The sequence below is a fragment of the Squalius cephalus genome (genome assembly GCF_949319135.1).
Source record: "Squalius cephalus genome assembly, chromosome: 25".
NCBI lineage: Eukaryota > Metazoa > Chordata > Actinopteri > Cypriniformes > Leuciscidae > Squalius > Squalius cephalus.
Window position 1 is genome coordinate 10,446,413 of NC_137146.1, and position 142,839 is coordinate 10,589,251.

The 142,839-nt window shown below is 39.3% G+C and overlaps 11 protein-coding genes and 1 long non-coding RNA gene across 14 annotated transcripts in view; 6 read left to right on the plus strand and 6 right to left on the minus strand.

Moving 5' to 3' along the window:
• Positions 1-478: 478 nt before the first annotated feature.
• LOC307153821 (uncharacterized protein) lies at positions 479-9,049 on the plus strand. The gene is made up of 11 exons (XM_079863553.1): positions 479-727; positions 1,870-1,913; positions 2,016-2,537; positions 2,883-3,572; positions 6,980-7,149; positions 7,243-7,384; positions 7,576-7,633; positions 7,715-7,845; positions 7,997-8,093; positions 8,185-8,290; positions 8,487-9,049. The coding sequence occupies exons 2-10, from the start codon at positions 1,876-1,878 to the stop codon at positions 8,281-8,283; spliced, it is 1,947 nt and encodes a 648-aa protein (XP_079719679.1). The 5' UTR covers positions 479-727; positions 1,870-1,875; the 3' UTR covers positions 8,284-8,290; positions 8,487-9,049.
• A 21-nt stretch (positions 9,050-9,070) lies between these two features.
• lipib (lipase, member Ib) lies at positions 9,071-15,506 on the minus strand. The gene is made up of 10 exons (XM_079863560.1): positions 15,353-15,506; positions 12,949-13,325; positions 12,757-12,865; positions 12,544-12,645; positions 11,936-12,025; positions 11,547-11,714; positions 10,407-10,496; positions 10,217-10,325; positions 9,947-10,120; positions 9,071-9,440 (listed from the first exon to the last, which is right to left on the minus strand). Exons 1-10 carry the CDS (start codon positions 15,402-15,404, stop codon positions 9,365-9,367), a joined length of 1,347 nt encoding a protein of 448 aa, XP_079719686.1. The 5' UTR covers positions 15,405-15,506; the 3' UTR covers positions 9,071-9,364.
• A 1,511-nt stretch (positions 15,507-17,017) lies between these two features.
• Positions 17,018-20,224, minus strand: LOC307153827 (stomatin). The gene is made up of 7 exons (XM_079863562.1): positions 20,044-20,224; positions 19,834-19,940; positions 19,617-19,686; positions 19,434-19,516; positions 18,850-19,053; positions 18,204-18,338; positions 17,018-17,406 (listed from the first exon to the last, which is right to left on the minus strand). Exons 1-7 carry the CDS (start codon positions 20,132-20,134, stop codon positions 17,218-17,220), a joined length of 879 nt encoding a protein of 292 aa, XP_079719688.1. The 5' UTR covers positions 20,135-20,224; the 3' UTR covers positions 17,018-17,217.
• A 2,090-nt stretch (positions 20,225-22,314) lies between these two features.
• Positions 22,315-74,279, plus strand: abcc13 (ATP-binding cassette, sub-family C (CFTR/MRP), member 13). 2 transcript variants are annotated; one of them, XM_079863558.1, is made up of 19 exons: positions 24,629-24,697; positions 24,879-25,110; positions 25,253-25,318; positions 26,648-26,785; positions 27,258-27,404; positions 27,487-27,565; positions 27,674-27,722; positions 67,574-67,631; positions 68,012-68,231; positions 68,308-68,459; positions 68,685-68,840; positions 68,926-69,125; positions 69,898-70,018; positions 70,092-70,193; positions 70,371-70,514; positions 71,436-71,594; positions 71,860-72,026; positions 72,581-72,775; positions 72,875-74,279. In XM_079863558.1, the coding sequence occupies exons 1-19, from the start codon at positions 24,660-24,662 to the stop codon at positions 72,957-72,959; spliced, it is 2,508 nt and encodes an 835-aa protein (XP_079719684.1). In that variant the 5' UTR covers positions 24,629-24,659; the 3' UTR covers positions 72,960-74,279. The 2 variants fall into 2 exon arrangements, with proteins under 2 accessions (XP_079719685.1, XP_079719684.1); XM_079863559.1 differs by lacking the exons at positions 24,629-24,697; positions 24,879-25,110 and adding an exon at positions 22,315-22,356.
• Positions 41,510-57,893, minus strand: LOC307153826 (chymotrypsinogen A-like). The gene is made up of 6 exons (XM_079863561.1): positions 57,763-57,893; positions 45,287-45,307; positions 45,014-45,182; positions 44,152-44,420; positions 43,910-44,049; positions 41,510-42,215 (listed from the first exon to the last, which is right to left on the minus strand). The coding sequence occupies exons 1-6, from the start codon at positions 57,815-57,817 to the stop codon at positions 41,931-41,933; spliced, it is 939 nt and encodes a 312-aa protein (XP_079719687.1). The 5' UTR covers positions 57,818-57,893; the 3' UTR covers positions 41,510-41,930.
• A 910-nt stretch (positions 74,280-75,189) lies between the features above and the next one.
• On the plus strand, positions 75,190-76,634 carry lyz (lysozyme). The gene is made up of 4 exons (XM_079862879.1): positions 75,190-75,379; positions 75,534-75,689; positions 75,918-75,993; positions 76,176-76,634. The coding sequence occupies exons 1-4, from the start codon at positions 75,244-75,246 to the stop codon at positions 76,237-76,239; spliced, it is 432 nt and encodes a 143-aa protein (XP_079719005.1). The 5' UTR covers positions 75,190-75,243; the 3' UTR covers positions 76,240-76,634.
• Positions 76,635-77,658: 1,024 nt separating this feature from the next.
• On the minus strand, positions 77,659-84,405 carry chodl (chondrolectin). 2 transcript variants are annotated; one of them, XM_079862878.1, is made up of 7 exons: positions 84,076-84,405; positions 82,210-82,555; positions 81,959-82,116; positions 81,811-81,861; positions 81,639-81,725; positions 80,399-80,495; positions 77,659-78,908 (listed from the first exon to the last, which is right to left on the minus strand). In XM_079862878.1, exons 1-7 carry the CDS (start codon positions 84,149-84,151, stop codon positions 78,824-78,826), a joined length of 900 nt encoding a protein of 299 aa, XP_079719004.1. In that variant the 5' UTR covers positions 84,152-84,405; the 3' UTR covers positions 77,659-78,823. The 2 variants fall into 2 exon arrangements, with proteins under 2 accessions (XP_079719004.1, XP_079719003.1); XM_079862877.1 differs by lacking the exon at positions 77,659-78,908 and adding an exon at positions 79,814-79,982 and having other exon boundaries at positions 84,076-84,233.
• A 6,705-nt stretch (positions 84,406-91,110) lies between these two features.
• On the plus strand, positions 91,111-98,360 carry LOC307153438. Its single transcript, XR_013820151.1, has 5 exons — positions 91,111-91,591; positions 92,503-92,642; positions 92,733-92,904; positions 94,179-94,230; positions 94,661-98,360. It is a non-coding gene; the product is annotated as an uncharacterized lncRNA (long non-coding RNA).
• A 2,361-nt stretch (positions 98,361-100,721) lies between these two features.
• On the plus strand, positions 100,722-106,178 carry cUnh11orf65 (chromosome Un C11orf65 homolog). Its single transcript, XM_079862881.1, has 11 exons — positions 100,722-101,039; positions 101,342-101,383; positions 101,465-101,588; positions 101,692-101,784; positions 101,869-101,922; positions 102,061-102,270; positions 104,227-104,360; positions 104,478-104,648; positions 104,820-104,872; positions 104,972-105,109; positions 106,097-106,178. The coding sequence occupies exons 1-10, from the start codon at positions 101,017-101,019 to the stop codon at positions 105,082-105,084; spliced, it is 1,017 nt and encodes a 338-aa protein (XP_079719007.1). The 5' UTR covers positions 100,722-101,016; the 3' UTR covers positions 105,085-105,109; positions 106,097-106,178.
• Positions 106,179-106,534: 356 nt separating this feature from the next.
• On the minus strand, positions 106,535-113,821 carry hgd (homogentisate 1,2-dioxygenase). The gene is made up of 13 exons (XM_079862880.1): positions 113,568-113,821; positions 112,153-112,224; positions 111,985-112,073; positions 111,714-111,879; positions 111,535-111,626; positions 111,069-111,103; positions 110,843-110,922; positions 109,113-109,212; positions 108,892-109,016; positions 107,720-107,824; positions 107,194-107,320; positions 106,925-107,106; positions 106,535-106,846 (listed from the first exon to the last, which is right to left on the minus strand). Exons 1-13 carry the CDS (start codon positions 113,580-113,582, stop codon positions 106,703-106,705), a joined length of 1,332 nt encoding a protein of 443 aa, XP_079719006.1. The 5' UTR covers positions 113,583-113,821; the 3' UTR covers positions 106,535-106,702.
• Positions 113,822-122,552: 8,731 nt separating this feature from the next.
• arxa (aristaless related homeobox a) lies at positions 122,553-129,414 on the plus strand. Its single transcript, XM_079863735.1, has 5 exons — positions 122,553-122,875; positions 123,474-124,023; positions 125,720-125,765; positions 127,241-127,566; positions 128,219-129,414. The coding sequence occupies exons 1-5, from the start codon at positions 122,692-122,694 to the stop codon at positions 128,472-128,474; spliced, it is 1,362 nt and encodes a 453-aa protein (XP_079719861.1). The 5' UTR covers positions 122,553-122,691; the 3' UTR covers positions 128,475-129,414.
• A 3,447-nt stretch (positions 129,415-132,861) lies between these two features.
• Positions 132,862-142,839, minus strand: part of pola1 (polymerase (DNA directed), alpha 1) — a 55,921-nt gene continuing 45,943 nt past the window's right edge. Inside the window, exon 37 of the mRNA XM_079863554.1 lies at positions 132,862-133,809. Within this exon, the coding sequence (XP_079719680.1) occupies positions 133,667-133,809 (143 nt within the window). The 3' untranslated portion in view covers positions 132,862-133,666. The remainder of the gene's footprint in view (positions 133,810-142,839) is intronic.

Consider the following 142,839-nt stretch of genomic DNA (forward strand, 5'->3'; position numbering starts at 1 on the left):
GACAATATAATTAGGCTAATATATATTGTAAAAAACAAAACAATGGTTTGGTTTTTTTGTACATTTCCTTTTACATTGTTTTATGAATCATTTTGTTGAATACTTTACTGTTTATATTTATACAAAAATATGATAATATTAAAATATTTCTATAAATAAGTTTAAAAATATGCATGGGTATAATGTATATTCAGTATGGTTTTCATTAAAGGGATCAAACTAAAATCCTGTCATCATTTACTCACCCTCAAGTTGTTCCAAACCCGTTGAACACCAAATAAGGTATTTTGAATAATGTTGGTAGACGGTTGATAACAGCTGAATATTTTGGGGGGAAAAAATTCAACATTTTTTGGGTGAACTATCCCTTTTAAGAACGTGGGTGACAATCTACCACTAGATCAGTGCAATCTACAGAGGTGTCTGTAGGGGTCAGTGACGCTCACACTCGCTGTTGTGAGCTGCTGACGGAAACCATAGAGACGAAAACGAGACATTGGTTCTCTTCCGGGTCAATCTTGTGTGGGGATCGCAGGGTCAAGTTAGTCGTGTGATAAAATACGTACATCAACAATCCACCCATTTTTGATTCATCGTCCTGATTCTAAAAGCTTCTCAGTCTGTGATGTAATTCACTGTATGACAGTTTGGTCCTTTTTTTCCCGCGAGAAACTGGTATTTTGGTGGACGCATCATCTAGCAGTGTGTGGAAGCCATTTCGCGAGGGGTATGTGAGGCTAATACTGATTACTGTAACGTTAACATTATTCACTGTCGTTGTATTCTATATATGCTGTTTATATTTCAATATTCATATCTTTCTCCTTTCTTTAAAATGTTGCATTCATTATTCCATCTTCTAGCATCAGCATTGATCGCATGTAATCTTGTTGTGCAGGCCTTGTGAATAGCCCATGTCGAGGACTTTTAATTATTAATGTAGTGTAATGCGTTACTGTTTCATTTTAAGTGCATTTGAAAACTCAATTCATTGAGTATGAGCATTAAGTTTTGCAGTATTGATAACATGTGTATTCTGTGGTTTGGAACGGACTTAGTTTGACCCCTTAATAATAAATGTTACCATGGTTTTATTGTAGTAACATTTACTTACTCCAGTTGCTGTGGTATCTTTATGTAAAATGAAATATGTATTTAATTTGATAGTTTTAACAAAACAATGGGAAGCGTGAAGGAAAAACGGCAACATGGATCTTAAAAGATTGTTTCCAGTTTTTTTTAACCGATTTCCAGTTCAAAATTTGATATTATTAATAAACTAATATAGAATATATTATTTGCAAGAATTGGTATGTGGCATACAAATGGAAAACAGCCCCATAAATATATAATAATTATAATAATAAACAAAATCATAATAGCAATCATGAATAACCAGAGAAGTAATAGAACATTTTGCATTATTTTTGGTCAAAATGTGTGGGGAAAGCCATAGGTTAATATTTCTATTTTCAATAGCAATTCAGAAAAGTATATCGTTTAAATGTATGATCACATTCAGTGCCTATTTCTATTTTAATTTAGTATAGATTTTTATACATTTTAAATGTAAAAAAAATGCCTGCAGTATTTAATTTTGTGCTACAGTATTTTGTTGAAAATATTATTGAAACATACTAACTATCTGTTGGAAAAGTGAGGAAGAGTTCTGTGATTTTTATTGAAACTTTTGATTGTAATATGTTATGGCTGCTATTTTTTTTATAACAAAGGCCAATACATTTGCTGTAACCACAGTAGCCACAAGTAAAACTATAGTTACTATGCAAAAACGATGGTAAATCTTCATAATGGACACCTCGGCTGCATAAATCTGGTCTCATGGCTAACAGTTTCTTGTTTTTCAAGGAAACAATGTCACGTCCGCGTTCGAGATCCCCTATATATTCAAGGTATTTAATCTAAAGTAGATGTTTTCAGTCAGTGTTACTTTTTAAAAAAATTGTTGCATTGCTGAGTATTAACAGCTTCTTGAACCTCTCGAATACCAACAGAATTCCAACCCTTCATGGGAGGAGAGCGGAAGGATTATTTGGTGACCAGATGCATTCATCGGTACAATCTGATGCATGGAGAAACCCTGAATATGTCAACAAGGTAGAAAGTAACACACACTGGAACAAAGATTCCTATCAAGGAGAACAACATGTCGACCACTGGGCCAAATTTATTGATGCGATAGAGCATGCTCAAAAAAGAGGTCCTTCACCTATGACCAGATACCACATACAGGGTGATGAAGAAAGACAGGCCCATTCTCCAAGGAGGCTGCCCAGGGAGAGGTTACCTTCCCCTGATAACACACGTTTTGGTGTGGAAGAGCAATACAGGATGCCGTCGCCAAGCTGGAACAGGAATCAAGGTGTTGAAAAGGAGCTCAGTTCACAGCACAATCACAGAGAATCGAGGGACCGATCTTATCCAAGATATCAAGAAGGAAGAAGACACACGGATTATGGATATCACAATGAAGAACATGGCGATCAGTATCATGAAAGAGGCTCCTTCCCAGATAGGTACAAGAATACAATTCTTTCCCCGCTTCATACGTCTGACGTGGACAGAGAGGAACGAAGAACAGAAGAAAGGATTCAATCACTATCCATCTCATTCAGTGATGGATAAAATTGTTTCTAATTGCATCTGTTACACTATATGCCTTTAATTTTACATTTATTACATTTAGTCTTTGTTACTTTTGATTTTGTTCATCAGATTAGTTTCAGTTAAATGTCATTATTGTCAATTGGAATATATTGATCCAGTTAATTGTATTGTTCACTAAAACGTTGCTAGTAATTAGGTGTTTCTGTAATTTCGTTCTAATCTTGGACAAATGTTACTTGCTTTTTTTAATACAGGTCATCAAAGTCAGATTATAGGGAGCACCACCCTTCTTCTAAAGGATTTTCAGATTTGGGTCTCCAGGATGAGTTCGTTGAGCCTCACAGGGGCTTCAGCCCACGTCGTGCACCTGTCATTGTGGAACACGATCATGGAATCACAAAACAAGATTCGAGGAGCCGCGATCCCCCGAAAACAAGTGGCTATCCGAGGAGCAGAGATCCACCTAGGCCAACTGAAACCCAGAGGAACCGGGAACCTCATCGAGATAGAAGAGACCAAGGTCATCATGCACGTACCTTACAAGATAAACACCCCGGACGACCAAATATTAACCCCCGAGAGGAGTCAAGGAAGAACTACTCTTCTTATGCAAGAGAAAGTCAAGGGAGAGAGCGACCAAAACACATGGATCAATCTAGAATGGAGTCACATTCAAGAGACTCAGAAGGACGGAGGGATATGAATTTGAAGGATGTGAGTGATATTGATTTGAGGAACAGAGAAAGAGGCTCTGTCCATGAATGGGAGGAAGAGAGACCACAACGGAATCATGGGAGGATAACGGGACAAGAGGAGGTTCGCCAAAGAGCTCCGTATCACAGGAATCGAAACGCTAATGTTGGTCCTGCGCCTAGAATGGATTTCAGTGAACAGGAGACCCTCAAGATCAAGGTGGACATGAGTCGGCCCGTTGGGCAAACCAGGTATAGTATCATTGTCATACCACATTTGGTTAGAGTCAAAAGTTCATGCCTCTTTTCCTGTCCACTGTTGCCAAACCATGAAGACCTGAAGCAACAATCTACAGCTTGTGAACAACAAGAAGATTCAATGAAAGTGTGGGGTTGAATCCAGAAAAGCCACTGATGAGCCATTTTGTGTCTATCATCATGTACATGGGTATTGAAGATCATACCAAGATATGGTTATTTCATGATGGGCCAATTATCCATTGCTAAAATCTGACAACCATTGTTCAAGATTCCGAGGATATCCTGTACGGCTCTGAACAGCTTTAAAAGGGGAAGGATTTGCTTACCTGGATATGTCCACTGAAGTTCAGTGTCATCCCTTGTAAATAAAAATTTTTTCTCAAACCATGGAGTATTGGGATGTATTAAGGATTGATCTGACATTTCTGAAGTATTCGTCTTGTGCTGTTGTGTTGGCACACAAATGTACATGTCTCATTTAAACAAATGTTTGGATGTGAAAGCTACCAGCCAATCCTTCAAATGTCAGGAACATTGATGACTTCAAGGCTGTGACATGGCTAATGCATCATAAAATGGGACCGGCAGAAGAACAGCAGAAGTTAAACTACTTGTGATCATTCACAAGAAAAAGTTTCAGAAGGTATGTGAAGAAACTACAAATGCTGTATAAAATCCCAGGTTGCACAAGAAGTTGGTGGAAGTTACAATGTGCTATTCCTTGACATCAATGCCAAAACGCCTGGGTTTGGGTTCTTCTGTCTTACGTCGTTTGTCATCTGGAGAGGATGTGATTTGAATTGCCTTTCACTCTTCATTTAAATGGATGACACAGGACAGTAAATCCAGTGGAAAAAAACACATCTTTCTGCTGCTAACTCTTGCATGTAAATGGTTCATCAAATGTCTGAAATACTAGACTGCAATTACATGGATCTCAACTTCATTTGCTTAAGAACCTGAGGATAATGTACTCCACCAGTTCACCCAGACAAAGGAAAATCAGTCCCCCTATTTTCATCCACTTTTTGGCTTTTCAAGATGATGTCTCCACCAAAATACCAGTGCCCCACAGGGTCTGAGCTCTTCTACTTTCAGAGCTGTATTGACTTAAGGTAAGTCAGCAACCATACAATTGAATTGAAATCGTGTAGGTATCCACACGTTTTCCAGATGTCCACAGCGTTCAGACTGTCATTCGCTGCAGATGGGTTTTCTTGTGGGGAAGAAGTATGACCTTATTTGAAAGTAAGAAGATGGGACTGAAAGGACAAATGGCAGTCATTTAATCTGGAACTGGAGCAGAAAATGTCACACCGCAATAAGAAACTTCTTGGATGCGTTTGACTTTAGCCAAGTCGATTTGCTTGTACTATCCCATGTAATAAGTATTTATTGATGTATTTACCATGGGCAAAAACTGCATATACAAACAAATCTGAAGCAGATGGACAAAGTCATAGATTTAACTGTGAATAACCTGCATTTATTGATGTAAATCTCATCCAGCGATTATCCATCCTGCGTACTCCAACATGTGGATGCAGCAAAGATGCTTGGGCTGAAGAAGATACCTAATTTTGATGTTTCTGTTGTATAGACCCTACAGCCTTCCCGTCACGATGAATTATGAAACCAAAGAAGCATACTCAAAATATTGTACTCAAATGGACAGAGCAACAGGAATGTGATGGGGCCTATTTGGGAGACACTCCAAAGTGACTTACATTGTAAAGTTCCTTCAAGAGTTGACTGTGTTCCCTGCCAAGCAAACCCATGGACTTGGCATTGCCAGTGCCATGCATTACTAGATGAGCTACAGGAACTCTTTCTGCTTTTTGTTTCAGTATTTGGACACGTTTTTTCCATAAATGATGACAACTCCGTGTACATGGCTGTGTCATGTGAAGACATGTCTTTGGAAGTATTTTACAGTCATTTGCAAGACTCTTCAATACAGTTCTGCCATTTTTCCCAAATGCGTATCTGTTATTTTGAAGTATTTTTTAGAAAGGAGATGTCAGCAAAGAAACAAAGTGTCAATTGTAAATTCCACAAGAATAACTTTTCACAGATAACAATGTTTGAAGCATCTGCCAATAGACATTTGATTTTATCTGAAAGACAGCGGAGCAGCGAGATTCATCATATCAGATTTGCATACTACAGATTTGCCATATGCCAAGGGAAAGTCCAGGAGCACAGCTGAACTTGAAGGGTGTGTTATTTTATTCAGTGAGGAGAAGAGGGATCTGTGAAGACCCACTGGAGATCTTCAAAACTCGTCTAGAAGTTGATATCGTCGGTTCAATGCATCCATTGCATTTCTCAAGCTCACAATCAAGATTTTGCACTACAAGTAAACATACCTTACGAACACGTTTGAGATTTGTTGTCTGATCGATCACCGCGTGTTGACAATCTGGAACAGATGAGTTTACTGAAGGACCCTCTGATGAATGGAAATGCACAATGACAGTGAGAGGAGAGGCATGAACTTCGACCTGCCATATTTATTATGTATCGTCAAATTTATTATATGATAGATAAATTAAGGTTGATCAGACCAAAATTTTAATCTTGAGCACACGACTCGAATTAAATTAATCTGAATACTGTAAACTGCAGTTTTCAGACCAAAATCGGTATCTTGAATTCTCTATATGTTTGCCTACTTTGTATTCACTGGATCACAGTGAATCAACGGTTTACACAACAAAACTTTTTATGCATTTTGGCTGTTCTTTAACTTTTGAAAACAAAAACGATACCGTTATCGTCTTTGTATAAACTACAAAAATGCAAATTTGTTAAAACAGTGATGTCATGCGTATTACTGTACGTGTTCAGTTTAAAGGCACATAGTTGTTGTTTTTTCTACAAAGTAATATCGCCAACTACTGGCCTGGCATGAATATTACAGCGTTTTTAGCCGGACTCATGTGATTGGGGATCTTTTTGACAAAGTTGTCACCTGTACAAGAAAAAAGTAAAGTTTTTCCGCTTTTTTGTACATAGTTGTCGTGTAAACACCCTGAGTTTCTAGGTTATAAAGTTGCTTTCCAAAAAAGGAGACCACTTTTAATTTCACTGGAAGTGGTGTTTTAGATTTATATAAGTAGTGCTGGTGAATTTGCAGATAAAAGGCATTATATAACCAGACAAGTTGTTTTTCATTAAAATAAGCATTGCCATGTTTATGGTTAATATGGTAGTAATACTGAACTTTTGCACCCGAGTTTTGTACCTGATTTTATTCCAACAGGAGTAGTAAGCAATAACTTTTCTAAAACATGTATTTATTTATTTATTTATAAGTATTATAGTCTGATTCATTTGAAAAATTAAAGCTGTAATGTATCCTTATATCTCTGTATGTCATGTGACCTCTTGTTCAGTCATTTAGGATATTCTTCAGATAGGCAGTTATCATTGGACTTAGTCAATGTGGGTCGACAACGCCTTGATTTCCTGCCCATGCTGGAGCATTCTGGGACTTATAGGGAATCAGCGGTGCATTCTGGGACATTTGCCCAAGAGATCATCACCCTTGTGCATCAAGTTAAAGGTCAGGAACCAGTGGATTAGCCTGGTAGCATATGATGCATCTTACATAGCACAGAATTGATTTTGGTTAACCGTTTGCTTGTTTGCTTTGCAGAAAGCTACTTTAGGGGCCAAGGCATCACACTTAATCAACGATTTGCAAATGAACAGTATTATTCACTCCAGGATGAGTTTAAGCAAGAAGAAGAGGAGGACGAGGAGGAGGAGATGGGGAATGTGAGACCGGTCATGAATAGGTACACATGCCAATTATTTTGTTTTTTTATTCATAAGTGAAGCTTGCAAAGGTAAGCATCACTGTTTTTTTATTATTTATATTTAAGGTTAAAGATTTAATCACCACCTTTTTCTAAAGTTTAGTCCTTAGCTTGTAACTTGTGCCAAACCTTTTGCGGTACAGAAATGAAAATTATTTCTCTTATTGTAGGCAGCTCGGAATGGCTTCATCAAAAACTCAGATCTTCTGCAACATAGGGGCGGATCCAGTAAGTTGATCTTTTTCAGGTCAATCAAAATCAAATAGAACATTTTATGTATGTTGGTTCAAATGTAGATTCTTTTGCTAGCTTCAGAGGCGACAGCTTGTCCCTGACCCTAGTGACCTCAGATATGACCTGGAACGAAGAAGACAGCAGCGACTGGAGGGTGTGAAGATCACCATTGCTGGGGGAAGCTTAGCTCAAAGGGCTCCTGATAGGTATGGACTGAAAAGTGTTTAATATATCTAATAGATCAAATATTTGCATGCAACATCTCAACCAATCATGTTTTCTGCATTGAGCAAATACAAAATTGTGTGCTTGGCATCCGCATCTCCCATGATTTGAAATGTTAATGTCTTCCCAAAGTCATGAGAGTGAGCTTCCCTACATGAGTGACGATGCTGAGGAGGCGGAAGAGAACTTTATATGGTCTGAACAAGAACGTGAGCATCCAAGGCAGTGGGTGAGTCTTTGTCTGTTTTTTGTCAATGTGGAGCACATCTATTTTTAAAAAAGTTTGATTGGTCAAACTATGACGCTTTTTGGTCCTCCAGGATGGTCCTCGTCAAAGAATGCCACAACCTAGCAGACAAAACTTAAATCCAAGGGGGAATTCCAATCGAATTAGCAGACCACGTGGACGCAGGACTTGAAATAGTGGTGAGGAAACTGTTTATGTGTATACGTGTGTGTGTTTTAATATATATATCTCACACACACACACACACACAATAAATATATCTACTCTATATATGTTGTTATACATTTTTGTCTGACTTTCAAACTGAGGAATTTTATCTAGTGTGCATTGGCTCTTCATTTTTCTGTTCTCTATATTTTGTCTTTTCACCTGTAGGTGGCAGTGAGCAAGGAGAAAGTTAGCATCTCAAATCTGAGGTCACTTGCGCACGACACAATGTTTTTCTGTTTTGTTATTAGAACCACTAAAACCTTTAAATTCTGATGCTTCAGATAACTTTATGTATTTGTCACTGATCTTTTTTTTATCCATTTTTGATTTACCTACTATGTGTTTAAGACGAGCTGCTGATTTAAAGAAACCGCTTGTTAACATTGTTTGTTTTGAGGATTGTAAAGAATAAAATAGGTTATTAAAGATTACATATCACCTTGGAGATGTTTCCCTGCTATAATCCTAAAACATTGCTATTCTTTATTGTCAGTGGACTAGTTTAGATTTTGATTTATGATATTCCATAATTTACAAGGCACTAATTTCAATGCATTCAATACAATTCATACAAATGCATTCACAAATTTCATAACAGTATGCAAATACAGACTTTTTTGTTGTACCACCTTCATGTATGATGCTAAATAGTTTCATATTCACTGTATTCTGCTGTGTGAAGTAGAAGTTCTTCTGTAAATAAAATCATTTGGTGCCAAAATGTTTTCAAATGAAGCGTCGGGTGTTTTCAGTCCACATAATTTATTTTACAAAAGAATGCAAAAACTGTACATGTACAATTAAATATTTGTTTACATTGGTATTGTTTAAAACAAAACTATACAGGAAGGGTCAGAATTTGATATTGTAAAACTGCACTTTAATTCTACTGGAATATGTGTCTGGTATAACATAGTTTTATACTAGTCCACAAAAGAATCACAGTAGTAATCTCACAGAAAAGGCACTAAAAGTTGTTAAACTTTTTAGACCCTCTTGAAATGTCTGTATTAGTTCAGGCTTTCCAATGTGATTTTTCAAGGTTACTGACAGGGCAACGCTTTGAAAGACACCTCCGCATTCTCCTCCAATATAATGTCATATCGACACATTAGTGCCCTGTTGGGGACAAGAGCAACATGATTAAATTACTGTTTTTGTTCAGAGTGCATCACAATCATATACTACCATTCAAAAGATTTTTTTAAATTAATGAGTACTTCTATTCTGCAAGGATGCATAAGTTGATCAAAAGTGACAGTAAAGACATTTCTAATGTTAGAAAAGATTTCGGTTTCAAATTAATCCAAATCTTTTGAACTCTCTAATTATCAAGAAATCTCAAAAAATATAGGTATCATGATTTACACAGAAGCAGCACAACTGATTTCAACACTGATAATATGAAGACTGGAGTAATGATGCTAAAAATTCTGCTTTGCCATCATAGGAATAAATAGCATTTTTAAATATATTAAAATATTGAATAGTTCTTTTTAATTGTAATGATATTTCACAAAATCACTTTTTACTGTATTTTAAATGCACCTATGCTGAGCATAAAACTTTTGAGTGGTTGTGTATGAGCAGTAACTCAGAAAAGCAAATGTTGTGTGGTTATTCACCGGTTTGGATTTTCCAGTGGAGTTATCCGAATACGGAGCAGCCTTATCTTGTATCGAGGTCCAATCACATTCCCAGTGACAATCCGTAAAGATATTTTCTGAATTGGATATAGATCCTCATCAAACTGGGCCAGTAGTCGAGTGGATGTATACTGCTCAAACCTCAACAGCTTACTGAGCAAAACATACAGATTAAGCATTACAGAATGGCAAGTCAAAATTTGAAGGAGCTTTTTGTGTTAAATAAACTCATAACTTCAGTTTACATACTTATCCATCTTGGCCTCTATTACGTTTTTTCCGTTGTGCAGTCGGAGTATGACCACCCCCCACCGTAGAAACTGGTTCCAGGTTACTAGGTCCACTCTGTAGCTTGTTTCTGAAATAAGAAATCAGAATATTGCACAAAATGCCTTTGAGAAAACTTCTGCAATGAGCCGTAATAGTGCTGATAACTCACTGCTGTAGGGAAGCTCTGCCGTAGTTGAGAAATATGCTCTTGTTTGCCCTAACCTCAAGAGAGTATCCTTCCATGGGTTCATGTCATAACCTGAGGAAAAAGGTTAGATTACAGTTAGTTATGGTCTTCAAATCTGATTGGCTGAGTCACGTGAGTTTCCAAGAGTGTTGATAGCACAGTGATTTAGCAGTGCATTAGCAGGTATTTGACTGCAGTCTATGATGAGGCCGAAACCAGCGCAAGTAGACTTAGTTTGACTAGTTAATTTTACTTACTATTTTATTTATCCGTTATATTGAGGAGACCTTTTTGAAGGATATTGGTTTACGTGTGGCTGTTTTAAATACTTGAGCTTAACTTTTTAATGTTGTTTATATATCTATGTGGTGTTTTTTTATATGCTTTAAGACATACTACGTGCAAATTCAACACCTTTGCTGAGTATTTTCTCCTTTAAACTGCAGTGAAAAACTTTCAAAAACGCGGTTTAAAATGCGTCACAAACTATAACGTTACCTTATCCGTAACTAATCACGACAAAATGCCGACGGCCGACGGGCTTTAGCATCATTACTATGCTGCTAAGCAGGGGAGTCTCGAGAAGCCAGGTTATCCCAGTATAATTTGATGTGAAAAATCGGGTACATTTAGCAATATAGCGGGTGAATTATGTATGTATATTACGATGTTATTATGAACTATATGCCTTTCTCCACTGACGTTTTTAGACGGCAGCTGTTTGACTCCTGTTTGGGGAACGGGAGCATGAGCTGTGTAACATTAGCAACATTAGCTGTTTGATAACCTAGTCAAGCCAAAGGCTAATCATATTCATTACTGTTATGTGTCCAACGTTTTAGAGAGCGATACATCGACTTGTAGATGACCCTATATAAGTAAGTGGAGGCGGGGCTCATTTGCATATTAATTAATTCGCGTATACTAGTCTAAATGAAGTTGGGAAATGTTTTTGTTGGCAGAACCAAAAAAAAGTAACTGGAAATATTGTGTCTAAAATATAAGTTACTCTGTATATTCATTTATTGAACTATTGTATAAAAGCAAAATCACACTTGAAATCTTTACTCAGTATTCATATTTGCATTTAATATGGTTAATTACTAAATAAACTGTATTTACCCAGAACAGGACAGGTCGCAGGCTTAAAGGTCTCACACTGCAAGCACTGGCCACTGAGGAAGTCGCTGTACGAGGAACACGGGTATGCTGTAAGGTTACAGGTGTGATTCAGAGCACACAGGTACAGGAAAACAGACCTCTGGTGATCACACACAAAATAAGATTTCCCTGTGGAGAACAGAAGGAGTGAGATTAGATCTTAGCCCTGTTAGCAAAACCTTATAATGAACTCAATCCAATTGGGAGGATTGCATCATTTGATTGTGACAGAATCTTAATTGCACAGCCAACATTTTGCATTTTGGGTTTATTTGAAGAGCATTCATTAATCATTAATTATTTGGATCTCAACCCTGACTTCTCCCAAAAGTTAATCTTGACATACTGACCCGAGAAGATGGTCTTGGGACATCCAGGCTGATCTAATCCTCCATTGGCATAGAAATCAATATGGCCATGGGTTCCTCTAAGGCCAAAGGCTGCCACAGGAAACAGTGTTTGAGTGTGGGATTGTTAGGCTATGTTTGGAATAGCATATTATGTAGTTCTATTTTAGTATTTTTAATCTAGAACATACTGTGCACAATGAGGAGATTTTCTGTATTTATGGAATAACTGTTTGACCTTAAACATTTGCAAAAATGTGAAGTTTATAACAAATATTCAATGCAATGCATGATCTGACCTTCCATTTCTAATGTGACAAATGACCCCAGATTTTTAAAAAAAATTAATTGGATTTTTTGTTTTTTGACTGGATCACACTCACTTAGTTAAATGTAACATAGTTAAAATTATGTGACAACAAAATAGAATACAACTTTTGGGAAAAAAAAAAATACTAAAAAAACAATCAAACATTGTAGCATACATTATACTGCAAAGTATTAGTTTTCCATTCTGAACATATAATTGATAATATAAACAAATATATTTTTTAAATATTTAAGATTTTTTTATTCTTTGGTATCATTAGCCACAAATGTATTATACTTACAATTCATATCTGTGTGCAGCACATCTACAAACTGGGCATCAGTTGGATCCAGGCGGTCCTCAGGGGGAACACCGGCAAACATTGGCCCTGCTGGGTCTAGACCTAGAGTTGACCAGGTGAAACATTTAGTAAACGAAATTTATTAGACAAGATTAACTAACTGAAGATGTTACAACCGGTTTTGTTTCATTGGCTCATATTCCTGAGTCTCACCTGTGATTCTGCCCACTCGTCCTCCCAGCATCGCACCAATGAACCCGGCAATGTGTGCTCCCAGGCTGACGCCAATCAGGTGGATGGAGTCAAGAGATGCTCCCTCTTTCTGATTGGAACACAATATTTTCGCCACATTCAATAATTTGGCATACATTACTAACCAAAGCAATTTCAGACCACTGACCCTACCTCCATGCTTTCTATCAAGCCTGTGATGTTCACAGCTGTACCCCGCGTGTTGGCTACAGCCGTGAAGTAGTTGAGGTTGGCCGCCCCTCTGTTCCAGTCCACTACCAGGATGTTCATGTCCTTCTGTGCCGCTAATAAGTGCACAATGTGGTTGATCCAGATAGGCGGTGCCCCTGTGGGTCGGTACCCATGGATGACAAAGGTAGTGGGTCTGGTTACATTAAACAGGGGTTCTTGAGTGAAGTTGTGGTGGGGAAGCTCCTGACCGCACTCGAGGTTTGCGCGAGTGTAGAGCAGCAGCCGCACATCCAGATTGGTCCCTATGAAAGGCTCATGGAAATCCAGATCGGTGAAGTTGTCACACTCACTGTCCTCACCTAACAACAAAAGACACTGGCTTACTGGTCTGTGTTTTGCTTGTGTGAAAGAAATAAAGATGTTAATTATTGAACCAATTAAATGATATGGTTTGTTATACCTTTTTGTTTCCAGCTAATTTTGTGTTTGGTTTGACAGCACACAGCATTGTTGACTAAAACTATTAAAAATTGTTATTAAAATGAAGCTGAAATAAAATGAAATATAAATATTACATTTAAAACCTAACTTAAACAAATGTTGCTTTGGCAGCTGAAATAAAAATTACTAAAAGCTATATAGGAATATTAAGAAAAAAACTAAAAAATAATTACAAAAGTGCATTGGAAAATTACTGAAACTTAAACTTAAAAAAAAATTCAATATAAAAATAAAAGTTAAAAATTATAAACGTTATAATAGTATAGTAATAATAATAATACTAAAACAACCTTCCAGCACAGACAGGGGATCATAAGTGGCATTTATTTTAAAGAAATATTGTAACACATTTCAATCAAAATATAAAAGAAGCTTGTTGAAGCAAATTATACAACAATAGATTTTCTTTTAAATAAAGACAAAGTATTTGGATACTTCCTAATTAAGCCTCAGTCACATTAGACAGCAATTCAATTAGCTAAGACAACTTTTAAGGGGTATTTTCTGCCTGTTTAGAAATTACCGAAAATAATTTTGCATCTTATTCACAAATATGTTAAATAATATATTTTAAATTACAGTAGGCTACATATCACACAATATTACCAAAGCCAAAATTTTCAAATTTAACATTTTCCTTTCTTTGTGTTCATTTAGCCTACAGTTAGCAAGTTAAAAGCTTAGTTCACTAGCTTAGCATAGTGCTAGTTGGCTCTTTTGATTAGCTATAAAAAATATATCCATAACACACTGTTTTTGATCAGACATAGGAGGTTAAAAAATGTCAAAAATGGTCCAGATAAATTAAGTAAATTCTGAGAATAATGTTGCATCCTTTGTTTGCATATGCCATTTGTTTTAATATTCTGTTAACTATTGCATTGAAATTCATCCATGATTCCTTTTGTTTCATCATAAAATCTTAGTTGATTGTTTAAACATATTCCCAGTCCCAGCTCCTAAGAAAAAGGAGTAATAATTCATTTTGTTCTGTAGCCTACATCTAGAATATTCACAAAAGTCAGTCATCGCTGTCCTTTCCCTCTCTTGTTCTTTCCCGAAATTGACACAGACTGATCCTCAAGTGAAGTAAGCCTGGATTTTAGCGACCCACTTGCTGTTCAATCTTGCTGTGCGCCCGTCCTCTCCACTAAACATCAAAGTTTCATGCTTCCATTTTTTTGGTCAATCTGCACTACATCCTTTTGGTCATCCTGTAGATCATATGATGTGTCACTGTCCACTACATATGTAAGGCATGTAACCTCTCATGTTTTCCTTGTAGATTTCCATGACCATAGAGGTCATCTGTGCTCTGTAATTAGCCTGCAAGTAAGTCACAATTGGATCATGCTTCTATAAAAAAGCAGATCATCCCACCTCTCCTTCCACATGTTTCTCTGCCCCCTTCCCCCAATAGAAAGATCTGAGATTATTACAGGTGTCAGTCACATGAGCTGGATGGAGGTTTGTTGTATTTAACCCTCTTTACACTGATCTGCTATTTCTGCCATCTAGAGTTAATGTTGCTGAGATAACATTGGTAAATGTAGGCCACAAATGAATTCTCAAGTCCTTGGATTCTGCTGTTTTCTGGTCCTAGACACCAGAATTATTCTAAGGTAATCTCTTTCAGACCCCAGACAGACACAACATGAAGATTAAACCCCATGTTGAAGCTCATCACACAGTTGAATAAAAGAAGACTCACAAAATGTTAAATCAGAAATGAAAAACATCCCAGGTTAAATATGTCTCAACAACATTTTTTGTAAAAAAAGAAGAAAAAAAGGCTAATTTTCCAAGTTCCCAATCAAAGTCACCGGATCAAACGTTTAACCAAATTAAATTGGTGTAATCTATAGAGTCATGTCCTATTTCTTACCTTTACAAAGCATAAAGATGCTCATTAAAGTCAGGAAACTCCACATTGACATCCTTAACACAAGATGTGAGAGAGGTAGACTCGAGGAACATCAAGAAGACTAAGAAACAACATTAGAGAATGTGTAGTAAAGAAAAGAGCCCATGGAGGAGGGGTTGTGGGTGGGGCGAAGGAGATTGGATGAAATCACACATGCTCACCCTGTGGTTAGTGTCACAATGTGGTTAAGTCAGCAGGCCATCTTAGGACTTCCAGAAGTTTACAGAAAAGAAACATTTAGTGATGACCACAACCTTACAAGGATAGTTCCCCCAAAAATATAATTTCTGTCATTTACTCACCCTCATGTTGTGACTTTCTTTCTTTCTTTCTTAGAATACTGAAGATATTGTGAAGAATGCCCAAAGGTCCATTCACACCAAGAATGTTAACTATAAAGATAACCACACAAGCGGACGATATTGTTCTGTTTTTGCAAGCGCATGCTTGTCTGTCGCTTAAAGGCTCGAGCTCATTACAGCAGGATGGATTCTGATCAGCTCTCAATGTTTATCATCACCCAGATAAAATCATTTTGAAAGTCATTCAAATTATATTGTTTCACTGTGCCGTTATCGTTATAGCTGTGGTGTGAACTGCTATTCTTTAATATTTAGAACAATTTATAGAACTATTTATTTGTCAATACAATGAAAATCAATAGGGTCCAGTGTTTTTTGAACCTCCATGTTCTTCAAAATATCTTCTCTTGTGTTCCACAGAAGAAAGACATATAGGTTTGAAACGACATGAAGGCGAGTAAAAGATGACATAATTTTAATTTTGTGGGTGAACTAAAATCTTTTTAATCTTTTTTAGAATTTTTTTCTCTAAGGTCAGGTTTATTTTGCCCTCCAGTTGTTTTGTTCCACATCAAAGGTCACAATTAGAGGAGTGGTTCTCCTTCCAAACTCTAGTAAAAGGGCCACATCAGCACAGATATTCATAGTACATCAGACACAAGCTGTGGTTTACCAAAATATACCCTGTCAGCAAATACACGCGTCATTTTCATATTGCACCCATCTAGTTGAGCATCGGGGGCATATAGTTGTAATAGTCTCCAGAGAGAAGCAATGATCCAGGGTACATGTAAAGTTCCTCTGCTTCCTCTTGAGTGCCTTAACCTTGTTTCCTCCAAAATGATGTCATGCATGAAATTAGAAATGAGAGCATCATGACAGTGTGTCTTTGGGGTTAAGGGTCAGAACAGAAGCTGTTTTTCTCTATGCGTGGTTGAAACAGATTAGATGCCAGATTACAGTAACTCTACTAAACTGTCCACCCATTCCCGCATCTGATGCAGTCAATCCTATTATGGTGCTCACTGATCAGGGCTCATTGTACCCATTTTTTTCTGCATCAGGCCGACAGATTAACTGTAAGTCTTCTCTCAGCGTTAAGAGTTTAAAGAGTCATACTGTCATGTATCTACAAACTTGCATGTTCACTGTTTATGCGTGTACTTCTGTCTTTAAGATTAACTACAGGCATACCCAATGAGATTTACATATTAAAAGATTACTTTAATATAAAATAATCCAAGAAGCTACGATCAGAGTATAATAGAAGAACTTAGTTATAATATTTGTTAGATTTTAATAATGTAATACAAAAGAACATTTTGAACAATTACATTTTTATTTAACATGTTTTTCATCACAGAGTGTAGGACACATGAAATATTTGATGTTAAGTTCAAATCAACAATATAAACAGAATATTTTTTGCTTGTAAAGCAATGAGTGCTTTAAGAGATGGGATATAGCTGTAATGTGTGTACAGAGATATTTGAACATATTTATTGATATAATCCTCATATGTGGTCATCTTCTCATGAAACTAGAGATGAGGTCTATAGGAAGAGGAAAGACAATAGTTGAGTTCCTTTCTGTGGCGATCTCAGTCAGTGTTTGCATATAGCGCAGCTGAAGTGCTGCCGGAGACTCTGACATCACGTCCGCCGCCTCCTTCAGGGCACGCGAGGCTTTCATTTCTCCGTCTGCTGCGATCACCTGTTCAGGATACAACACACTTAAATATGATCATTTTACAAAGGCAACACTTCAACACAATTCATTCTTCACATGAGCACAATCCCAATTCACATTCTAGGCTCTGGCACACACCTTTAATTACTCGGAAATTTCCACTGAGCAAATCCAGTTTGTTTTTCCACTGCGCTTGTGCCATAGTGTGAGGACATAAAGGCTCAGGTTTCCAGTCAACAATATGACATTAGTATAGTGTTCACTGAAAGGCAAACACTTCTCTGAACTATGTATGAATGGGTGGTTAAATTAATGAAAAAAATGGCAGATAAATGAATAAACAATCTTTGAAAGTTTTCTTTCATGTAGGTCATTGATTTGCCTAGGCTATTTAAAATGCTGGATAAAAATACAGGTTTCCTAACTTTTGGCACTTAATATTAAGTTATAGTTAAATTCAATTATGTAGGTATTATACATACTGTGTGTAAACATCTTGCAGATTCTGTGAGCGGTCAGTCATCACAGATAGCAATAAAATCAGGCTAATGTCTTGATCTGGTCAGCTGGTTTTGTTTTGGAAATTGATTGGCTTAAGGAGGTTACAGTTCATCTACACCCCTGACCGAGCGAGTGTGAGGGGCTGCAGGTGTTCATCCACACATCCAATCATAGAAAACCGTGTTTCCCCAGACAGACAGAACACAAAGCTGCAAAGCTGATAAGACTAAACTTGGCAGGCTTGGCAGAACAGACAGCATAGCATGTGTTTGTTTGTGTGTGTGAAGCATGTAACAGTCTTTTAATGCTCGGACACCAACCTTGGCCCGGGCATCTCTGGTGGCCTCTGCTTCAGCTGCCATGGCTCTCTGCAAAGAGGTGGGCAGTTTGACGTCTTTAAGCTCGACCCGTTCCACTTTGATACCCCAGTTCTTGGATGCAGCATAAAGCACAGCCTGTCAGGCAAAAGATAATGAAAAGATGAACAATTTATATTTAAGGCATTTATATGCTCCTATCCAGAAGAGAATGTTGACTCTAGAGGAAATACCCTTAAGGTTACAAAAAGGGGATTTTCAGTTGCCCTAATGCCATAGAAGAACCATTTTGGCTCCCCAAAAAAAACCTTTAAGTGAACAGTTCTTAAAAGAACTAAAGAACTTTTTCTTGTAAAAAAAAAATTGAGCTAACTTAAAAGATCTGAAGCGAATTAGTTGAGTTAAATGAAAAAGTTGAGTGTAGTTGCCTTCTCTTTTTTATTTTTACAGTGCATTTATTCTTAGTGTGAAGAACATTTTTATAATCTAAAGAACCCATACTTCCTTTATTAAGAATGGAAAGTTTCCATGGATGTTAAAGGTTCTTCATGGAACCATCAATGCCAATAAAGAACCTTAATTTTTAAGAGTGACCTAAAACAGGGCTACAACTTAAGATTCAGAGGTGTTACAAGAAGGTTTATCTTACCTCCATCTGGTCTGACATCTCCTCACGGTCTTTTAAGATGTCTGCCAAGCTCTTAGTTCCCAGCATGTTTCGTAAAGTAGTCTGTGCGATCATCTGCGTGGCTCGATTAGCATTCTCCACTTTGGTAATGGAGACAGTGGGGTTAAAGATACGATAGTAGACCACCGCATCCACCATGATAGTCACAGAGTCTTTGGTCAGCACCTGAGGAGAAATGTCAAAAATGTAATGCATGTTACATATACTGATAAAAAAAAAAAAAAGTTGCTGTCTTAAATTTTTACGTAAAAATCAACTTTGATGTTTAAGTAATTTCAACTTAAATTACATTAAACTGACTTTTAAAAAAAAATTTGATAGTTGAAATAGTTGAAAATTGCTTAAATTATTTTGAAGAGTTAAAGCAGTGTAAAAACATGTGGTCATAATTTATTGATAATATCATTTTTTTAGTGTAACAACACAATAAAACTCTTCAATAAAGATTATATTAAACGCATAACCTTGAATATTGAATAAAATGTTAGCTATTTAGATAATAGGTATTCATAGCAAAACATTTTTCATTCAAATGAAGCACTCACCTCTTGAGGAGGGATTTCAAAAGACACTGTCCTCAAGTCAACCTTCCGAAATGTATCCACACATGGAATAATCCAGAACAAACCTTCAAAAACAATCAAGATGAAGTACTGCTTGTTGCAATGGCACTAAACTATGTTTAACAAATTATTCATGATTTTAATAACAGTAGGCTAATTACTAACCAGGTCCTTTAGCACCGCCAAGGAGTCGTCCCAAGCGAAAAATAACTGCTCTTTCATATTCCTGGACAATCTTTTAATAAGATGAAATGCAGATATAACAATTGAATTGATTGTGTGATTGTGTGATTAACTACAACATCTTAATGTTTATGTCAGATTTTATTCTTTTGATAACAGTATATGTGATTTTTAAGTAGGTTTTAAGTAATTATCTTACCTTCATACAAAACCACACAGAGACAGGAAAAGTAAGAAAGACAAGGAGGAAGGAAAAGAAAGAAAGGAGGTATCCGCAGAACCCAGAGTTCCCGGATTGGTCACCGTCTGATTAAACCCAAGGTAAAAAGTTAGTCTCTCAATGACATTAAAATTATCTGATTAAATATATGATTAAAAAGAAGAAGAAGAAGAAAAAAACTCAGCAAACCTGACTGGAAATTTGTATCACTCTCTTCATTTGCTAGAGGTTCAATTTTGTTACTGGACATCTCACTTGGAGAAGACAGCATTATAGACATGGTTAGCAGTTTTTGTTTTCCGTAGGACTGTTGAAATGTACTTTGAGTGAGATATTTAAGGTGAATTAAATACGCTCTCTTTTTCCATTACCGCCCATTTTCACACACAACACCTGGAAATTGCATGGCATGTTGCTAAGCAACAAAACTGAGCTCATGTTAAACCTGAAAGTCAATTACTCGTTTGTCCATTTTTCCTTCCTTGAGGCCTTATCAAATATCATCATATATTTTCTTTTTGTTTACACATGCAATGAACAAATGTTTTGTTTTTCTTCTTGTTCAAATGCAAAGAGTATTTGAATAGAATGTAAGGCCTAAATTAAGTAATCATTTATTTCTGTCTTTATTATAATATCTTAGCAAATACAATTCAATATTATTTTCTAATTCAATGTTCTTTAATGTTCTTTTTTTACTTGTTTTCTAAATTCTTAATGTTTTCTTTTGGATATGAGTAAAGACCTGCTGTGACAACGACTGAAAAATAATATCCTATTGTGTTCAAAATAATCCGAAACAATACGATTTTACAGATTGTAGTATTGTTTCAGGTGCTATTTAATATGCAAACATGCTATAAATGTTTCTCACTAAGTTATATTATTACACTTTTTATTATAAATTAATTAATTAACATCTTCTAACTAAGATGTTCTCTTGTTATTATAATTGTACCACAAAAAACAAAACAAAAGAAAAACATCAAGACATTTTTTACCTTAGAAAGTAAGTTTCAAAGTGAAATCCAAAAGTCAGAGATCACATGCAAATCTGAAATTTAAAATTGTATTAGCCTATACCTGGAGAAAATTATTCAAATTATTGCATTCGAAATATTTTGTGTAATGAAAACAAAGTATATTAAAATAGTAAAATGCTCAATTAAAAGCTTTTTCAGTTGTGTTCTCAAAATTTACAGAAATAGTTTGCACAACAAAATGATTGACAGCTTTGAAACATGCCACGCCCCCAGCTGAAATCGCCGCTGTGATTGGACAATGTGCGCACGCTGCACGCTCCACTGTTTTTTATGCTCCAGACGTGATTTAATTCAGCACAGAAAGCGAGCTTTAATGATGCCAAAACATGTCAGAGGACATTTAAAACGTGAATTTCGTCGGCAAGCGTTAATAACGTAAATTGTTGGCTACTTTATGTGTTTTCCTCTAAGCTGCTATTGTTCTAGCTGTATGAGACGCAGATGCAGTCTTGCAGGATGTAATTTACACGCTGCAAGACAATATATTGTTTTCAGACGCCGCAAGCTTTAGTGAAATGAGGTAAGCACAACTTTAATTGATGCTTTTTTTCACAGTACATGAACTTAATGTCTCTATTTTTAATATCTCAAGAGGACGCAAGCAAAGTTCACATTATTGTAACGTGGACATTTCACAATTAATTCATTTGCCAAGAAACACATGTATTGGTTTGAAAAAAATAAAAATAAAAATCAGTAGTACACATTTATTTAAGTTTTTCTTTTTCATATAAGAACTGACCAGTAGATCTATCTGTCCAGCCTTCTATATGTCCATTAGTCAGATACCCTTTACAATTCATAAATGTATATTACCTTTCTCCATTGTCTAAGATTATTGTCTTTGCTAAGATTATTGTCTTTGCTCTTTTGATATCTGTGTTTTGATATTTCTACTCACAGTGAAAAGGGAGCCTTATCTGTATGAACCTGTTTAGGTTAAATAGGTAATCTAGGTAAGTCTATAGCTAGGGAGGTATTCTATAATGTCAACCACAGCAACCTTTAACAGTTTTTGTTTTCAGGGTGGTTGTAATGGGTCACAGGGGACCACAGCATTTGTCTGACCTTTGCAAGCTGTATAATGAGGATTCTGTCCACACCCTATGCTCAGTGTTTGAGCGTGAGTGGGAAAAACAACAGAATTACAGTGAGGTAACTGTAAAAATACACAAGGGTTAGGGACAACCCTCCTGGTTGGACTTGTTTTTATTGTTTCATTTCATTGTGAAAAGCATGTTTTGTATGAGATGTAATGCTAATAATGTTAATATTTTATACAGAGGGCAGACCTAGAAGAAGATTCTGGAAGAGAGTTACTGCTGGTCTCCAGGAAATCCAATCCTGGTTACTCTCTCCTTTATGCGATATGGATGACATTCCATCCAGCCTTAGTCAAAGTTGTGCTCCTGAGACTGTCAACTGATCTTTTTAGCATTTTAGGTCTTCTGACACTCAGGTATGACTATGACTATATATAAAAATATGTTTGTGTTTGTGAGTGTGTGTATATGTATCTTTATTTAAATATGCAATTAGAAATAATTAAATTACATATTCACTAATTTGCATATATTTCCATGTCAGAAATCTGAACAATGGATAAAGCCAGTTTCAAAAGTCTTGTTACATTTTGTTGACATATTAAAGTCAAAGGTTTTTAGTGAGGGGATTTTGGATATCCCTAGTTATCACTCCATAAATCAGAAAATAGTGTCAACAGTTAGAAAAAAATCACTATGTTTTTAGGAATAAAATATATAAAATCAGCCAAATAATATATTAACAAAACCCTGTGTAAATACCTTCAGAATATTGATGGCAGTCTGTGACGTCACACACGGAGTGGCCTTTTGTCTGAAGGAGACGCACAGGCAGTGCCCGAGGTATGGCAACGAGACGCAGCACCTCATTCCCCTTCTCCGGGAACCAGGCTTACAGTCGTAACCTGAGACGTTCCCTTTCGAAAGTGGAACTTCGATGCTGCGTCTTGGTATTGATGCTATGGGGAACCAATACCCCTACGCAATGCTGAGGGAATGCCTGTCTCATTAGGCTGTGAATATGCACAAACATAGTGGGCATAGCATAAATTGACTCAGATTACCCAGCTGGAGTCAGAAGCATGTGAACCCCATGTGTGCATCCCATGTGACTCATATAGTGGTGCTACTCCCTAAGCCAATACTCCCTGATACTAGGAAAGATCCCCAAGTTTCTATGCTCTACAGCACAGGTGTCAAACTCAGTTCCTGGAGGGCCACAGCCCTACACAGTTTTGTTCCAACCCTGCTTTAACACACACACACCTGCAGTTTTCAAATAAGCCTGAAGGACTTGATTAGCTGATCAGGTGTGTTTAATTAGGGTTGAAGCTAAACTCTGCAGGGCTGTGGCCCTCCAGGAACTGAGTTTGACACCCCTGCTCTACAGCAAGGGAAGTCCTGGCTGTGCACCTTCTAAGGTGGAAATAAGGGGAAAATACCAAACATAGCCTCAGATATGTCAGGCATATCTCACCAGTATTTGGCAAGGCTCTTAGAGAGCAGCCTTCCGCAGGGGAGCTTCTACTCCATTCTAACAACCTTGGAGTGGTTAGGGGAGCATAGCTCATACCCTGACTTGAGTAAAGGCACTTCTCCCAGATTCACTATAGTTATTGGCTAAACTATAGACTGCTACAATGACAAGGAGGGACGTCTTTGGCAATCCACCTCTACTCATCAGTTTGTAATACTGATCATCCCTATAGAAGCATTCCACCAAAGGGGAGCATTGAACAGGGCTGCCTTATGGGCAGACCAAAGAGTTCAGAGTTTGAGATAGGGGAACTCCCTCACCCCGGCTCATCACAGTGAGCACTTTAAGTTTCCTTCAAGGGCTGAACGCGCTCGCTCCATTGGCAAGACGGGAGCCTTCAAACAGTATGCAGCACCACGGGGAAGGATAGCTAGCAAGCAGCTCTTCACCTGGGCCATTTTGAAAGGGTTCTGTAACGTTTGGTGTATGCAAGTACTACTGAAGTGAAGATTTCTGGTTCAGTCCATTAGATAAAACTCATTTCGAGAAAACTGCATTTAAAGGCACACTATGCAGTTTCTGTTTTTTTTCTCAAACAGCGACCCTTAGAGTCGCTGTGGAGAACTTGTATTTAACGTTACTGTCGTAAATACAACTCACGCAGAGCCGTCTCTGCACTCTTCCGACCACGCTTTCTTCGTTTTCTTTGTCGACTCTGCCATGATTCACGTCTGAAATGCGTGGTAGTGTCTTCCATAGAGGCTGCTTCATATGTTGTTTATGTGATGTATCGTGCCGTAAAACAAGTCGTGAATCTCGTGAGATTTGTCAGGGCACCACCTCTCAAACCTGCATTGCTGGTTTTGCCAGCAGCGTCCCCCCCCCCCCACACACACACACACTTTGCTATCGGGATGATTCGCCCTACTACGAGTTCGTTTACCATCGAAATTATTTCAAAGCTGTTATATTAAGGTACAGATCTTGCATAGTGTGCCTTTAAAGATATGTATTGTAAATAAAATCTACAGATGCAAATAGATAAAGTGCAATAAAATAATATATATATATGTCTGTTTATGTACATGTCTTTTAACCTCAGATGGGTGATCCTGTTCTGTGAGAGACAGGCTGTGTTTGACTGGGCAGGATACACACATTCTCTGGTGGTTTTGGGAGCAGTTTGCTGCTGCGCTGTTTCTCAGCATCACTTTGACAAACATAGTAGGATAATTACAGCCAATGCACAAGCGGTTTTGGCTTGTGCCCTCTACAGGAAGGTAAAGATCATTGACTGTCTCATTTGCTCTATTAATGTGTTTTTTATGTCCTAACAAAAATACTGAAAGTAAGCAGTACATTTCTACTTTTTCATATGCTAAAAGGTTTCTCTTCTTCCTCCATGGTTTCTTCCATTTCCCCCTTCTCCTTTACATTGAAGACATTGTCTCTTTCCCGTAGTTCTCAGCGACAATCCAACACCACTCAGTGGACGGATGTATTAGGCGAAGTTGAATGTGTAGCAGAGCTGGTGGTCACATTGACCTGTCTTTGGTCCTGCCCATTGAGAGTCACTCTCTATCTGGGTTTTCTGTGGGGAGAATTGGGCCCTGGCGTGCTGGTGGGGGTGGTATTGCTACTAGTCCTCATCCCTGTCAACTCCGCAGTGGAGCACAAAGCCAAACAGCTTCGGGTTAGTAAGTGCAGGCTACTCAAGCATTTGCTTGCATAAAGCGTGCATAAAATGAAGATGAAGGATGTTCATTGCATCGCAGTACATTTCTGTCTTCTATGTTTTGTTGCTGATATGTTTCATTATCTTTGTTGTCCCTCAGAAAACTCAGCAGATCATCAGGGAAAGGAGTGAACAGCTCATCAAGGAAATGTTGCATAAATACCAGGTCTTTTCTTTTCCTGATCCTTACATGTGATCATGTCATATATAGTACTTCTACTTCCTCTCTTGAATTTGTTTTAATCTCAATCGGGTGATAGGATTTCGGTCTTAGGGTGCCTCAGTCATGTATCTGAGCATGATTTGGATTGGAGGAATATTTCTTGCCTTTAGTACAAAAAGGTCAGATTCAGTTTTTTCATAAATTACTTTTTTTTTTTTTAAGTCACATGAAATCAAAATTAACCATTCTTATTTTTTTATGGAACATTGCAGTGTTTTTTAATATAAATGATTTATCTGTGCACATCATTGTTTCATTAAAATTAATGGGTCTTTGTCATCTTTACACAAAAACATTGATTTCCCCTACCCCTCAGGGTTGGAACAATCCATCCCCTCCAGCAACCTGCCACTCATATGAGATTGACGCAATTAGCAAACAACAACAATGCAGTCAATTATTCCTCCTGGTTTGTGAAGCCATTTCACTTGGATATAAATAACAATAGGGAAGAAAATACAATTACAATTTCCCTTTCACGCCAGTTTTCAATAAAAAATCAAATGTGTTTGACAGCAGATGTATGTCAGTAATGAAATCATTTTTGTGATTGCACTTGGTCAGTGCTTCAGTATAAAGTTTGTCCAGAAACACAGCATTTTAATGTGTACTTTATTCAGTGCCTGGTTAGTAATGATAGAACATTACTTAACTGTGTGTATGTCTTTAAAAATGAAAACTTTTATGCCTTTTTTATGTCATCACGTTATATTACAGAAGCTATAAAGTGTCAAATAACACTTTCCTTTCTTTGTATTAAGTTAGCAAGCTGACAGCTGAGCCTACTATAGTTTTGCATAGTGCTAACTGGTTAATAAAAGCTCTTTTGATTTAGTTAGAACGAGATATCACATAAATGCAAAGTTTTTGATTAGGCACTGAGGAAAAGTAGTCTGGCATGGCACCACCTCTTTCTGTATTTCACTAGTTTTGTAACTTCTCAGTTTTAAGTAGCAATGAAACAGAATTAGTGACAGATCTTATTCTTCCTTATTTTGAAACTGATTATCAAGAAAGAAAAAAATTTAGGGGACTTGGTTCAATTGAACTGTTGTTGATTAGATGGAGGCAAACCTGAATGCGAGCTTGCAGTCGATTGTAAGGATTTAAGTGGTGCATGGCGTTTCGCCAGATTTTTTCTTAAGAATTATAAGGTTAAAAAAAGGTAAAAAATAAATAAACATATGCATGGATGAATTGTTCAAAATAATGTGCATTCAGAAAATAGGGTGAATTTTAATTTCATGCCAACTTTAATCTGCCTTTGTGTAGGCGCTGAAGCTTCTTGCATGGGAGTCTTGGTTCCATCAGAGAGTTACAGAGTCACGGGCCAGGGAGCTGGAGGTGCTAAGAATTCTGGGATATCTGACAGCCTTCTCTATGCTCGACTCTATCTGTATGCCTTTCCTGGTGAGTGCTTGATATTCTGGACATGAATTCCCTGGCTGTTTTTTTGCTAGACTGACCAACATGTTTATTTTCTGGTTTTGCTATTTGTCTTGCTGACTAATCTAGTCAATAAGCCTTGCTGGTTTGTGTAGGTATTCAACATACTACCTAAAAATCTGGTTTTCACTTTTACTTCTGTTAAACTACCCTCTCTGTGACTTTGACTTTGTCTCTCTTCTCCAGATGCACAGGGGCTTACTAAGTTAACAAATCCACAGAGCTCTGAGATTAAAACTCAAAGCATCTATTAAAACTATCATAGATTACAACCTGAGGTCAGAACATTGAGGTCTGCTCCATGCCCTCTTTCATCAGTGAAAACCTCTGGCATAGTCCAGAGTTCTGCTCAGTGTTTTTTAAAGGCTAGATGAACTGTTTGTTCTAGATATCTCCTTTGACCCATATTTCCCACACTCTTTGTCTTTCCATGTAGGTTGGTTTCTCTAGTCTTGGTGTGTTTGTCCTGGTGGATGATGGGAATGTTCTCACACCGTCTCAGATCTTTACATGCCTCTGTTTCTTCAGATTGCTCCGCCCGCCTCTGCTGGAGCTCCCTGGGCTCTTGTGTGTTCTCAAGCAGGTAGCATGCATGTGACAACATCAAAACCTTTCATCAAATTCTAAGAATCTTTAGATTTAATATTTTTGTTCTAATGAATAAGGCACAGCAGTCTCTTTGCCATCTGGAGAAAATATTTCTCACAGAGGACCTGGGCACCTCTCAGTTAGTTACTACAAAAGGTAAAGTCACAATATATTAAAAGTCGCAGATGCACAAAGAAATTTGCTTTATTATTATAAGTGGAAATGTTTGGCATTGTTGTTAAAACTAAAGTGTCACCCTCTCAGGTGCTACAGAAGACATTCCACCTGACAGCCCTCAACAGCCATGTGATGCGTAAGTTTTTTTATTTGTATTTTATAATGTAAAATGGGTTGGCGCAATGGATAAGACACATGCCTTTGGTGTGAGAGACCCGGGTTCGAATCCACTGTGAGACACCAATGTGTCCCTGAGCAAGACACTTAACCCCTAGTTGCTCCAGAGGCGTGCGACCTCTGACATATATAGCAATTGTAAGTCGCTTTGGATAAAAGCGTCAGCTAAATGAATAAATGTAAATGTAAAAATGTAAATGTAAAATTATTCTATTGAACGTCCTCGTTTAAAAATAAGTTTACATTAAAACAGTAATATTATGAAATATAATTACAATTTGAAATAACTATTTTCAATGTTAATGTATTTTAATTTAATGTAATTTATTCCTGTGATGGCAAAGCTGAATTTTCAGCATCATTACTCCAGTCTTCAGTGTCACATGATTCTTCAGAAATCATTCTAATAGGCTGATTTAGTGCTCAAGAAACATTTCTTAATATTATCAATGTTGAAAACCGTTATTCTGCTTAATGTCTTTGTGGAAACCGTAATACATTTTTTTCAGGATTCTTTGATGAATAAAAGCATTTTATTTGAAATGGAAGCCTTTTATAACATTATAAATGTAATTTTTGATCAATTTAATGCATCTTTACAGAATGAAAGTATTCATTTCTTAATATAAATTATTTTAAAAATAATAGTACTGACCCCAAATTTTCTATGTACTATTGTATAGAGGATTTTCTATATTATGTCTTCAGCATGTTTGTGTGCATGTTATCTTATCCTTTGCCATTTGATTTGGCAGAGTTCAGAATTCGAGTCCACGGTGCTTAAAGCACAGTGTGTGACCTGACCCGTAGGCTCTCATTGTCCAGTACTGATCCTGCATTAATATATTAAAATTGCTTTAATCCAAGACAAACATCCGTGCATTTAAGAGCATTAGCAGTGCTTCTGATTTTAATATCTTTCTGATCCCCCTGAGAGAATTTATCATGCTTTTCTTACACTGTGTTCTCTGCACTAGGTTAGCCTTGTGTGGTTTAGTCCTGAGGGTTAATGCAGGTTAATGTAGAAGAGTTGATTTGGTTTAGTATGGTTAACTCTAATGCAGGTACTCCATATGTGTGGAGTTAATAGTGATGTCCAGTTAAACCCAGAATGTCCTCGTAATCAAGGGTTAGTTGTTTGAGTGTGTGTTTGAGTGTGTGTGTGTGAGAGTGAGGTCCAGTTAAACCCAGAATGTCCTCGTAATCAAGGGTTAGTTAGGTGTATGTGAGAGTGAGGTCCAGTTAAACCCAGAATGTCCTCGTAATCAAGGGTTAGTTAGTTGTTTGAGTGTGTGTTTGAGTGTGTGTGTGAGAGAGTGAGGTCCAGTCAAACCCAGAATGTCCTCGTAATCAAGGGTTAGTTAGGTGTTTGTGTGTGTTTGAGAGTGTGTGTGTGTGAGAGTGAGGTCCAGTTAAACCCAGAATGTCCTCGTAATCAAGGGTTAGTTAGGTGTTTGTGTGTGAGAGAGAGTGAGGTCCAGTTAAACCCAGAATGTTCTCGTAATCAAGGGTTAGTTAGTTGTTTGAGTGTGTGTGTGTGAGAGTGAGGTCCAGTTAAACCCAGAATGTCCTCCTAATCAAGGGTTAGTTAGGTGTTTGAGTGAGTGTGTGAGAGTGAAGTCCAGTTAAACCCAGAATGTCCTTGTTCAAGGGTTAGTTAGGGTATTGTGTGTGTGTGTGATTCATATGGTTAATGATGTCCAGTTAAAGGGAGGAGTGACTGCATTTGTCAGTGATGGTTAAACAGTAAACTCTCCTTTTGGTTTTTGAATTTCTTAATTTTTAAAGCTAAAATATTTCCATATTTCACTTCCCCTCTCCTCTCTTTGCTCTTCACTCACTTCACACCTGCTAAATCTCACATTACAAACTCAGGTTTGTTTTCTGAAATCTCTCTTAAGTTTAAGCCAGGTCGAACAATTGCTGATAATTTCTTGTTTTGTTTTGTTTTTCTATATGCTTGCATTGAAACAAACTTAAAGGGGTCATATAATGGTTCATGCACTTTTACAAGTTGATTGTACTGAAATGTGTGTTGGCAGTGCCTGTGCACAACCATCATAAAATGATAAAAATCCATCCAGTGTTTTTTTTTTTATCTTCTTATATGTCCCCCATCTCAAATCAAGCTGTTCAATTTTGTGACGTCACAAAATCGGCGCCCCTCCCACGATTGTTGATTGACAGCAGCGTTTCAACACAGACCCGCCCTCGCTCATGAGCGAGCTGTCAATCATAGTCCGCACGGACCAGCGTGGTCATTGTTGATAGGCTGGAGCACTGTCTATGAGCAGAATGGCGTCTAAGCGATTGTGGTGTTCTGTTTTTGGGTGTAATAATGAACACAGCAGTCATTTTGATGTTCCTAAATCCGAACCGCTGAAGACGCAGTGGCTGAGTTTCTTTTCGAAGGGAATATTCCCCACGATCAACGTCAATGCTTTCATGTTTGCGCGAATCATTTCACACACTAGACTGCTTTACAAACGAGGTCAATATAAAGCTGGTTTTGCTAAGAAGCTGCTCCTGAAAAAAGGATTGGTACCAGCTTTTCGTGTTCCTGCTGCACCTCCAGAAAAAGAAGTGAGTGTAACGTTTTATTAACCTTTATATTAATATTTATATTAATCTTTGCAAATCGCTTGCTGCACGCTTCACGATGAATGCGGCTGTTTACACTCAGGGTACATTACGGCATGTTTTCTATATACAACGTTCTCAATATAATTCATAATCCTACGTTTATAATGAACAACGCGTTATGGTTATTGTGTTAGGGTGTACGCACAGAACAGAGGGGCGGGGTGAGCAAAGCTCATTATCGTTTAAAGACACATGCACTTAAATGGCGTGCTGAAAACAGAGCTGTTTTTGACCAGGTAAAATGAGTGTTTTCTTACAATACTAATGCGAATTTTTAATTAAAGTATATTACAAACTTTTAATTTAGACCCTAAAGAATCATATTAGCATGTACAAAAATGGCATTATATGACCCCTTTAAGTAATGTGGTACTCATGGGTAAAGTTAAACTATGCTGCTCATGTTTAATGATGTGTGTGCTAGTAGGTGATGTCCAGATAAACCAGGGTAGTCCTCAAAATTTAGGGTTAGGGGTGTGTGTGTGTATGTGAGTGATGTCCAGATAAACCAGGGTAGTCCTCATAAATCATAATTAAATCAGGAAACGCCCACTCCTGCCCTGTCCTTACAGTGCTTTAGTTTGTCACTGTCAGGTCTTTATATTTCCAGACTGTTTCATTAGAATTGAATTCTGAGCAGTCATATTTTTACCCCATGCCCATTGGCGTAGCGTCTGGGCATGCAGGGTATACACGTGCAAATGGGCCCGGGCCGATAGGGGGCCCGCCCGTGGGGACCTTTTAATTAAAACGAGGGAATTCATTTTTAATTTGTGGCCACAATAAATATATTTTTGTATGCATGTCATGTGTAGTAATTTCTTATTTCTCCGTAATGTCTAATTTCTCCGTCATTTCTTGTGTGTTTATTATTTTTTGCACCCCGCGGCTGCCGTAGAACTACGCCGTAATTTTTTTACATGACGCATCGCCACGCCAAATAAAAAAAAGAAAACACAGTGTGAGAGGTTACTAGCAGCTAGCTACTTGAACATTAAGGATGGACAAATACAAACATAAAAGTGGGGCCTTAAAGAGAAAAGAGAAGGTGGAGAAGTTAGTCACGACACAAAAACTACCCAAAATAGACCTTTTTTTTGCCGACCTAACGTTAGTGCGAATGACAACTATGTCGAAGGTGAGAGGGAAGTTTTGTCAGCTAATATTAGCAGTTGTCTTTGGATGAGAACAACAATGCAGCTGACAGCTTGATGAAGTGCCAAGAGTCGGGGAGCGAAGACGCAGTCGCAGACGAGCCAAAAGCTGGATATTGTATCAAGATGTATCTAAAGTGGATCAGATGAGTCAAATCTTTCAGTATGTAACCATAGAGAGAGATAGCCAGGGTGCTGCAATGGCTGTGAATATCAACAAGTCTTTTCTGGGATTCCAGCAAATGCCTGACTCGTCCGCTGGCACAATAGCCAATGAAATTTTACGTTCGGTTGAGGAAACCCAGGGTGTATCACATAATGATACCCAGGAGTGATACCCAGGAATGATACCCACATAATGGAAACCCAGGGTGAGGAAAATCCTAAAACATGGTGTCCGTCTTGATATTTGCCGTGACCAAGGATTTGATGGGGCTGCAAACATGAGTGGCATATACACAGGAGTTCAGGCAAGGATACAGGAGAGACAACCAAATGCCACATATGTACACTGTGCTGCCCATAACTTAAATCTGGTCCTCAATGATTCAGTTAAGTCAATAACAGAGCTGACAAAGTTTTACAACACCATGGAAAAATTATACATGTTTTTTGCGTACAGTATAAAGAGGTGGAATGTATTGGTTGACATTACTGAAAAACCCACTCCAGGTATGGGTGTCACGCTGAAAAAACTGTGCGCTACTAGGTGGGCATCGCGCAATGATGCCGTGTCTGCAATCAGATACAGATATGTTGACGTGTTGAAGGCCCTGGCCAAAATTTCACTTAACAGTGAAAAGACAGATGAGTGCAATGAGTCTATGGCTTTGATAAAGCTGATGGAAAGATTTGACTTTGTTTTTATTATAGTTCTTCAAAGTGAAGTCTTGGAACAGATCAATGTCATTTCAAAAATGCTACAGGCAAAGGATGCTGACCTTCTTAAAGCTACAGAATTACTCGACACTGCCATCGTGAGTTGACAAGGTTCAGGGAAAATTTCGAGGAGGCAAAAGCAACTGCACAATTCATGGCTGAGAAGTGGGGAGTGAAACAAACCTTTGAAAAGGAAAGAATTAGAATGGCAAAGCGCCATTTCGATGAATTTTGTCAGGATGAGCGTTTGGCTGATGCTGAAAGTTACTTCAAGGTAAATGTTTTTAACGCTTGCCTAGACATTATAATTTCCCAGCTGAGTCGGCGATTTTTAGCTTTGCGATAAGTTGCTGACTTGTTTAGAGTCGTCCAGCCACGTATACTTGCAACTGAGGAGAAGAACGTGATATGCGAAGGGGCACAGGTTAGTGGAGAGATACAACCAAGACTTGTCTCCAGCCCTTCCACAATAATTGATCGCTTTCCGTGCAGCCTTTAAAAGACAAATCTCTGGGATGACAACAGTTCAAGATCTGGCCAGTTTTTTGATTGTTGAGAACAACTCTATCACATCTAGCTTCAGTGACATGTGCACCGTTTAGTTCTCTTTCTTACCATCCCTGTTACTGTTGCTTCAGCGGCGCGCTCATTTTCAAAACGGAAGCTAATAAAAAATTATTTGCGGAGCACCATGTCGCAAAACAGACTATCGGGACTGGCAATTCTTTCCATCGAGAATGCACGAAGCCGTGAATTAAACACCAATGACATCGTGGATGAATTTGCCGAAAGAAAGGCCCGGAGAATGCAACTAAAATGAGTGAGTAATTTTATGTTTTTACATTTTGGGCCGCCGTGCCAAGATCAGTAGTTTATTATTGACATTGGCTGGTTGTTTTATACTTGTTTTTGTTCCGTTCTGGTTGTGAAAAGTTGTTGGGAAGAGTGTTTTTTTTGGTATTGTTAATGGTATTGTTTTGTATGGTATGGTATTCTCTTGATACACTACAGTGAACGTCTATAAATGTCTCTTCGATGTACTTGGGGGGCGGGGTTAGGGGGGCCCGTAAATGTTTTTTTTGCATATGGGCCCAAGATTGACTTGCTACTGAAAATATTAGCCTTTCTTTCCTTTTGTACTATAGGCTACAAAATTCTAAAGAAAACAAAAAAAATCAGCTTGAGCACTTCGAATGAGAAGTTAATTTCTTAAAGGGCCCCTATTATGCTATTTTAAAGTTTCCTAATGTTGTTGTGGAGACCCCTACAACATGTTTACATGCATCAAAGGTAAAAAAAAACTGTTTAATTTTCTCATATACATTTGCACATCATCACATTTTCAATGACTCTCAAACGACTCGTCAAATGAATCAATCTCTCTAAATCCCACCTTTCCGCAATATACTCTGCTCTGATTGGCCAGACAGTTCAGTCTGTTGTGATTGGCCTACCGTGTACAGAGCATCGAAAACAAAACCGCCCATTGCCATAACAATGTCAGCTCTGCTTGTCCTGATCTGATGTAACATAAACGTTGGTAAAACAAATATTTCCTCAAAGTAGTGAGAATGACAGACAATCTGCATTAATAGACACAGTTATAGGTAATCGTGGCCCACAAACTGATTAGCAGAAGTATTTCAATAAGACAGTTATAACGTGAGTTAGCCAGTTAGCAGGAGACCTAAGTTACACAATATAAAACTCATAACTAAGTATTTTGAACCACATCTTTCAAGAGCAAACGGTTTGCGAATCCTGCATTGAACTCTGAGATTTGAGAAGCAGTCTTCAGTAAAATAAAGGGAACACAGCAAAAGTTTAGGATTATACTGCTGTGATATCGTGGTAAAGATTAATTTTAACCACTGATTCTTCACATGCTCGTCCTTGGGCAGTGAAAAAAAAAACTGGCTTTACCTTCACATTGTAGAGCACAGCGTCTTCTCGACATGATGCTATCCAGACCAGTATGCACAGGAATCAGCTGCCAGTTTGAGGTTCAAGTTTGACCTGGTGTCTGTACGCGCAATAAGTGGGCGGGCAATATGCTAATGTTTCGTCTTGACGTCACAACGAAACGGCTTATGACTCGTTTGAAAAACAATTCACTTCATTGACTCAGAGTGGACTCTTACGTTTAAAAGACAATAACTTTATATACGGTGCACTTTCAGATTAAAATCTTTGTAGGATGTTTTCATTCACTTAGAGCTACGTTACACACTACATGAAAGGTCATTTGCAAAAATCCATAATAGGGGCCCTTTAAGGTCTTTGATTGCCTCCCCAATTCCAACACAAGAGAAAATCAGATTGTAAAACGTTGTAACAAGTTGTAGCTCAAAGGGGAAATATTAATAATAACTCATTATCAATTATGATTCATTATTAATATTTGGGTCAGTTAATTAGATTAACTTGAGGTAGCTAAATTAATATTACAATCAGTTAATCTGTGTGTCAAATGTTACTGTACAAGTTGCAATCGTTTTCTTCTACGCTGGATTGAGAAGATATGATGAACTTGCATGGTTATTTCAACGCTGTTCTCATGGCTGGAGGGCAGATTGTGGCCTGCCGGCCCTGGGCCGGAGAGAGCACACAGGGCAAATAATGGGAGTTGCGATGGACTTCTTCTGCATTGAATGAAGGCGTTGAACTCCTGAGGTTGTCCTTGATGCTGTTGTGGTTGAGAGAGTCCTCTCTCTCTTGAGTGAGCACATGGCTGTTGTGAGTCAAAGGCTGCTGCCCTGGGGCTTGCTGAGGCCATGCTGGACAGCACGGCATCCTGAACGTACAGAGAAGGCCAAGAGTTGATTGTTGCCCATTCAGTGATGGTAAGGTTGCAGTTTTCTGGATTGAAGAAAATACAGTCTGACTCTGTTGGGAGAGTGAAGGCATAGCAGACGGTGGCCACGGCCTGCTGGGGCCCATGGGCCCCAGTGGGGGGGGGTCCCCACAGACAATCAACCTGAAGAAGCAGCAGTAGAGGCCAGAAGAAGAGAGAGGGTCACTGTGGATGTGTCTCTAATAAAGCCTGAGAAAGGCCCCACCTCTCCGGGTTTGCTTGACCAATGAGAAGGGTGGAATTTCCAAGCGGGAAGATTCCTCTGTGGTTGATTTATGAATCTTTGTTCTAAGCGTGCTCATTTGCATGTGCAGCTGGATTGGTTTCTGATGACGAAACTAAGAAAGATTCTTGAAATACTAATATGTTGTGCAGCTATCGGCATATCATGTAAACAATCATTTCGATCTTCAAAGTACCAATTTATAGAGACCAAACATGGTATCGGTGAAGTTACATTGACCGTTCGTTCTATAATAAAATACATAGTATCAAAGAGATAATAGTATCAAAAGATAATAGTATTAAAAGACACAACACAAGACAGTAAATCATTCACAAAATTTTCTGGAATGCATGTTAATTTCATGTTAATCAGTTCATCGATAAATGAATGCAGGAGAGTCTGTTCTAATATTTGTAGGTCTTGTGGCAGAGGCCCCTGTTCACATTGCTAAGAGTCAACTTATCTGATCGTGGTCATGGTAACTAAGACCTTCTTGCCCTGTTTGGGGGAATGGGGCCACAGATCCCAGAGTGAGTTCTGAATATAATTTGTTAAATTATAACAAATACTTGTGTCTGACTTGTCTCAGTCGTTACAACGTGTAAAAACAAACATTTAAATAAACCCCTAGTATGAACTCAATATAACTTCAAAAATATGCAGTACACAAATGAAATAATTTACACATTCACCCATCGTTCCTGTTAATGCATCAACGCACCCCTCCCCACCATTCATTTGTTTACATTGTTTGAGCTGCTTGATCTACGCCACTAAGTTAGCTCGTAATGACAAGTTGGCTATTAAACAAAAAAAAGTGTTAAGTAGATTAGATTCAAATATATCCGCTAAATGAGCAGAGAATGTCAGCATTCACATCACCTTTAAGTCCTTTTTTTATTGGATTCTCAGGCTGCATACAGCGGTCTCATCTGTTACTTAGTCACTGAATCAATTTAATGTTAAAATGTTACTGATATTTTAACACAAACAGAACATACATAAAAGATTTGGCATGGTTGTATTTTATTCCAATGTACAATTACGTTAATTTAGCACCTACATAAAACATCTTGCAAAAGTTGCAGTTTGGACTGGTTTTGTTTTAGTTGGAGACACCACATACCACTGATTTTAAAACGTACTGTAACATTACCTAATAGAAACCAAATGTTGTAAAAACGTTTTGTGTTTGCTGGGAGGTTGTGGTGTTATTGTACAACAAAGCTTTATTTAAATACAAAAGAGAGACTGCAGTGCTTCTGTATTGCTTCATATTAATAAAGGGTCTATCAAAATTTATATTTATATTTTATATTTATATATATTCCACAAAATATTGATTTCTGAACTCTTCCCAAGTTAAAACATTAGCATTGTGTTGTTTAAAAATACATATAATTTTGTTTTCTTTGCATTAATCAAGGTCTTAAAACATGGCATCTTTGTTTCCGTTATTTTGACCAGTTGTCATTTTCTGCAAATAAATGCTCTAAATGACAATATTTTTATTGAAATTTGGATTAGAAGAATAAATCAAAAATGTTAATTTTACCCAAACAGATATACACATACAGTGGAAAGAACAAGTATTTGATACACTGCCGATTTTGCAGGTTTTCCTACTTACAAAGCATGTAGAGGTCTGTAATTTTTATCATAGGTATACTTCAACTGTGAGAGACCGAATCTAAAACAAAAATCCAGAAAATCACATTGTATGATTTTTAAATAATTAATTTGCATTTTATTGCATGACATAAGTATTTGATCACCTACCAACCAGTAAGAATTCTGGCTCTCACAGACCTGTTAGTTTTTCTTCAAGAAACCCTCCTGTTCTCCACTCATTACCTGTATTAACTGCACCTGTTTGAACTCGTTACCTGTATAAAAGACACCTGTCCACACACTCAATCAAACAGACTCCAACCTCTCCACAATGGCGAAGACCAGAGAGTTGTGTAAGGACATCAGGGATAAAATTGTAGACCTGCACAAGGCTGGGATGGTCTACAGGACAATAGGCAAGCAGCTTGGTGAGAAGGCAACAACTGTTGCCGCAATTATTAGAAAATGGAAGAAGTTCAAGATGACGGTCAATCTCCCTCGGCCTGGGGGACCATGCAAGATCTCACCTCGTGGGGCATCAATGATCATGAGGAAGGTGTGGGATCAGCCCAGAACTACACGGCAGGACCTGGTCAATGACCTGAAGAGTGCTGGGACCACAGTCTCAAAGAAAACCATTAGTAACACACTACGCCGTCATGGATTAAAATCCTGCAGCGCACGCAAGGTCCCCCTGCTCAAGCCAGCGCATGTCAAGGCCCGTCTGAAGTTTGCCAATGAACATCTGGATGATCTAGAGGAGGAATGGGAGAACGTCATGTGGTCTGATGAGACAAAAATAGAGCTTTTTGGTCTAAACTCCACTCGCCGTGTTTGGAGGAAGAAGGATGAGTACAACCCCAAGAACACCATCCCAACCGTGAAGCATGGAGGTGGAAATTCTTTGGGGATGCTTTTCTGCAAAGGGGACAGGACAACTGCATAGTATTGAGGGGAGGATGGATGGGCCCATGTATCGCGAGATCTTGCCTAACAACCTCCTTCCCTCAGTAAGAGCATTGAAGATGGGTCGTGGCTGGGTCTTCCAGACCCGAAACACACAGCCAGGGCAACTAAGGAGTGGCTCCGTAAGAAGCATCTCAAGGTCCTGGAGTGGCCTAGCCAATCTCCAGACCTGAACCTAATAGAAAATCTTTGGAGGGAGCTGAAAGTCCGTATTGCCCAGCAACAGCCCCGAAACCTGAAGGATCTGGAGAGGGTCTGTATGGAGGAGTGGGCCAAAATCCCTGCTGTGTGTGTGCAAACCTGGTCAAGAACTACAGGAAACGTATAATCTCTGTAATTGCAAACAAAGGTTTCTGTACCAAATATTAAAGGAGAACTCCGGTCAATTTTAACATTGAGCTCATTTTTTTGGTAAATTTGGAGTGCTGTCAGTACAGAGAACAACGACAAAAATTGGTGTTGCCTACATCGTGTTATCCTCTTTTTAAAATTTGCACCCTGTTGACTTCAATGGGGCAATATTTAAACCTGCTTTTAGCCTCTTTACATCCTTGATGTGTCATTACAAGTGCACAGGTCATGTGAGTGATTCCTTCAGAGTGAACACGGGTGACTCTGACTGCAGTAGATGTGCAAGATATTAATAAAAATTATGTTATTTCAGCCAGCGCACATACCTGTATTTACATCCTGTTTTCGGCTGAAGTCCACAGTAGTCGATTGTCGAGTTCGGGCGCATGATCGTACGTACTAAACCTATGCGCGTGAACTCGACAATCGACTACTGTGGACTTCAGCCGAAAACAGGATGTAAATACAGGTATGTGCGCTGGCTGAAATAACATCATTTTTATTAATATCTTGCACATCTACTGCAGTCAGATTCACCCGTGTTCACTCTGAAGGAATCACTCACATGACCTGTGCACTTGTAATGACACATCAAGGATGTTAAGAGGCTAAAAGCAGGTTTAAAACTTGCCCCATTGAAGTCAACAGGGTGCACATTTTAAAAAGAGGATAACACGATGTAGGCAACACAGTTCTCCTTTAAGTTCTGCTTTTCTGATGTATCAAATAATTATGTCATGCAATAAAATTCAAATTAATTACTTAATCATACAATGTGATTTTCTGGATTTTTGTTTCAGATTCCGTCACTCACAGTTGAAGAGTACCTATGAAAAAAATTACAGACCTCTACATGCTTTGTAAGTGGGAAAACCTGCAAAATCGGCAGTGTATCAAATACTTGTTCTCCCCACTGTACATATGCAAAATTAGCAGTTTCTCTGGACTATCATTTATGTATGTGTGTGTGTTATATGTATCTTTTTTAAGTGACAAAAGATTGGAATTAGTGCAAGTGCTCCAAGGTGCAGGAAAGCTGGGGCTTCAGTGCAGAAGTGAAAGTGTGACAACTTGCTGGTGAACAGCAGCCTGGGTTCCTTAGCAATAGCCGTTTCTCAATACCAAGTACGCAAAGTTCGGACTTGAGTCCTTGGTAGTTCGGACTTGACAAGTTCGACTCAGGAGAACGAACTCCCGAGGACGGGAGGACGCAAGTCCGATAATTCTGCAAATGGAACAGCGCCGTACTTGATAGAGTCACTCAGCTCGCTCTGGCTACTCCGGTTATCTCTTTATGTATATCTAGGCTACAAATAAAACAAAATATGTTATAAACCACCACTCTGCCTCTTTTCATTTTCATTTAAAAAATCTTAAACATAATGGCCACACAAATGTGGTTCAGGCAACGCAATTGATTCACTGCATATTTATAACAGCACGAAATATAAAGCACAACCCTGACTCTTTTTGTTTTCATTTTAAAAATATGATAAATAAAAAACATTATAATATTGATCATTAAAACTAACATTTAGCAAAAAGAGACAGGGTTGTGTCATTTTATTTTATTATATAGCCTATGTAGCCTACATACAGTGAAGAGAATGTAGGCAACATGTATAATAAAATATTTTATGTTTTAAATAATAAAATGACATAACCTTTTTTGTTAAATGTCAGTTTTAATGATCAATAATAGCCATTATAAAAGTATAAGTAGCCTAAAAGGTATAAGAAGCTATACAATAATAAAGCAAACAATTCAGTCAAACATAAGTCAGCTCCCTAGGCTACAACGTTAAAGTTAAATAGACTAAATAAAGCTATGAAACTTTGCCCTCATCTTAACGTTTTGCCGGGGAACAAATGATAGATTAATGAAAAAAATAAAATAAATAAATAAATAAATAAATCGTCCGTTAGATATACACAAGACGATTTATATCTCATGTTAAACCACTAGACTAGAGACATCCGAGCCAGCGGCAAACGTCAGCTGCACTAACCGAGGAAAGGCTGTTCTCGGCGGGGTACATGAGCGCCGAGCGTCCGACTGCCTGGTTCTCACAACTCCGAAAACGTCAGATCAAATTTTCAAATAGGCGCTATCTTTATAAATAAACCAAAGATTTGAGCTTTAAACAACTACATTCTCGCCTGAAATACTCTTAAAACTACATTTCGTGACACAATAACAGCAGTTTTTTTAAATTACGCGGGGTTTCTCCTCTGCTATTGACGCTTGCTGGTTGGTGTGAGATGCATTCTGGGATACCTTGCTGTCTCAAGTCCGCACAAGTCACCTCTCGATGCATCCTCTGTAAAAGGGGCGGATCAAGAACACATCCGGGAATTTGAACTGGACTTGGCTAGATGTGAACTTTGAATTGGAACAGTACTTGGGCAGCGACTGATGACGTTTCACAAGTCCACAAGAACACTAGTACAGACAAGAACGCATATTGAGAAACGGCTAATCACTGGAGCCTTCTGGAGAAAAGAACCAGAGAAAGCGTTAGTCTGGTCTTGGGAGATCTCATCTCCCCTAAGCTTCTTTCTGTTGTGCTTAAATCCTCTTCTCCTGATGGCTCTCATGTGGCTCTCATTTCCTGACTCCGCCTCCTGGCAATTGGATCCACTCCATTTCCATGATTTTTAAATATTTTTTGAAATAATTATTATGCTTTGATCAAAAATGCAATAAAAACAGCTATTTTGTGATATATTATTACAATTTAAAATAGTTGGTTTCTATTAATATATTGTAAAATGTAATTTATTCCTGTTATCAAAGCTGAATTTTCAGCATCATTACTGTCTTCAGTGTCACATGATCCTTTAGAATTCATTCTAAAATTGCTGATTTAATGCTCAAGAAACATTTTTATTATGTTGAACAATTGTGCTGCTTAATATTTTTGTGTACAGTACTGCTGAAAAATATGGAGACAGCAAGATATTGTTTGAGGACATTAATAAGTTCATTCAGCAAGGATGTAAATTGATCAAAAGTGATAGTAAAGTTTTTTGTTACAAAAGATTTTGAAGAGAGAGAGAGAGCCAGTTCCTTCTTTTGTATTTATTCTGTTAAGACAGTGTGATTACAACATGGTAATTGATTACATTTTCAACTACCAGTATCCCTGATCACATTGCAGAGCTTCAGACCCTATTTCAGTTATGCATATCGGTTATCAGACATATAAACATACAAATAACCGGTATTGTTATAAAACAAACAAGATCAGTCGATCTCAAGTAGTTTTGCAAACATCCTGAATCTTAGAGGACACAAGCATGCTGAACTCCATTCATTTATGTCAATAGGATAGCTTTTCAAGAATAGTGCATTTTTGAAAAGGTAAAGAATAAATGACAAAAATAACAATATAACTGTTCTCTTTACCTGTGTGTGAGAGCATCTACAGCACAACGGTCCTCTTCATCAAAGAACCATTAGAATCACTGTTCAAACTCTCTTTAGGAAAAGAGATACAAGGAGAAGGTGAAAGGAATGATGGAGAATGTGAGAGAAATGGGTAACAAAAGGAGGTTGAGTGAACTTCTGAATCCACTGGAGTTGAACACAACAAATCCAGGAGGGTTGCTGCCCATGAAAGACGTGATCCAGTTCTGGAACTGAGAAACTCTGGCATACACAGTGGGATAATTGGGGTCATCACATCGTGTTTTACCAAAATTCACAATGCCGGACTGAATCCACCGGGAGCCGCTCCTACTGACCAATGGACCTCCAGAGTCTCCCTGGTATTGACAAACATTCAGCATTTATATTTCTGACAATACACAGTGAATAATTGTTACAGACACAAGTATGCACCAGTGTAGCCCAATGGTAAAAGTATGCCAGCCATGTGTCCACCAAAGATTTTTAACCATTTTTATTTTTTAATTTTTAAGTGTTTTTCTGTTGTCATCAAGAGTTTAAAAATGTTCGACTTTGGGTAAAACCAAGTGTGCCACACACATCCTGAAAAGTGAAGCCAAACATTTTTATCGCCCCCTGGTTGCTGGCTGCAGTATAGGTCCTTGTCCTCTCCATGTAAACGAATGGGACGCGATCCAAACAAAAAATAATTCTAATTGCGCTTCAAATCCAATTTTTTCCCCAAAGATGGTCTGTCATTTTAGGTAGTTCTTATTATGATGACATATGTTCAAAAGTAACTTTTTCGAATAAGTTTGGTTTAATTTAGATATTTCTGTCTTGACAACTCCTGGAGAGATTAGCATGGTAATGGATATGGCAATGTTAATGTATTTGATCTTAGTGGAATAGATCTGCTATGCTGCTGCATAGCAAATACAGAGATTCACTGCTAATACATTCACAGACATTGCTGTGAGCATATAAGACATGCTGCTGCTGCACATGTAACATTCATGAAATAACCCTGTAGTAAAACTAGCTGGGGAACTTGGAGGGTTTCTCATGCTGCTGCATAGGTAGATATGCAAACATCTGCACGTGAATGAACATAGACAGGATGTGATAGGACGAAACGAAAGTTCAAATAACCGATTAATTAAAGCACCCACTAATAATGTGAAACGCAGATATTTTACATGTCTAAAGCATATTAAGTCAATAAACAAGTCTTAATCAACTTACTTTTTACCTGAGAACCATGAGAAACCATTATCAGCGAATTTCTGTTGACTCGAGAACTACTGCCTTTGGAAACCGGTTATATTTCCAATACGTTTTATTTGTTATACTTTATGCTTTTCAGCAAAGTACATCAAAAACATAAATTCTGTGTACATTTGAAAAACATATATTTGAGTTTTGATCGAGTAACTTGTAGATCTGTGCTGACTTGAGCTGCTAACTGTTTCAGATGGTTCAGTCCAATTTGGTGAAATAGTTCATCCAGTTCCTTAAAAATAACAAATTGTTTTGCATCTTCACTCTCGTAAACGCGCTCCGGACCATTTGCCTGAGTTGAGGCTATGGATTACAGGTAATAATATTGTAATAATGTTTAGTTTTATTGCACAGACTAAGTGTTTAGCTTCATAAGACCTTGATGTGTCGTCAGGAGCCACGGGTATCAATTTTGCCATACCTGTATTTGCTGTTTGACTCTCAAAATAACTGTAGCCAGTGACTTGCATTTTATGAATCACCAAGGACCACGGTTTCAACTAAAAGTCGTCTTAACTGTTCTACTGAAGAATAAAAGTCACCTACATCTTGGATTGCCTGAGGGTGAGTAAACTAAGAGCAAATGTTATAATAGTCTGCATGGGACTGCAACTTTTCTCTGCAGATCAGGTGTAGTAGAAAGCAGTTGTAGTGTATGAGTTCATGATCAGGGGAGTAAAGACTGAGCAACTAGGTTTGGCAGTGTGAAGTGTGCGGGTGACCAGAAACTGGAGATAAGTTTTTTTTAATTGTTTTAGATTAAAATGGGTTAAAATGAATGATGTCTTACCAGACATGGACTTTTCCCTCCCACATTTAAAAATCCAGCACAAATCACTTCGTTTGTGATAATCTGTCCATAAGCATTATAACAGGCACCGTTGTTGACAATTGGTATCATCACCTCCTGCAGTATGTCATGATTCCTGCCTGTGACAGATCAAAGGACAATTTTGGCAGCTTTTAATGGCCATTTACAGTACATTTTTGAGCTTTAGAGTATTGTTGTTTTGCAAGCAAATATTCACTCACCTCCAGACTGAAGGCTTCCCCATCCAGTCACCCAGCTCTCTGCACCTTCAGCAAATACACTACCAGCAGCCGCCAGACAGACTGGCTTAATAATGTGAGAGAAATTCACAGAAGAAGAGAGCTGGACCAGTGCTATGTCATTGGAAAACTTGAGATGGTTATAGTCAGGATGCTTGATAACTCGACTCGCTGTCCTGTATGTCTCATAAGGGTTTGAGCCTGATTGCCTCCGACGTCCGAAGTACATCAGAATGTCAGACGCATTGTAGCTGTAAATAGAGAAAGTCTACTTTAATCCCACTATTATCAATTTACAATTGTATCTTAGTGTGATAGTTCACCCAAAAATGAAAATTAGCCGATGATTACTCACCCTCAAGTCATCCTTAGTTTATATGACATTCTTCTTTCAGACAAATACAATCGGAGTTATATAATAAAAAAATGGCCTGGCTCTTCCAAGCTTTATAATGGCAGTGAATGGCCATTTCTGTTTTGAAGTCTATAAAACTGCATCTATCCATCATAAAAGTGCATCCATCCATCCATCATAAAAGTGCTCCACACGGCTCCATGGGGTTTATAATGGCCTTCCGAAGTGAAGCAATGCGTTTGTGTAAGAAAAATATCCATATTTAAAACTTTACAAAGTAAAATATCTAGCTTAGGGTTAGGGACTTCAAAGCAGAAAAAAAATTCACTGCCATTATAAAGCTTGGAAGAGCCAGTAGCCTATATTTTATAATATAACTACGATTGCATTCGTCTGAAAGAAGAATGTCATATACACCTAGGATGACTTGAGGGTGAGTCAATTTTGGGTGAACTATCCCTTTAAGTTTAATTTAAGATGCCAACATACTTTTTGAAGCAGTGAGCTGCAGATAAAACCCAGTCTTTATTGATTAGACTCCCACCACAGAAATGGCCTCCAGAGAACCTTTGATGAATGCTGACTTGCCACGGCCAAGACCCTCGCTTTGCATCCACCCCTCCAATAATCCTAGTTTTTAGGGTGGCGTGACCACATACTAATGAGAGAAAAAGTAATATGAGAATTCCTTAAAATGCCTCACAGACACAGAAGACACATTCTGCGTGGAACAAGAGTTTTATGGTCATTATGACAACTTACCATCTAACTGGCAGAGGGAACCTGTGTGGGTAGTCAAAGACAAAGACAGTCATATGTACAGAGCTGATAAAGTGTTACTGTTAAACTCTAACATCAGTGCTGGCACGTACCATTGGCATGAAAACAAGATCACCTGAATCACCCACAAGATCACCCTTCACCTGAATAATGGTATTTATGGATTTTTAGCCAAAATCCCTGTTAAATTATTTCATAGTAATAACATGTATACAGTAAAAATCTTTAACTAAATTAGGCCAGTTTTACATGCAGTGTGTATGTGAATTAGCAGCAGGCTTACATTATGCTTTCACACTGGCAGTGTTTCTGCTACATAATAGAACTGCATCTCATATACAGAAAATACTTCTGCTTTACAAGTTGTCCGTTTTTGACGGATACTGAAGTTTCAATGTATGAAAGACTACACATTGCAAAAAATTATTTTCTTACTTTGTATTTTTGTTTTGTTTCCCAGTCCAAATATCTACAAATTCTTAAATCACAAAGCATTTACTAGATAAGTAAAATGACATAAGAAATTATATCTTGTTTTCTTAAAAAGAAAAAAAAACATTAAATCAAGTTTAGTTAAAGGGGTCATATAATGCCATTTTTGTACAAGCTAATATGATTCTTTAGGGTCTAAATTAAAAGTTTGTAATATACTTTAATAAAAAATTCTCATTAGTATTGTAAGAAAACGTCTCGGTTACGTATGTAACCCTCGTTCCCTGAGTAGGGAACGGAGACGTTACGTCGGATGACGACGAATGGGGTTTCGCTTAGAAATCCTATCATCTTCGAGTATTAAAACACGAGCCAATGGCAAAGAAATGCCATGGGTCTGCGGAATTTGCATAGCGTAACTCCGCCCCGCCCTGGGGGTATAAAGGAAGTCGCTGGCAACATGCAGATATGTCTTCGCTGAGGAGCCGAGACTGAACTCAGGCGTTCCAGCGGTACAGCGGAAGTGGCAGGGAGATGTAACGTCTCCGTTCCCTACTCAGGGAACGAGGGTTACATACGTAACCGAGACGTTCCCTTTCGTTGTCACTCCGAGTTACGTCGGATGACGACGAATGGGGTTCCCGTATAATCACGCCACCTCTCGACTGTCTTCCAGTGCCCTGCGTAAGTCTGAGCTCCCTGTCGTGAGACTAGCACGGACGAAGGAGTCCTACTTAACACAGGAATACCAAGGTACACTGGGAAGCATATCCAGTGGAAATATGCAATCATGCCCAACCCGAAGGGGGGGACTTGGAATACACATATGACCCCGAAGGGCTGCATACGGAGTAACACTGGGGTGTCCAGCCGCAGGTGGAATATTTCAACCCCAGGGGTGGCAAGGTGGCTTGCCAAGGGAAAGACACATGCTCAAAGAGGCTTACAGTGGAATACACATGTGGGGGTCGCCCGAAGGGAACCATGCACATGGAGACACCTAGCCAAGCGCGAAAGCTGCCAGTGGCATAACTCTGGCGTTGACGTCGTCAGTGCTGGAGGAGACTCAGGGCTTATGAGGCTCACCTGAGGAATATCGCACGTATCCCGTCCGTGGAGAGGAATGGCGAGCAAGCGAAGACACCTGAGCAGAATCTAGCACCGGCTAGTTGAAGCGAGTACATGAGAAGAAACTGGCTCTACTCGGAGATTGTAGAATCTCGCGAATGTGTTAGGTGTCGCCCAGCCTGCAGCTCTGCAGATGTCTGTTAGCGAGGCGCCATGCGCTAGAGCCCAAGAGGATGCCACACTCCGAGTGGAGTGGGCCGTCACACCAAGGGGGCACGGTCGACCTTGCTGCTGGTAAGCCAAAGCAATGGCGTCCACTATCCAGTGAGACAACCTTTGCTTGGAGAGAGCCTTTCCCTTCAGCTTCCCACCATAACAGACAAAGAGCTGGTCTGAGGTCCTGAAACACCGCGTTCTGTCTACGTAAGCACGAAGGGCGCGTACTGGACAGAGCAGTGCCAAGGCTGGGTCTGCCTCCTCCAAGGGCAGCGCTTGCAGGTTCACTACCTGGTCTCGAAAGGGTGTGGTAGGAACCTTGGGCACGTATCCAAGCCGGGGTCTCAGGATCACGTGAGAGTTAGCCGGCCCGAATTCCAGGCACGCTTCGTCAACCGAAAATGCCTGCAGGTCCCCTACCCTCTTGATGGAGGCCAATGCAACCAGGAGCGCTGTCTTCATTGACAGGAACTTAAGCTCCACTGATTGCAGAGGCTCAAAGGGAGCACTCTGCAGGGCAGTTAAAACCACTGAGAGGTCCCAAGAGGGTACGAGGGGAGGACGAGGAGGATTTAATCTCCTGGCTCCCCTCAGGAACCTGACGATCAGGTCGTGCTTTCCCAAGGACTTACCATCAACTGCGTCGTGATGTGCGGCAATGGCGGCAACATACACTTTCAGGGTGGAGGGAGACAGCCTTCGCTCCAACCCTTCTTGCAGGAAGGAAAGCACGACACTGATGGGGCATTTTGTGGGTTCTTGATGTTTAGAAGAACACCAGTTGACGAAGAGGTTCCACTTCAACGCATAGACATGTCTCGTGGACGATGCTCTAGCGGAAGTGATGGTAGCCACCACCGCTGGTGGTAGGGTACTCAAACCTGCCTCGTCCCGTCCAGGAGCCACACGTGGAGGTTCCAAAGACCGGGACGAGGGTGCCAAAGGGTGCCCCGTCTCTGAGAAAGGAGGTCCTTCCTCAGAGGAATAGGCCAGGGAGGTGCTGTCGCAAGGAGTATGAGTTCTGAGAACCAGGTGTGGTTGGGCCAGTATGGGGCAACCAATATTACCTGCTCCTCGTCCTCCCTGATCTTGCGCAGGGTCCGCGCAAGAAGGCTCACTGGGGGAAACGCATACTTGCGGAGGCCCCGCGGCCAGCTGTGCGCCAGTGCATCCGTGCCGAGCGTGCCCTCGGTCAGGGAATAAAACAGGTCGCAATGGGACGAGTCGTGGGAGGCAAACAGGTCTACCTGTGCGTCGCCGAACTGATCCCAAATCAGCTGGACCGTCTGGGGATGGAGTCGCCATTCTCCAGAGAGAGGCCGAACTCGAGACAGCTCGTCGGCCGCCTGGTTCAGGTGTCCCGGGATATAAATGGCTCGAAGCGACCTCAGATGCTTCTGACTCCATATGAGGAGGTGGCGGGCGAGTTGTGACATACGGCGGGAGCGCAGACCACCTTGATGGTTGATGTACGCTACTGTCGCGGTATTGTCTGATCGGACTAATACGTGCTGACCCCTGAGCAGCGGAAGGAAGCGGTGCAGGGCGAGACGTACAGCCAGCAACTCGAGGCAATTGACATGCCATAGGCGCTGGGGTCCTGTCCAGGAGCCCGCGGCAGCATGTCCATTGCACATGGCGCCCCAGCCCGTGGTGGAGGCATCTGTTGACACAACAACATGCCGGGAAACTCGATCCAGGGGCACTCCGGCCCGTAGAAAGCTGAGGTTCGACCACGGGGTGAAGGTCTGACGGCAGGTCGGAGTCACTGGGACCCGGAGCTTGCCGTGTTGCCATGCCCACCTCGGGACTCGATCGCGAAGCCAAAGCTGAAGCGGTCTCATATGAAGCAATCCGAGCGGCGTTACTGCAGCTGCGGATGCCATATGCCCCAGGAGCCTCTGAAATAATTTCAGTGGAACCGCACTCTTGCCCTCGAATTGGCGAAGACAAGTCAGCAGTGACTGCGCGCGCTCGCTCGTAAGCTGCGCGCACATGGCGACCGAGTCGATCTCCATACCGAGAAAAGAGATCCTCTGCACGGGGCAAAGTTTGCTCTTTTCCCAGTTGACCCGAAGGCCCAGACGGGCTAAGTGTTGGAGCACCAGATCCCTGTGTTCGCAAACCTGGTCTCGAGAGTGAGCTAGGATTAGCCAGTCGTCGAGATAGTTCAGGATGCGAACCCCGTGTTCCCGGAGGGGAACAAGGGCTGCCTCGACGACCTTCGTGAAGACGCGAGGAGACAGGGCTAGCCCGAAAGGGAGAACCGCGTACTGGTATGCCTGCCCCTCGAAAGCAAACCGTAGAAACGGTCTGTGTCGAGGTAAAATGGAGACATGGAAGTAGGCGTCCTTCAGGTCGATCGCTGCAAACCAATCCTGTGGCCGCACACACTCGAAAATGCGTTTGGCCGTGAGCATCTTGAACGGCAGCCTGTGAAGGGAGCGGTTCAGGACGCGCAGGTCCAAGATCGGTCGTAACCCACCCGATTTCTTCGGAACAATGAAGTAAGGGCTGTAGAAGCCGGACCTCATCTCGGCTGGAGGGACAATCTCGATCGCACCCTTCGCCAGTAGGGTGGCGACCTCCGCTCTCATGACAGGGGCATTGCCACCGACCATAGTGAAGCGGACTCCGCTGTAGCGGGGAGGAGATCGCGCGAACTGAATCGCATAGCCGAGCCTGATGGTTCTCGCGACCCAGCGGGACAGTCTGGGAAGCTCTAGCCAGGCTTCCAGAAAGTGCACCAGCGGGGTCATACGAACCACAGACGTACCGTCGGGGGTGCAGCGAGGCGGAATGACCGGCCCAGGCGTGGGTGGCATAGCGGCCCGGTGCGGGGGCACGGTCATTAGCCGCGTCCTGCCAGAGGAGGCCAGGGGAGGACCAGCGTCCCACAGGGGCGTGCTCTGGCAGGGGTCTGGCGACAGAGGGGGATGAGAGGAGCGTGGCCCGTGGGCGGCGCGTGCTCTCATCCGCACACTCCGTGTGCTCAGAGATGGGATAGTGAGTTCTTTCTTTAACCATTTTAGGGTGCTGCCCGTCGTGGGACGAGCAGCGGGAATGGGAAAACCAAGGATTCTCCCCCGGCCCTCCACCGGGGGAAGGAGCGGCCCTGCTACCGGCTCCTGTACAGAACTCATCGCCATCTCTGAGCAGCCCGTCTCAGGAGCGCCGCTTAGCCTGGCGTTTAGCGGGGCGCGGGGCGGGAGAGGGCTGTGGCGCCTTCCTACGGCTTCCTCTACGACGCGACCCGGGAGCAGCGGACTGCTGGGGCCGATCGGGAGGGGCGGGAACCGCAGGAGGGCGCCCTCGGCGGCGAACGGGCTGAGGCACCTGTGCCGACGGCTGCGCCGCCGAAGCAGCGGGCCGCCGGGGCAGGACATGTTTTAAAGCCTCAGTCTGCTTCTGGGCAGTCGAGAACTGCTGGGCAAAATCCTCGACTGCACCGCCGAATAGGCCAGCCTGGGATATGGGGGTGTCGAGGAACCGGGTCCGCTCGGCCTCCCGCATATCAGCCAGGTTTAGCCATAGGTGTCGCTCCTGGACCACCGAAGTGGCCATCACCTGACCCAGCGAGCGTGCGGTCACCTTCGTCGCTCGGAGAGCAAGGTCGGTGGCGGCACGCAACTCATCAAAGAGTGCTGGGTCAGACCTCCCCTCGTGCATATCACGCAACATCTGGTAGACCTGCAGAGTCGCCATGGCATGCAGTGAGGAGGCCGCCGTCCCCGCAGCTCTGTAGGCCTTCGCCACAAGAGTGGAAGAGAACCTACAGGCCTTGGAGGGGTGCTTTGGGTCCCCGCGGGAAGAAGCACTCTGAGGACACAGCTGCATCGCAACAGAGCGTTCAACCTGGGGAACCCCAGTGTACCCTTTGGCGGCCGCCTGATCAAGGGGAGGCAAGGCGGAGGCGGTCGCCGAGCGATCACGGGAAGACAATGGTGCCTTCCAGGACCTCGTGACCTCCTCATGCACATCCGGGAAAAAAGGCATTGGGGTTGGCCGCCGACGTGGATCAGCAGCCGCACCCAAAAACCAATCGTCCAGCCGCGAACGAACCGGCCCAGGTGGCGGGGACCACTCAAGACCGATCGCCGCGGCTGCCCGGGAAAGCATGGCCGTCATCTCGGGATCAGACTCGGACAATGCTGGGACACCCGAGGGTGGCAGCACAGCTGAATCCTCACTTCCCGAGGACTCCTGCCCACCTTGTGATGCAGCGATCGACATCACGTCATCCTCTGGAGCGCCGAATGAAACTCGCGGCAAGTCCGAGGACTGTACAGCGGTTTCCACGCGGACACTCGCGGGTTGCACGGGAACAGAGGGAAGTGTGGAGCGTGGAATAGTCGGCGCTTTGTTCCACACTGTAACCCTCAGATCACCCTGGCCGCCAGCCGAAGTACCAGCCCTCTCTGGACCAGTAGATCGGGGTGCGGATGAGGGGACTCTCACATGAAGATCATTGAGTCTCGATCTCAACCGTGCGATGGGCATGTTCCCGCAGTGGGAACATGACTCATCCACAAACGCTGCCTTAGCGTGCTCGACACCCAGACACACAAGACAGCGATTGTGCCCATCAGAGTCAGACATGAATAGACCGCAACCAGAAGTGCACGGGCGAGGCATCTTTAAAAAGACGTGCCGCGTACAATGCTCTTTTGTGAAAGGAGATTTCTCCGCAGAGTGTTGAAGCGACCAGGGAGAGAACACACAAACTCTGGCAAATCACTGCACAGATCAGCAGGGAATGTGCACTCGCTGGAACTCGCTGTCACACCAACACCTGGAGAGAGGCTCGTCTCGAAGAGATGAAGAGATAAACTCAGGATTTGGCTGTGGAGTGAAGTACATCAACTTGGCTCCGAAGCGAAAACATATCTGCATGTTGCCAGCGACTTCCTTTATACCCCCAGGGCGGGGCGGAGTTACGCTATGCAAATTCCGCAGACCCATGGCATTTCTTTGCCATTGGCTCGTGTTTTAATACTCGAAGATGATAGGATTTCTAAGCGAAACCCCATTCGTCGTCATCCGACGTAACTCGGAGTGACAACGAAAGGGAACACTCATTTTACCTGGTCAAAACCAGCTCTGTTTTCAGCATGCCATTTAAGTGCATGTGTCTTTAAAGGAGACATATCATGCTTTTAAATTGTTCCTTTTTACATATAAATCATACATTTGTGGTCTATATAAAGCGGAACTGCAATGCTTGGGTCTGAATTCCTCATTATTATAGCTCCACGGGCCCCTTTTTTACCCCTTTTCTGAGGTGCTTCTGAGATCAACTCGTTTTGGTGCGGTCTCTTTAAATACAATTGAGACACTTCATACCCCGCCCCCTCTCCAGGTTGCAGAGGTTCAACTCCACCCCGTTCGGCCATTTTTGTAATCTGAAATTATTTCACTTTCTGGCACAGAAACTTTTTATTCACACGTTATTAACAAAATGTCAACAACGGAAGACTTGTCCAGCCAGCCTTAGATGTTCGAGCCAGAGTTGGAGCCGGAGCGAAATGAAAATGAAGACGACGAACCTGCAGAACAACGTCTTCATATGGATGTATCGCAATGGTGTGTTACTGTATTTATACATGAAACTTTGGTCTTCCGACCTTTTACCACCGTGTCGATTTATTTTGATTAATATGTGCGAGGGAGAGAGAGCAAGACAGCGTCTAGTTTGGAGACGGTGATGTCTTGTTTACACTTTCGCCGGGCTCCGAGAGAGAGTGCGAGCGCGCGCGAGACCGGGTCTCTCTCTCTCTGCTCGTTCTTTCAGTTAAACATGCGCCACAAGCGCGGCAGTTCATCTACGTTAGACGGTGTAATGAAGCGTGTGGGTTACTACATCCAACAACCGATCATTTTAACTTACCCTCTCGTAACTTCTGCATCCTTTAGCTTGGACTACAAAATTGCAGCGAGAAATAATAATGGCGGATCGCTCGAAGTGTTGGGCCGGAAGTCAATGTCCTTTTTTGGCAGTTCCGCTGCAAATACTGTGACGTGATAGTTCACAAAACGTCATAGATAACAGAAAAATCGGAACAGGTTGAAAAATATGACCAAAACAGAATATAAAGATATCAACGAAGCACCTGAAGAGAATAATTTCATCTTTTCTGTACTTCTAAACACTCCAAATATACAACAAAATGCATTTAAGGGCTAAAAAAGTGCATTTAGCATGATATGTCCCCTTTAAATGATAATGAGCTTTGCTCACCCCGCCCCTCTGTTCTGTGCGTACACCGTTTGTAATAATAACACAATAACCATAACGCGTTGTTCATTATAAACATGGGATTATGAATTATATTGAGAATACATTAGAAATTCTGTCGTACATAGAAAACATGCCGTAATGTACCCTGAGTGTAAACAGTCGCATTCATCGTGAAGCTTGCAGCAAGCGATTTGCAAAGATTAATATAAAGATTAATATAAAGGTTAATAAAACGTTACACTCACTTCTTCTTCTGGAGGTGCAGCAGGAACACGAATAGTTGGTACCGATCCTTTTTTCAGGAGCAGCTTCTTAGCAAAACCAGCTTTATAACGTTACTGACCCTCGTTTGTAAAGCAGTGTGGTGTGTGAAATGATTTGCGCAAACATGAAAGCATTGACGTTGATCGTGGGGAATATTCCCTTCGAAAACAAACTCACTAACAAGCCACTGCGTCTTCAGCGGTTCGGGTCAAAATGACTGCTGTGTTCATTATTACACCCAAGAACAGAACACCACAATCGCTTAGACGCCATTCTGCTCATAGACACTGCTCCAGCCTATCAACAATGATGCGCGGACTATGATGATTGACAGCTGGCTCACGAGCGAGGGCGGGTATGTGTTGAAACGCTGCTGGCAATCAACAATCGTGGGAGGGGTGTCGAACGGCTGGATTTGAGATGGGGAAAACGTATAAGAAGATTAAAAAAAAACACTGGATGGATTTTTATCATTTTTTGATGGTTGTGTACAGGCACTGCCAACACACATTTCAGTACAATCAACTTGTAAAAGTGCATGTACCATTATATGACCCCTTTAAGTTAAACCAAACAAAATGATCTGCCAATGGGGTAAGAAAATAAAATCTTAATTCAAATGGAAAACAAGTTCATTTTTCGTACCCCGTTGGCAGATAATTTTGTTAGTTTTTGTCATTATTCCTGTCTTGTGTTCCCCTTGTCTTGTGTGCACTTTTGTTATTTCCTGTTCTGTGCCATGTTTTGTAGTCCTTTGTAGTTTTTCTTGTTAATTAGTCATTGAGTCAATTTGTGCCAGCTGTGTCTCGTTTCCCTGATCTGTTCTCTGTGTATTGAAGCCCTGTGTTTTAGTCTGTTCCTTGTCTGTCGTTGTCGTGTTATGTTGGGTTGTTCTGTTCCCGAGTCCTGTTCCCTAGCCTGAGTCTTTATTTGTCTAGTTTTTATTTGTCTGGTCTGCCGATCCAGAGACCGTTCATGTCACGTCTGCCGATCCAGTGTCTCCAGACAAGATGGCCGCCGCCAAGCCAGTGTCTCCGGACAAGATGGCCGCCACCACGTCGCTTGAGCCCTCAGCAGAGAGGGCCGTCGCCACTCCTCAACCTGAGCCCTCAGCAAAGATGGCCGCCGCCACGCTGTCTGTTCCTGAGCCGTTGTCTGTTCCTGTTCCCTAGCCGGTGTCTGTTCCTGTTCCTGAGCCGGTGTCTGTTCCTGTTCCCGAGCCGGTGCCTGTTCTTGAGTGCCTGTTCACCTGAACTGTCTGGTCCGCCCCGGCCGCCTGAACTGTCTGGTCCGCCCCGGCCGCCTGAACTGTCTGCTCCGCCCTGGCCGCCTGAACTGTCTGCTCCGCCCTGGCCGCCTGAACAGTCTGCTCCGCCCCGGCCACCTGAACTGCCTGGTCCGCCCTGGCCACCTGAACTGCCTGGTCCGCCCTGGCCGCCTGAACTGCCTGGTCCGCCCTGGCCGCCTGAACTGTCTGGTCCGCCCCGGCCGCCTGAACAGTCTGCTCCGCCCCGGCCACCTGAACTGCCTGGTCCGCCCCGGCCACCTGAACTGTCTGGTCCGCCCCGGCCGCCTGAACTGTCTGGTCCGCCCCGGCCGCCTGAACTGTCTGCTCCGCCCCGGCCGCCTGAACAGTCTGCTCCGCCCCGGCCACCTGAACTGCCTGGTCCGCCCTGGCCACCTGAACTGTCTGCTCCGCCCTGGCCGCCTGAACTGTCTGCTCCGCCCTGGCCACCTGAACTGCCTGGTCCGCCCTGGCCTCCCATCCTGCCGCAGTCTCCAGGCCCTCTTCCACTCCACGGGCCTGGCCCTCCATCCCGCCCCAGGCCCGCCTCCGCTCCACCACCCTCCTGGACTGTCATTGAGTTAATTTGTGCCAGCTGTGTCTCGTTTCCCTGATCTGTTCTCTGTGTATTGAAGCCCTGTGTTTTAGTCTGTTCCTTGTCTCCAGACCTTGTCTCCAGTGTCTCCAGACAAGATGGCCGCCGCCAAGCCAGTGTCTCCCCGGACAAGATGGCCGCCACCACGTCGCTTGAGCCCTCAGCAGAGAGGGCCGTCGCCACTCCTCAACCTGAGCCCTCAGCAAAGATGGCCGCCGCCACGCTGTCTGTTCCTGAGCCGTTGTCTGTTCCTGTTCCCTAGCCGGTGTCTGTTCCTGTTCCTGAGCCGGTGTCTGTTCCTGTTCCCGAGCCGGTGCCTGTTCTTGAGTGCCTGTTCACCTGAACTGTCTGGTCCGCCCCGGCCGCCTGAACTGTCTGGTCCGCCCTGGCCGCCTGAACTGTCTGCTCCGCCCTGGCCGCCTGAACTGTCTGCTCCGCCCCGGCCACCTGAACTGCCTGGTCCGCCCTGGCCACCTGAACTGCCTGGTCCGCCCTGGCCACCTGAACTGCCTGGTCCGCCCTGGCCGCCTGAACTGTCTGGTCCGCCCCGGCCGCCTGAACAGTCTGCTCCGCCCCGGCCGCCTGAACTGCCTGGTCCGCCCCGGCCACCTGAACTGTCTGGTCCGCCCCGGCCGCCTGAACTGTCTGCTCCGCCCCGGCCGCCTGAACAGTCTGCTCCGCCCCGGCCACCTGAACTGCCTGGTCCGCCCTGGCCTCCCATCCTGCCGCAGTCTCCAGGCCCTCTTCCACTCCACGGGCCTGGCCCTCCATCCCGCCCCAGGCCCGCCTCCGCTCCACCACCCTCCTGGACTGTCATTGAGTTAATTTGTGCCAGCTGTGTCTCGTTTCCCTGATCTGTTCTCTGTGTATTGAAGCCCTGTGTTTTAGTCTGTTCCTTGTCTGTCCTTGTCGTGTTATGTTTGGTTGTTCTGTTCCCAAGTCCTGTTCCCTTGCCTGAGTCTTTATTTGTCTAGTTTTGAGTTTGTTTAAATAAAAGCTGCTGCAAGTAGATCCTGCATCCTTCCCTGCTTCAATCTGCATTTGTGACAGTTTTAAACAAAATTTAGATTACTTAATTTAGATGTTTTAATTTGATCAAATCAAATTTCATTTTAATCAGAAAACAAGATAGAATTTCTTATGTCATTTTACTTATCTGGTAAATGCTTTTTTATTTAAGAATTTGAAGATATTTAGACTGGAAACAAGACAAAAATACTAAAAAAGTATTTTTGCAGTGTATAAAATGTATTAAATATTAAATCTTTTTGTGTATCATGCCATTACTTTTGAACCATGGACTCTATTATTTAATTTAAAAAGAATTATTCATATTATCATATTTGACAGAGTTTATCATTTTAAATAATGACACTATTGTCATTTAGAGCTGTGTTACAGCAGAATCGGAACAGTCCTCATTGTTGAGTTTCCATAATTGATTCTGATCTATAAACATAAAATAAATATGTTTTAAAAACTTTTTTTAAATGTGACTTGACTTTAGACTAGGGCTGTCAAAAGATTAATCGCGATTAATCGCATCCAAAATAAAAGTTTGTGTTTACATAATATATGTGTGTGTACGGTGTATAATTATTTTGTATATATAAATACACACACATGCATGTATATATTTAAGAAATATTTGCATACATATATATATTTATATAGTTTATATTATATATAAATATTTTTTATATATATAAATAACACATTTTTCTTAAATATATACATGCATGTGTGTGTATTTATATGTACAAATTTAATTATACACAGTACACACATATATTATTAAAAACAAACTTTTATTTTGGATGCGATTAATCGCGATTAATCTTTTGACAGCCCTACTTTAGACATATCAATTTAAATCAATATATGAAAGAATAATCTAGTTATAAACTGTTAGCTAGTTAAACTGTTAAATACAATATTTATTATTGAAATATCAAAATATTACAATTATTATAATACACAGTATACTTACAATCATTTACAATCATTCACTCACAAACAGTAATATAATAGACGGTCAAAAGTTTGGACACTATGAATTTTTATTGTTATTATCACTATTTGAAAAGTATGGGATTTATAAAAAGACCAAAATATCAAACAAATCAAAACTACCTTTTAGCTTCTAAAAGTTAACTAGCCTACAAATGCAATTTCAAGCATTTAACCACAAGTCTTTAGATCCAAAGGTTTTAGATGTATCATGAGAAATAACAATTCAGTTGTGGGTGTGTGCACACATTTTTTTTAGGAATTCAATTGCTTGTCAGTTATTAAACAATTTAATTAAACGCTTCATTAAACTTAAATCAATTTTTTTCATGGTAGGCTATAGATTTTACCTGCTATGTTGAGAAGTATGGTTCCGGCAATATACAAAGCTGTGTTAATCTTCATCCTTATCTTCTGGTCTGTGATATTACTGCTGTTTCCTCAACTGTCAGGTTAAATGAGATCTAAAATAATTGCTGCCATATTTCTCAGGTTTTTCATTGGTGTTTATTTAGAATTTCCGTCACACAACCAGTAAAACCAGACAAATTTATGCAATAACAGCAGTTTCCTAGGAACTATACTCCCATTTAAAGAAAAGCAAGAGCAAAAAATTAAAACCATGTGCTAATTTCTTGTCAAGACTTTCATTTGAAATGAAACTTTGATTCAAAATAGTTATAAAGTGTTATAAATCTGTTTTGAAATACGTTGTAGTACGGTTCAATATGTAGGGAAGGAAGAGGACAGGGTCGGCTTGGGAGACTGTGTGGTTTATTCAAAAAACAAAAGAAAAATACAAAGAAAAGGTGCGCACACAACACTGAAACAAAACAACTCAAAGGATCTCGCTTTTGAGCCGAATTTCTGACTCGTGCGACTCTTTTTCTGGCCTGGACTCTTGGCTCTGGCCTGGACTCATCACACCGGCTCAGTCTCACACAAAGCCCGCCCTTTGTGTGAGATTAGAGATTACGGTCTATTTAGGGTGAATTTGCAACTTTTACCCATATATGGATTGGCCAGAAGGTGGGCGGGGTTAGGATTTCCCAAGATTTTCCAAGATGGCGCCGCCCATACCCCCCATAAACGGCCTCAGAACAGTTCTTCAGAAAGTCTGGGTGACGTCACAGACGCTTTATCCATATTTTTTACAGTCTATGATATAAACAAACTGCTTCGGTGTGTCGCACAGACGTCGTCATCGTCTTGCTGCTCCCTCCCCGTTCTGTGATTGGTTCCCTTTTTGAGGGGAAAATCTGGTCCATGGTGTCCAGGCTGCCTAGTAGCGTGAATAAAATCGCGCTGCGCGGAAGGCAGCATGGGAAAACCCAGGCTAAACTGATGCAGAGAAAGTCTAATGAGGGGAGAAGTGCCACTCAATAAACTTCCGGTTGCAGTTCCACTCTTGTTCCATATGAGCGCGCACACATGACGAGTGCAGAATGAATGGAGGTCTATGGAGCTATACCGCTCAAAATCCACTTTTCTTAGGATATAATTTTTTGTCTAGTAATTTGAATGTTGTTTTCGAAAGGGGATGCAAAGAAATTATACATTGCTTGGTGTTAGATTTTTTAGAGTCACTTATTTGCTTTAAAAAGTCTTTCAAAATGTCAATGACGTCAGAATGCTGACGTCATTAGCAGAATGCTAGCGTGTTATGGGCAACAACAACTCAACCTGTAAGAAATCGAAAAGAAATAAGTACTCGTTCATTCAACTTTCGATCTATAACCAATGTTGAACTTGCAAAACCGGCAATCGGGTGAGGGAGACAAATTTAGCCGTCTAGCCCCATTGACTCCCATTCATTTTGCACTCATGGCGAGCGCCCCCAGTGGAACTCTGATTGGAACTACAACCAATAGGACTTAATAGGGCATTGGAGTGAACAGGCTTTCCGTAGACGGGCTTTGGCTGATGGTTGTTTTGACAATATCTCTGGATACATGATATCGTCTATAGGCACGCACAACCCCGGCACGAGGGTTTATCGCGCTGATTCGCGCATATTTCACACGTAGGCTATAGTGTGTGAGCAGTGAAGTCGCAGCTCGACGTTCGGACCGTATAGTGTGAGCACATAAATCCTGAGCTTTGGCTTTACATCGCATGCGATCTACTCGTTCAGTGTGAGTAGGTACCTTGCTGAAATCGCACAGACATCGCACAGTGTATGCCCGCCTTTACGCCGCACCTGTCTCCCGATCCTCTCTCCTGTCCTGTCACAGACAGACCTCGCAAGACCACGCCCCCCTTGCCACATACGTTTTTTTAAAATAAAGGTTTAAAAGTCAAGGAAATCAGACTGTGTATCATGTTATTTTTGTGATTCATTTTCCTGGGAATAGCTGAAAAAAAGGGCGTGCTTGTTTTCCACTCCATCGCACTTCAATGAGCTGCTAGTAGCTGATGCGTCGTCACACAGATGAATCACTTTTCATTTCAGGAATTTAACTGATCTCCATTTAGTTGAGCCTGTTCCAACTGAAACATGATCACAAAAACACATTCCCCCGGTTTCACAGGCAAGGCTTAAGCCTATCCCAGTCTAAAATGCATGTTTGAGAAGTCATAAATGAAAGCAACTTGCACTGACATATCTTAAAATATGTCAGTTCCATTGTTTTGTCTCAAGATTCACACCAGTAAAGATTTTTTCTAAATCACGTTTATAAAAAGCTTCTTAAATGTCCTAATTGAACTATGGCCTAATCCTGGCTTTATCTAAGCCCTGTCTTTGAAACCAGACCATAGTGTTTATGAGAAAGTTACTGACATGGCTATTTTGTGATGTTTAAAGAGATTATGGTCTATTAGGGTGAATTTGCAACTTTAAAGAAATTTTCATTGAAAAAAAAAAATCTCAAAAATAATATTAAATTAAATGCTATGTAGCTTCATGGAATATGAACTGAGATATATAGTTTAAAGTAATGGCCATAGCTCTGAGGCGTTTATTCCTCTTCATGCAGAGTTTAGCTTTAACAGCACTATTCGGACGGGACAAGTTTAACATGGAGAGGTAATGTAATTTTACCACAGGACGTTTGTAATAATAATTACAGTTAAATAATTACAATTTCTGTAGGAAGGAAGTGTCCACTTTTGATTATCTCTCCATTGTTGATGGTTTGTTTTGTTTTCATTGTTAATGTGATTGTTTGAATCATTTTATTGAATAAAATTCAACCTAACCTATGCCTGACTCCAACTGATACAGGCCTGCGAGTCTTGGGTGCTCCTAGTTTGATTGGGGCGATTCCCTGGTATTAAGCCCCCTGGGTGGCGTGGTCGGTTTGTCAAAGTCTGGCGCTTTAGCACTGCATTTATTTATTTATAGGGTTTATTTTTCCCTGTCATCTCCCGCTCGCCACAAAGAGATTTAAAGCACCTTTTTTGAAGAATGTGTAATTGCTCTTGTACATAAGAATGAGCCTATGATTGAATCAGGAAATAAAGAAATAACTTTTTGAAGGTTGTAATGCCCGTTTCACACATATTCCGCGTGCAATGCGTATGCGGTGTGTGTTGTAAAGCCCATTTCACACATACTGTTTAGGACCTTGTCAGGAATGTCCCTGTGTACCCGTTGAGAAGAACATTGCGCAGTGAGTGTTTTCCCTTGAGGCGAAAAGGTCGATCTCGGCCTTGCCAAACATCCTCCATATCAGACGCACCGTCTAAGGGTTCAGGGGCCTTGGGGAGTGTTGCCCCGTGACAGCATATCCGCACCCGTGTTCTGAATGCTAGGGATATGTGCTGCTCTCAGAGAGCTCAGGTTGGCTTGCACCCACATGAGGAGGTCCCTCGCCAGGGCATACAGGCTGCCCGACCTGACACCGCCTGGTGCCCCCTGACGTTTGGCAGAAACGCTTTGAGGGCCAAACACACTGCTTTCATTTCCAGGCAGTTGATATGTAAGTTCTGCTCCGTGCTCGGCCAGAGGCCGGAGACAGGCTTGCCCTCATGCAACGCTCCCCAACCTCGTTTGGAGGCGTCTGTGAAAACCACTTTCCATGTGGAAATCACCCCCGCGGTCACGCCCTCGAGGTACCAGGTCTTGAGCCTGCCAGGGAATCAGGGTCCACAAACAACCGTGATTCACCATGACTCGCAGGCTGCTTGACGGCCATGCACGGGCTGGCACACGACGCTTGAGCCAGTGTTGCAGTGGGCGCAAGGCACGGAGTTCTGACGAATCGGCTGCCATGACACCGAGAAATTTCTGAAACTTTTTCAGGCGTGAGCACTCGCCTGCCTTGAAGGAGGCTGCCAGCTGTTGAATAGAGAGGGCGCGCTCTGGTGTGAGCCGCGCTTTCATATTCATAGTCGATAACTGTGCCCAGAAAGATCACACTCTGGCTTGGACTCAGTTTGCTCTTGGATAAATTGATTTTGAGACCCAGGCATTGCAGATGGCTGAGAATCAAAGCTCTGTGTCGTAATAGTTCGGCTCTCGACTGTGCCAGAATCAGCCAATCATCGAGATAGTTCAGCACGCGCACTCCCTGGTGCCTCAGAGGAGAAAGCACCGCGTCCATGCACTTCGTAAATGTACGGGGTGCTAGAGACAGGCCGAACGGCAGAACTGTGTACTGATAAGCCTGCCCCTGGAAGGCAAATCTCAAGAATGGCCTGTGACGAGGGGCTGAATGTGAAAGTAAGCGTCTTCCAGATCCACAGAAAAAAAAGATGGGTTTAGATGGGGGGCGGGGTCAAACGTTGAGGCCGACCAACCCCTTTTTCGAACGTTGCCCAAAGAGAGTGAGTCACGCGGGGGCGGGGCCGGCGTGAGCTCGATCGATTTGGTGAAAAGATTCAGCAGAGCCGAGATTCAAACTCAGGTCTCTGGCGTGAAAGTCTTAGAATCTACCACTGAGCCACAGGGAGAGGGAATGACAGATAAGAGCTCTTATAGTACTTAGAATGGCAGCTTGTTCTTGCAGTGAGAGAGAACAGTTTCAGCGTGGTTGATTCCCGGCATGAAAACCGCGCTGTTATGTCTGAATCACGGAGAAAGTTCTGCGTGATGAACAGAATGGAAGGGAGCGGCAGCTCTCTTGTGTCGTAAAGAGAGATAGCCACATGCACATCTAACCGCGCGCTTCTTCCGTCGCTGCTCAATGAGGGAAGGAAGCGGGCAAGAAAAACGGAGGGCGGGGTAGCCATTATTATGTCTATGGGGGTAGCTCTCTTGTGTCGTAAAGAGAGATAGCCGCGCGAACATCTACCCGCGTGAACATCTACCCGCGTGCTTCTTCCGTCGAGGCTCGACGAGGGAAGAAACGGGGGGAGCGTGAGAGGCGGTTTGCCGTCCCAAAGGACGGTCCGATGTAGAATTTTTTTCTACATCGGATGCATGCGAAATAACTAAATTAGTGATTATGTCTACACTGAATGAATCTATTTCTTTCGTTCTCCATAAATTAATGAGAACATTTCATTTAATTGAGAGGCGGGTTTCATTTGTCTGTTCAAAATAATAATTTGGGCACTGCATACATCACAGGCAAGTTAAGAAACAATTGTAGCCTATAGCCTATTGTTTGTTTTGTTCATTAATTATTTTATTAACACTTAAGCTGACTGAATTCCAACTAAATAAATAAATAAGTGAGAACCTCCTTTCAATTAAATGAAATGTTCTCAATAATTTATGAGAACAAAATTAATAGACTTGTTCAGTAAATGTAACGTTTTTACAAAAATGTAAAAAAGAAACACATGATGGCAGAGCTTTCAGTTTATAGATTCCCCTATCCTAGAGAGAGTGAATTGCTAAGCGCTAATCTGTCTAGATATGTAATAAACTTTTTGCAAAAGAAAACCTCAAAAAGGTTAATTATAGGCTAGATAAAGTAAGACAGAAACTCACCTGTTCTCCTCAGCTGTAGGCAAAGGCAAGTTTCAAATCAGTGCTTCTCCCGGGAGACTAGCACTAAATTAATCCCCTAGTTTAGCGCCATCTACTGTTTTAGAAGAGGAAGTTGTTCAAATGCATTTGTGAGAAAATCTGCCTGGACACATTTGTGAGAAAATCGAGCCGAGAGATCTCATAAAAAGCCAAGTGTCACACAATCATAACAGACAGATATGCATTATGCATTTGTATGCTTGGTATTTGTTCAAAGGTTACATGCAATTTGTAGGATGGTTTGTATTTATTTGTGAAGTATTATCTTGGCTCATTTATTTATATTTGTAAAACACAATACATATTTGTTACTCTACTGCATTTTCACTGAAACTGACCTTTGTACTTGCACATTGCTTTCTGTTTGTTTGCGAGTCGAGTTTTCCTTTGCAAAGCAGATCGAGTTTGTTTGCGAGTCGAGTTTTCCTTTGCGAAGTAGATCGAGTTTGTTTGCGAAATGCTGGATTGGTTTGTTGAATTATGGCACATAATTCGCTCCATATACTTCCCGGCGGCAAAAGAGTTCGGCTTGAGAAATGAAATTGGTGAGCATTTCAAACAAGCACCAGGGAGAGCAGGGGGTTTGGGGTATAGATAGCCTGGGTTTCCCCATGCTGCCTTGCGCGCAACGTGATTTTATTCACGCTGCTAGGCAGCCTGGACACCATGGACCAGATTTTCCCCTCAAAAAGGGAACCAATCACAGAACGGGGAGGGAGCAGCAAGACGATGACGACATCTATGCGACACACCGAAGAAGTTTGTTTATATCTATGGATCCAATATGGCATCAGACGCGAAGTTACCTTTCGATGCAGCCTTAGATAGTGTTCTAAGTAGTTTAGAACGCAAGTTTATTTCGTCTTCTTCCTCGTCGAATTTCTGTCGCTCTACATACGTCATCTGGTATAATTGAAACGATTGGCTATGAGCTACGTACAGGCGCATTTGATAGACATTCGTAGCACCCAATAAACGGCTCTGGGCATTCGGAAACCACGCCTCAAATACGAGAAAATGAACATGTGGTTCCCAGACCACGTCTCAATGAGACGAGGTCTGACGTTAGCCAGGCTAGGGTATAGATTGTATTCTTGTAAATGTTCAATTTTCGTAACAGCAGCATAATAAACCAATGAGCCGCGTTTCGTTTGCTATTGTTTCAGTTTTCCGCATATTTTTATTCCAAATGATCAGCAGATATTAGTTAGCCTATTGAACATTTAATTTATTTAGCCTATTGTTTAATTGGAGTTGCGAATGTTTTACTAGTGAAATAGGACTTATTTATCATGCATAATGCAAACAGTCCTGGCTCCGCACATCCGATGACTGTGTTTTATTTACATGTTGAATTAGGCTGCCCTGCGTTTATGAATTGTAATTTTTATTGTGGTAGTTCTGTTACATATGGAGGACAAAACCTGTAAAACCAATAAATAAATACACAAATTAATGAATAAATAAATAGGTCCACAAAAATATCTACATAAATAAATATATAAATAAAAAATGTACAAATAAAATTACCTATTAAAAGGGGAAAGTGGGGTTGTTTGGCACACTCATATTTCTCAGTCATGCTATATGTTAAAATAGTCTAACCAGTAACAACTGAAAGGTTAAGATCTCAGCTAATCAACAGATACACAAATGATTCCTAAAAATGTTTTATTCATCATTAAAGTCATATTGTGCACTTGTGCCAACCAGCCCCAGCATGTGGGTTAGTTGGCACATGCAATGGGGTTGGTTGGCACAGGTGCTATAGAAGATAGTGCCCATACTGCTAGTGATTTCATCAAGTTAATTTCTGTGCTTGGGTACACTGAACATCTGAGACAGATCAGGCAGGTTATTTGTGAATCTATCTATAGAGGTTTGGATACTTGTTCTACCTGGTCGATAACACAGAGCGATATGGCAAATATCAGCAGTATGCATGTTACAAGGTAGTAATTAAGGATGGGCTAGTGACGATGGCCGAGAGAACCAAACATTCAAATGTTTGGTTACACTTGAGGCCTGTGAAATTAATCTAATTTTATTTTCAATTTCAATTTTGGCTTCCAAAGACTATAAAAAGAAGATATTTGAGGTAAAACTATAAAAAAAATAGGCAGCATTCTTGCTTCCCTTCACAGCGGTGCGCTGTCATTTCTCCCTAAAACCCAAACTTAATGTCAGAATCAGCACAATCTGTGATTGTGAAATGAAGTCTTTACTGTTGCTATATTGCAGGATGTGTTTGATAATAAAAAGAGCTATTAAAAGCACAATAATCAAAAGAGATGCGATTTCCATCTTCAAGGCGGCTTTCTGTGTGTGTGCTCCGAAACGCACCACAACTAGACAAGCAAATTATACTTACGAAACAATCAGATGCACACAAAAATATGTCAAAATGACCGTCTTGGAGAGTATTCACTTATAGTTGAGCATTCAATGCGACGAAAGGATTCCTGTGAATATAAAAACAAGAAACGTTTTTAGAATTGCAATATTGAAAATTTAAACTTATATCTTGTATAAATACCATATCAGCACCGCTAATAACTTAAATTGTTGGAAGATGAAACATAGGCCATTGCGTTACCTGTTGCCAAGAAGCGAAGAGTTATCATTAGGCGTTCACTAGGTGAAATGGCATCTTTGAAATTTGTATTTTGCCATTGAATGATTGGTGTCATCATCTGAAGTAGATGCTGAAATTGATTAGGGATCACCCGAGCAAAATTTTTAAAGCTTTGTAAATCTTCTGACTGCAGTTCTTTGCATAAATTCGAGAAGGCGCCCCGTCTTCCCCTTCGCAGCAACCACGGCTTCACCCACAGCCTCTTTCGTTTTGCTCGCGTTTTTTCGGGCGAAGAATGACACGCAAAGACATTTGTAACTGTAAAATTTGGATTGTGGTTACAGGACCATCCATTTTTTCCCCCAGTCAGACTTCACTCACTCTGAATCGAAGTTTGTTGGTGGTTGTCTGTGCAGTGTGAATTGGCCTTTAGAGGCCGCCATTGAACTATTTGTACTTCCTGTCACGGCCACGGAGACCATTTCTGGACTCTCTGAGCTCCGTGTTTCAGTTCTGCCATGGTCTCCAACTCAGCATGCACCGCCATAGTTCCATGACCCCTCAATGGTTTCCTGCTCCACCTTGGTGGTCTTCAGCACTGCCTTGGTGTTGTCCAGCTCCGCCTGCTTCACCTTGGTGGCCACCTGCTCTGCCAGCTTCGTCATTGCATGAAATCTGTTAATATCATTGATTTCCTGTTCCTCTTATGTGATCTTGTCATTGGTTCTTTAGTTCATGTGTCATGTTCTCATTGCTTTACTGTCCAATCCTGTTATCAGTTCTGCCATTTAATAGGTTCATGTTCATTAGTTCCAACATAGAGTGGTGCAGGTATGACTTCAGAACCGGAAATTTTCCTATGGGGTTTTACAATGGGGTTTTTCAATTACTGAATAAAATAAAGCCTGTGGTAAACATACTGCTTGCACAGACTCGCACCCCAAGCTGTCTTATGTAGTTACTTGTAAAAAATGTACGTATTCAAAAATGATCACAATTAGTTTTTTCGCTATGGGTGTGTGTAATTTATGTTGTAGAAAAAAACATCAAAGTATAGTCGTTATGTTTACCACAAGCTTTAATATACTCATACATTGAAAAACCCCATTATATAACCCCATAGACCTCCGGGCTCTGATGTCATACCTGCACCACTCTATTGGTTGTTGTTGTCTTGTGTTTTCCCTTGTTCGTGTATTTAAGCCCTCATGTTTGCCATGTTTCCTGGTTGAGTATTGTTGTTTGTGTATTCTGATGTTAGTTAAGTCATATTCATATTCGTTATGTTCTAAGTCTAGTTTAATTCCAGTCATCGTCTTATTTTGTTCACTTTGGATTATGCAAATAAACTGGTCATGGGTTCACCTCAACTCACCTTCAGTGGATTAAGAAAGGATGATATCCACAGAATCACAGACAGGGATTGTTGGTCACAGGATGATGGCGCCTGATAAAACCTCATGGGAAAGAAAACCTCTAGTCTAACTGAACAGGGCATTCCGGCATTCCCTTTTTATTCCAGATTAATGAGCTTCTTGTGGCATAATCATCAACAAGCTACATCTTATTTCTCCACCCACCCTGTGGTTTTGTTGTGTTCATGCATGCAATGCAGAATTAACCTTAATACATTGTACAAATATTCTTGATGTTTTGATTTTTACAGGTGTAAAGATAAGATCAGTAATTCTGACGAGAAACGAGATCACTCTCTATTCCAAAAAGTATGTACCAAAAATGATAATGTTTATGGTCATTTTAATTATTTTTTCAAATAAATGCATTTTTTTCTTATTTATTCTTTTTATTTTACTTAATGTAATAATTTTAAAGAAAACAATCATATTTAAAAAAAAAAAATCTAAATAAGCTTTGTTTTATTCCTCATTTATAAGTCATAAGTGTCTGTCAAATAAATAAATCATTCAAAATTAAAATGTTTTACTCACTCTGTTCCACTTATGTCTACTAACATACTTTTTAAATAGCAGTGTCCAAGTGACCATAAAATAAAAGCAAGATTTTCTGTAAATAATGGCTTGATGATACAGTTTAACTCCTCTTGCTGTGAATATTGTGTAGTGATGTGGTTTTGTAATTCCAGGGCAGTGGAGAGGCCCGCAGGCTATATCTGAGGGCTTTTGGCTGGCACTGGGTGTCAGTTACCTCGCTGGTCTACTTGTCTGTGTGCGCTGTTAGTTTAGCACAGGATGCCGTCCTGAGCGTGTGGACGGGTGAAGCCAAAGAAGTTCAAGGCCTGGAGGAGTGGAGAGAGCTCAGAAACTCGCGACTGTCTGCGTACGCACTGCTCGGACTCCTGCAAGGTTGTTGTCAGCCTGTAGTTTCATAGTCAAGAGTTTGTGTTTCTTCTTAGCTTATTTATGTGCTTTTGTATTGCAGCCTTGCTTGTGTGCTGTGCCGCCTACTGTCTGACCTGCGGTTCTCTCAGGGCTTCTCATACGCTACACTCTGAGCTGCTGTCAGATGTTCTTCACCTGCCTGTACATTCCCCGAAGACAGACACCAGATGGTCACTGCAATCATTCACTCAGGTGAGTGTCATCCTCCAGAGGGCGATGTAGAGCAGAGGTCAAAGCTTGTGACCTGAAAATATTGATTCCCACAAGTAGCAGGTCATCACTGTTGTGTCCTCGGGGAAGTAGATATTATATTAAATAACAGACACAAGCAAATATGATGGAAATCCAACATAGATCTGATTTTATCCCATTTCAACAACACCAAACAATTCTAATTGTGTTCTCATATTGGCTTAGGATATGCAAGTGGTTGATGAAGAACTGGCCAAACATTTGCACAGCTGGTTGAGGAGTCTTTTGGACATATTGAGCACCACCACTTTGATCATCTTCATCATGCCAGTTTTCAGCCTAGCTGTGTGCCCGCTGATAATGCTCTTCCTCCGTATTCAGGTACGTCAATTTCCCATGAATGTTTGACCTGAAGGTTTGTACAGTACATAAACCACCATCTAACCCTCCGCCCCCCCCTTTTCAGTCTCATTTTTCTTCAGGTCACATACGAATCAGACACATTGAGGCAAACCCTGTTGTTTTAGTTACTTCTCTGGAGTGTGTGACACATTGTGTTGAAGTTCCACTTTCTGGGCCAAAACACAGGCAGGTGTGTCTGACGCACTGCCTCCAAGCCTCACATCAAAACCTGCTGGTCAAGTACAACAGAATCATCACCGAAAGGTTAAAAAAGGTTTTTACATACATTTTGTTTATGCTGGTGATTTGTGAAGGATTCCGGAAAGGTCTGCAAGTTAACAATTAGCTGAGTAAAAAAAAAAAATTATAATTGACAAAAAGCATATTGAATTAAACCATTTAACACTGAGTTAAATCAACTAATTAATCAACAAGGAATTAACTGATTGTGTTAATGTTCATTTTGATGAACTGTTTTTGTTGTCCCACTTCAATAACATAACTGGTGCTGGTGCTGATGTTTTAGCTTTTGTAACGGTTTTTCTTATTGCCTTTTATTGTTATTATTAGTTATAAAAGTCTATAGATCATATTTACATAATTTATTTGAGATATACTGATAATAAACATTTATTTATGTACTGAAAATATCCATGTTTAAATCTCAAACTGAATTTTGTGTATTCGTCTGTGGACAGAAAGAGATTTGTGTTTAAGGTGTTCTGCAATTTTTGTTTTGACCTGCCACCTGAAAACAATGAGAACTACGCTACACTAGGTGGCGCCATTTGAGTGTAATATCGTGTAAAATGCATCTGTGACTGATATATTAGCTTTTGCAACTGTTTTTGTTTTTTGAGTATGTTGTATTTTCAAGCCAATAAAATATTATTTTACATATCTTTGCAGTAAAACTAAGTTTTAAATGTAAATGTTCTCTACTAAACCTGTCAAATAACTGTCACGTTTATTGCAGCATATACAGCTTTGATTAATGTGATTGCTTTATGACCAAAAGCAATATTTCTGTGTGCAGTTGGGCTGTGTTGCAGTTTGATGGCGTTGCTGGGATTGTGCTGTTCCTGGTCAGTCTGATCCTGCTTGAAACTCAACCTGACTCGGGGCTCGTGGCTCTGGCTTTGATCTGTGCCTTTAATGTAAGTTTATCTGTACTGATACCTAATCTGAGTTTGAATAATTCATAACGATTATGAAAACATTTTGTTACAGATTAAAGACGCTCTTCGCCGTTACCCTCAGGCCGCCTCTGATATCAACATTGACATGCTGAGCATGCAAAGATTTTGTGAATTTGCCAAAGTAGAAAAGGAGGTACAGGGTAACATAATACTTATTTAACACCTAAAAACTCCTTCCATTGTGCTTGCGCAATCACACCTTACACATAACCCTACATGGTCAAATTCATAGTTCCCAAAAGGATGACTCTCATTTTTTTTTAGTATCATTGGATGTCATATATGTCATAAATGCCCTCTTTTACCTCAGGCAGAATGGACAGTCACCCACAGACCACCCTTTGACTGGCCCCGGCATGGAGAGGTGAAGTTCAGGAACTATGAGTCCGAAGCCTCCTCTAACTGCACACCAGCTCTTAGAGGAATTAATCTCACCATTTTAAAAGGGGAAAAGGTATTCTGAACTCATTTATCTAACTATTTATTATTTTATATTTATTCATTTATTCATAAATAACAAATACATAAAATATTTATAATAATGATAGATTTGTTTGTATTTGTTTTTCATGTATTATTCATTTTTTATTCATTATAATAATAATTTGAATAATTTAAGATTAGCTGATGATACATTTAAATCTGTTTATTTTATTTGCATACTGAATATATCAGTATTTAAATTAGGGATGCGGCGATCCAATACTCAATATCGGTATTGGTCCTATACGGACCTTTTTTGCCAGATCAGGTATCTGTCAGTACGGGACCGATCCAAATTAATTGGTTGAATTATTTCACGGAAATTCTTCCCTCCTCTGCGAGCTGTCAGTCAACCTTCATCTTCAAACACCGTGTCTTGTTCGGCTGTGACAGTTCCAATGTTCCCATTATCACGCATAACTGAACATAAAGGTGTTCTTCTGTTTAAAACTATTATATTTTTCATCACTGTAATTAGTGATGAAAAAATCACTAATTTATTTATTATTGATTCTGAATGGTATGGTACTCGCTATCGGATGACATTGGACAGTATTCACACAGTAACTGAAATTTACAACAGAAAAAGGCTCAATAAACTGCTAGACAGATGCAGTACTCTCAGTGTTGCGCACACACAGTATATCTTCGCTCTCTTTATATACATGTATGTATATGTGTGTGTGTAGAATTTTCTCTTTATTTATAATGTAGTAATGTGTAATTAGTGAGGTATAGATATTATAAACTGATCAAGAAAAAAAAAATTGGGTTGGTGACTTGGCGTCAAGGTTGTGGGATCGATATCTGTATCGGACATGAGTAAGTGGTATCAAGCCATCCCTAATTTAAATCTCAGGTTGATTTTTGGTGTGTTTGCGTGTGTCCACAGATTGGAGTTATAAGCAGGGGGAAAGCAGACACCGATCGCTTGGTTAGCTGTCTGTTCCGGACAGTGGAGGCCAGGAGTGGTGCTGTGCTGATCGACGATGTAAACATTACCCTCATGAGTCTACATGACCTTCGTAGCCGTCTGCAAATCATTTCTCAGGTTAGACCAACAATATTAGATCTGCAATGCAATGCATACAAGAGAATGAGATCAAACTAGTTCGATCCAGCCAGAGCAAAATCAGTCAAAGTCTGGAGGGGAAGGAGTGTTGACAGGTAACAGAACTATTTTACTGGGTGTGGTTGAAGGAATGCCGTCGAATAATGTGTATAATGTTAAACTTTCTTTACCCAGGCTCCACCAGTAACAAGCATTATTCAGTTATTGTTTTCTTTAATGAGTTATGGTGTCCCATGTGTCACAGGTTCCTGTACTGTTCTCGGGACCCCTAAGGGCTAACCTGGACCCATTCGCTCAGCATACTGACGCGCAGGTGTGGCTGGCTTTGGAGATCTGCCATCTCAAGGAACGTGTTCAACAATTGCCTGCTCAGCTGCTGCACCCTGTTCAAAGAACGTCTCTCACTCTCAGGTGTGTGGGAATCATGGCAAATCTTTGGATGCCAATTTGACATGTTTATGTAATATTCAGAGTATAACATCATACAGTTATTATATAAATGGTTGATGTAGTATTAATAGTATATTATTTATTTAATTATAATTATATAATTATAATTTAATTATACAGTTATTTAATCCAATTCGCAAAAAACAGGATCACAAAAATTAAATACTGAATTAAAAATTTTAAATAAAATCTATTAGAAAAAAAGCTTTTAGAAGCTTAATTAAAAATCTGGAATTTAACTGGAATTTGCAGTTTGGGCAAACTGAAATAACTGAGCTAATTCATTGTTTCCCACAATTTGGTATAAAGGCTGCTCATTTTGTGTGTAAAACAAACTACAGTGAGAAAAGATTCACGGTCTAGCTGGAACCAATCATGTGTCCAGATCTAGACTGTGGCTCTGGTTTATTGCTGCATGAAACATTATAGTTTTCTCTATGGCAACCTTTATGCACTGGGACAACAAACAATTGGTTGTTATGGGTTAAATATTTCTGTTTTTTGTGTTATGTAAGCTTTGGCCAGAGGAGGTTGCTGTGTTTAGCCAGAGCCTTGCTTGCAAGGGTCAAAATCCTGCTTGTGGAAGAGGCTCTTCCTTGTGTGGACATAGAAACAGAGGGCCTTGTCCTACAGTTGATCCACACAGAGTTTAAAGACTGCACCGTACTGTGGCTCGCTCAGAACCCGCTCACTGTCATGCAGACTGACAGGTCAGGAGCTACAGTCCTTTATTTAACCTGTGACTCATCCTGTCATTTATATGTCAAGTATTCAAGTAAGGCATTTCTGAGCTGTTGTTACTCCTTCAGGGTGCTGGTTTTGAATAATGGACAAGCTGTGAAGTTTGACGCCCCTTCCACTGTCTTCCAGCAGGGACCACTGTTCAGTCAATAAGATGAGACCTCTTGCTCTTACAGTACATCCAATTATTGTTATCATTTATTCTTTTCGTTTCTTTGCTGACTAAAAGGTAAATAATAAAAATAATTCGTTTCACATAAATGTATATGTGATTTATACATTAGGTTCCCTAAAGCACATTTTATTGAAGCTAATTAATGTTTCATATGCCTTCGGACAGAATATACTGAATAAAATGTTAAATAAGTGACAGGTGGAACACAAACAGACTTTGAAATATTATAGTGAATTGTGGGGGTTATTTTAAATGTATTTAAATTATTCATTTATTTTTTTCTTTATATATATATTTTTTTTTGTAAATGTATTTTGATAATTGAATGTTTATTAATGTATTACAATAATATTTGTAGCTTTTTCTGCCACTTAATTAAAACAAATATTTAAGTTCACACATAAGCACACAAACATGCCAGTTTACATTGTTTAATGTTAACTTAAGTTTCACGATTCCTTAGATACCTAAGGGCTGTTTTCACTGAATTTTATAGGATGTTTTATTTCAGCTGATGTCAGATCAGAGTTCAGAGATCATTTATAACAAAATTATATTTTTGACACTTTTGATACTCTTATGTCAGTGTTTTACAATGCAATACAATATGCATATGAAAATTAGGTTACACTTTATTTTATGGTGTCAGTGTTACAGTGTAATTATACACAGGTACAGAGTAATAATAATTAAGTACATGTACTTACTATAGGATTAGGTTTTGGTTTAGGGTTAGTTGCATGTAATTATGCACAAATTATAGTTATTATTATAGTAACTACATGTAACGTGTATTAAGGACACTGTAAAATAAAGAGTTACTGAAAATTAAACCAGCAATATTATAAATAATAAGCAACAGCAGGTCTTGTTTTTGTTTTTTTCCTTCTAAGAGCTGTTTGAGGTTATGCACAGTGGCCGTTTGAGATGTTTGTTGACACATTCTCCTCGTGTCCATTTCCTTGCAGTTATTGTCAGTTATTTGCACATTAGGTTGCATTATGGTGCTGGGGTTTTCACAACAGTTTTCCACATTGTAACTGTCTCCATATCTTTCCTTTCGTGCTTTGGTCCGGTCATTTCAGGCCTTTTAGTTGACAGTTGTTTCACCAAGAGTGTAGTTTAGCATTAAGTTTTAGATCTTTTTTTTATAGCATATTAAAACCTGTATGAAAATTTCCTGAATAAAATCCAAAAAGCAATATATATTTGATGTGGTTTTTATTCATTTTTATTTTCTTAAATGCTGCTAATGCTACATCATGACTACAGGAGGTTTTCCCCCTGTATTGAGTATTTCGTCTTATTATGTCCACTGTTGTCTTTATCTAAATCTTTTCCAGTTCCTCTGCATGACATTTTCATTTAATTATTTAGCAGACGCTTTTATCCAAAGCGACTTACAAATGAGGAGAGCAATCAAGCAATAGGGCAACAATATGCAAGTGTTGTGACTAGTCCCAGTCTAGATATGAAGACCTCTGATGCAAAAGCTTCTAAAAGCCACCTATGTCAAAAATGAGATAATAATATTGAGTGAATGCTCTCCGCACATAGTATACGTTCATCAAATACTTTCACCTCAAACTCACTAAATTCCAACCTCAGCCCATTCAGAAATGTCGGTACTTATAGGTAGAAACATAGGAGCCTGATAAAAATGTTAATATTAAAGTAAAACGTTAGACGGACTTAGAGGCTTTTGCATATATAGATTAGTTTTAGTATAAATGGGTCAAGTATTGAAAAAGATGCGTCTCAAGCCGTTTCTTGAAAATGGCTAAAGACTTAGCAGCTCAGGTTGAGTTAGGAAGGTCATTCGACCAGGTAAAGGTCCATAAAAGTGATTTTGTGACTCTTTGGGAAGCTTCTGGAGGGCACACAAGTCTGAAGTAGTGAGTTTAGGTATAGTGGTGCAGAGCCAGTGGTTGTTTTGTAGGCAAACATCAGTGCCTTGAATTTGATGCAATTGGCAACCAGTGCGATTTTATGAGGAGATGTATGATGTGCTCATTAAAGAAAAAAGTAAATGAAAAAAATAATTGGTTCTAGAAGTAAAAAAATATACCATCCTAAAGTCAGTTATTGCCTCAGCTGCAATAACTGGAGCAACTGCAAACTGCATGCACTTGTGAAAATTGGTTGCGACACAAACCTCTCATTTCACTTATAAATAGTCCCACTCAACAGCTTCCACCCTCCATCTGAACTCCTCTTCAGATAGCAGATATTGACAGTGAATTTGTGAGCAGCAGTGCAGATATGAGGGTGTCTATTGCGGTCTTGTGTCTGATGTGGCTGTCCTCTTGTGAGAGCAAAACACTGGGGCGTTGTGACGTTGTCCGTATCTTCAAGGCAGAGGGACTTGATGGCTTTGAGGGATTCTCTGTTGGCAATTGTGAGTACTTTGTTTCTTATTTGCATTATCACTGACCTGCAATGTTTGGCATATCTGATTGTAGATTGTATTTTTTTAGTAGATCCAGCTATTGAAAAACCTTCCATAATATATTGTATTACTTTGGTTTGAACCTTTCACTTAATTTCAATAGATGTGTGCACGGCCTACTGGGAAAGCAGGTTTAAGACCCACAGAGTGCGTACGGCTGATACCGGGAAAGACTATGGAATCTTCCAGATAAACAGTTTCAAATGGTGTGATGATGGCACTCAGGGTGGACAGAACTTGTGCAATGTGCCCTGTTCAGGTACTTTTATTTTCTTTAAATGGATTACATATGACCAAAAACATATTGATTGTACTTTATCAATAGTGTAGTGATGCATAAAGCACCGCTTACTCAGAGGTAATTTCCAAACTTAGCAGCTTTAAATTTATTACCTTGAATTCATTTTGACAAAACGTTTTGACCTCAATGTGTCTATTTTAAAACTTTAGTATAACATTTTGTATATAAATGTTTCCCATCTGCTAGATTTGCTTATGGACGACCTGAAAGCTTCAGTTGCATGTGCAAAGCTCATTGTGAAAACTGGAGGACTGAAAGCATGGCAAGTATTCATTACAAACATCCTAGAGCACAAATGACAGAGCTTATTTGTCACATTGCTTGTTCCTTTAGAGATTTGCCCTCAAGCTCAATATTGTCCTCAATATTGCATCATATCTAAGTGTATTGATCTGTCGTGCATGTGCGTTTTTGACATGTTTATGTTGATCTTTGTGTTTGCAGGGACACCTGGGATAGTTACTGTAATGGCCGTAAGATGGCACGCTGGGTGAGAGGTTGCGAATAGCACTCATAAGGCCTTGATTGCCTGTGGGATCTTTAACTACCTACAATGATTATGTGCTAATGCAGTTTAAACTCTTGGTTGATGTGACTTTAAAGGCATTGCCATCAGTAATATTTGTATCCTTGATCTTGAGATGTATATTAAAGCATTTTCCCAAATTGTAAAGTTGTGCTTGCGTCTCACTTTTGGCTTAACCTGATGCGGCAGAAAATTATGACAGATGGTTTGTTTGATATTACTAGATAGTAGTGGTGGGCTTTTATTTAAATTGCAATAATCTGTCACTGAAAACCCATATTGATTGACCAGTACTCTGAATATTAAACATGTCCCTCTAAATGTCTATGCCGATTACATCCAATTTCAGGTGAATTAAATAAAACTATATGAACTATATGATCCATCCATACAATCAATGAAATCCATCCATCATCACAAATATGTAAAACCCCACCTGAGTGCAATTGCATACACTGATTATCATTGCCAAACCCCATTGATTAGTATTTGGCATTACTGATTAGTAATAGTAATGTCTTTGACATTTAGATTTGATTTGGAGCTTGCAGGATGCACAGTAAAAAAAAAAAAAATTCGAAGTTATAAATAAGAGTATGACTTAGAGTCTATAAGACTAAGACTATGTTTTACAAGAACCTCCCCATTTCCATCATAAACAAAGTGCATTCCAGTTCTAATAGAGCGATGTGAAGAGCTGTTTTGGATTGGTCGGGTGGAGAATGAGACGCTTGTGTTTTGTATCTCTAATAGGCTAAAATCACCCCCCTCTCCAGATGGGAAAGGGTTTGTTTCTTTAATTCTACCCTGTGCCTCCAGACTAGTGATTACAGTCATATCTATAATTACCAGATCCTGAGTGTGTGACGTGAGTTCTCCTGTCGAAGCATAGGACTGATTAGTTTAATTGGCTCCGTAATTAGCAGTGTGCTTTAAAGTCTATGCTGTCACTAATTGCAGACCAGGGTAAATCGCATACAAAGTACCACATCTTTTCGGTGTTAATGCGGTCCAGTTCATTTGTCTTATGTCTTGCTCTAACTCTGCCTGCCAGCTGGACCCCCTGAAAGCTTTCTGATCTCCGTGTCTATTTAAATTCATGGCCATAACTGTGTTTCTCTTAAACAAATACAAATGGTGCAATTGCCAGTAGTAATCTGTATATTCAGCTTTGATCCATGTATCTAAGGAACCTTTTTCTTGAGTGTTTGAGGAGCAGAGATAAGGACGTGAATTCTTTGAATGCGATTTCTATTCATATTTTATATCTGCTAATCACATTAAAAGTTGTTTATCGATAAGAACCTACATACATCTTTTTAATCTGTGATGAATCACAAACATAATACAGATTTCGTGTAACTCGGACGTCAAGTAACTCAAAAGACTGGTGTTTTTGTTGGCGATTAAGCATTTACTGTATGTGGTACTACAAACAAATGGCATCATTTTAGAGACATAAAAACATACTAAAACATCTTCACAATGAAATATTTTTAATCCGTTTGTACACGTCCAATTCCTGTCTCAAAAATATAAAAAGTATTAACAGCACATTTTAAATCCAAACACACAATATTACCCACACTCACAGAAACGCATCTTCCTGTACAACCAGACGTCTAACTGACTAACTTCGATATCTGATACAATATTTCACAATGATGCAAACCAGTTTAATACTTTTTAGCGTAGATATTTTCTATATGCAGTGTTGTAAAAGGTGATGATAAAATATTCTCATGCAAAATACTGCATATACAAGTGGCAGCTTAAAGCAGCTTTGTAATAGCATCATACAAAAAAATATGTACATTTCTGATTAATTCATCTGTTTTTTGATAACAATGTCCTATAAGCTGCAGAGCAAAACAGTCAGTATTTAAGCCAGTCGTTCCAGTAATTTAGGTAATGATCATGTATGTTTTAAAATAAATCTCATCATTATCAAATTATCAGTTGTATGCAGGTAATTATAAATGATGTTATGGCGTCATAGGCAATGCATCACACTGCATGAGTAATGTATGAGATTAAATAGGCCTCTTATTTCTTGAATGAGACACAAAGTACTCAAATTCTTCAGAACCCGTTTGAAGCAGGCTTTTTTATGCTCTTTAAGTGATTCAGTTCTTTAATGTGTCACTAGCTTCAGTTTGTGAGACATTCGCTGTTAGAAGGAACTCTTAATTCCTCTTTTTATGTGGTTCCCACTTGTACTTGCTTTAATTACAGTAATTTAATTGCTCACTGTGTTTGGTGCCAATTAGCATTCACCCTCCCTATGCAGCCCTCAGTACCCTCAGGTCAGACTATCTGACATGAAACATGAAATGGAGAAGAAGGTCATGGGAGTGAACAGGAAACTGCGTGGTTGTGAGAGGCTGAGGAGCAGCTCTAAGCACAACATTTGTACAGAAATGCGAAATGTGTGTATCTGCTCTTCTGGTGCTGCACATTTGAGCTTGTTTTATTAAATCACACACTAAACTAACAACCGGACGAGCGTGTTGCTGACCACCATTTGACAGAACCAGGAAGCTGCTTGAATCGTGGAGATGGATCTTTAAACCTCCATGCCACTGTCTGTCTTTGGCGTCTTGGATATCCAGAGAGTTGATTGGTTAACGCTTGTTTTGGTCCGTGGTTTACTGTTAAAAAATATATATATAATTATATACACAATTATACAGTATTTATATACTGTATAACAGGTTTGTGTATCTGTCAGTGTCACTTTTCTTTAAAATATGTGAGTACAATTCCAGAAAATTATTTGCAAAGATGTTACTTATAAAAGTATTCAGCCAAAAATTTATTCATTTACTCATCATGTATGAATATTCCCTCATGTCTTTCCAAACCTGTATGAGTTTCTTATGTGGAACACAGACGATATTTAAAAAATAAATATATTGTTTTTAGTTATGTCTATGCAATCAAATTCAATATTGTCCATACATCAAATTCCATTGCATGGACACAAAGAATTCTTCAAAATATATTTTGTTTTGCACTGAAGAAATGCATGCAGTTTTGGAATGATATGAGTAAATAATGAGAGAACTTATAAGTTATAGTTTTATCTGTTAATATATATACTGTAATCTGTTGATATGGGCACAGAAGCAAATATGTATTGCTTTTGTGTGCATTGTAAAAGTTCAATTTACCCACTTAAAACTCCCCTTTGGTTTTGTTATTTTCATAATTTGTTGCTGAGTTTTATTGGAAAAGTTTTATAGCACAATGAATGGAAGACATTTAAAGGTATTCGCGATTAGCAGACCGAAGCAAAGCAGCCGTTAAGAGACTCCTCCTGGTTTTATGCTCCAAGATGGTTTTTAATCACGAGAACAAGTGGCAAACATCGTAAAGCATAGAAGCATCATCTGCTAAGGAGTTAAGACATTTATCCAAAAGCTTTGAACTCGCTCCAGGAAGCCTTTTACTGAATAAAGCGCACTCAGTCATTGCCAGTGATTTAAATGCATTGTCTGAGGATCCCCGTCTGCCCAAGTGATTGGAAATATGTTAAAAAGACATCAATTTGTGGGAGCGTCAGCGTATAAACATAATAAATTACACAAATAAGCCACTATATAATGCCTTGCCAAGCACGGGCCGAGGGTTAAAGGGAGATGAACTGTGTTTGTGTTGAGGGCCGGGAGAGGAGGACAGGAATGGCTTGCTTCAGCAGTTCTGTAGACCCGTTCCCTGCCAATCTGGATATTGATGGGAATAAAAGTCAAGTTGGACTCTGTCTCCAACGCAGTGTGATGTAATGCGGAAGGAAACCCCTTCCCCCTTCAAATATGCCAAATCCATGCTATAATGAGTATGTTGATGATGATTAGTATGGGCTAAACTGTTTTGCCGGGCACAGTTATAAACAGAAGAATCTAATTAATCACAGTAAAAACTCTGGGTTAGTGAAAGAAATAGAGGATTTGTGTCAGATTTTGGCTAGTGAGCAGAAAACCTTGATTAATCAAGACGCTAAGGCTGTTATTGTATAAAGATGCTGGTGAGACACTGACTTCCTGATGTGTCGCAGTATTTGGATGATACTGTGCATAATAGGACAGCGCATTAGCATTAGTCTGACAGCGTTTACAGTGATTTGATCTTAATGGCTCACCTCTTGCTCAACATCTGGAAACAGCACGTCCCTGAAGCCACCAGGATCAGCAAGAGAAGAGGGATGGTAGGGATAATCACGTAGATTAGCAGCATACCTGGGAAAGAAAAAAAAACACACTTTGATTTCTATTCACATTCAGGCATTTATTTTGAGCTGAAGGAATATTCTGCGTTCAGTACAAGTGAAACTCAATGAACAGCACATAAAAACATTATTTATCGATCAATCAAATGTTTGGGTTCGGCAAGATTTTTTTAAATGTAATTTATTCCTGTGATGGCAAAGCTGAATTTTCAGCATCACTACTCCAGTCTTCTGTGTCACATGATGCTTTAGTAATGCTGGTTTGGTGATCTTTACTGTCACTTTTGTTCAATGTAATGTATCCTTATTAAATGAAATAATATTAAATATAAATTAATATAATATTAATATAATATTTAATATAAATAATCTAAAAATAAAACATATATTCCTAAAAAATCTCACCCCAAACTTTTGAACAGTAAATGAATTATTTTGTTAAAATGTGTATTATTTGATCTATAAAGCTATTTAAATAATAATTTGACAGTTATTTTAAGGTTTTAAGTTTACAAGGCATTCCGTTGAAGAAATTTTAAAAGTGGATATAACTTTTTTTACACTAAAATCATGGGTCCCACTTTATATTAAGTGGGTTTAAGTACTATGTATTTACATAGATAAATAAGTACAATGTACTTATTGTGTTCATGTTGTATTGTAAAACACTTTTGCTGCTATTGAGGTGTGATACGGTTAAGGTTAGGGACAGGTGAGGTGGTATGGGTAGGTTTAAGGGTGGGTTAAGGTGTAAGGGAAGGTCAACAGTGTAATTACAAATGTAATTACATAAATTAATTACAGCTGTAATTACATGCAGGTATTTTTTAAATATAAGTACAATGTAAAAACATGTGTACACAATAAGTACATTGTATCAAATTATTAATTTCATAGTACATAGTAGTTAAAGCCACTTAATATAAAGTGGGACCAAATCATGCTAAATGCTTGCAGTTTTAAGTCTTCTATTGAAACTTGAGAAATTGAAATTGGCCCCATTCACTTTCATTGTAAGTTCTTAGTTTTTTTAAAAGAAAGGACAAGTGGAAATTCTTTGTGGTAATCAACACTAGACCACAAATGCTGTTGAATAAGCTTAACTTGTACTGAGCACAAAATATTCTTTTCAGAATTTTAAATCTAATGTTACTTGAGGGCCCTGGCATTATAAGTTGAGGGCTCTCGTCCTGGTCGACGGGAGGTGTTCTCCTCTCCTCTTGTTCTTCTGTTGAAAGATCTGGAGGGCACATTTACAGATTAGTGTCAACACATCTTTAAATCTTTATGTCAAATGATGATGGATTTGACACCTGGCTGCTTACCAACATCACGCCCTCCAGGCCTGTCGCTCTGCTCTTTTACCAGGTAGCTTTCTGTTCAGAACAACATAACAAACATTGTAAAGCAGTGAGTTCAGGTTGATCAGGTAACTTTTGACAGTCATCTCAAAAAGTTCACATGGCAAATCACCTGGTTCATACTTGCAGATGAAATTGTGCTTCATATTGCACCGGTCATCATTCCACTGGTAGAGATACGGCCCGCCAGGCCCGGCGAGAGCAGTAGGCTGGTGATACATGACCACACAAGCTTCTCCTCCACAGGATGGTTCATCAGCATACCAGTTTCTAGAACACAAGTCCTAATGTTTGACTGTTTTTGATCCATAACCCTGATCCATAACTCTGCTTTGAACAGGCCCCAAATCAGTCACATCTTACCTGAACTGTGAGACACTTCCATCAGTCCACCTGTACAGGTTGGGGCATGAGGCGAAGCTGCCAGGCTCCTGTGCGATCTCGCCCTCCACGCGAGTCAGGCCGATCCAGAAGTCTCCATCTGTGATGCCCGACCCGGTGGCAGCACTAGTGGAAGTGGAGATGCTGAGCTCCCGCAGGAGGTGTTCGATGTGCTTCTGCTCTGCCGTGTTCTCAATGCTCAGCAACGAACCGCCGTCCATTTCGCACGCATGCAGAGCCTCCCAGAAGGCAACGCGACTCGTCACGTCCCTGAAGTAAGCGATCTTATAGCAAGGGTGCTCAGAACTGCCTTGACACACTGTCTGACCTGAAGACACAAAATTCATGCTGCATTCTTAGAGATTTCTTGTTCAGCATGACTTTCCAGATGATGGAAAGAGTGGATAAGTGGATGGATGGATGGATGGATGGATGGATGGATGGATGGATGGATGGATGGATGGATGGATGGATGGATGGATGGATGGATAGATGGATGGATAGATAGATAGATAGATAGATAGATAGATAGATAGATAGATAGATAGAAAGAAAATGCATGGAATTATTATTTGAAAGAAATCATAAACAAAGCATACTGCATTATAGAAAACACTTAAGATACACTGATGGGCCCAATGAAGAGAACTGTGATTAATACACAGACTGTTAAAAGTCTAATAATAACATTAGCTCCCTGCCCGGGAGGTACTTTAAATAATTGCTTGGTCCAGATCTGCAATATCATCAGTTTGAGCAGTAATAGGGCTGGGTTTAACTGGGGGGAAACTAGACTCAGCATTTTCTCTACCAGCTTCCTTAGCTTTCTTCCTCAATTCCTGTCTCTGTGTGGCACAGTTTTCCTCCTTCCAGCATGGAATGTTCTTGTAGTTCCGTTCTCAAAAACTGCCGCTTTCTAGTTACCTTTGTTAAATCCTGATATCATCACAAAGAACTGCACAACAGATTTTAATTTCCCTTGGTGCATCCTTTTAGTTCACACATGACAAACCTGTTGTTTTGTTTTTTTCTGTTCATTTGTCTGTCTCTACCAATCTCTTTCATTTTCATTTTTATTTACATTCCATCTATTCATCAAGAGAGAACGGTTTTCAAAAAGTCAGAGACAAGCTTCAAGAATAATCTTCAGGACGAATAATCTTTGGGCAAGAGAATGATATGAGCTGATCTGTTAGATTTTATAATACAATTATGTTTTTGAGAGATTCTTTATTTAAAAAAAAAAAGAAAAGTAGAGGTAAATAAGAATGAACAGATTAAAAATTATGGCATTTTGAATTTTATGACAGCCTCTAGTTCATTCCACATCTAACAGTTCTTTATGACTGCCACACCGGAAATTAGTTTGAGCAATTAAACACATGAATATTTTTTTTATAGATTTTATCAATATTCTTGAAAGCAATATTTTTAATTCAGACTACTGGTGTGACTTTAGTTCTAAAGGGACAGCTCATCCAAAATGAAAATCTTGTGATCATTTACTCAATATCATATTGTTCCAAACCTGTATGCCTTTTTTCTTTTATGGAATTCAAAAGAAGATGTTCAGCTTCAGTCACCATTCACTTTCTTTGCATCATTTTTCCATACTGTGAAAATGAATGGTGACTGAGGATGTCATTCTGCCTAACTTCTCCTTTCTGCCAAACAAAGGCTGAACTATCCCTTTAAACTTAAATAATTGCGACAGCAAATCCTTTGAGCATCATTTTACCACAAAAAAAACCCTCAATATTTTGATACAATTGTCCTCACTGACTGAAATTCTGGAAATGAATTAGATGAATAAAAATAGCTTTAATAATACATAAAAATTAAACTTACCGCTCACAACTCGCGCGCAATGGGTGCACGAGACCAGGAAAGTCAAAGCACAAAGGATACCGAGTTCCGCGCGCATCCTCGCGTCTTTCACTGGAGTAGATGATGGAGTGAACTTCACACAGACTTGTTCCAGTCAGGCGCCTTTTTAACGTTTATTGGCAGAGTCTCTTCTTCATAGTGTTCAAAGACATGATTTCCACTGAGCAGGGTTGACACTTTGCAGAGCGCCTCTGAATTCTGGAGAGAGAGAGAGAGAGAGAGAGAGAGAGAGACTCGCGCTTCTGCTCCACTTCAATGATGTCTCCCTCGCGCGTGGCTGGCTGGGCTGCACTAGAGGTAATCGAACAGGGCGCAGATGTTCATCACCTCCTTTATAAGCAAAACACTTCTCAGGCGTTCTCCAGTTATAAGGTGGACGATGGAGAAGGTCACAAACAGGTTTAGTGTATAAAAATGATTTAGGCAGCATTGGGTCAATGGTTGAGGTGAAAACACTCTTGAATAATATGCATTCAGTTTAAAGAACCAATAAGACGCAGCCCAATTATTATATATGTGATGTATAACATTGATTAGCCTATATACAGACAGATTTGTCAGAAGGCTGAAATACAATCATGTTGCATTATAAACAGATGGATTTGTGTCAATTTCAGTTATTACCCCTGCTATGTGGGCAACCTTTTAACCATTTTTAACAAGTGCAATTTTAAAATTATTTCTGTTTATACGTTTAACAAGGCTAATTCAACTGAAATCCTTCCACTATATGGTCACATTCACTTTGCGTTGAGTCTTGATCACCCTGTTGGGGATTATTTTGCAATAATGACCATCTGATGGCCCATTATCCTGCTTATTGCACTGCTATTAATAAATAAAAGACTTGATTTGACTTAAAATATTGATTTGAAATTGTTTTATTATGTGAGAAGAAAAAGACTGCAAACGCCTAAAAATTAAACAAAACATTTGACCACTGAGTGCTGCAACTGACCAGTCAGAATCAAGTATTCCAGCATTTAAATGTTAAGTAGCGTACTATAAATGAATAGAATTACCCTTTTGGAATCAAAACAAAGTCAATGAGGACTGACAGCAAAATCATGTAAATATAAACAGATGTAGACTATTTCCTGTCAGACCTCCCATACAATATCATCTCTTCTCAGTTGACACCATTCATCTCAGTTATTAATCTCTCTTTACTTTTAAAAAGTTGTTTTCCTCATAGAAAATCACATGGTTTCCCTGACTGCCTCTTCATGGTTCGGATCCATGAGCTGAATATCCGAGGGAGGATTTTCATATTGTCCTCAAACACGTTTCTCTGTATGATAACTAATTATGTTGTCAAAGCGAGACGTCAGCTCTGTGTGCGGATTGATCTGTTCATCCTGCAGCGTGGAGCCTTGCCGATCCGAAGGCTGTTAACTGAGCTGTAATATGCATCGACGCAAAAATGCTATTACTTAATTTGCTGTTCCCTATCGATTACTTATTTCCCACTGAAAATGCCATTCTGCTCTACCAGTGTTCGATAACTACACTGAGATATTCTGTGACACATTATCAATAAAAAGGCAGCTGTGTTATTATAGGACCCTTGTCAGCGGAGGTATTAAGGAGATCTGTCTGGAAGCACCAGCAGAAGAGAAGAGAAAAGAAATGTCAGGCAATCACGAAAAAAGGGGGAAGCTGAGTGCACTACCGGCCAGCTTGCAAAAAAGAATGTCTTAACTGGGCCAGAGGAATGGGGTAGTGCTGATTTTGCAATGCCGGACAATGGGCCCAGTCTGCAAGCTCTGCCAGAACATCACATAACTCTCCGCTCTCATCGTCTGCTTCTCACAGTTTCTCCCCCTCGCTGTCTTGTCTTCTTTTCAGATCAAGCATTGAAGTCAAACTGAGTTCATTCTATCAGTGAGCTTAATTGCCCAGAAGTAATCAGCAGCATCAGGTTTAGGGCATGCACTGTTCACATTAAAGGAATGAACTGTGCTTTCCTGCTAAAAGAGGTGGATCCAAAGGGATCTAATGTTATTGCTTTGTGTTGACAGATGCTGCGACCCTTTTTAAGATATTGGCTTTAAATGCATTCACGTTTTTTGTGACACTTTTATCATTCGGAGACCCCAGTCTGAGACACTGACCAATTTTTAAGATGGTGCTGAGTTGGAACTCTATTGGAAATCTGACGAGGAGCCAAAAGCTTCAATAGAACACTTGTACTGTTCATTTGTGCCACCTTAGGATGCCCTGCCCTCTGAACTTTGACCCCCGTGAACTTATTTTCTCATTAGCATGTACTCTTGAGTATAAACAATGTGTCAATGGGTTATTAAGTCTCAGAGCGTATATTTGAGCATTACTAGTCTACCTAATTAAAAGCTTGATTTTAATTGAATTAATAATCTCATGAGTGGATTATTTCTGAGCAATCATAAAATGTAGATTGCTTTAGTGTCTTAAAAAAGAAAAATCCATTGATGACTGGTACTGACTTATTCCATCACCCCTCCTTCCAAGTTCCCCTCAAATGGAGGTCTCTAAAGAGGACATGAGGGAAAACTTGAGCTGTGAAAAATGACATGTAGGGTAAAAGACACCGTCCCATCATGGCTCTCCCCACCACGGATGTATGATGGGGCCCTCAAGTCTTCTGGGTAAATGAGAACGAGCTCTTTGCTGATTGGATTAAATCCTACGGTTTGGCGATGTGAGATTAAGGGAACATTAAAGAGAGGGAGTGCCTGGGATCCATTTAAGAGTCTCTGTGTTCAGATCTATCTATATGTGCTTCCGTCTCCAATAACTCACATATCCAACTCAAGTGATAATTGACCCGTATCATCTTTTGCCATAATTCACTTCTGGGATATTGTAAGTGTGAGTTTGGCTTGACTTGCACAAGTATTAGTGTTCTATTATGAACGTTTCACATGAGTTGATTGGGATTGATCAGTGGTCCATACCACTGCACAAGCCAATTAATGGCTGTCTCCTAGGGAGAGTCTGGTTGGCCGAGCCGCAATAGATGTAAATGCAATTGATTGACTGTAAGAGTTAGTCTAAGTGATTTGGCCCTGTAAATCGGGCAAGCAGACTATGGGCTACATCTGAGAGGAGTCTTTCACATCTGTCACAAGAAATGGCTTCTGTTCTTTCATCTTCTAGGGTGTTTGTGTGCAAATTGAGGGGGAAAAAACAGAGTAGGAAGGCTATAAGAAAAGTGTAAGTGCTGTAAAATCAGCCAGGGAAAAGTACATCTTTAACAAGCAAATCTCTTTACGACCCCCCTAAGACCCGAATGGACAAAGCAGCAATCTCTTTCTGCTCTCCCTCATTACTTAGAGAGGTCATTGACTTCCCCAACAGCCTTCCTGTCCCTAAAGGCATTGGCTCTGTGGGCTGACATCAGCTGGTGACTGGATGCTCGTACCAGAATTAATGTAATCAGTAATTACTGGATGAGCCGGAGGGGCAGCATGTCTGTAGACAGAAAACATGCAAATACAAAAATGTGCAAAGGTTTGGGGTCGGTAAGATTTTTTTAATGTTTTTGAAATAAGTATTTTATGCTCACAGAGGCTGAATTTATTTGATTAAAAATACATGTACAGTAAAATCAGTAATGTTGTGAAATATTTTTAAAATGACTGTTTTCTAATATAATAGATTTGAAAATGTAATTTATTCCTGTGATGGCAAAGCTGAACTTTCATCATCATTACCCCAGTCTTCTGTGTCACATGATCCTCATTATAATATGCTGATTTGGTGCTAAAAAAACAAAATAGAATAGAATAGAAAATAAAATAGAAAGTTCAAGAGAACAGCATTTATTTGAAATAGAAATATTTTCTAACATGGTAAATATCTTTAATCAATTTATTGTGTCCTTGCTGAATTTATTCCTTCTTTTTTTTTTAAATCGGTATACACACTTTATTTTACAGTGTCCTTATTTCATGTTACATAGTTACTATAGTAATAACTATGGTAGCACTTTATTTTACAGTCCTGTTCCCCATGTACATACTACATTTACTATTTATTTCAATAACTGGGTAAGGTACTAACCCTGAACCCCCTAAACCTAACCTTAACCCATAGTTACCTAAGAAAGTACTGATTAATATAAGGTAAGTACACTGTAAGAACATGTAAGTGTGCATACTGAAAAATTAAGTGAAAATTGTGCATAAATATGCGACTAACCCAAAACCTAATCCTAAACTAATCCTATTTAGTACATGTAGTTAATTAATATTATTACTCTGTACTCAGACACCTTAAAATAAAGTGTAACCAAAACATCTTACTGACCCCAAACTTTTGAAAGGTAGTGTGTTCATGTTAAAATGATTTCTCACCCTCATTTTTAATAACAGATGCAGAAAGGTAAAACTGCTTCAGAGAGGTTCAGAGGTTGTATTCCCTCTATTTTATTTCCTAATTTAACTATGAGAGATTTGAGATAAAATTAAAGACCTAGCATGGGCGAATGACTTCTGTTATAGGACCAAGAACAGGGGTGTATTTTCCTCTAAATTGCCCTATTTCCACAAATGGACTCTTATTGATTCTAAGAATGCATCCCCTCAAAACAGATAATCTGTTACTGCCATTTGCCTCCTCTAGTCACCACTTAAGTATAATTACCCAGAAGTCAATACGGCTGCCAGGCTGCTGCCACAGTTAACCTCTGAGTCACCAGTCGCAAGCATCCCGCTCAAATGTCCTGTCAGCCTGGCAGAATGACAGGGTTCTAGGTTTTTAATTAAACTATTGTCTTGTCAATTAATAAAAATGTTCTCAGTGCTTAATGAGCTCAAGACATCTTAAAGACAGGCTTTGGTCAACTGTAGCTGAGGCCGCAGGGGAATTGCATTAACAGTTGCAGTTTAGCTGTAGATAAGGCAACTTTAATTACTGTACTGTAGCATCTAATTTATGCCCTTTATCGACCATGCTTTAATTAGTCGTGGCAATACCTGGCAAAATATATCTTAATCTGAGCATTTTTGAAGTAATGTGATATTCCTATTTAACCTGCATTTGCTATTTTTTCTGTTGCCATGATGAAGGTTATATATGCTCCGATCATACATATACTCCTCATTCACCTCCTAATAGTATTAAAATATAAACAAAATGCATATCACAGATACACCTTTTTATTGATATTGTGTGAACCCATTTTGTTAATCACTGAGTGACTGATTACCTGGAGCAAAATGTGTTCTATTCAGAGGTCTGTCTGATTTGCTGATTATATTTGTGATTGCTATTTCAGGAACATATAAACCCTCGATTATGCTAACCACCACAATACATGCTCTGAATACACTGCCATATTGAAGCCAGCGTTTAAGAAAATCAATTCACAGTTATGAATTGGCCTTGTCATAATCTCTCCAGGAGATAATGCATTTTCCAGCACTGGCAGTTGATTTATACAGCAGATGACATGCCATCCATGAAATATGTAACTCCCTTCAGCTAACGGACTACTACAACCAGCACCATGATCAAACTGAGTTTGTGCCAAAAGCCTGAAAGACATTAGGCTAAAGATGAATTTGTCATACAAGTTATGCCCTTATGCACATATTGGTTTCTGTTTTAATCAGCAGAGTTAATTAAAACTGTTTAGATTTTATTACAGAATTAAATTGCATTTCTATAATGGATCGAGATAAGCATCACTCCATGACAAGATTTATAATCGCGGTGGCTGATTATTTTGCCTTTGTCTGGAAATGCACGTCCATGTCAATTATGTGTATCTGCACAGCACACCCTTAAGCAATGCAACACTGCAATCCGGCTTCTTGCCTTTAGCCAGTGGGGCTAATGAGTCTAATTGATGACCTCTAGTATTTCTGCAAAAAAATAATTAGGAATACTGCACTCGGCCTATCAATCTTTGCTGAAGAGGCAGAATGCCTGACCAACAATCATTCTTGATTACTGACCCAAAAAAAAAAAAAATCTTAATTAAGATTGATTTTCCTTTCCATTTTATTTACCACTTATTTTGCCTCACAGTAAACCTCAGCTGCACTTTGACAAAGTGATTAAGGGAAATGAACATTTATTTTGTTTACAGAAATGTTCAGTCTTATTAATGCTGAGAGTAGCCTAGGTCATGAGCATTATAGGTATTATTTTCCTCTCACAATGTTCAATAAGAGGTAGGATCCTAGTTGCAAACACATTAGTTAACATCACTGTTGTCCGATTCATGCGCGAATATTTCTCAGTCGCATATTTTCCCTGAATCAGTTCTCAAAAAGGTCCACGAATCGGACTGAATCAGTCCGAGCCGTTCGCGAGTCAACATCTCACTGACTCATTGAACTGAAGTTCAAATATAAACCGAGAACCAAAGATTAGGCTACGCAGCATACCGGTATTAAGCATTTTAGCAGATAGTAAGCAGACAGCCTTAAGAGCATTTGGACTGAACTTATGATTTGACTGGGGCGAAATGTAAGTTGCTTTATCATCCTAACAGAAATGTTAGACTAATAAAATTGCAGTATAAAATTACAAAATGAATAGTGTTTTCAGTGCTGAAAATTAAATAGGCTATTGTTTTGGCTAACTAAATACAAATTAAAGCTAAATTTACGTTCTATTTAACTAGTATATGTGTCCACATATATGAATTTATTAAAAGCATATATGCATCGAATGCCAGCAGTGACCACGTACTTGCGCTATACTGTTATGACGTAAATGAATCACTGAATCATTTTAACCGGTTCTTTAAAACGAACTGTTGTAAAGAATCGATTCGCGGAAATGACATGCACCATTGTTTAGACTCCACCTATCGGACAATGATGGAAAAACATTCGTAATATTTTTCAGTTATCGCTTGTTTGTTCTATGGTGCTTATCTGCCATCTTAGATAAAAAGTTTTATATATTTTTTTATTTATTTAAGTAGTTTTGAAACAAAACCTTGTCGCTTAGCTAGAACTAGTCCAAAATCCAAATCCAAGTTCGCATGATTCAGGAAAATAATAAATCAATTTCCAACGTTATGTCAAGTTGTCGATGCTTATCACTGTCTTCATAGGTCCCGTAATAAAGTTGACAATTCAAAGTACGGAGTTTGTTTGCTAAAACACATGCTCACTGCCGCAGTTCCGCGGCTCTGCTCTCGATAACACATGCCTCGGCGGGAAAGAAACATTTGACGGGCGGCGTCTGTTGTGTTCATACGGTTGTCAGTATGATTGGTCTAACGTTACCTCAACTCTCTCGCTTTTCTCCGTTGGAATGTACAACCGTGCCGCCACTGAGGGCACTGAAGGGTACAGCTGATGCCCTAAGGACATAAAGGGAGGTAACCAACAAGACGAGCCAGATACAATAAGCCTATAATGTCAACACATGATCTGAATTTGCAGCAGTCAAGTTGTCAAAGCGGAGTGAAAGCCAGCGTGACTTGCGTTCTCTCAGATCAGGAGAGATTTTACACACACACTGGCAAATCACGGTAGGCTACAAAGTTTTTATTTAAGCTGTGAGGATACCTTCTTTTTCTGTTTCTCTCACACAAATACTACTTTTCCTACTTCTCTCTCTCTCTCTCTCTCTCTCTCTCTTTCTTTCTTTCTTTCTTTCTTTCTTTCTTAAACTGACTCTTATCATCCTCCACAGATAGCATTACGGAAGTCTTTTAAGAGGACAGGTTGAAGTTCAGGTAGAAGAGCCTGCGTAAATATTAAATTACTTAAAGTAAAGTGTAGCCGTCATAGTTTTACCTCAGTAGGCCTAACTAATGCTCTTACAATCAAAAAATTATAACAAGATGCCAATGGATTGAGCATTGATTCAAGCATTGATCTCTTGTCTGGCACCACCCAAGGTTATATATTAGCTGCTGTTGCCTGCACCCATCAGAAATGCCTAATTAAATAATCAAGGATTTAAGAGTGAAAAATCTTTACCAACATGTTTGCTTGACTTCCTCTCAGTTTAATTGTTTCAGATGATTTCAAACACGCCTCCATAACATTTAATGAGTTTCCACTAGTATTAATCTTTTGCTGAACATGTCTCACCATGTTTATGGTAATGCTTTAGCTCTTATGTAATTTGTTACACCCATATTGTCTAATTATCTTTTTTTTTTTTTTTTTTTTTACTAGCCAACTAATAATTTTCTTTGCACATGTAGAGGAGTTTGCACAAAACAAATCATAAAATTTCACTGCGTCATGTCTGGATATACTAAGAAAATATCTGTGGGTGTTCCTGTGAAGAATTTTTCTGAAGGGAGTGAACCTTGAAATGTTTTCACTTAGTAGTTGTCGTTGTAGACATGTGGATTTCATGTAAGAGAAGCAGTCTCCAGCTCTCTGTAGGTTATGTTGTAGCAGTATTATAATGCCAGAGCTTGATTAGTTTTCAGAATAAAAGTGAACAAGAGAAGTTACATCCTGGACCATCAGCTCAACACATCCACAACAAGAAGGATTTAGAAACAAGAACTACTGCATCTTCACCAGCATTGCCATTAGCAGGCCTTCAGAAAAGCAGCAAAAGTGAGTTTATATTCCAAGATTATACATGTGCTATTATAATCATGCTGTTATTTGTAATGCTTCTCTTCATTTGGGGTTGTCACTGATCAGATTTGCAGATCAAGCAGATAATACTGCTCAGATCTAAGAAAGACTCCGGTAGGACATCTGAGGAACCGACTGAATCTGACAGATTCACTTCCACAATCTCTATCAGACTTCCCAGCAGAAGATGCAAAAAAGACACAGCAGAGGAAAAAACGTTACAAGCCACGACTAATCTGTGAGTGTGACTTTTTATTATTTCTTTATTTAAAAAAAAAAAAAAAAACCTTTTTTAAAACATTTTTACATAGCTATTGGGGGTTCACATGCATTAAAAAGATATGTGCAATATCAGTGTCATATCAGTATTATATATTAGATCATTTAATAACACTGTTCAATGTAATCTTTTAGCAATTCTCATAATGAATATCCAGTTTTCCTCGTGTACATTAAATTGTGATGACTTAAAGTGTTGATTTTAGTGTTTTATTTTCGATATTTCTAGACTAAATTGTATTGCATTTTAAGCAGCCATATATCACTTATCGGCCATAACATGAACGTATTTATTGTTATATTCAATATACATGTATCATTTAATATTGTGGGATCCCTGGATTTGAGCAGCTGCTAAAATACAAGTTCAATTAATGCTAAACTTCACTGCATTGCATTCACTCCAAAACTGTTAGTCTCCCTATTAGAAAATGTTTTATGAATTTGATTCCACTGAATACACTCTTACTGCATATAATAATATCTTCTGTCATGTAAATTATGCCATAGCACTTTGGATTCTATGTCATTTGGCTTTTTTCTAGCCAGAACAGCAAACGCCCTTTCAACCTATGACTGGCAGTAATAGACCTTATATAGCAATAAGTCATGTTTTAATGACTATGAATGATAGCATGAAAGTGTATCGCCAAACGTTTACTGTTTGGCTGTACCGTATCTAGGTGTGTTCATGTGTTCAAATAAAGTGTTTACACCTTTATCTTGGAAACAGTAAATTGACATTTATTGTGCAGTATTACAGTATATTATTTTTAAAAGTATGACATCACTGCTCTCTATTCTTTTAAACAGTGTTTTTGAGTGTCTGATTTATGTGTGTGAGATACTCTGTGCTAATTATAAAACAGTTTAACCATGGACCCCTCCCTTCATGTCAATGAATTGTTTACCCCTATAATGCTTAAAGTGAGAGAAAGGATGGAATGTTGTTTATCTTGTTTCCCTGCATTGTGTTGATGAATATATGAAAGACATTGAAGTAGAAAGTTTTTAGGGAGTAAGAATAACGTGTAAAACATTCAATTGGACAAGTGATTTGTTTTCGTTGTAGTTTTTCATCTTTGTTTATCTGCCTGATGGAACTTATCTTTGTGAATTGCTGTAATTAAAAAAATAATGAAATGTAACATGGAGGTATGTTTCAATCTACCTACCTTTTCAATGTTTGCTAAAATCATATGCTAATTAAAAATTATTTTCACAATTTGACAGTTACAGCACACTTGAAGTGGTAAAGAACACAGCTAATCAACACAAAACAGAGGTAAGCATCCAAACTAAGATGCAGATATATGAGAATTATATTTTTAGTAAGTGAATATTTTAGCTATGCCTTGCTACTCAATCATATCTTGCTTAAAATAAACTTCCTTTTTTTTGTACTGCCCTTTGAATATATTTCTGCTCTACTGGGCCATGTCATGTTTGCAGTTTTGTCATCCAGAGTATTTTTCAGTGGAATGTAAAGCTCAACTGTGAAGTTGATCTGTCTGTTTAAAGAGTTGTGGAATGGGAGTGGCAATTTGTTCAAATAGTTCAAATGTATGTGAGAAGTATTGCTTATAATTTACCCAAGGAAGTCTGAAATGCAATTTAGTTGTGTAAAAAGTGCAAATGCTACTGTGCTTGAATTAGTGCATGTGTTTTGTTCTAATTTTTGCACTAATTAAAACCTTTATTGCTTGTTCTGACAGCTAAGGGACGTGTTTTCACCAAAAGAGCAATGTGGCAAATCAACTGGTGAATTATTTAAGGATGAGGATTGGCCAAAAGCAACCTTTGATGAAGACCACTTTAACACTCTGCATCAACATGTACATAACACACCTAAGCAGAGACAAAATAAAGGAATACAACACAACACAGGCCTTCATGAGCAAACTCAAATAATCCACGACTTCCAAAGACATTCTACTCAACCTGTTTGTGAGGTACAAACAGAATTCAACAAGAATTTTGGAACCAACGACTGTAGAGAGAATGCCCAAACAACTCCACAGTGCCACAGTAATCTGACCTCCATTGGCGTGGACAGTGGACTAAAAGCAAGCACTGATTCCCAATTTTTTGCATGCCATGCAGAAGTGCTAAACCAGGTCTTGTCATTAGCCTCTTTTACTGCACTTGATTCTGAAAATACTCCTGATCCAGAACCTAGGCTTCACAATCCTTCATCAGCTATGTTGACGTCTGCCCTGGCCTCAGTTCTTGCTCCACCTTGGAGTAGTCGTCCTCGAAGACCCAAGCAAGGCATCAATGAAGTAGAGTACGTACCCCAAGATTGTGGACAGAATATCAACCCATCTAGCTTATTTCGCCAGGATTGGCAGCAACAACTTTTTTTACCTTCCCAAAGGCAACCATCTGAACACATGTTGGCCAATGACAATGAAATGCAGTTAACTGCTGGAACCAGCTTTAACTCTCCTGACTGGCAAAAAGAGAACAATTCCCCGAATATCACAACCACAGTACAGCCAAAGAGACCCATTTTAAAATCATCCTCTGTGGGCACGATGTACAACAATGCAGAATTATATAATTTTTCCACACCTCTGGACACTTGTCAGGCACCAAATTCAGCCCATTCAGGGTACAGAAGATCCAAAACTGGAGATGAACAAGGGCATTTCAAATCATTGAGCTCCAAGCCGACAACAAGCAGCCTACTTCTCTCCTTAAGGAGGAAACATTTGAGAAGCTCCAGTGATGAGCCCACACAAACGCAGACTCCGATAACTAGGTCTGTCAGAACCCTTACATGGCCTACATTTGCCCATTCTGTTACCACTGAGGACCAAACCGGCAAATACCTAGACACTCCTACAAGAACAGAGGAAATACCAGTCAGTCAATTCCCTTTCTCACCTAGAAATAAGAGTAGAGTGCCGTTAAGGACACCACTGTTTCAAAACAAACCAGAGACAGAAATCTCAAGGAGACTAGAAACTTCCGTTACCAGAGCAGAGGAGGAACATTTCCCACAATTCACGACCCGAACGGGACAAATTGGGGTTCTCAAAGCTCAACAGAATTCTTATTTAGTTCTTTTGAGGGAATATTCCAGTACAGAGGACATTGATCCAGTGGAACAAAATACTGTTAACAACACCAACCTGCAAAACTCCAATATTAACAAACACAAAATAACTCCACACACCACAATTTCTCCTAAAGATTCAACCAATTTGAATGTTCAACAATCTGGCTTTAATGTTCGAAATTTAAAATCACAAAACACACAAAATATCACAGCCAGCAATTCTAAAAGCCCAACAACTGTGGGACAGATATATCTGGATTCTAAGAAACATTCTCAGTCAAGTCAGAGCTCAATGGATCTTTCGAGCCCTCTTTCTCCAAGCAGACCTCTCAGAAGTGTCAGAGTACCAAGCATCTATTCATATCTTCGAGAGTCCAGCCCGGCTGTATTCACCCCTTTCTCTTCCACCCCTACTCCCCCCTTACAGAGAGCTGAAACTTTGCCTCCTATGCTAGATGGAGGCGTAACACTGCAGGGTGACCAGAATACATTTCCCTCAAGATTTTCGTTCGACAACCCATTTGCATTACAAGGTTCGTATGGCTCCAGCTCTCATATAGCCCCAGCTCAATCTTTGCCTCCTGATTTTGGAAGAGGATCTACACCTCGTCTCAGCACTTCTCCATATTCTAGCCTCATCTCCTCAAGACCTGCACTCAACAACACTTTACAAGGACTGTCCTCTCCACCTGCGTCTAAAACACATACCAGATCTACATCTTATGATATTGTAACCACTCACGCTGACCTTATAAAAGGTGACCCAAGCCCTTCACTATCCACATACACAAGGATAACAACAAGACCAAAGGAACAATTATCTTCTCCTATCAGAGAACAGAGGACAGCAGTTCAAGCTTATACAAGCACCCTAGATAATCACAGACCTGCCCAGCCATGCCTCTCACAACCTGCACCAGATACAAGTTTTGTCATGGAAAGCCAAAGCGCAAATATAAGCCTACACCCAAGGCAGTCCGACACAGGCTCAAACAACTTCCCTCATCAGGAACATGGCTTGATGGCACTTCATCTTGATAAGGGTACTGTTTACCCCAAGCAAAGACTGAGAGAGAAAGAGAAGTATTTATTACTGAATAAGCTCACAGTAAAAAGTGAGACTCCACTTACAGCTGAGAAAGAGACTACAGCTGTGCATATGCATGAGAGATTGCAGGAAATGCAGAGTCCCAATTCAAAGAAAGGCCTCTTTGCTTCACGAGTTAAGAAAGACAATGCCTTCTCTTCTGCGTCTTTGCCAGACAAAGAGGTTGTTAGTCCCCAGTATTTAAAAACCAAAAGACATTCGCCAGTGTTTAAAACAAGCAACAGGATAGACCAGATATTAAATCGCTTAAAACTGACATTTGGTGTCAAACGTTCAGACGGTCCACTTGACACAATCACGAAAAAGAACAAGCTCCCCACCCAGCAACACTCAGACACTGAGACTTTTGAAAAATCCAAGACAGAGGAGAAAACATATTCTGGAAGCCAACGGTGGCCCTCTAACTCTTTAACAACCAATAAAGACTCTTTGGGTTCCTTGTCACCACTAACATTAAAGAAATATGAGAATACATTAAATATGAATTGGCAAAACAGGTCTACAAGTGAACAAAGTAATTCTGGGTGCACGTGGGAGGCCCCCGACTCATCTTTGAGCACTGATAAAGCATATTTTGCCACTTTTGGGTCCTTGTCACCCTTAACATCATCTGAGAATAAATTAAATGTTGATCAGCAAAAGAGGCATAGCGATGAAAATGGAAACCACTCTTACAGCAGGAGCTTTAATCCGAACAGGCTAAAGGCCCAAGGTATGAACCGTTCGGCCACCTTGCCACATTACAGAAAATCCTCTGTCAGTCCCCAATCACCCGTTTATTTGTTTGATTTTGATTCAGAAGACATTCAGAATGACAATGTGTTTTATAGTCCAGTGAGCAAAAAAACAAACTCACTTTGTAAGTCTGATGACTTCTCTCCACTGAGCTCCGCCAAGAGTTCAGAGCAGCAAAACCTTGTGAGGTCTCGATTGTCCTTGTCGTGTGCAGACTTAAAGTATGGTCTGCACAATGGACGATCTTTCTCAGTCAGCAGTGTAGTTTCAAGCCGCCCATCAGGCCCTGGACGAATATCAACAAGCAGCATTAGCGACCTCTCAAGTTTGGATGACTTTGTGCCGAAGGAGAATTATACAATAGTTGACTCTCCAGTGAGTAATTATTCCCCAAACTATGAGCCCAGATCTGTCAGTGGTAAACAGTCTCTACCTGGATATACAGATGATCATCTTGATCATGATGATTTTGACCCAACCCCCCCTCCATCACCAACTTTGTCCTCTTCACCTCGCCGGATATCCCAGTCTCCTGCTATGTCTTCCCTCATGAGGACAACTCCAGAAAATCTGTCTCCTTCTCGAGGTATCCTGCAATCTAGGAGCTACGCAACCAGCTTTCCTGTTTTTGAGGAGTCTGGTTCTGACACCACAACCGATGATGAATACTATGTTAACAGTGGTGATGATGAGGTAGAAACTGAACTTTAGAGGAGGAAATTATATGTTGTTCAATTCCATGTTGTAGATGTGTTTACATGTACTGGACATTGATTTTTTTTTCCCTCTTGTGCATGGAAAAGCTGAAGCAAAATTAGGCCTATGTTAAACCAACAGATCTAAATTGTAAAAACAATTAGGAATCAGAACATATGTTAATAGAAGGAATTATAATCATGTCAGAATTATAAGAACATGTAATTTATCAGAACATTTTTATACAGTATATACTATGGGCTTTTTTATTCTATAGTGCTTGAGGATAACCATGTTTGATCTAATTATGAATGTATTTACAATACAGAACAATGCATTGTTGTTCCAATTAATTTTTTGATATTTTCTGGATCTTGAGGCTCTGAAATGGTGAGTTCTTACATCATTCCTTTTGTTGAGGGCTGCCTCCTGTTTCATTCACTGTATTTAAAAGCACAGCATGTCAGTCACAATACATAATTTTACCGACAGACAGTCTATAGTCAGTTGCTGTCAACTTAGTAGCTGAACCACAACTGTTTAATGTGTTTGAATGTTTTTTTTAACTCATATGGCCTCATTAAAAGAGTCAGAAAACAGAATGGAAAAATAGTCGCCCCTACAACATTGGGGTTCCATCATGATTCAACCTCAGATATGACTAACTCTGTGCAGAATCATGACGTTACATATAATGTTATTGTTATAAGTAAATGTTATTGAAAAACAGTGGTGGACTCTGGCATATGCGAAATCCACAACATATTAATTTGAGATTTAAAGTGACCTCTCACAAACTTTACAAAAGACCACTAAAACAACTTTTGCTGTATAATGTAATTATAACTGTTTGTGTGTATCCTTGGCTTTGGCAGTGGAATCTTAATGGATCATTTATTGTAATTTATTATGCAGGGCAGGGGGTTGGGAAATAAATTCTCCCCTAGAGAGCCTTAGGGACTTCCATAAGACAATTGCAGCACTGATCACAACACCGTACTACTAAAGGCTGTATAACAATACATGTATGTTCCTTTTTTGTAAGATTGTTTTTTGAATGTCATCATTAATAACAATATTGTGATATTTATGAAAATGTAATATATTGACTACATTAGTTATTATTGCTGTGCTATGTAGAGGAATACTGATCACTTGTAAAAAATTAACTATGTAAAATAAAATATAAATAGTAAATGACTAACTTTGTCTGCAGTTAAACTGCTAAGCTAATCTTTAACACTTTGATTAGTAAGTAGGCTACACTAAGTTTTTTTTTCTTTATCTCAGTAAACATAAAAATATCTAATAACACAGAAACGTCTTATTTACAGCTCATTAAAACAACCTTACTTTGTTGTGTCATGTCACAACCTGCCATGTGCCATTCCTAAAGGGAAAGTTCACCCAAATATAAAAATGTTGGCATCATTTATTAAACCTCAAGTTGTTCCAAACCTGAATGAGTTTCTTTGTTCTGTTTAACACAAAGATATTTTGAAGAATGATGGTAACCAGACTGAAAAAATAAGTCAATAGCTACCATCAACAAGGTTACTAACATTCTTCAAAATATCTTATTTTGTGTTCAACAGAAGAAATAATCTCATACAGGCTTGGAACAACTTGAGTAAATTATGTAAGGATGAAGTAAAGGATGACAGAATTTAAATTTTTGGGTGAAAAAACCCTTTATGATTAAATTTTATTGCACAATGAACGGTTATGAGTGATATTGATACACCTAATTTGGCCATTTGAAACAGCGCGAGCATAGCAGTCCAATGCGGACTGAAGGAAGTGGAACATTTCATAGAATGAACGTACAAACACGATCGAATTAATACTTTGATTTTTTTTTTTACGAATCATTCAATTAACGTTACTCATTCATAATAAGGCACTTCACTTGTTCTCGCCACCTACTCGCGTAACGATGTAAGCTGCTGAACAGGCCATTGACTTAACGAATCTTTTTTTTTTTATTAAGATTCGTGTCTCTGAGATGATTCCAAATCTCCTGCTCAATGGTTAAATAGAAGAACACATAGTCCATGCGTAGTTTTCCATAATAATAATTCAAAAAAGACTTTAAACTGTCATAGAAATCTCGAGTCGTTTTCTAGCATCGTGTTTTCATGTTGCTCTGGTAACGGCTCTTGTAGGCGTGCAGTCACACTTCCAGCTAGCAGTATTTTGTCATTTTGTTTTAACTCTCTCGTTATTTAGCTTACTTTTTGGTTGTAGTTTTAGCTCTCTCTACGTTTTTCACTTCAACTGGTCTGTGAAAACTCTCAATTACTTTACTCTACTTTTCGATGTTCGCATGATGGAGTTGCATCATAAGGGGAGAGAATCGTGTTATTTACACTAAAGGCCTAATTACTTACATTGCCTAGGCACCTTCTATCCATTAAACCTTTTCATTCGAGTATGCTATATTTGAAAATATAATCTGCTTCTAGCAGATGAAGAGGACTCCAGAGATCAAGTAAGTAATATTTTGTGGGCTGAATATAAGTGTTTTATTAAAAGCAACTGTTAATTGAGTATCTGTGGAGTCATGTAATGATCCACATCCTCATAATCCTATCTGAATAAACCAGTTTCCCATTCCTTGACATGGGAAAGGCTTAACTTAATCAGGGTGCTGAGCTTTAGCCTCAGATGAACAGTTAAATAGCATAATTGATGTGTTCTCTAAGCAGAATTATGTGCTCCTTTAGTTTGGTTAATTTAAATGTAAATCCATGTTAACATTTCAATATTTTTTTTCTTTCTTTTTTATGCTAGCATGAGCAAGAAAATGACTGAACACACAGACACTTTTTACAGGTATTAATACAGCAAAACAGACTAATTTCTAAATGAGTGAAGTGATAGAAAAACTGTCAATCATTCTTCCGCCCCCTTTAGGCATCACCCAACATCTCCAGCTGGGGAAACTACATCAGAGACTAATGTCATTCTTGTCCCACAGCTGGAAACAGTTTTCAGCCGAGCAGCCAGGATCATCCAGCGAGCATGGAGGACACATGTTGTTAGTGATCACAGTCAACTTTTGTGTTACAGTTTCTCCAGCATGGTTACATATGATTGAATGCCCAAATAAAATGAGTGCATACTGTGCCTGTCATGTGTAGGAGACTGCTGTTTTCAAGCACCTCAAGAAACTAGTGAGCTTCCATAATCAAGGGGATCCACGTCTCCTCCTTAGATTTATTAACCCTGCGGAGGTAAGTTTATGGTACAATGCAAGTTTGTTATCAGATGTTTTTTTCTCTTTTTTCAAAAATCGTATACATGATGCTTTGTTGTAGGCTAATATTCTGGATGCTGCTTCAGGGGCCCTTGTCCGATTCAGACTGGGTGGGGTGAGTGCTGATGTTATTCATATTTCCACCATAAGGTTATTTGTACACAAAAACATGGTTACATTTTTAGGAAGCTAAACAGTAAACAGTCAAGTTACAAAAAAACTGCAAATAACTTACTAACATTTCCTATCCTAGCCAACCTATCCTCCAAACATCTACTTTAAAGTATACACTCGTGCACCCATAGTGGACATGTGTGCCTGCAGTCCTAAAGATTACACACAGCAAAAGAGACCAGCTCCAAGCCAGATCCATAATGGCCGACGGACGATCTGTGATGAGGATGATCACTCTGGGTGGTACCAGCGGGTGGAGAACAATGGCTGGAGGATTTTGTCTTGCAAGGTAATAAATATAGTCAAAAAACTTTCATTTTCATTTTGAAAGTATTGAAACATACCAGGATTTTTTAACGAATAGAAAGTAAAAAATAATAAATATATATATATATATATATATATATATATATATATATATATATATATATATATATATATATACTGTGTATATATATACATATTACTTTAGTCTTCAGTGTCACATTATTAATGGATTTTTTTTTTTTTGATGAATAGAAAGAGTATAAAAAAATATATTAAATGTTTTATATTTTTATAAAATACAAACTTTTTAAATCTTACTACGGTTTTTACAAAAATATTAAGCAGCAAAAACTGTTTTCAACATTATTAATAATTGGAAATATTTATTGAGCATTAAATCGTGTGACACTGATGACTGGAGTAATGAATGACTGCTGAAAATTCAGTTTAAAATGACATTTTTAAATATATTAAAATAGAAAACAGTTATTTAAAATTGTAATAATATTTCACCAAATTGCTGTTTTTACTGTAAGCCTATGTTTGATCAAATAAATGCAGCCTGGGTGAGCATAAGAGACCTCTTTCAAAAACAGTGAAATTTTAATTATTCCAAACTTTGGACCAGTAGTACATGCAACCATTTGGTTTTATCTTTATTCATGTACCATTTAAATGTAAAAGCAAAAAATGCACTCACCTAAAGGATTATTAGGAACACCATACTAATACTGTGTTTGACCCCCTTTCGCCTTCAGAACTGCCTTAATTCTACGTGGCATTGATTCAACAAGGTGCTGAAAGCATTCTTTAGAAATGTTGGCCCATATTGATAGGATAGCATCTTGCAGTTGATGGAGATTTGTGGGATGCACATCCAGGGCACGAAGCTCCCGTTCCACCACATCCCAAAGATGCTCTATTGGGTTGAGATCTGGTGACTGTGGGGGCCATTTTAGTACAGTGAACTCATTGTCATGTTCAAGAAACCAATTTGAAATGATTCGAGCTTTGTGACATGGTGCATTATCCTGCTGGAAGTAGCCATCAGAGGATGGGTAGATGGTGGTCATAAAGGGATGGACATGGTCAGAAACAATGCTCAGGTAGGCCGTGGCATTTAAACGATGCCCAATTGGCACTAAGGGGCCTAAAGTGTGCCAAGAAAACATCCCCCACACCATTACACCACCACCACCAGCCTGCACAGTGGTAACAAGGCATGATGGATCCATGTTCTCATTCTGTTTACGCCAAATTCTGACTCTACCATCTGAATGTCTCAACAGAAATCGAGACTCATCAGACCAGGCAACATTTTTCCAGTCTTCAACTGTCCAATTTTGGTGAGCTCGTGTAAATTGTAGCCTCTTTTTCCTATTTGTAGTGGAGATGAGTGGTACCCGGTGGGGTCTTCTGCTGTTGTAGCCCATCCGCCTCAAGGTTGTGCGTGTTGTGGCTTCACAAATGCTTTGCTGCATACCTCGGTTGTAACGAGTGGTTATTTCAGTCAAAGTTGCTCTTCTATCAGCTTGAATCAGTCGGCCCATTCTCCTCTGACCTCTAGCATCAACAAGGCATTTTCGCCCACAGGACTGCCGCATACTGGATGTTTTTCCCTTTTCACACCATTCTTTGTAAACCCTAGAAATGGTTGTGCGTGAAAATCCCAGTAACTGAGCAGATTGTGAAATACTCAGACCGGCCCGTCTGGCACCAACAACCATGCCACGCTCAAAATTGCTTAAATCACCTTTCTTTCCCATTCTGACATTCAGTTTGGAGTTCAGGAGATTGTCTTGACCAGGACCACACCCCTAAATGCATTGAAGCAACTGCCATGTGATTGGTTGATTAGATAATTGTATTAATGAGAAATTGAACAGGTGTTCCTAATAATCCTTTAGGTGAGTGTATATACACAAGTGTTGTTCCATGACTGAGCATTGTATGTCTATTACTGCATTTATGATTAAAGATTTCCATGTTTGAAGACCCATTAACTCAAGATACCAATGACAAGAAGATTGAATTCCATCACAGCAAAACCCGTCGGCGACAAGATGTTGCAAGAAAAAAGAAGATTCGAAAAATTGAATGGATGAGGAAAATGTATGTGTATTTAAAGCACCTTTGTTTGTAATGGGTATTAAGATAATAATTACAGAAAAATGGAAATACATAAGATATGAATGACAGCATAATTATAAGCATAGACCCTGTGCACAGGTATGCTGAGGGTCTCCTGCATGCTCGGACAGAACACAGCGAAACAGCTCTGCTGGTGCACAAATCCACACAAAGAACGATGGATTCACTCCGACAAATTGGACCAGATTCAGTTTTAGAGCAGGAGGTGGATGAACTGCTTGCATGGACCGATGCTCTTAATTTTGATGAGTAATTAAGATTATCACCTAGATTTTATGTAAAATAGATGTGGGCTATAACACTATTTTTATAAATTGTTTAATAATTTTATAAATTTATAAACTATAAATTGTGAAAATATATCTTTTTACATTATGTTATTAATATCCCATTCAAAAATAATATTTTCTTGTCTCTCAGGTATATCAATGAATGGATGAATTTGGGCACCAGCAAATGCTGCATAGTTAAAGGTAAGACTCTTAGGTTTGCCCTCATTTTGCTCTTTGTTGCATTGCAGCTCCCTCTGCTGGTCAGAGTGAGTATCCACGCTTCTCCTTTTCTCCCTGTAGATGAGCTGGCAGAGAGCCACTTTGCTCGTGTCTCTGTGCATGATATTTGTAAGATTCCTCCGATCAGTCAGGATGACAGTCCAGAGGAGGACCAACATCTGGATCACATCTGAGAATGGAATGTGTCATGCAACTCTTGTAATATTCTCATTTGCGTTATTAATTTGCACAAATAAAACAGGCATTAACACTTATGGAGTCCTTTTTCGATTGGTCAAATATATTTTAAAACCATTAAAAAAATACGTGAGATAAAATTATACCAAAAAAAAAAAAGCTAGATGCCAAGGCAACATTTCGTTTAAATACTAAAATAACTCAAACTAAATAAAAATATATAGATATTAGAAGCTGATTACAAAAAAACAATAAAATTACTAAAATAAAAACAGAAAATGTAAAAATCTAACTAAAAAACAATATATAAATGTACCGTAGATAACCTTTTTTTTACCAGCGAGATATTCTGAAATACCGCGAGACTCGTGAACCAAGTCAGCGCAGCCAATCAGAATGTTCCTTTTTTGACTGGGCGTGTTGTTCGCCGTTCGCAGACATGGCGAACTACAAAGAGGCTCCTTTGGCTACACGGCCAAAAACATTAGATCCAGCCGAATATTTCAATCTTTCACCTGAGTACCGGCGGGCTGAGGAGGCTAGAGCGGCTCTGCGGTCACGACTGAAGAGGCAGTATCTGTTGCAGCTAAACAATCCTCATCGGCAAGAGCTTATTGTAAGACGAACCAAAGAGCAGTCTGCAAACATTAGCATGGAGTAAAATGGTTACAATGAATGTATAAATCGCTTTGGTTGCATATTGTAACAAACGTATCATTTTATAATGTTATTATAAATATTTATTTAGTCCACATTCCTGTTTTAGAAGCATATATTGTTTTATATTGAACCCTCAGTGAGTGACCTTCACTGCTCGCTGGCTATGTCCTCAAGTTTCACTTGTTTTTATGTAGAAAGATGATATTCAGAATGCATCCTCCTAAGTGTGTTGTTTGCCTAATTGTTACTTACAATTCTGACAACTGCATTGTTGAAACTTTCAGAAGGTAAAATAACCTGACATGTTTGAGATCAGGTGATAAAGTTCCATGTGTTTTTATTTCTTAGGAGGATCCTGCTCTTACAAGGTGGATACATGCTCGCGGAAAAAACGTCTATCCCAACTTCAGACCAACTGCTAAAACATCACTGATTGGCGGCTTGTTTGGAGTTTTACCTCTCTTCGTCTTATACTTTGTATTTAAGACGGACAGGGTGAGTTGAAATGTACATCATTGTATGAATTCACTTCTTATCCTGAATGCTTATTGACAATTACAAAGTTTATATGATTTTTTTTTCCTCCTATCTTTCCAGGACAAAAGGGAGGCCAAGATGAAGGCAGGGACCTATGAGCGCCCCTATAGGCTGTCAACCTAAAATAATTTTCTGATTTCACTGTTTATTGTAATAAATAGTACTTGTAATTATATACTAAATAAAATGCTTTATTGTTGAAACTTGTTTTATCACTGTTATTGACAAATAATAAGAAATCACACTGTATTTTTGTCATTTCATTTGGTTTTATTGGTTATATTCCAATAGCAGGTTTTATTGTGACATCTCTGGTTAACTAAACCTCTTTTATGTAGTGATAAAACCATTGTAAAACCATCAATAATATTATGATGACTGACATTTCTCTCGAGTTTTAACCATGTGCGCCATGTTTTATTTGCTGCTGGGTTTCCAGTTTGGATTGAAGTGACTCTTTAATGCTTCCCAGCATTTATAGTAGTTCTTATCCAAACGGTGACAGGTGTCCAATCCCCACTTGGTCACAGCCATGCTGAAGGATGACTCGAACATGAATGCCTGTTGGATACAGCATTGTTTAAAACCTGATCTGGCCTTTTACATGATGTATTATAAAACGAAACATATAAACATTACCATAGTGCCCTCAGCAACTCGCTCTGGCTTAAGAAGAGCTGTGCTGTTCTTCTCAAAACAGTCGACATCAGGGCCATGTGGAGTCATTACGCTGTGGAGACTGGCTCCTCCAGGCTGGAAACCTTCTTCCTTTGCTTCATAGTGACCTTTGATTAATCCCATAAACTCGCTCATGCAGTTCCCTTTTAGCACAGATAGAGGGCGCTCATCAACCGCTTAAAACTTCACTTGGTTTCAATACAAGTACGTGGTCAACAGCGCAGACTTACTATGGTAGTAGGGAGGCCGAAAGGTACGGTCAGCTACACCCCAGCGAGGGGGAAAGATCACAAAATCTGCTATGGCCACACCTGGGCGAGTGGACTTGGCTGTCAAAACGGTGAAAATCGAGGGATCCTGGGAATAAAAAGTCAGGTAATTTGATTGAGAGTGCAAATGTGTTGATTTTGAAAATGTAGCCTAATCACTTATTTACACTCCCTCAGGTTTTTCTAAACCTTTATGATTTTATTCTTTGTGTTTATATCACAAACAAAGATATTTTAAAGAATGCTGGTAACGTAATCAAGCAGTTGACGGTAGCCATTGACTTTAATAGCATTTTTTTTCCCTACTACTATGGAAGCTACCGTCAGCTGTCTGGTTTCCAACATTCTTTAAAATATCTTATTTTTGTTCAACAGAAGAAATAAACTTAAACAGGTTTGGATGAACATGAGGGTGAGTGATGTCAAATCTTTATTTTATTTTTGGGTGAATATCCCTTTAAGACGTCAAATAAAGTAAATTACTCACTGCGTGATCAAACGCCACACAGTTGATGGCCATGAAGTTCTTCAGATTGTATTTGTACGGTGTGTAGTTTCCGTGCCATGCCACCACATTAAATGGCGAAAAGTCCTATTATAACACATTTAAAATGACAAAAACATGGGTACTGCAAGTAATAATTAACCTTGAGTAAACATTAAATAAACATTGAGTATTTAATCAATACTAATATCAAACTTAAAACACTGAGACCCTACGATCAATGTCCTCAATTAAACGTTTAAACCGCATCGTCTTGTTTTGATGCTCTGTGTTTGTACTTGAAATAGTAGGTTACAGGGCGAAAAAATGTCTTCGTTAAAAACCGCAATTTTATACACCCTTCGCTTGATAATGTTGCAGAAGGCAGGTTTTGAATGCTGCCAGCAAAATCAATATAATTCATTAAAGCAAAGACTGCCTGCTGTCCTGACCCTCATGCGCCCTCCTGTTGTTTCAACCCACCCTCATGTAGGCCTACACACACACACACACACACACACACACACACACACACACACACACATCCAGGTAAAACATCAGTCACTGTACACACAAACACGACTGTTTTTGCAGTTACATTCAGTCACACAAAGACACTCTCTGTGCACCCTGGGGTTTCTGGGACCCAAAGGTTTGTAATCTCACAGGCATAACAGTTCTTGGGATAACTCTACCAGACTCTATTAAAACGAAGAAAAAAACAAACTCATACACACAAAACAAACATATTTTCCCAGTCAAGCAAATAATAAGCTAATTTGAGCAATTTTAGCATTCAGTTGGAGGACAAAACAACAGGATAAGGCAGTACCTTCTCCTTCAAGTACAGATAATGGGACCTGTCTGCTCAATGTATAGATGTCCTCTAACTGCATTTTTTTTTTCTTTGTTACAATGTTGATACTGCTTCGTGATGCTACTTTTTCTTTCTCTAATTTGCTCCTGACAGCCGTAACAAGTCAATTATTCACTCGACAGGACACAGGGAAATAAATTCAGTGCAAAATGAATGCTTAATGCTTGATATCTTGATCTTATTAAAAACATATCCAGCATGGATTGTAGAGATTGTGCAATCCATAAATATTCAGTGCTTTATTGATGCAGCAGTGTGAGTAATGGAAATTACTAATGACGTGATAATTTCATGGTACCTGTTGACATGAAAAGAGCTTTCCCTGGTACTTGTTGACAATGGTGTAACCGGTAGCAAAAGTGCGGTCCTCGTACCAAGCCACAGGCATTTGGAAGTCCCTGGGGTTAGCCAGTCCATTAGCCCCTGCATTGTAGATCCAAATTAATGGACTTTTCTCAGCAGCCAGTGAAAGCAATATATTATTCAGAGACATTAAATAAGAAATTGTATTGTACATACCTATAGGACCCAGGTCAGGCAGCTCAAAATGGGCTCCAAAAACCTCTAGAATGTATCCCCTGGTCTCTCCAAACACATCAACACTAAAACGCATCCCTTGCTAAAAAAATAAATAAAAATTGTTGTTCATCAAAATATTGAATGCAAAGATGAATGCACTCTACCGTTCAAATATTTGGGTTGAGTAAGATTTTTTATTTTTTAAAGAAATTACTTTTATTCAGCAAGGATGCATTTGATCAAAAGTGACAATAAAGAAGTTGTTATTGTCATTGTTACAAAAACAGATTTTCAGATTTGTATTCATCAATGAATCCTGGAGAAATGTAATATTGTATGTATTGTAACATGTACAGTACCAGTCAAAAGTTTGGAAACACTACTATTTTTGGAAGTCTCTTATGCTCATCAAGCCTGCAGTTAAAAACAAAAAAACAAAACAAAAAAAAAACAGTAATATTATGAAATATTATTACAATTTAAAATAATGGTTCTCTTTTTTAATATACTTTAAAATGTAATTTATTTTTGTGATGCAAAGCTGAATTTTCATCAGCAAGTACTCCAGTCTTTGGTGTCTTATGATCCTTCAGAAATCATTCTAATATGATGATTTGATACTCAGTTATTATCAATGATGGAAACAGTTGTGCTGTTTAATATATTTTTTTGGAATACTTTTTTCAGGATTCATTGATGAGTAAAACGTTAACAGCATTTATTCATAAAAACAGCATTTATTCAAAATAAAAACATTTCTAACAATATAAATCGTTACCATCACCTTTTATCAATTTAACGCATCCTTGTTGAATTAAAGTACTAATTTCTTAAAAAAAAAAAAGTTATTGTTCCCAAACTTTTGAACGGTAGTGTATATTGTTACAAAAGATTTCTATTCTAAATAAATACAGTTCTTTTTAACTTTTTATTCATCAAATAATCCTGAAAAAAGTATCTCAGGTTATAAAAAAATATTAAGCAGCACAACTGTTTCCAACATTGATCATAAATCAGCATATTAGAATGATTTCTGAAGGATCATAAGACACCAAAGTACTGGAGTACTTGCTGATGAAAATTCAGCTTTGCATCACAAAAATAAATTACATTTTAAAGTATATTAAAAAAGAGAACCATTATTTTAAATTGTAATAATATTTCATAATATTACTGTTTTTTTTTGTTTTTGTTTTTTTTAACTGCAGGCTTGATGAGCATAAGAGACTTCTTTCAAAAACATTAAAAATAGTAGTGTTTCCAAACTTTTGACTGGTACTGTATATTAAGCAGCATAGCTGTTTTTAATATTAATAATAATAATAATAATAATAATAAATGTTTCTTGAGCACTAAATCGGTATACTAGAATGATTTCTGAAGGATCATGTGACACTGAAGACTGGAGTAATGATGCTGAAAATTAAGCTTAGCATCACAAGAATGAATTACATTTAAAATGTAAGCAAAATATAAAACAGTTCTTTTAAATTGTAATAATATTTCACATTATTACTGTTTATCAAATTAATAAGAGCCTTCATTCAATAACATAAACATTTTTTAAGTATTCCAAACTTTTAACAGGTAGTGTGTTAAAATACAAAACAATATCCATGTTTTTATTTACTTTAGATCAAATAAATGCAGCCTTGGTGAACATAAGAGACTTCTTTCAAAAACATTAAAAAGTTATGCCGACTCCGAAATCTTAGATATTAGAGTGGCACCTGAATGACACAAATCTCATTGGGCTCCACCATCATCTTCCCAAATTCTGTAGTAATCAGGATTTCACCTTGTTGAGGCACTGAAACACAGATTGCAGTGTTAATTAAAAGGCATTACAACTAAATCACTTTTAAATGCATCTATATAAACTATTAATCCTGAAAGATAAAAATATAATAATCTTGGAAAAAAGTAAGGCAATGAATAACAAGACCACAAACTGACCAATAAGGAGATCCCCATCTGCATTTTGGAAACATCTATGAAAAGAAAAAAGTACCATCTTACAAAAAAACATAATGAACAAAGAATTAAAGGGATAGTTCACCCAAAAATTAAAGGGTGAAAATTAAATTTAGAAGCTCAAACGTGCTGCATAACACGAGAATGAACCTCAAGTGATTTTGTCTCTTTAGAAAATTTGGACTAAACCTCTCAAGATTAGTTTTACAATCTCTTTATAAACTTTTTGAAGCATCAAAGTTGTAGTTGCGTTGCTGTCTATGGAGGGAAAGAAAGCTCTCAGATTTCATCTAAAAAAATCTTCATTTGTGTTCCAAAGATGAGCGAAATTCTTACACGTTTGGAATGACATGAGGGTGAGTAATTATGACAGAATTTTCTTTTTTGGGTGAACTATCCCTTTAAGGTCATTAAAATCATTGGTGAGTTGAATCCAATTCAAACTGACCTGTCGGTCATTGAAGTGTTACAGGTGTACATGTGGATGACGATTCCATTACGAGATTTTGAATCTCCAGCTCCACAGACAGTATGTAGACCCTGAAAATATCAAGTTAATGCTGGGACTGAATATTATTCAAATATGAAGGAAATATGAGTAGTACGTGTAAGAATGAAATCTTTTACCGCTATAAAATCCACTTTTTTCTCTGAAGATTTGGGGATGTTAAACGGCTTCCATCGTAGCTGGTTGGGGTCAGGTTCCACTTCATTCCAGTTCTCCGTGAGATCTCCACAGCTCATCGGAGTGAAAGGATTGTGGCGCACAGAGGGTAAAATGCGGTACAGCCAGCTATAAACACATAAGTGTGCTGTGCTCAGTTCTTACAAATCTTAAGATTTTAGGTTGGACTGTTATGTTACAAACTGACATGACATTTTTCAAAGTTACATATACCTTCGCTTATTGGTCGACCGTGGGCAAGTGAAGGCAGATCCAGAGAGTTGCTCAGCATATAGGCCATATGGACACACTTGTGGATTGTTCTATAAGACAATAATCTAAACTGAGCATTTGATGTGCAATGTTTATAAGTCAGGCAGGTGATCAGAGTTTTGGTATTACCTGTCCCTCAGGTAGAGATCCTGGACAGCGAGGGTCTTCAGAGGCAAACTCGTTGCCAAAACCACTCATGTACTGCAACACAGTTATTTGACTACGTTATGTTCATTTTATTTTCAGAATGATCTAAATGGCAAAAGGTGATAAAAGAGAATAGTAAAACACAAAAGAAGCTGTGTAGAACCATCCCAGTATCTCCTCCATCCTATGAGTGAGCGACAACAAATGTGCTTAGTCATGATGCATCTGCAGATGTGTTCAGAGCAGCTCTTAAAGATCTCAAATAGGCTAACTGAAAACATAACATATGGAGGGGTAAAATATGACAATAAACAATAGTTATATAAGATTTCAACTGAGAACACCAGTAAAAAAAATATTTCTATTGGTCAGTTGTTTACATTCTTGTCTACTAGAAGACAATTGAGATCAGCAAGAGTCCAGTGTTGGTAGACTATGCTAAATTCATCTTGACTTTAGGACTTTGTTCTATAAAACTAATAATCTGATGAAAAGCATTCATAAACCTAAAAAGTTTTATGTAGCCTACAGCTACAGTGTAGCAGTGATTAACCACATCTGGGCAGCTGCAGATTCCAGTGATCTGATTGGTCAGGCTGGAACGCCCTCTAAATCCTCCTCATGTAGCAATGTTTGAATCAATTCCATTCGAATCGGTTCTCTTTTAAGCAATTCGCTTCAACGAACCGGTTCATACAACCAGTTGAGCGATGTATATTATTCCAGTAAAGTCATTCTGTTTAAGTTTTATTAATTATGTTTTTTGTTGTAATGACATGTGTCCCAGTTAAGTTTGTTGATCAGTTCAATAATTAAGCTCATAAAACAATAAAGTAACTAACTTGAATATTTGCATTTATAAAACAGAAATTCAGCTGAATCTCCAGACGAGTTGTCCACTGGAGAATCGCTCGGGAAATTTCCCAAAAGTATTTTTAGGCTTTTCTTTAGGTTTCTACGATCTACTGGCTATGGTGTTAGGAAACAAAGCCAAAACCGGGTTTGTGAATCATTTTTAGCGAATCATTGAAAAGATCCGACTCAAAAGAGAGATTCGGACAGCACTATACTCATAGGATGTGCCAGTGAAGCGAGTCTCCAGCAAAACATAAAAACCAAGCATAGTTTTTACGTTTGGTATATAGGCTAGCATATGTCGTCTCGTCTGGAGATTCAGCTGAATTTCTGTTTTATAAATGCAAATATTCAATTTAGTTACTTTATTGTTTTATGAGCTTAATTATTGAACTGATCAATAATTGTAAAAAAAAAAAAAAACTATGTCTGAAAAAAAAGTATTTTGACGAAAACGTTAAATAACTGGAAAAAGCTGATAAATAAAACTGGATTAGGCTTAAGATACTGTTATGTAAATGTATAGTCCAACGTGCACTTACCTTTAGACCAGCCATTGTGCGTTATGTAGGCTACTGATAGTCTAGTAATATTTAAACTTTTCGAAATGAACTGCAACTTTCCACAAATGACACAGAAGATCTTCCGTCCCTTGAATCCGCTCGTACCGAGTCAGCGCTCTCTCCCTGCAAAGGACCGAGGGAGGAACTTGGGTCGTATTTACGTTTTTCTCAATATGGTTTTAATTAGACTCAGACACGACTCGTGACGCAACCAGAGATTTGGGCAACGTTGAAGAGGGGAGGCGAGGTTTAATGTTCACAAATCGTTCAAAGAATGACCCCTGGCATAGGTACAGCAAATGTCAGTTGAGGCAAGATCGTAAAGTCCATTTCTCAGTCCTTTAACAAATGCACGTAGGCCTATTTTCTGTTCAGTATGGGGGAGTCCAGGTAGTGTTGTAGGATTTTACATCAGTGTTCTGGTTATGGTTGTTTTTTAAGTTTAACTATGCATCTCAAACCTTTATAATAGCTAACCATATTTATGGAAATAGCCTATAACAATTTCGAAAAATTTAGGTTTGTAGGTTTGCTGTAAACAGCAAATAAAATTGGAAACAAATATAGAAATATCCTATAGCCTACAAATCAGAAGCTAATCAGAATTGATCACATTTACACTGTGGTAAATATAGGCTTTTGTTGTTGTTGTTGCTGCAATTTTTGTGTGTCCAGTAAGAACAAAGTAGTCACAACCCTCCCCATCTGGTCAAATATATTTCTAGTTGCTGCGTAACACGAGAATGAACCTCATTGGTTCTTGCAGAAGCTCAAACTTGCTGTGTAACAGGAGAATGAACCTCATTGGTTCTCGCACGTGAAGCGAACATGCTTGAGCTTCCGTTTACCACAACTGATCTATGAGTTGATGAATGTATATGTGAATAAAAGCCTAAATTCTCATTCTGTTCATCATTTAAAGCGATCATGTCTCTTTCTGAACTAAACCGCTCATTTTATGATCTCTTTATGAACTTTTTGAATGTGGTAGTTGCATAGCTGTCAATGGAGGGACAGAAAGCTTTTAGATTTCATCCCAAGGATCTTAATTTGTTCTGAAGATGAACGAAAGTCTTACAGGTTTGTAACAACATGAGGGTGAGTAATTAATGAAAGATTTTTCATTTTTGGGTGAACTATCCCTTTAATGTTACTAGACACTTAGATATTCTGGTATCACCTCGGAAGGGTCTAATTTTCAAATGTCTTATTGCCTAAAAAGATGGTGCTACAAGTCTATACAGGAAATCTGTACCTTGTACGTGCTTCACCCTGCACTGCACTTTGAGTAGGCCAGAGCTATTCAAATGCTGTAGTAGTTTCCATAATTTAAACATAGCCAACTGGGTTTGTGTGTAAGGTTCCACAGTATGACACCGAATTCAGGCACGGGTCCAATTGTGCATTTCTTTCTGAGAAAATGAATAGGCGTAATAAAAAACAGAAAACAATATCACGTCAAATCAATTTGCCTCTTTCATTCCACACACTATTCCCTTTCTCTCATCTTTTGGGGAGGTGATGTGTTGGTGGGGTAAATTATGGCAATTCTCATGGTGAGGCGCAAATAAACTCAGAGCGGCAGAAGTAACTGTTCTCTACTGAAGCGTGCAGCTGTGCCGAGACTCCCGCTGGCAGGCCGTTTAGGTGCTGTGCTCAAGTCGAGAAAGACTAATGCCGGAAAATATCTCAACCCAGTCTGCGGAAATTGATCTGCTCCTCAGGGAAAAAATGACTGATTTTAATTTTGTTACGCCTATCTCTCTCTCTCGCCTTTCTTAAAGTAAGCCACGTTCTTCCACAGGCAACAGAGTGACAAAAATGGCCCATGATAGGTGAACAGATGAGCAAGAGTATTTTCTGAAATATAGCCTTAATGTTCTCCCCCCCTGGACAAACTACATGTTGATGGACTTGAAATCAGTCCCCCTCACATTCCGTTCAGAGCAATTCACAATCACTGGATGCAAGGCGATCCGTAAATCCTGACAATTCAGGATAGGTGGTACAGCTAGTGTGTATGGATTTTTTTTTTGGAAGGACCTCAAACCGAGCCTGATGCATGAGCAAGTGTATGATAAATATGCTTCCAAATGCTGCGTCCTGATCTCTCTCACCTCCCGCTGCATTTGCACCGGCAGTAGTTCCACTTACCGCCGAATAGATTTGCTGAGACACCCACTGTCCCCTTTTAAAATGAAGAGCAACTGGCCTTGTTAAGGGAGTCTCTCCAGCGGCTGTAATGTTATGCAAATGGTTTAATATGAAGATAAAGACTGTAGCGGCATGCCACGCTCTACCAGTTCAAGCCCCGGTGGATCCTCAGAGCCTTCACTAATGAGAGAGGGATTATTCTGGAGTCATTAAATGGTGCCCTCCCTGACATCTCTCCCCTCCTCCCCCGGTTATGCCCATTAATGCACTGTACACAGACTTTAGAGATACCTTTTACCACCGGCTCCTGGTTTTTTACACATCAGAATGTCACTGAATAGCAAATTACATTCTCTTCCCACAGAGAAAATTGCTTTTGAATCGCTTAGTTATAAAGATTTATTTTTTTTAGGAAGGAGGGGGGGGGGGGGGGGGGTATGTGAAAACATAATTACTTGTGTTGAAAATCTCATTGGCAGTTGTTGCAGCTGGTTGCTCAGAAAACTTATTTGAGGAATTATGTGGAAATGCATCTGTGTGTGTTTGTTTGGACATGCACAAAAATGCACTTTTATAGACCAATACTGATGCATTAAGTACTATAACATCGCACAAGCTGAGCTATAGCTGTAATGGTTCAGATGTGGCTAGATAGCTAAGCGACCTAATATCAAAGAACTGCATGGATTCAGGTAATATCTGATTGCAGATGCTTAAACTGAACAACACCATGCAGCCACGTGTGTCGCCTCAAACTCATTATTTTTAAACTCAAGGAGAAAATCTGCATTTGCATTTGGGAGTGTTGAAGGAGAGGAAAACAATGAATTGAGATGAGAATGAAACAAAATAGTGGATGACCCTCACATGGCCACTGTCGCTTTTTGACCCTGTTAAATTCCTGTTGTCGCAAACAGGGGTGAGAGTGCCATGACCCAAAGGGACAGGCCGAATTTACTGTTACTACTTCCTAACCACAGGGACTCCAAGTACCAAGAAATGGAGAAGTAAGAAATCCAATATAGATTGCATGGCTTCACTCGGCTCCCCATCGTGCAGTTCAGAGCTCAAAACGTTTTTGTCTCTCCCACTAAATTGGTCTGGAGGGCTTGGAGAGCAGTCAACTTCTACTAATGATGCCCTCTGATACATTCACATAAAATTCTTGGCCTTTCCACACATACACATCTCGGTCCATCGCAAGCACACAAACATAGCGAAATATCCCCTTTTATCACTGTCAGCCACCCCTGACCACTTCCAATCTGCCACCTACAGGGAAGCAAAACAAACATAACTATGGGAGCTAGAATTCTGAAGGAGAAAAAGAAAGAGGGGAATAGAATAACTGGCCTCGTGTGGAGGCAGTGACTGGAGACAGGGACGGAGCTGGACTGAGCCATGAGGAGAGTTTGTCACAGCAGCCATTACCATCACAGCTGAACTCCAGAGAAGCCATCTCAACGCCATGCAGGAAGCTAATTTCATTTGAGATGAAGTCTCTGATGAACTGCTGTGGATTATCCCCTATAAGTATCCACAGACCTCATTAACAATACCCCAAGACATAATGTTTGGTGCGTTATCAACATCTCACGCGCGCCTCGATGAATTATAGGCTAGCACATTTTTTTGCTAAGTTTTAGCCTACAGTGCAAGGCAAGTTTGGGGTTTTTCCAGTTTTCCTCTGATGCTTTACAGGTCCACTAGATGTCAGTAGAACCAATACAACATATTTGGTATTGGCCACTGGCCATTTATCAAAACAGTTGGAACATTTTGTCACAATGCTCTACATTAAATTTTAAGCAAATGTCTCTAAAAATGTAACATGGTGTAACCTATCAAATAAAAAGTAAAAGGTAGGCTAAAAAAAAGTACAAAAAGTAAACATTGAAGGCCTGAGTGTACACAATTTTTTTCCTCAAAAAGAAAAAAAAAGATGAAAAACATCAAGAACATGCATTTTTATTCATAAATAAATAGTTATAGGAGTCTAAATAGGTCCTTATTCGGCTTTGGATAACATGACAACAAATGAACTTCTTGCAAATTATTTCTATCCTCTAACTAATTTGGCAGACAGAAAGTTCTTCAAATATAAATGGTATTTAAAAACAAAATTAAACAAATGATTGAATGTTTAATCAATTAATGAATGAATATGCCTAACTACTTCTGCCAACATTTCTTTTATCAAGAATTTCTACCTTTTAATGAGACATTTTTCTTCCGTTTTACAATCTCATATATACAAAAAAAATCATTTTGATTCAGAAAATGAAAAGATGTTCATCATATAGCCTAACTTAAGATGTGTAGGCTATAGCCTACAAGAAATGATTTCTGTATGAAATTATTTTTATTTCTGAATAACTCAATTGATTGGGATAAAAAAAAAAATCTTTTCATTGACCCATAGATAGCCTCCTATGTGTCAAGATGGTATGGTACATTATTTTTCCAAAATAGACTACATGACCTCCTTCTGTGATGTTCTCCGGCTCATGATAAAGCTTAGCGAAAGACACAAATTATTTTTCTTCCCGTTGAAAACCACTTGATTACTTCTTTTATACGAATGTCTAAATGTCATTTATTTCCTTGTGTCGTTTTTACAAAATTTACATAAAACTCAGACAAGGTCAGATAGCAGCTAAGTCTCTAATTTACTCTAATCAACTTTCATTTGCATGGCGATATTTGCGCGCGTTATTGACGCTAACTGAATAAATGGACTTCTTCAAATTCAAGGGGAGAGGTTTTAATAAGCTCATGGGAGAAGAAGAATAATTTGCATGTATTACTTTGATTAACTTAATAAAGGATTGTCATTCTTGAATTTAGACATTCATATTCTTTCCAAGAAGCAATCAATAAAGGGCAAGAGCACCTCTTTAGATCATCAGCGCACACGAACTCTCTTTTCAGGCAAAAATATAAAAAAATATAGCCTATATAAAATAAAATAAATAAATGCTAAGTGCAGAAGCCCCTGTGAACTTCTTCAGACCTAAACGATAATAAGATCGGAGACGCAAAATTGTTCCAACTCATATTTGTGACCTTTCACCCAAATGCATTATTAAAGAAGCCATTCCACGCTTCGCGTTCCACAAATCGATAAGAATGCAGAGAACTCACAGTCCCCTGTAATCTACAAAAAAAATTGCATTCAGACTTATATGAAATGATGCGCAAAAATTGAAAACTTGACAAACTACCAAATGAGGAACTGTATGATCTCAACTGTATGATCTCTGCACGGTAATATTAGGGGGAAGCTGGGGTATATCCAATAGCCTACCAAAAAAGCCTGAACCCTATGCATTGTTTTTACACAAGTTGCCTACCCATATATGTTAAAACCGTGTTTCCAAACGACGTTTTTGTAATCATAAAACTTGGATTAGCTAAATCAGAGTGAGCGAAATAAACGCCAGCGAACAGAAGTAGCGATCGCCTGAGGAGGTTACCATAGCAACAGTTCGCCGTTCCAGGTAAGATCGTGCAAAAACAAAACAACTTTATTTAGAACTTCTTTATATTTACGTCATAGGCATAAATATACTTGTCGACCACCCTGAAAGTCACTGAATAGTCTGCTCTTACACTTCGGGTTACTGGTCCGAAAAAGAAAAAAAAAGTTGTTCTATTGTTAGAAGACTGTTGTGATTGTAGCCTAATAATGAATGACTCAAATATTTCTGCAAATTAAATCAATTAAACGAACATGGCCATGTGGTTGTGAACGTGGATGGCCACTGCAAGTCATGCATAGACATATGCAAATGTCGAATTCTGCGACCCACCGAATTAGCGTTAGGAGTATCCTAACAGTGTAACAATGTAATTGTTTCATGTTACATGTAGTTATAGTAATAACTATAGGCCTAATTACATGCAACTCAGCCTAAACCTGATGCTAACCCTAACTCTACATAATAACATAATATTAGTCTATTGTTGTAGACAAACAAGGACACCTTAAAATAAAGTGTAACCGATTGGGATTAAGATTACCTCAATACAGCGCCTACTATATGGTCACATAGTTCGGCACAACACCGGAAAACACATCAAAATAGAGCAAAATCAACTGTTATCGCTCACTCTGCACAGAAGCATCTTTCTGGAACCCCACCAAATAGCTAAACAATAATCATTTGGCATGCAAACAATAAAACAATTGTGATCCTATTTACTTGTGACTTCAAGGACAGGATAATCTTTGGTTAAAGTGTTTGAGTTGTTTTTCCTCTTCCTCCTTCTCTCCCTATTTTTTTAAATAAATTCAAATTATCGAGTCAGATGAACAAAATTAGAGTCCTTTTGTTTTTTATTAGTGCGTATTACTGGTGAAAATTACAGATGATCATTGCGTTCTAGATTGCTATTGTTGTTCCGATCATCGACTGTCATTCTAAACTTAAGCTAACAAAGTCATTAAATTGACTCCCTCGCGCTCTCATTATGCGTGGTGTTAATAACCGCTAATTAACTTTGCTTACGCGCGCGTCTAAGAGCACGTCTTTTTGTTCGCCCTTTCAAGCAGAGCAGCATCCAATTAAGTCACAGCAACAGGAATGAAGACAGACCACCTCTGGATCAGAACTGTCATCAGTGTGGCTCCTAAATTCAACACTGAGCCGCTAACCACACAGTAGCCTAACCTCTACACTAACTAATTAATAACCTGAACTTTCTGAGATAGATAGATAGATAGATAGATAGATAGATAGATAGATAGATAGATAGATAGATAGATAGATAGATAGATAGATAGATTTAAAAAAAAATAATATGCAACTATGTTATCCGTGATTATCCATAATCAAAAAGAAATGTGGCAGAAACTTTCCACATGAATTACACAGATGATTTAAAATAGCGTCAATCATGATGCAGTTCTCGTTTAGTTTTTGCTCAACTGACTGGCTTTACCCATGAGCGCTTTTGTTAACACCAGGAGATGGCGCTGCTTGAAAACGTGGGAGTGATAGAGTCTATATTAGGGATTTAGACACAGCTGTTGAGCGGTTGGTATAACATCAACGGAACTATGTAAAGTGTCACCTACTGTTACTTAGTTTGAGAAAAGACTCTTGTTAACGGAACAGGGGGTGGTTTGCATGCGTATAGCCAAAACCCAACGGATTATGGGCCATGTAAACCCTTGCAAAACAGAAGACGATTGTAGAAATTATCAAGTTAGACTGTTGTGAAAATATGACACACTGTGGTATCGGGTAATAGAGGAGCGTGAAACTGACTGGCACCCACTAACAGCTTGTCTGCCCGCACGTAGAGCGCTAAATAGACTCAGGACTGAATATGGGAAAATTGCGCATTTTTTTCAGATGCGTGCGTGTAATTAGTGCATTTAAACAAAGCGCGGATGTCCTGCTGGCGGTAATAGTCCCTGACATTTCTTTTCTTGGGTTAATAACAGAGCGCGTATAAATGAATCAAATTGTGCCCCCAAATTACATAGCGACTTTAAATACCCGTCTGCATTACGTGCCTGTTTGGGAACGAGAAAAATGTCTTATATTGTTATTATTGTCATTACTCTGTTCTGTTGATCTGCTTAGATGATGCTGAATTTTGAGGGAAAAATAATTCGTCCTAACAGTGCATGATTTTACTGTTGTTTTTTAATGTTTATGAAGAATATTGAAGGGCATTTTTTTTCAAAGTCCAATTAAAGCCAAACATCAACAGTATTCTCATACAGTAGGCTATTCTCACCACCCTAATCTCACCAGAGCAGAATCATATAACCTATGAAGAGGAGAGAGTAAATTGCAGCTTCGTTGCAAGTTTGGGATTGAATTGTGAAAATGATCCTTTTAACATTGATGGGTCTGAGCGGCGAGCGGCGGATGGGTCATGCCATCCGCAGCAGGTTAAATAGACTTTCATTTAAAATTACATTCTCAATCTGTCTCTTCAGTCTTCTGGAGTCTAGGTGCCTGTAGCATAGGCTCTCAGGGGCCTATTATCACCACCGTCACTTTTTAAGTCAATCATCTATGGCTATCTGATCGCTTCACTCTGAGAGGACAGGCAATGAGGCTATAGGTGTGTGTGTGTGTGTGTGTGTGTGTGTGTGTGTGTGTGTGTGTGTGTAGGGTCCAGGTGAGCGATTCACCCGGTCAGGCCTCGAGTTGCTTTGACTATATGGCACAGAGAGTATAAAATAATAGCATCACATCTCTACACAGACAGACCAATATTAGACAAATGAACGGTGTCCCTAAAATCCCTAAAAATAAATGTATGGAACAGAGAGTACAAAATAATATAAAATTAATAATAATTAAAAAAAAAAATGGTGATAGAAAAAAGTAAGGTGCTCTTCTTATCAAAAAAAAAAAAAAGATACTATTTTTATACTAATTTATAAATGCCAGTGTATTTTAATAGGCCTGTGAACTGAAGAGACCTTTTTTCAAATTTATATATTTTATATATTTTACATTTTTAAAAAGACATGTTTAATAATAATAATTAACATCCGGCATCACAGTATACAAAACGTGAATGTAAATGTGTTTTAGATAGCCTACATAAAACCTCAGAATTTAGCCTACATAAAACCTCAGAATTTAGCCTATCTCCAACGTTATATTTATTCTTTTATATTAATCTAATTTCAGTCTAAATGTGGAGGTGCTTATCCAGTAACTTCAGTAATCCATCACAACATTCGCTGAGTTCATACTGTTTAACTTTAATAGAAAATATATAAAGATCCCCCTTGTTCCCTTGGGAGCCAATCAGATTTGCGTTACACGTCAATGCAACAGAATGGAGAGCGGAGCTACTGCGGATCAGTGCATATAGCATTAGCGGCCAGGGTGGGATAGGCAAGAGAGACGTTTCAGATACAGTGTGAGAGAGAGTAACAGTCTCCCACTCGAGCACAACCTTGGACGATACAAATATGAGTAGTCAGTACGACGACGATAGCCGCGACCGAAGCGAATGTAAAAGCAAGTCGCCCACCGTGCTTTCCTCCTACTGCATAGACAGTATACTGGGCAGAAGAAGCCCGTGTAAAGTCAGACAACTGGGAGCGCAAAGTTTGCCAGCACCCGTCAGACAGGACCACGACCAGTCAACCGAAGGTAAGCCCTTTAACGTTATTTCTATTTCTTTTGTGCTGTTTTACGTTTTGTCACATGTCAGGAGCATTCATATTTGTAGAAATGTGTACAGAAATAGGGTCCTGGTCAGAAGCAACACCTCGGAGCGCCTCTGGGTGTGAAAATAGAGTCCTGAAAGTTTTAAGAACCTCTCTAATTAAAGAATAAATTCAAATGAACAGCCTTGAAATGCTTCATTCGTTAAAATAAAGAGTTTACGCAATTGGAGAATCTTTTTAAGTTCCCAAGAAAACGAGTCTGCAGGGCTTCTTACTGGATACTTTTGCTAACCAAGAAGTAAAACATGTTTTTGACCATGCAATCTCAGTACCATGGTATATACCAAAATACCATCTGATAGTAGGCTAACACCATCACTATACAGTAGGGTAGCCTACTGAAGAAACTATTAAATAACTTTTTATCGTAGCCTATATAATAATCTAAAAATAAATAAATAAACGTATGCAGCAAAATGGTATCAAAAACCTTACATTTCTATAATATGTGCGTATATAATGCTTTCTTAATTTATACTGTTTTGAGCATTTAAAAATATGATATTGTTTTATTTTTCTAGTCACTTCTAAAGAAAACTCGTTTGACTCGGACATGCACCTGCCGCCCAAACTGCGCCGGCTATACGGCCCTGGGGGGAAGTACCTGGACTCCGGGAGGGGGTTTCACGAGCACCTAGAGAAGGGTGAGAGGGAGAGACTGCTGGACCAAGCCTGTGAGAGTCTCAAAATCAGCCAAGCGCCACAAGTTAGCATCAGCCGTAGCAAGTCGTACAGGGAGAACGCGCCCTTCAGCCAGAGTGATGAAGGCCATAGTCCCGAGCACACGGCCCAGGAACTGGTGGAGCTCAGCACTCTGAAGTTTGAAGAGGATGTTGTCAAAGAGGAGGCGTGCGGAGACGCCAGTCTGTCTCCGAAGGATGAAGAGAGCATGCACAACGATGGGGATGTAAAAGATGGAGAGGACAGTGTGTGTCTATCGGCCGGCAGCGACTCGGAGGAAGGGATGCTTAAACGAAAGCAGAGAAGATACAGGACTACCTTCACCAGCTATCAGCTGGAGGAACTGGAGAGGGCCTTCCAAAAAACACACTACCCTGACGTGTTCACCAGGTAAACCGCACAATAGCTTTCACACGTTATTCATCAATATGATGTTTAGACAGAGCAGAGATTTTTGACCACAACGATGGCAGAAAAATAGTAATATTCATGTAATGAATACGATTTATGCGTTATACTTAAAAAAAAAATATAAAACACATCTAAATAAATAAATAAAAATTATATAGTTTCATCTGTATTTATTTTTAATTCATTTATTATTATATCGAAAGAAACATCACTAATCCATAGGCTACTTTGTTTTATGTATTTTTAAATCCAATACAACATAGGCCTACTAAACATTTAAGGTAAATATTTAAATTATATTTTGAACATTTTGAAAATAGGCCCTATAAATGTAAAAAATACAAAGCCCAAAATATATATATTTTTAGAAAACATTAAATGATGTAAACATTGATAAATTAAAAAAAGTGTGGATTCATGAACCAAAACGTGTGGAAAACGCTTATGTTGTGGATATATATATTCCGTTTAAAAGGTAAATGTATTCTTTGTATTCTGAAAATGATTTAAATATATTTCGCTTTGTTAAAATAATATTATGCCGGTTAGTAGCCTAACGTTAAATTGGCAACACAATCGGCGTGCAATTCTGTACAATAGAGAGCAATAATAACTGAAATGTGTAGGCTACTCGTTTATGTCCTGTACAATTTATTCTTATACGACTGTTACTCACATTATTCTCTATGTCAGTTAGTTAATATGGGCCTTAAAAGAGCATAGGCCATCAGCAGACACTTCACACTCAAATGTGGAAATAAATATTTTAATTACGAAGTTTAACTGTGACTGTTGTAAGGGGGTAAATGGGTTTTGGGCCCATTTTGATTTTCATTGCTTATTTTTGTGTTCATGTAATTGTGTAACAGCATTAGAAAAGTGAGCCACAAAATACCGACAAGACAAACTGAAATATTGGCGAATTAACATTTAAAAATGTTATAGTTTAAAACAAAATATCATAATAAAAGTAACCCTAATTTTAGGCATACATACGAATGTGATGTAGGCCTATTAACTGATATTAACTAATGTTCTAAAGTTATGCTTAGGCTATACAATTATTTGAGTTACAATATTTTTATTATAAAATATTGCTGTAGCCTACAATTGATGTTCTTTATTGAAAATGAAAATAATAGTTGACGAAAACTGAACATTGATAAGAATTTTGTTTTTGAATTTTGAAAAAACTGCCCCACATTTATTCGTTATTCGTAGTCACGTTGCATGAAAGAAAAACAATCAATATGCCACACAACATAAGTCTATTAAATATTAAAAAAAAACATCAGTCTGCCTAATGACAAATTTACCCGAGGACCGTTGTTCTTTAACCAAAATGTTCGTTGTTGATCATGAAATATCGATGTTTATATTGACGTGGTAGATAATTGTCATAAATTTAGCCAGGTATATTTTCGGTAAATGCGCAATTGTCATATAATAGTCTAGATGCCATTATTTCCATCATTATGTTGTTACAGTCAGCTTTGCCCAACGAAACAACCCATTATGAAAACCGTACAAGTTTTCCGTTCGATTCTCATCAGCCCCAAATTGCTTTCATAGGTTTCTGACAATTTAGGTAAAATCTGTTTTCTTACGGTGTTTGTGGGGGTGAAAAAAAAAAAAAACCTTCACACATTTTGATGATCTACATTTTCTGTTCCAGAGAAGAGCTCGCGATGAGGCTGGATCTGACAGAAGCGCGCGTGCAAGTGAGTGCTTACTTTTATTTCTTTTTTTTAGCACAAAATAAACGAAAATAGATTGAATTTAAATGCACAATAATATTAACATGTAGCCTACTGTAGGCTATAAAACAGCTGAGAACCTTAACTTCATTGAGACGTTAAAATGATTTAAATTGCAGCGAACTGAGAGAAATTACCTAGCCTATAATATGACAACTTCTCGGCATTTTAAAGGTAAAGATTAACTACATGATGCGAGCCTGCGAATTCTTGCAACTTGCTTATAGGCGTTAAGACAATATACCTAATGGTCTATTTTTAATTTCATTTTAAAATGACAATCGTAAACTTGGTTAAATGACCCTGTACGTCATGGCAAGGTCTTTCCTGTTATCGAAAGTTATTATACACAATAGAGCGAACATTTTAGCGGCAATTACACAGACGCCCCTGATTCATAAAAGCGCACTTAGCGAGAGAGCAAACACTGCTATTCCAGGGAGAAAATGGTGTTTGAATTCTCATCGCCGGCGCGGGGGAGAGGGAGGGGTAGGGGGGATAATGCTATTTGATTTCCCATTTTGTGATTGCAATAGACCGGCATTGATCCGATGCTTTGCACTTGGAACGAGTGAGAGACTATTAAGGGTGTTTGCCACCCCTCCTTTCTCTATTCAAAGCGTGGCTCGCATGTTCAAGCCCAACTCTCATAACCAAAGAGACAGTGCAAACATGAGGAAGCTACCAGGGTTATTGGCTGTGTAAAACAACAGATGTCAATTTGGAGATGTGGGAGAACAAATCACTTAACAGGCTCGATCAGGAGGTGATAAAGCTAATAAATGCCCCAGGGGCCACATAATGCAAAACGGTTTGGAGCATGTGTGAGGGGCCAAGGTCCCTGTTGGTTCGTCTGTTGACACTTTCCTTCATTATGAAGTCCCTGCCTGCAGGTCATGTTCTTGTGGCACAACCTGGTGGGGTTTAGCAGGATAGGAGGGGGATCGTGGGAAAGTTAAATAGCCTTTTGGAAGCAACTTACATTTGGAGGAATTTAATTTAAAGTGCATTAATTGTTATTGGATGCTGTTCCGACAGCTTTTGTTAACTCGGCTCTTAATTACCACGCTCCACCCTGTTTTTTGCTCTCCCCGAACCAGATTTTAATTAGCAAAGTTAGGGTAACAGACCGTAAGTTTAGGGCCATGTAATTACCCTTGACTTCCAGCCTATTTGTCACCTCATTAAAGCGAACCAAATATTGCACATGAACAAGAGCGACAAGCTCATGCTTAAACGACCATGCAGGCTGTCAGGTGGAATATTAATGGCTCTGGATCTGAAACGTGAAGGGACAATTTTCAACTTCTCAAGGCCAACTATTTAAGCAGGTTTCTGATTTCAAATTTAGTAGCATAGTCAAATTAGCTACATTCATCCGTACACCAGCAGTCAACAGTAAAGTTTGGACTTAATAAGGCTTCTGTCCCAAATCTCAGGTTTGGTTTCAAAACCGAAGGGCAAAGTGGAGGAAACGTGAAAAGGCAGGAGTCCAGGCTCACCCCTCGGGCTTGCCCTTTCCTGGGCCGCTGGCAGCCGCTCACCCCCTGAGTCACTACCTAGAAGGAGGACCTTTCCCACCTCACCCTCACCCTGCTCTGGAGTCAGCATGGACTGCCGCAGCCGCCGCTGCTGCTGCATTCCCAGGCCTTGCCCCGCCCCCAAACAGCTCCGGCCTCCCTCCTGCCACACCCCTCGGCCTAGGAACCTTCCTGGGCACAGCGATGTTCAGGCATCCAGCCTTTATTGGACCCACTTTTGGCAGGTAAAGACCATTCGCAATCACAATAAGTCATCGTTGTTCTTATACTTTTTTTTTCTTAGTGTAAAAAACATTTTAATAATCTAAACAACTTTTAAAGGGATAGTTCACCCAAAAATGAAAATCAGTCATCAATCAGTCAGTCATTCTGTCATCATTTACTCATCAAGTTCTTCCAGACCTGTATACATTTCTTTCTTCTGCTGAACACAAAAGAAGATATTTTGAAGAATGCTTGTATGGGCCCAATTGACTTCCATAGTATGGGGAAAAAATACTATGAAAGTCAATGGGGCCCATCAACTGTTTGGTTACTAACATTCTTCAAAATAACTTATTTTGTGTTCAGGAGAAGAAAGAAATATATACAGGTTTGGAACAACTTGAGGATGAGTAAATGATGACAGAATTTTCATTTTTGGGTGAACTATCCGTTTAAGAAAGCAGCTTTTGAGCAATGGAAAGGTTCTTCATGGTAGAATATGCCAAAAAAGACCTGTGTATATATATAAATATAGCAATAATAATCACATCTAAAAATGCATATGGCTCTTATTTTGTACCCTTGACTAAAATTGTGTTGTATAATCATTGGTGTGAGCATGTTTATGAGTGCAGTACATTGTATCACAGGAACTGGCTCTCTTCTCTTTAGACTCTTCTCGAGTATGGGTCCTCTGACCAGTGCTTCCACGGCCGCCGCTCTCTTGCGCCAAACTGCACCGCCAGTGGAGGGTCCCGTGCAGCCGCCGGCAACCCTGCCAGACCCGCCTTCTTCCTCATCATCTATGGCCGCCGACCGCAGGGCATCCAGCATCGCAGCACTGCGTCTCAAAGCAAAGGAACATTCGGCCCAGTTGACCCAACTGAACATCCTGCCGTCCGGCACTGCAGGGAAGGAAGTATGCTGATCCTTCTCCTTAAAAACAAAACAAAATATTAAAGAAACCATCTCAACAAAAAGCACGACCAAATCCATATAGCACTAGCACACCGGAGACCCATCCGACTCTGGAGTCATCGCCAAATCACAGAGCCTCCCACTGGACATCATCTCTAAATTTTACACAGTGCATCAAACATGTTTCAAAACCCTGAACATAAAGATTCTGAGTGTAATGTAGGCACCTCAGAGGGTCAGTTAGGGAAGCTGTGCTTGGTAAAGTCATTAAATCAATCCAGTCTTTTGGGTCAGGAGCAAATGTGGCAAAAGACACATTTACACCCACACAGAGAAGAACTACACTGCAATACACAGAGAACTCTCATTTCTTCCCAGTCTTCTCTCAGTGCTGAAGCAGAGATGGGTCAATATGCCAAAGGGAACTGCCATTACCTGCTACCCATCCTGAACATATCCATTCAAGTTTGACCTCAGTATTGACAAAGCAAATCAAATTTCTGAGAATGAATCCTAAGCTTTACTTTCTGTTTTCAACTCTTATGTTAAATATATTTAGGAGGAAAAAAAAATAATGAAAAAGAAATGCTGTTTGTTTTAAGGATGAACAATGTGAAAATCTAAACTTTAGCCTGTTTACTGATCTGTTAAGGGTATCCTGTATATAGCTCTGTTTTAAAATGAATGAAAAGGGGGGGGGGCAAAATGACAAGAAAAAAATAGTTTATTTCAAAAGATGTTTTGAGAATATGCTCTCCGTGTAGTGCTGTAGGAATGGTTTCACGTAGATTCATCCTCTGTTCGTTTGATTCAAATTTTAGATTTTTAGATGATTATTTATGTCTGACCGGTAGAGAGCTTGAAATCCAGACCGGGAAGTTTTGCTATTCAGTGAGAGTTTTCCCTGTCGCGCGCAGGGACCAGTCAAGTCGGAATAAAATAAACTGGTGAAACATAAACCCTTCTGTATTATTTACAACTGATCATTTGAATTTAATATAATAGACATTATCTTGGTAAAAAAGAAAAGTGTCGATCACAAAAAAATATCGATATCTGTTAATATTTTTTAAATGCTTGAATAGGCACTACATTATTTCAACAAATCATAGCTGGGTTCACAACCTTAAGAGTAAAACCAGCGATATGATTTGTTGAATTTCTAGAAGTAATAGCCTAGGCTATTATTCAGTGGGAGTCCGGAGTCGCTAATAAGAGAAAACAGTTTAAGCGGTCACTTTAAAACATTAATCAATTAGTTTCAGTGAAATGCTGTGGCTAACTGCAATCATACAGTAGGCTAAAGTAAACATTTATGTTGTGGAAACAGCCTTTTTGTTTATTTCAGTTGCTATAAATGTTTGAGGATAATTTATGTCCATAATAATCAAACTAACGTATTTATTTTTATTTAGTCGGATGATGACATTCATGACGACTCTATTATCCAACGCTTGACAAAAACCGCCTTGTAATTATTCCGCCATCTCATCCGTTGTAGGCCTTACAACTTGTGGAGGCGCTAAATTGGACGCAACATCTGTAAATGCCCAACACAGTTAAGTCCCTTTCTCATTAATGAAGTAACAAGCAGTTTATCAAAAAGTCTTTCTTTCGAATTCCTTATTTAATTCCCCAAATCCCTCTCCGTTGGATCTCACGCGCGAAACGATGCCATTACGGCAATCAATGCGCTCCATTCAAACGAAGTCATTTTCGCCCATTTGACCCGTCCATGGTGTCGAACCAAATCGCGTGAAATTACCTCAAGGATTAATTTTCTCCTTTATCGCGCGCGCCGCTGAAAAGATTTCTCTTTTCCTTGTTTTACCCACGCTAATCCGTTTCATTATGACGCCACAAACAAGCAGGATCAGTGAAGATGGAAACGAACGAAATGAAGACGGGTTGGGAGGCGTGAGGGGATCAGTGCTCCTATAACGCCCAACAAATTGTTCTAAACATCGCGCGTCAAGGACCCCCCTCTTGCAGCAAGTCCGTATTAAACATGTTGGCATGCGAGAATATGTTCAAAGGAGCATTAAGCAAAGGAAACCAATTTTCTCTCCAATGCTATACCTCCAAGAGAGGTGCATAGACTTTTTTTTTTAACCCCCCTCTATTTGTAGAAGGGACCACTGGAGCGTGCAGCCCACTTATGTTGGGATTTTTATGAGATTTTCTAGAATGCCTTAATCTTATTGTCAACATTATTAATGAATCGCAAACCAATTTGCTCGTAATATCTGGGGAATGCTCGCCACAATTGTAGAGGCACTGACCTGAAGTGCTCAGGGCGACTTTCTCTTTAACTCTTTTCTTACAATGCATGAATGAAGAAACAGACTTTGTAGAGACTAAATGTGCCCCTCTATTTGTGGAGAGTGTGTAGATGATTCATTGCCAATGTTCTGACCACAAAGTACACTCTAAAGTGCCAAAACACCTGTTTGGGAACCACTATAAAAAAATAAATTGAAAAAAAGATAACTCCAGTAAATAGATGCAATTTCATTTTCAAAAAGCAAAATTCAAAGCCAAATTTAAACATTCCATCAAACAAAAAGGCTTTATGTGTTAATTAATTGCATATATACACAAGTTGGGAATGGGATGCATCTAAAACTTCAAAAAAGTAACAGGGTTAATAATTGTATAACTCCTTTAAGCCTTGTGCTCAATGTCAAGACAATGAGTTTATAAGAAAAAAATAATTTTGATATTTCTACAAATATCCAGTTTAATAATGTATAGGGTTCGATATTTAAGACTGTGTTGTACTGACAAACTCGTCTTTTCAAAGTTCATTATGGCATTTTTTTTTTTGTAGTTAATGGAATTGTGCAGCATTTTAATAACCCTTGTGATGGTAACAGGGTTGACACAATCTTAAGTCTCTTTAATAAAATGTCCACTAAAAAAAAAAAAAAAGAGGAGAGAGAATAAATAATTTCCCCACAAAAAATAAATTGTCCATATTAGCTAAACAAGAAGTTGGAGAAACAACCGGAGACTGGGCAAAAAGCATCCTAATGGAGAAAAAAAGCTGGATTTTTGTGTGTGTTAAAAATGGTAACTTTTTAAGTCATAGTTTACTTGTTAACAAGGAACACAAAAGCATTTTGTGTGTGTGTGTGTGGAAAGACCCACCAATATACAGTACAAACTACAGCATTTCAAATTAAGTATACACTGACAGTTCATAAATGCATGGTAAAATTCCACATGCATTCCCTTGATTTTAGCTCACTGGGCTGCGCTTCAACAACCAGCGAATAATCACGCTTTTCCATCCCGACAGCTCGAGACACCGGGGGTAGGTGAAAGCACTAAAGGCGCTTTGATGAGCCTCTCGTTTCCTATTGGAGCAGTAGAGTAAGAAATCACGGTGAAAAGGGCTGAATGGCGGGCCACTGGAACCCTGTCCCCTTTTGGTTTGCCTTAATTCCTTCGTCTCTTTTACCCTCATCCAATTAGTCCAGTGTATTAAGCGGTTTATCATCTCATAGCCTGCTATTCAGAGAAACAAGAGGAGCACTTTGCAATAGGGCCGGCTTTCCTTTTGACACCCACGGGTACTTACATATTCCGCGATGCCATGAATAATAGAGAAAGAATAGGGCACTAATTCCCTCATCAAAGAGAACCTTGTCCACCGCTTTGCTCAACACCACCATTCTGGTCAAAAAGACAGGCAATAAAGCTTAGCATAACAAAAACGAATCATTCTTATTAGCTTAGTGGGGTAAATTAATGCAAAGCCTCGTCTGCATTGAGTGGCCCAGTTTGAAAACAGCCTCTGCGGGCACGACAAAAGCACGTTTACGGTTAAAGGAATGTCCTGTTGAAAGCCCCAGATTCATATGATGACTTAATCTTGTAAAAGTGCGACATAACGTTCAGGAACTACCTGCATCTGTTAAGTATAATTCCAAGCTTGGCTCACACATTAAGCTAAATGTATATATAGGCCTATATATGTTTAATACATTGGCAGCAAAGGCCTACAATGCTGTCTGTCATGCTGGGGACAGAAAGTAGCTCTTAAGTGTTGCTGCACTCTCCAAGGTCGGTGCCATTAGTCGCAGCCGTTTAAGGCGATTTTTTCAAGCATGGCATTTATGGAAATTGACATCTGATGAAATGGTTTAAGACATCGTCTAACTGTCATTATAAACACATGGAATGAGCGAGTGAAGCACCACATTCTTAAAACCGACTCGATTTAAGTGGACTAATCTCGCTTTCACACACTCTTGGCTTGCCATTCTCCAGGTCTTGAAAATGAAGCCTTCCATTTGGAGAAGTTAACTGGCCCTCTTCAAATGTGTAAATGTCATCACTCCCTGCAGCATAGTGAAATAAAATAATCAAAGAGATGGAAAAAAGGGAAATGTGAAAGTGTTAAGAAATGCTTTTATTGGTGCTTCCATATCAAAAACAATTAAGAATCCTTAAACATATTCATAGGCAATGAACATTCAAAACATGCAACATAAGCTACCAGGCGCAGACCGAACGATGCGAACCAATAAATTCACAACATGCCAGCTGAGAGCAGTTGAAACATGAGTTCAATTGTTCGAAACTCCAGAAATCACTGGCTACCTCTGTATCATTGGCTAATTGCTGTGCTGTTAAAGATGAAGGGGGTGGTAGAGAAGTCATTACTGAACTAAGACCCCTTCAAACCGCTACAAGCCCCCCCCCCCAATGAACTTGCCTGTCATTACCCCTGATTGTTATCTCTAAAAATCCTGTGTGTGTGGTGCTAACGGGGGAGTGGGGGGCTGGGTTGTGTTGAGAGTGTCTTTAGCCCCTTATCATGGCCATTTTACTACAGATTCATCATCGATTAGACCTGGACAAAGGCTAAATTGGATGGGATACAAGAACACAGATTAGAGTGAGAGACAGGTGCTCAAACATGGAAAGGTTTGGTGATTACATGCAGATTGACTCTGAGCTCGTCACCTTTGACCTTAATTCACGCCTAAGACGTCAGCCATAAAAACTCTGTCAGGGATTACAAATGTAAAGCAAGTGAGCTAGAAAATAGAATAGATTACAAAATCACAAGGTGTATTTACAACAGACAGGAATTAAAATGAAAATATAACATTGTACGGCTTCTGTTGGTGGGCAGAAAGGCATAAATATTATGCCATATCTGATTACCCAGGACTGCTTTGGGACAGTTGGTCAGTACTTGAGGGATATAAAGGTCTGGAAAAGTTTGGCGAGGTTGACCTCAGAGTATCCGCTGGTGGCGAGGAGGTTGTCTGTTACATCCTTCAGCATTTTGTACACTTCCATTTCTGCTTTCCAGCCAATCTTGAATCTCACTGAGAAGAGAACAAAACAATACATTAAAAAAAAAACAAAAAAACACCAGACTGTTCAAACTTTTTGAATAATAATAACAACATCAAATATAATAATATTAATAATCATATTATATCTTAAGCTCCAATTGTGTTTTTATGAGGTCATGGTTAAAGTTTGCATGGTTAGCATGGTATTGTACAGCCAGTCTTTCGAAAGTAAAAATATTATCACTACAAGTGTGACACGTCCCCAAACATACATTTGGTCACAAATATATTTTAACCAGATTTTTATTTTCTCCCACCTATGTGCCATAAAAAAATAAATAAAATAAAATAAAAAACTCAGCAGCAGACAGGGCTGGAGTGGATCCATAACGAGTCAAAACTGATTCGAAAAGAAAAATATCAGTCATAATATCGAACTATGCTCACGGACATGTGCTTCAAGAGGTCTATCAAGTATCATTTCAAATGAAAGTCTTTGAGAATCGATAAGGAACCAGCAATCCAGACAGTTTGAGGGTGGAGCGCTGGCGAGAGGGGCTAGGTGTCTGCAGAAGCTAAATAGACTCTTCTGCCAGGGGTCCACGGGGTCATGCAATCGGGTCGATATCCAAGGTCATTTATCCCATCAGGAGGGCCTACAATACCATAGAGACGATAGAGGAGTCACCGGCAGGATAGCGGGACTGAATGAGAATTACAGACTAAATCAAAAGCCTTTAACCAAAGACTTTTGTTAAAAGCGAGTCTTTGCTTTGAGAAGAAGAGATCCAACCAAGAAGAACATTTACATGAATGTTCCTTGAGAATATGTAAATGCTCGGACTGAAATTCATATTGAAAAAAACGTGTTTATGCTTGAAAGACGATTGAATCTGTGCCCCTAGATGTTGTTGAGCACCCAACTGGTGCTGATGGTCCATTTCCATTAGCAGGTGCAGGACAAACAGAGTTACAGAGTCGAGAAAGGTCAATCGCAGGAAAATGGCCAAACCTGAACATCAAAAAAGGGGAATAGTATTCCAAACGCACCATCTGCAGAGCCAGTTACCATTATCACTTGTGCATTTTTACCTCCAGCAGAAGAAAGAGATGGTGAAAGAAAACAGAATGCTGGCACATAGAATAGGGAGAGGGGGACTATTTACCAGAGGAAAGAAAGAAAAAAAGGGGGGCTGGAGAAAGATGATGATGCATGATCAAGGGAAAGCAATCATGTCATCATTTTTGAAAGGTGGGAGAAAATAATTTTTTTCTCTTTCCCTCCTCTTCTTCATTCTTTTCCCTCAATCACTGTGTGCAGAATGTATAAAAGAAACCTAAAAGCCACAGAGGTTGTCAGAGACCTCGCGTTCCCTCCCGGCCCGGCAGGGGTCGCATTTAAAATAAATAGCATTTTTAAGAGGGAGAAAAGATGTGAAGAGATAGTGAGGGAAGACGTGAGAAAAAGAGGTGAGCAGACAGCAAAAGAAAGAGGGGAATACAGAGCGGAAAAAAGAAAGAAGGCGGGTGTGACAGGACGGAGAAGATAGTCTGGAGAGAGAGAGAGAGAGAGAGAGAGAGAGAGAGTGTATCAGCTTCCATGTGCTCTAACAAGGTGTAAATACAATAACAAGCATGTAATTAAGTGAGCATGATGAAGTTAATGGGGATCATACATTCCATTTGGGCTGCTTATGAATATTCTATTAGATGTTATCAGGCAGCTGGAATAGCTTTTAATTTAATCATCATTCCGAGCAGAGAAAAGTTCTTTGTGCGAGTGTAATTGCACAGAATGAATAATTGATTTGACAATCGCACCCGCGGATTTCCAGCAGCTCAAGGCAGGCAGAGCGTGGGGGAGGAGGGATGGGGGAGGGCACACGCGTCGTGCCCTGAAGAGGTTGCCGAGGAGCTCGCCTGCAAATTGAGCACTATCAGTACACAGATAAAGGACAATTTCTATTTTATCAATGCAGTGAAATTACATTACTGCCTGAACATAATCACACTGCCCACACTTAAGAGGAGACAAGGCAGAGAGGGAGAGCGAATTAGAAAGAGTAAGAGATACAGAGAGCGACGGATGTTGAGAGCGGGAGAGAGAGGAGGAAATGGAACGGCGGGAGCAAAAGGGCTTGCCTAAAAGACGTTATGAATTGCTCTTCATGAAAAGAATGAAATCAGAGTTCAACATGATTTGGAAGTCATTGATATGGGATATCTAATTTTTTTGAAACCGCAGAAAAAACTGTTTTATTATGGAAGGACTCCTGCCGTGCATGAAATTGCCTCCACATTTAACTCAGTAGCTGCAATCAGGCAGAGGACTGTGGTTTACATGTAGATCAGACTCTAAATGTCTCATTTCTCACACGCGTACGCGCCGATATACACAAAGAAAAAGCACCCCACGCATGCTGCGTGCAGACACAATGCATGTGTGTGATATAATCCACTGGCGGAGCCACTAAGAATGTCGGTGAAGGCGGTTGGACAGGAGGATCATGGGAGTCAAACGTTCATTTTTACTGTCGGAAGGCCAGAGACTCCACTGGGTCTGTAGATGTATGTTCCAGTAGAATTAGCCCGAAATATAAGGTGCCCTAAAGGGCTGTTAATGAATTACATCTATTAAAATCATAAAAATAAATGACATTTAATGCATATAAGTCTTAAATTTACTTGAGGCATTTATCAAATTTGACATCCCAACCGTTTTATCCTGTGTGATTTCTAAAGGCTATTCTGAATATGAGCAGAAGTCCAGATGTCTCCATGTAATACACACAAAAATGCTTGTGGATAACACAAAAAAAAATGTTTAACATTGAGCTCATTTTTTTGTAAATTTGGAGTGCTGTCAATACAGAGAGCAACGACAAAAATCGGTGTTGCCTACACCGAGTTATTCTATTTTTAAAATTTGCACCCTGTTGACTTCAATGGGGCAAGTACTAAACCTGCTTTTAGCCTCTTAACATCCTTGATGTGTCATTACAAGTGCACAGAAAATGTGAGTGATTCCTTCTGAGTGAACACGAGTGAATTTGACTGCAGTAGATGTGAAAGAAATGTATAAAAATTATGTTATTTAAGCCAGCGCAAATACCTGTGTTTACATCCTGTTTTTCGGGTGAAGTCCAAAGTAGTCAATTGCCGAGTTCACGCGCATAGGTTTAGTTACCTATGATCACGCGCGTGAACTCGGCAATCGACTACATCTACTGCAGTCAGATTCACCCGTGTTCACTCGGAAGGAATCACTCACATTTTCTGTGCACTTGTAATGACACATCAAGGATGTTAAGAGGCTAAAAGCAGGTTTAGTACTTGCCCCATTGAAGTCAACAGGGTGCAAATTTTAAAAATAGAATAACTCGGTGTAGGCAACACCGATTTTTGTCGTTGTTCTCTGTATTGACAGCACTCCAAATGTACAAAAAAGTTTATTTTATATATTTTTATATTGTAATATCACATTTAATCTCCAAATGAATGTAGAAACAACAAAGAAAGTAGCATATATTTTAAATATTTGTTTAATGGCATTTTTTTTTTTCGAAAGATGGCCAGTATCACCGATACCAATACTGCTATTGAAGTCTCTATGAAATGGATTTTTTCGCTCAATTTTAGCCATTTATTATAGACATTCAGCATTACAGTATAATTAAAAGCTATCTATTTTAACATTTATTAAACTTTAAAAAATATAACTTTTAATTTAAGTGAACTTAAAATTGAATAAAGTTATCAAATGCGTCACAGACTTCAGTACATAAATTATAAATTAAAGATTAACACTTAAATCTACAAATATTATTCAGTCAAGAGCTATGGTCAAGAGCAGTGAGTGATTTTCTCTTTTTCTTTTTTTCTTTGATTATCCTTAATGACAAACAGCAGCAGGTTTAATAGGCTGCTGCCACTTTAACACCTGACGCAGATCTGACACTATAAAAAAAAAGGTGCTGCCTTAAATTTTTAGTACAATCAACTTAAATTACATTAAACTCTGACTTAAAAAATTAGTTGAATCTCGTATAACAAAAAAAAGAGTTGGAAATTGCTTAACCTATTTTAAAGGAGTGAGCAATGTAAAAACATATGTTGTCATAACTTATTGATCATATAATTTTTTATACAGTGCACATCCCATTTTCTCACAACCCTTTATGTTCATTTAAGACTTCATTTAACTCATTTAAGAAGATACTCATCAAAACAGGCAACATTTTTTGTTTTTGTCCATTCAAGCGCTGTCTGCAGTGGCTTTCTGTACGCACGAGTGTGTGCGCACACAGACAGGAGTTTCACAGATGCGCACCAGTACCAGTAGTACTTTTATTGTGCTTGAATGGTTTAAAACCATTTGCATGAATAAGAACGTGATCATATATTGTACCGCTAGCCAAAGAATGGCGGGGAAAAAACGGATGCTGCATTAATTGCGTTAAATATTTTTTACGCGTTAAACAGGAAAAGTTTATTGCATGCGTTAACTCTGTAATTTTATTTATTTATTTATTTATTTATATATATATATATATAACAACTTAGAAATCCACTGCAGAAACACAAAATATTTTTACAATCAAATAAAAGCTTACAATTATAAATATCTAAAATATAAAATATCCAAGAAGAAATAAATAATATAAAAATATATAATCATATAAAATAAAATGTATTTTTTTTAAGACGTATTAAAAACTGATTAAACTATTTCGAAAGAAAGAAAAAAGCTAGAGTAATTGCATTAACTACAGAGTAAATTTAGATGTGATCTATCAACAACCAAACTTTAAACATTACTGAGATGAAAACAATCAGTTGGAGGGGTCAGAGTGTGTCCAGTGGAGTGAATCTGACATTGTGGGTTGTGGCGAACGGACAGGTCATGGGCATTCTCTAGTGATTTCCAAGGATATAGATACTCGAGAGAAAGCACTTTCTTTCCTTTACCTTGCTCTGTGTGTGTGTGTGTGTGTGCGTGTGTGTGTGCGCGTGTGCGCGTGTGTGTAAGTGAGAGAGTGTGTGTAAGTGAGAGAGTGTGTATTTGTGTGATGGGGGTTGGGACGCCAATTTCCATCAGTCTTTCCTCTCTGAAGGAATCAGGTAATCTAGTGAGGAAAAGACTGCAAATGGATAAAGCACTGACCAGCAATTTCACCATCAAGCAACAGAGGGATGAATTCACCACGGCCCTCCTCCATCACAGCCCTGCAATGCATCCCACCAGACCCAAACCACAGCACCACCCCTGGCAAAGACAAAACACTGCAGTCTGTCCTAACAAACTCCATCAAGGCAGCATGTAATTTTAACACCTCTACGGGCTTAACTTCCCAGACTGACCAAAAAGGTTCATTCAGCCCTTCTCATTGTTCACACTGCTTCCAGCGACCGTGGCCGAAGACAGCTGGAGACTTCTAACCTCCAGCCTTGGAGTCCAGCAGAAACAGCTCTCTCTTGCTCAATCTACCAGCAACGTGCGTCTCCAGTTATCTAAAGCTCCACAATAACAGCGGAGCAGACAGAATAGGGGGAAGATTGGTTTTTCTATTGTGCTGCTGGTCTGGCATAATGCCCACTTTAAAAGCAATTCCTCCGTCATCAGAGACAGACAGAAAATCTGGCAGATACGACACTAAATGTCTCATGGTGTGAGGAGGAGGTGGTTGGTAAATTACGAGAAGGCGTGCGTGTGTGTATGTGTGTGTGAAGAGGGCAGCTAAAAGTTTTCTGAACTGTACTTTATTCCACTATCGCTTCCAAGCATTTCCATCGCAGTCAACAGCGGCAGACCACAGCTCAACCCTCTACCTTTGTTTGCTGTGCTCTGGTAATCGGTGCAAATGCATCGAAGAAAATACACTTTGGTTGTGGAGTGTTACAAGCTTCTACAAAGATCTACACAAACACAACCTTTCAAGCCCTTGCGTGGTTTACTGTATGTTATGGTTATTTTAATTTTACCATTTGACCATTCAATGTTATGCCTCATGTGTGACCAGCATTACTAACCTGCTTTTAATCTGTTTGATTTAACTCTTTTTGCATCATTGAATCATTATTTTCCTGTTAACCACTCTAAAGCCTGGAACACACCAAGCCGACGCTGGCGAACTAGCGCTGATTAAAGCCGACTGTGTTGTCGCCTCGCGTTGGGGTAAAAAGCTGCACTTGAACACACCGAGAGAACCGCAGCCTGCGTGTAAATGAGACAACTGTCTATTTTTGAAGATATATTCATCTATATTCGTCATTCAAAAGGGAAACCGACGCTGCAGGCTGCAGATAAACAAACCGTAAACAAAGCAGTGCGTGCCGTTTTGAATATCAATCCTGCTAAACAATTTCTTTATTCCACTCCGCTCGTGTTAATATTGAAATATTGGCCAAGGAACATTCAGGTAAGATGACGTAACATTAGAACAGCCTTCTATCTGTTCCGTTTTGACTTCTTTGCTCGCTGTTTTGCTATTATTCTCGTGCACGGACTCATTCACTAAGCTGAACAGCCAATCAGAGTTCCCTCTTTCACCGACGGCCCGACTCCGATTCAACATGTCGAATCGGCCGGGAAAAAAAGCAGACGAGGACGAATTTCTGCCGACGGTGTGGAACACACTGAGAAAACGGCCGACGCACAAAAACTGCCCGACGGCCGACCGTCGGCTTGGTGTGTTCCAGGCTTAAAGCTGCTTTGAAACAATCTATATTGTATAAAGCAGTGGTATTCAAATGGCAGCACATAATTGCGCCATTTTACTGTTTCTACAGTTTAAAGTGAGTAGCGGGTCACAACAACGGAGCGGTTCACACCACAAGCGCTCAAGGTTAAGCTAATGATCTTTCGGCGCAACATCCTCTAATATTTTTATCTAGAGCCAAATGCACCTCATTCAATCCCTTTCCGCTCCATGCGTGTCCAAGAGCTGCAGATGACGTGGTCATTCTAACAACAGTAGCAGAATCACGGTGAGCAGAAAAATAATTACTTTTGCTAAAATGTTGCAGAAAACAAGAATGCAGCAAATACAATTTGACTGACTGTTTAAAGTTGCAGTCCGTAACTTTTTTGTGTTCAAAATGTATATAATAAGCTATAATTCATGAATAAATCATGAATTAATTTTTCCAAAAAGTGTTTTGTCTTATCTGAATCACTATGGTACACCTATAATAAGTGTTTATATTCTGACTATGTTAGACTGGTTTGGGTCGCCACCGCTGCGGAGTAGCCCAGAACCTGCGTGACTCGTCATATACATAAACAGGGAAAGAAGCTCCAGCTACAAAGTTCTTCCGCAAGATGCATGCAGTTGTGTTTATTAACCACTAGAGTGCCAGAAATTATGGACTGCAGCTTAAACTAAACCAGGTTTGTGTCAACTAAGTTAACGTGCGGCACCTTGAAGGGCCCCTATTATGGATTTTTGAAAATGACCTTTCATGTAGTGTGTAACATAGCTCTAAGTGAATGAAAACATCCTGCAAAGTTTTAAATCTGAAAGTGCACCATATATAAAGTTATTGTCTTTCAAAAGTAAGAGTCGACTCTGAGTCACTGAAATGAATTGTTTTTCAAACGAGTCATAAGCCGTTTCGTTGTGACGTCAATGCGAAACATTAGCATATTGCCCGCCCACTTATTGCGCGCACAGACACCAGGTCAAACTTGAACCTCAAACCTGCAGCTGATTCCTGTGGATACTGGTCTGGATAGCATCATGTCGAGAAGATGCTGTGCTCTACAATGTGAAGGTAAAGCCAGTTTTTTTTTTCACTGCCCAAGGACGAGCATGTGAAGAATCAGTGGTTAAAATGAATCTTTACCACGATATCACAGCAGTATAATCCTAAACTTTTGCTGTGTTCCCTTTATTTTACTGACGACTGCTTCTCAAATCTCAGAGTTCAATGCAGGATTCACAAACCACTTGCTCTTGAAAGATGGTGTTCAAAATACTTAGTTATGAGTTTTATATTGTGTAACTTAGGTCTCCTGCTAACTGGCTAACTCACGTTATCACTGTCTTACTGAAATACTTCTGCTAATCAGTTTGTGGGCCACTATTACCTATAACTGTGTCTATTAATGCAGATGTCATTCTCACTACTTTGAGGAAAGATTAAACATGGAGCAAGATTTGTTTTACCAACGTTTATGTTACATTAGTCATTCACTTTAGAGCTCGGCTAATGTATACATTGCATACATGCACTGTTATTGATACAGTTTCCACGTGTTCACCGCATTATATTACAAAAATACTTGGTAAATAAATTAGTACAAGTAAAATAATAGGTTTGTTGATGGACATGCACTTGTTAATGCTGATGTGAGGAATTGCAGTTGCAACCTCTCATAATGTACCTCAAACTGAGTAGTGTCCTGCTCGAGTCGTCCTTGCGATGGAGGTTTGGGATGAATAACTAGTTCTTCAAGTGTTTCATCATCGGACTCGAGCTCGCATTGATATGGTAAAATCGACGTCATTGTTTGTTACTGTGTTTAGTTTACGGTGTAGGAAGCCTCAGGACAGCTGACGTTGTTATGGCAATGGGCGTTTTTGTTTTCGACGCGCACGCTGTACGCGGTAAATCAATCACAACAGACTGAGCTGTCTGGCCAATCAGAGCAGAGTAGCTCGCGGAGAGGAGGGATTTAGAGAGATTGATTCATTTGACGAGTCGTTTGAGAATCATTGAAAAATGTGGTGATATGCAAATGTATATTATGAATTAAACAGTTTTTTGACCTTTGATGCATGTAAACCTGTTGAAGGAGACTCCAAAACAACATTAGGAAACTTTAAAGTAGCATAATGGGGCACTTTAAGACGTTTAGTTTTTTTTCCATATTTAGCATGATTAATCAGAATATTAAGAGCATTTCATAATAATGTTATAATTTTTTCAAAATAATTTATTTTATTACTTTGAGCAAAATATAAAAATGGCCCATACTTTTCTTAAGAGGTAAAGCCTGCACCCCCAGTGTGTTTTCTCAGTCCCAAGGCCTTCTATGTGCCATACATGTAGATGTCT

Coding starts and splice junctions, on each gene's coding strand:
- LOC307153821 (XM_079863553.1), top strand. CDS start 1,876: ATGTCACGTCCGCGTTCGAGATCCCCTATATATTCAAG. Junction 2,538..2,882: donor AGAGGCTCCTTCCCAGATAG/GTACAAGAATAC, acceptor TTTTTAATACAG/GTCATCAAAGTCAGATTATA. Junction 7,846..7,996: donor GCTCAAAGGGCTCCTGATAG/GTATGGACTGAA, acceptor GTCTTCCCAAAG/TCATGAGAGTGAGCTTCCCT.
- lipib (XM_079863560.1), bottom strand. CDS start 15,404: ATGTCAATGTGGAGTTTCCTGACTTTAATGAGCATCTTTATGCTTTGT. Junction 12,026..12,543: donor GCTGCACACAGATATGAATT/GTAAGTATAATA, acceptor TTCCTGTGGCAG/CCTTTGGCCTTAGAGGAACC. Junction 10,121..10,216: donor ATAGAGGCCAAGATGGATAA/GTATGTAAACTG, acceptor TGTTTTGCTCAG/TAAGCTGTTGAGGTTTGAGC.
- LOC307153827 (XM_079863562.1), bottom strand. CDS start 20,134: ATGTCTATAATGCTGTCTTCTCCAAGTGAGATGTCCAGTAACAAAATT. Junction 19,687..19,833: donor CTGTGTGGTTTTGTATGAAG/GTAAGATAATTA, acceptor TCTTATTAAAAG/ATTGTCCAGGAATATGAAAG. Junction 18,339..18,849: donor AGATGTCAGACCAGATGGAG/GTAAGATAAACC, acceptor TTTGCCTGACAG/GCTGTGCTTTATGCTGCATC.
- abcc13 (XM_079863558.1), top strand. CDS start 24,660: ATGCACAAGCGGTTTTGGCTTGTGCCCTCTACAGGAAG. Junction 70,194..70,370: donor TTGCCAAAGTAGAAAAGGAG/GTACAGGGTAAC, acceptor CTTTTACCTCAG/GCAGAATGGACAGTCACCCA. Junction 70,515..71,435: donor CCATTTTAAAAGGGGAAAAG/GTATTCTGAACT, acceptor GTGTGTCCACAG/ATTGGAGTTATAAGCAGGGG.
- LOC307153826 (XM_079863561.1), bottom strand. CDS start 57,817: ATGAAGATTAACACAGCTTTGTATATTGCCGGAACCATACTTCTCAAC. Junction 45,308..57,762: donor CATACTTCTCAACATAGCAG/GTAAAATCTATA, acceptor CTACCCACACAG/GTTCCCTCTGCCAGTTAGAT. Junction 44,421..45,013: donor GCAGCTCACTGCTTCAAAAA/GTATGTTGGCAT, acceptor CTCTATTTACAG/CTACAATGCGTCTGACATTC.
- lyz (XM_079862879.1), top strand. CDS start 75,244: ATGAGGGTGTCTATTGCGGTCTTGTGTCTGATGTGGCTGTCCTCTTGT. Junction 75,380..75,533: donor GGGATTCTCTGTTGGCAATT/GTGAGTACTTTG, acceptor TAATTTCAATAG/ATGTGTGCACGGCCTACTGG. Junction 75,690..75,917: donor GTGCAATGTGCCCTGTTCAG/GTACTTTTATTT, acceptor CCCATCTGCTAG/ATTTGCTTATGGACGACCTG.
- chodl (XM_079862877.1), bottom strand. CDS start 84,151: ATGCGCGCGGAACTCGGTATCCTTTGTGCTTTGACTTTCCTGGTCTCG. Junction 81,862..81,958: donor CATCTGCAAGTATGAACCAG/GTGATTTGCCAT, acceptor TGTTCTGAACAG/AAAGCTACCTGGTAAAAGAG. Junction 81,726..81,810: donor GCCTGGAGGGCGTGATGTTG/GTAAGCAGCCAG, acceptor TGTGCCCTCCAG/ATCTTTCAACAGAAGAACAA.
- cUnh11orf65 (XM_079862881.1), top strand. CDS start 101,017: ATGAAGAGGACTCCAGAGATCAA. Junction 101,589..101,691: donor GAGCATGGAGGACACATGTT/GTTAGTGATCAC, acceptor TGTCATGTGTAG/GAGACTGCTGTTTTCAAGCA. Junction 104,361..104,477: donor ATTGAATGGATGAGGAAAAT/GTATGTGTATTT, acceptor CCCTGTGCACAG/GTATGCTGAGGGTCTCCTGC.
- hgd (XM_079862880.1), bottom strand. Junction 112,074..112,152: donor GATCTCTACCTGAGGGACAG/GTAATACCAAAA, acceptor ATTGTCTTATAG/AACAATCCACAAGTGTGTCC. Junction 110,923..111,068: donor AGATGGGGATCTCCTTATTG/GTCAGTTTGTGG, acceptor TCTGTGTTTCAG/TGCCTCAACAAGGTGAAATC.
- arxa (XM_079863735.1), top strand. CDS start 122,692: ATGAGTAGTCAGTACGACGACGATAGCCGCGACCGAAGCGAATGTAAA. Junction 124,024..125,719: donor TACCCTGACGTGTTCACCAG/GTAAACCGCACA, acceptor TTTCTGTTCCAG/AGAAGAGCTCGCGATGAGGC. Junction 127,567..128,218: donor ATTGGACCCACTTTTGGCAG/GTAAAGACCATT, acceptor TCTTCTCTTTAG/ACTCTTCTCGAGTATGGGTC.